At 38.3% G+C, this 144,179-nt stretch overlaps 1 protein-coding gene and 2 long non-coding RNA genes across 6 annotated transcripts; 2 read left to right on the forward strand and 1 right to left on the reverse strand.

The window, feature by feature from the left end:
* The first annotated feature begins 3,854 nt into the window (after positions 1–3,854).
* fgf13a (fibroblast growth factor 13a) lies at positions 3,855–95,765 on the forward strand. 4 transcript variants are annotated; one of them, XM_040015584.1, is made up of 7 exons: positions 3,862–4,486; positions 4,765–4,927; positions 47,252–47,419; positions 74,207–74,317; positions 79,257–79,360; positions 89,266–89,464; positions 94,135–95,765. In XM_040015584.1, exons 2-7 carry the CDS (start codon positions 4,879–4,881, stop codon positions 94,269–94,271), a joined length of 768 nt encoding a protein of 255 aa, XP_039871518.1. In that variant the 5' UTR covers positions 3,862–4,486; positions 4,765–4,878; the 3' UTR covers positions 94,272–95,765. The 4 variants fall into 4 exon arrangements, with proteins under 4 accessions (XP_039871521.1, XP_039871518.1, XP_039871522.1 ...); XM_040015587.1 differs by lacking the exon at positions 47,252–47,419 and having other exon boundaries at positions 3,855–4,486; XM_040015588.1 differs by lacking the exons at positions 3,862–4,486; positions 4,765–4,927; positions 47,252–47,419 and adding an exon at positions 68,186–69,418.
* On the forward strand, positions 11,102–27,249 carry LOC120723830. The gene is made up of 3 exons (XR_005693826.1): positions 11,102–11,112; positions 14,295–14,297; positions 27,138–27,249. It is a non-coding gene; the product is annotated as an uncharacterized LOC120723830 (long non-coding RNA).
* LOC120723831 lies at positions 15,586–31,515 on the reverse strand. Its single transcript, XR_005693827.1, has 3 exons — positions 31,502–31,515; positions 29,469–29,473; positions 15,586–15,742 (listed from the first exon to the last, which is right to left on the reverse strand). It is a non-coding gene; the product is annotated as an uncharacterized LOC120723831 (long non-coding RNA).
* Positions 95,766–144,179: the final 48,414 nt, after the last annotated feature.

Below are 144,179 nucleotides of genomic sequence, written 5' to 3' on the forward strand. Positions count from 1 at the left end.
TTACTGGCATAGGAAATCAAAGTAGTTGGTGTAAAAAAAAGACAAGCTTTTCACAAATCTGACAACGCAAATGTTGCATTCCACAAATATTGAAAGAAACCATCCAAAAGATGCCCACTCAAACAAAGACAGAACATGCAATCTCTTCACCAAATGCCATTGTGCTGCTTTGAATGATTTATCTTTCTCTGGAATACCGAGTCATCTTATCATCTTACATAACACTTATAGAAATAACAATTAACCACCTAATATCACAAGAGTAGCAACATACAATCCAGCCCACAGTAAGCCTTCCTCTGCTGAATAAGCTGCACTGGTATTCTATAGTATACTGTAATCCTGTAGGAAAAGATAATAAGGGTAGTGTATGTGTGTGTATGTTATTTGTATTTATCTTTAGGAATGATAATTGTTCTTAAAGTTGAGATAATTGTTCTTGTTTCACTTTAAAAGTAAATCTCATGCAAATTACCAACAAATTACTAAAACTGCCTGATGTTTACATGTGACAAATTAAAGAAAAAGGCTTTATAACTGACTGGAGAACCAGAGTGATTGCATATGCTTCTGCCCACTCCCTCCACGCTACAGCTAAGCAGTTAAAGTCCAATTATGCCCAGTGCCGAACATAAGAAAATGCTGAGCAGGCTGATTTGATTTGGATTTTACATTAGGATGGGAAGAGAAAAAGACCTAAGTGACCACAAAAGAGGTTTTGTTGTTGGAACATGGATAAATCAAGATCAAGTAGTTACCATTTTGATAAGAAGTCTGAAGTGACCGGCATTCTCATCTATTGGAGATGCTTCAGTAAACGGGGTGGAAAACTCATGTTTAAAGATGGTGATGCTTACGTATTAATCTGGCATTAAAAAAAAAAAAAGACAGAGACTGTATCAGCATAAAAATCTGTCAAAAATTAGATCGTAAAGTAAGGTTGCAAAGCTTCTCATTAGTAAGAAAGTACATTTAAGTGCTCAGTGATGCAAGAAAACAGACAAAGACCTGCAGGGATGTGTTCAGAATGTTCAGAATCACCATTTAGCATATTCTTGCTAGTATATATCTGATGTAAAGCAAGAGAACAGTACAGGCCTCAGTGCTGTTTCTGCATATGTACAATGAAGGGATCCATCTTATACTGTGGCGTAGAGGGGGTGGGGCTTCAGTTTGCTTTTGTTTACCTCCAGGTCAGTGATAATCAATACCAAGTTGTAATGTGTGATAACCTTTATCCCTTAATCAAACCTTTCTATTCATGTGTTGGAGCTCTCTAGGATCAGGATCAACCAATCAGGATTGAAATCCCTCTAATCAGGATGCTTTTTCATATATTGGTGCAAATTTACTACTTTAAAACTGTACTATTACTACTTTTGCATTCAAAGCTCTCAACACATCACCAGTGAATGAAATCAATCAGCTTACTGAGCGTGTCTGCATGAGTGTGGCACAGCATGAAATCTGAGGGGATTTTCTACCACAAATATTACAATCAGTGGGGGGAAAAAAGAAATTCAGGGTTATTCTGTAGAATGGGTGGATACAGCTTGGTACTCTATGACCTCTAACTGACGTCAGAGGTTATAGAGTGTGAGTCAGGAGTTTGTGTGCACCATATTGAACGGGGTCCCTGGCTTTGCTTTAAACAGATTGGAAATGGATGTATCACTACAGTGTGACGCCCTGCTGGAAAGGTCAAAAGGGGCCACAGGCCACGGACACAGCGGGAACACAAGCCACTGACATTTACCATCACTCTCTACACCCCACTCTAGTATCCAGGTGGGGAGTCAGTGTTCTACCTTATAATCATTCCTTTGTATCATTTTGAGTACTTGAGTATATATATACTCAAGTACTCAAGATGATACAAAGGAAAACAAACCAACATTCAGTTGCTTTTTTTCTGCATGTATGTGGAATTTAAAACATATGCACACCACACCACCTGAACACACCTTCCGGACCCTCGTTCGGTATAGTTTATATATAAATGAATGACTTGCGGTAGAGTAGATATTTTAAAGCAATCTTAATTAGCAGACTTTTCATGTACTGTAGCTCATCAAAGTACAGCCACATTCATCAGTGACTATGCTGTGAAAAACATTGTTTTTATGAAAAAAATCTACAAAAAAATCACTAAACTGAAGCTTTATAGTTAATCTGTCTATATTTTTTTCATAACTTCATAGCAAGGATTCTGTAGCCTCTATCACCACTGTCAATACAATCTAAAGATATAAAAATATAGGCATACATCTGTGTTTTATGCATCGAGGCCCCATCCTGTAATCCACAAGACTCAAAAGGATTCCCCTGGAAACCCACAGAGGTTCTGTGTCCAGGTGATAGGTGTTTTTGCAGCACTGGGGGAACCTACAAAATATGTTATGGCTGCTTGGTGCATATCATGTTTTAATAACCATCCTCTGTCTAAAAAAGTATTTAAAAGATTATGATTTAGCTTAACTGGGGTTCACTTTCTTTAAATCCTGTGTCAGAAATATAACTAAACTCAACTCAGTAGAGTGCAATTTAAAAAACAATGCAATGACTGGACTGTTTTAAGGGAAAGTCACTCACCGAGACAGGTCCCAGTGTGTCTCAAATGTCTCAGCAAGATCTGCGGATGTGAAGAAAGTTCGAAGTGGTTCCAGTTTCTTCTAAAAATATCAACCATATGGCGTGTAACCCTCAACCTATAGGGTCTTTTTCCCTTTGCTGCCACTGCATGCTACAGCTCTGCATGACCAGGGGTTGTGACATAGAGCCTGCTAAAAACTGGACATGGATTGAAAGACTTTTGAACAGAATCTAAAAAGTAGCACCCCTAATTAAAAAGATTATAGTGTCCTTAAAAATGGAAATCAATATGTTTTGCTGTTGATATGGCTCAGTTGAAACTGAACAGTTTAACGTGACTTCAAGTGAAGCTTTTAGGCTTCATCTTTACAGGTTTCACAAGGTAAGGACACTTATATAACATATTACTGCAGTAATATGTTGCAGTAATATTAATAAATGGCTTTATTCATTAGTCTGATAGTTTCTGAACACTTACAAAAAGATAATTATAGTTAACTCTTTATTGCATGCATTTTACAGTGAGTGCACTGAAATTGAGGTATTCCTCACTCCCACAATGGATTTGTCATGACCCACAGTGAATCACGTCACACTCAAACGAGTTACTCAGTATACTATTTGTTTATCTACATTGAAACTGTATTGCATGTTTTTTAAATGTGTAAACTTGCAAGCATTCCTCAAACAATTCATCTTTATTTATCTGAACCAATTACACCTGTAAAAATCTGTGCGGTATGGGGACAAAACGCATTTCAAAACAGTGGTGGGACTGCGACATTAGCTTCTCCGGTGTAAAAGACACCTATGTGATAAACTTCACCTTGTGATTATGTAACAGGAATGTGAGGTGGCATCTGGAAAAAAAAATGCTCATCTGGTGCCAGAAGGGGGAAAGGACTTAATGTGGTTGGCACTCTCAAAACACTGCTGTAGAACTGGATGTGTCCTTTCAAGGACCTGAAAAACTTTCAAGGACCTGAGAAGTGTTCATGAAACTAAAACAAACTGATACGTTCCACTATCCAGTCTTAACTAGGTGGGTTATGTTCTCAGTTAAGAGTCCGATCCATCGGAGCTTGTTTTACATAACACCATCGTATTAGTCATATGCAACAAATATCTTATTAACTAATGAGGTTATGTAAACTGTAAAATGATAAAGCTGCAGGTATGTAAGAAAGCATAACAAGAATTTACTGCGGTTTTTATTTTTATGTGTTATCCTCCAGCCACTTACTGACTTCCAAATGCATATTTAATCAAGTCAAAGGAAAGACCTCCGATTATATATTTAGAAAATGCGCATCTCGGATGTGAATGGGATAAAGCATAGCTCTGCAAAGGCAACTGAATGAGAGCAACAGCAAGATGGTGCGCGCCATGCAGCACAACCTCCTGCTTTAATTCTTCTCCGCATCGACATCACAGCTCACATGCTGACTGCATTCATGGATCGAGCAGCTCGTTTTCACCACAGCCGTCATACGCGGGTCAAAAAACAATTGTCCACTGTGTGAACGGGCGCTGTAACTGGTAGAGCGCTCTCACGTTGTGTATCCTGTTGATTCTATCTGCCGAGTGTTTAGAGGAGCAGAGCTCGACCGTGAAAGCCTCAGACAAGAAAACCTGGTCGCCAAAAGCCACACTGGATGGGATTACTCTCGGGGTTTGTTAGACACTACAGCTCAGTGTATTGTTCACTTGAATTTTTCTTGACTGAAGACCTGTGGGGAGCAAAAGTGCGCTCCATTTCGCAGCTTTTTGCTCGTCTCCCTTGTCACAATAGAGTAGGTCGTGATTTTTCGTATGCAACATAACGGGATTCATAGTGGGGACGTTTCCTTTCATCAATGTGCATTGATGTAGCAGAAAACGTGGAGGAGATAAGGTAGGTTAAAGCGCGGTCTTAAATCACTGGAAAGGCTATACGAAGATAGGCATGCGTATAGGCTGCTTCTTTGTGTTTATTGAAACTACATGAGGTCTTTGTCGTGTGGCGTGTGAGTGTGTCTATCAATAGTTGAATGTTTTCATTGATACCCAATTGAGAAACACCTTGCAGCACGAGTAGCTCCATTGTTACGTTCTTTGGCCCTGCTGTAACACCAAACGCAGCTGTTGTGTTATGAGAGAAAATGCAATTTTGATGAATATTTCTCTTTACAGAAGCCTTATCTCATCACTTGGAATCTCCGGTCAGGATTTCATTGAGGACTGTCAGCAATTAAGGGGATTTCGATTCTTATCTAATTCGGGAATTACACATCCAAACTGGGATCTATGAGCGGAAAAGTGGCGAAGCCTAAAGAAGACAAGGATGCTTCCAAGGGTAAGAGAAGAGCCTTGGCTTGCACAGCTTGCTTTATCCCCAAATCACAGGTTTAAACGCGACCATGCGCTCATTCATTCCCTGCATGGTGCTCAAATCACCCTTTGAGGTTTGACTGAAAACAATACCAACCACTGGATGGTTCACCATTCCCAGCACGATGCATGTGGATATTGCTCTTTGAGATATGCTATTGCAGGCCTATACGCTGCACGATGTGTTGAGTTTGAGATCACATGCGTTTCTTGCCTTGACTTGGTGATCGTCAGAAACGCAGATGATTTAGCAAAGGCAATATGTTACAGGGTGTGTGTTACAGGATGTTAATAAGCTAACCAGTATAACCAGTGTAGCGATGGTGGTGGCATCCTATTGTGTCACTGGCATCCTGTTGAAAGGTCTCTTTGTGTTTCTCGCTCGTACACTGAGCCGCACACTCTCGTCACATCTGCACTGCCACGACGCGCGGAGCCCTCTCGGTCTCGTAGCTCGAGTTTATGACCTGTGGCGTAACAAAGAGGCTCCGTATCCCTGAGAAAAAAGGAAGTAAACTGCCTTGGCATTGCCATGGAGACAGAATGGAGACAGGTTGCCAAAGAAACCTAGAGGGACTAATCGCAACCGTTCCGTCCTGATGTGCAGGACAGCTTACGCACCGTCACACACGTTACTGCGTCTTTGTCCTCGTGCTCAGTTTTCTATTAAAAGATCAAAAAAACCCACACACCAGAGAGGACAGGACTTTTCGCGTCAGTAAATATCTGGGCATTAAAATAAAATAACTTAAAAAATAACTCTCAATTGCAACCAGTAAAAACGGCTGTTTCCCAGGTTTAGTGACAGAATAAAATACCCAACACTCACACCGTGGCAGCGTGCCCATAACAGTCTTCCTGTTTACTTACAGTATAGAAATGCAATTGAATCTCCCTACTATCGTGTTCTGACTCCGCTTGAAGTGCTTACAACAAATCAATGAACTTATTGGCTTATTTTGGCAACACTGCTACCTGACTTTTGGTGTTACTATATGTGGTACAGATGCATCCTAATCAGGGTACTACAGAATATTACAGTTTTTATTAACATTTAATCTTTATTAATAGGCATTAATAAAGTATTACTGCCTAGTGAGCTATTGAGCATACCTCATCCAAAGCTGCTTTCCTGGATGAGGGCACAGAAGGAAAGATTTGGTGTCATGGTGCATTTGTTGTTAAACCACTCTACTTCTCAACCTCCGTGGTTAATTTGTTGATGCATTTAACAAAACATATAATGGAAAAATAGATATTCTGTTGATATTATATAACCTTTAGATCCATATTATGTCTAGTATGTCTATAGTATGTCTTTTTATAGTATAAGATGCTTGACAATTAACTTCTGCATCTAAAATAAAACACCAGTAAGGGAAGCTTATCAGTTTTTTTTGCTGAATGTGCAGTGAGTAAAACATGCTTTAATTGATTTCAAGATTAACCTCCACGGGAGCTTTTGTTCTTGTCTCCCACTGGAAATCAATGGCACGCTCTCTGGAAGCGCTATCGCCAAAACTATCAGATGACAGCAAAACATCTTCAACTTAACTATGAGTGTTCACTAAGGCTTGTCTCCTTTTATAAATTTACAGAAAAACACACAAATGTGGTGTAGCTGACGTGCTTTCATGTGAGAGGAAAAAAATAGAAGGGGCTCGGGGGAGGACAGTAGACTGTGAATTGCTGAGAGGGTCATTTGGTACCAGCTGCCCTCCATCAGAGACTTGAATTGCACAAGAGCCGAGAACCGCATGGGGAAAATCACCACCGACCCTGCCAATGTTGGCAACCACCTGTCCCACAAATTATTTCAGGGAAACAGTCCATTAAAGCCGGAACCACCTGCCATCTCCACAGCTCCTTTTTCCCCCTGCAAGCTGTTGGACTGCAGAAGCTTCTCACTGCCCTGCTTTTTTTGAACAGAGTGATACCCCCTTTTTTCTTAATTTGAAAAAAGAATCTCTCTTGCCAAGCTGCTTAAATTACCTATGATGGCATATTTTAATTTTATTTTAGTAGTATGTCTTTTGCAGTTGTAGTTTTCTGAATGCTTACATCTTTACAAAAACATTATTTGGTTAGAAAATTAAAAAAAAAAAAGAGGGGTCGAGCATGAGCGTCTCGTTTTTGCATCTACAGACAGATTTAAATCCTGAAAAGTACAAGTAATGTTCTCTGTGGGGGTCCTAGTAGTAGTCATACCACAAAGACATGCTATTCAAGCTGTCACTCGGTAAGAAAGTCACTTTTTGTTACAGGGTGTTTTCTTGGTGACTCAGTTTTGTGACAGGGCACTGTTTTCTCTCTCCGACTCCCTCAGGGATTTATTTTGTTAGCAAAGCATGTGAAAACAGAAAACAGGCATAGACTGAAAGAGAGAAACATGGCTCTGTGTAGAGTACCAGTATCAACACCAGTGAATCACGTTGTGTTAGTTTCCCCTTGTCCTTGTGAAGCTTAGTTGTGCGGACAAAGTGATGTGTCAAAGCATGACGTATACACTCGCTCGGCTTTATAACTTTCCAGGGCTTGAAGCCTCTCTCAGATAACTCTCGTGCATATGCATTAACTGTTGAGATGATTAACTCTCCATCGGTTATACAAACATTTGCACCGTATGTGTTTTACTTCATGGTCCAATTTAACGTACATTTCTCTGATTGCTTTTTATCATCATTTTGCTAATTTATCATTATAATCAGTTAAAGATTCTATATTTCTGAAAAAAACAACAACTTTGTGCTTCTGTTACTTTCCTCAGACTTGATCCTAGCGCAGTGCATTGATAAACCCCCTCTTTGGCTATGAGTGTCATCCAGTCGATTCATGTCTGCCTCAGACTGCAGGACAAAGTGCAGAAGAAGACATAAGTCTTGCATATTTGCAGGGAGATTAATTCAGCTCAGCGCCAGCCACAGAAATGAATCAATAGATATGCAGAGAACAGTTTGGAGCTGCTTCATTAATCACAGTGCAGGCAACTCTATCCTCCACAACACTGACACCTGCTCTGGTCTCATCAGCAAAACCAAATACTGTCTACAGTGTCATTAACTTCTTTTAATCTAATGAGGCTCTTCAAGAATCTCCTTTGAACAATATGTGGTGAAGGGAGGATCCACTACTTTAATCATTAAGACTCTATTAAATGCCTTCAGCACCCGTACTGTTGTGAACTCTCTCGGGATGTTTTAACAAAAATTAGACACAGCATGCAGTGACAGGATTGGCATTTGTGAGATCAACTTGTAGTTAATAGTTTGACATGCAGGGGTCCAACAAAAGTCACGCCAGGGTGAAAAATGACTCCAAACAAAGTTTCAACATTGTAAACTCACAGGATTTTCTCACATTTGTCTGGCTCAGATTCATAATATTTATTCAGCATACTGTATCAACACAAAATGAATCTTTTCCCCCAGTTTATGTCCTTTTTAGTGACTGTCCTACCAAAATTGTGAAGTTTAAATAGCTTAACATTCCCTTGATATTGAAGTGTTTGGATATTCTAATCTTGTCAGAGTATGTCAGGATCTCTTTTAGGAATGGTAACATGAATGAACAGATTATAGATTGTCTTTTCTTTTCTATGTCAATCCAAACAGGTTATGTTCTTTATTACACTACAAGTCTGTACCATACTCTGTCCCAACTTTGTCCCAACTTTGAAGTTAGTGACAAGATGTTAATGTGTGAAAGTGCGTGGTTCTGCACTGTCAGATGCTTTACTTGTACTGACGCAGATCCGGCTACACGACCTCAAGGAAACTGGCTCACCTCCTGAGCGGAGTCTAATGCCACTCAGATCTCCGAGCGGCATCAGTGATCTGCCACTTTCCATTGCTGAATTGTGTGCTGATCGGTGTTTGAGAATGTTGAAGGCCTGTCTCTTCAGTTCCTAAGCTTGGGTTTCTGACTCAGGGTCCCCTGTGACTGGTTTCTGGTGCGTGATTCATTAGAGTTCCTAGGATGTTTTTTTTTTCACATGAAAGGTGTGTTTTGGTTCAGCATGACAGCTGCATTGTTGGAAATGGTTATGTATTGATCATTTAGCAGTGAAATACATCTGAACGTACGTGTTTAGGATGAAGACATTTCAATCTTATTAATTTCTCAACTTTGAAATGGAAACTATGCTATGTTTTACGTCATTGCTGCCAGAAATGTTCTGCCCCTAAAATCTCTAAATGCTTCACTGCGGGTGCATTAGTCTGCCTGCTGCTGGTAATCCACAGAGCTGCGTGTCTTCTGAGGTGAGGCTTTTGTGAGAGGCTGGCCTCCCTCAGGAAACTAACCCGCAGGTTGTTTGTGTAAGCTGTGTAAGCTGACCTAGTACTAAATTTTAAAGTTAAGTGACCACTACCAGCCGTGTGAATAAACTCATGTGAATAAGCTCATGTAATAAGCTCACGGGGTTAGAAAATAGTACCTGAAATCGTTTTTTGTGCTTAAACGATGAGTGAAAAAAGGTCCCAAATGACAATTACGCTGCTTCCTGCTCTGCCTGGCTCTTCCTGTGAACCTCTTGCCATTTCAGAAAAGATCACATGAGTATTTTCAGACTGTAGAAGCATATGGCCGATAGAAAGGTTTTAAAGTGCCCCTATAGTTTATACTGCACTTTTCATTTTTCAACTAATCTTTGCAGTTTTATACTTTGAAATACCTGGTTGTTAATTTACACATGTCATTTGGCTTCCTCCATAAATATTGTGACTAAGAGGGGCTAAAGACATTAATCCTTATTACTTAAAAAAGGCCATGAATGCTCTTTGCTGAATATCACAGCTGTTTAGCAAGCATGCGATTATCTGTTAATCTAATCTCAAAAATAATGGGCCATGTTTTTTTTTTTTTTTAACAATGATAATAACATTTTTTGGAATATTATGTTCATTGTATTAACTTCCAATTCTTCCAATAAAAGTTACTCAACATGGTCTTGTAATTAACTTTATCCCCCCAAATTAGGATCAGGAGTAAGTATGTGTCCAGAGCTGAAAATTCTGACAGTTTGCTAACAACCAACTCATGTAAATATATGGGATGAAAAACAAGGCTCAGTATACAGTACATGGGGTGTGCATGAATTGGCACAAGAACTGGGATGAGTAAGAATTTGTATGAGGATCCGGGATCTAAAGGGTTCTTATGATGTTCAAGGTAGTTTTTATTCCAGTTATTAAGGTAGTGCCATTATACCAGCACAGTAGATGGAAATTAAATGGACTGCACAAAAAGAAGTTACTGACTTCCTTGTCACAGAACGCGAACAGATAAAATATCAAAATTAATGTTTTTTGCCATTTCCTATTTTTGACTTCTGCACAAAACGAGTGCGTTTTAACACAACAACAACATGTTCTTTTCCAAAGTCCTCTTCAGATCTGACTATGGCCTGCTAATGCTAACATGGTTCATGATAGTAATCTTATTGCTTCACTTGAATCATTTCATCAAAAATGATTGTGTGGACTAAAAGTCTGACAGTAGATTTGGGATTATTCACTACCTGTGGATTTTGGATTACTGCAGTTTAACTTTCAGAAATGCACTCCGTGCTACAGCAGTTAATCCCATCTAAAGATAATCCCCCATAATTGTGGTTGTGTGTGTCAAACTGGCTGATAACAAAATAAAAATCTCTCTCAGTAAGGAAAGAACAGAAATATTTCAGATTGGGATTGCTGTGTTTTGCTTACTTAAACAGTATGAGATAAACCACTTTTACGCAAGTGTGAGCTTCAGATTATTGGACCTACTTACACTTTCCTATAGCTGCTCATGTCAGTAAGCCAAGCTGAGGTTAGCCACCTTCATGTTAGCTCAGGGATTCAATGAGGGAAGAAGAACATTTTTCCCAGTGGTCTATTATCTGCTAAATTTAACAAAGATAAAATCAGCAGAAAATTGAATCATTTTCTGTTCTCCTTTCCGCTGCTGTTATAATGAAAGCATGTTTAAATGGCATTGCTTAGTTTCTTTTTTATGCTCATCATCTAGAGATGACAAATGGTAAACAGAACTATGTCCTCCTCATATAATACTGTTGCCAGGTGTGAGAAAATCCAGCTCTGATTGTTAATTGACTCAGCGCAGATCTAGTGCTGTTAGCCCGACTGAGATGAAGGAAAGCGTTCATCTGTTCAACTGAGCATGTGGCAGGAGTGACTCATTTGTGTGGACAGCCTTCACGCCACCTTGGGCTCACATACAGTTTGTGGACGGTATGCAACACGTGCAGTTCTGCAGAAGCTTTACCACAGATGTTCTTTCCAATTATCCCCAAACATATGGAACCAAGTGGATCTTTTATTGCTGAGCAATTTGTGCTTCTAAGTATAGACATTGTTAATTACATTAAGCACATTTTAGCAACATATTTTTAACTGTAAATACTGTACTTACTACAACAGACAATGAATGAGGAGCAATTGGATGTTTTGAGGGCAGAAAGAGGTCACAGAAGCAATTACAGCATCCCAAGGTTACCATAGAAGCCATGTGTCCTGTCATCCACGGAGCCTAGTGGGACGGGAACAGTGTCACATAAAGTTATTGTGAAATAAAAATTCAAAAGGGGACATTTTCAGCTCAGAGTGACAGCACTGAAGTGTTTCTGTTAATGCTTTAACATCATGTCACGTTCAAAGGTTTCATGACCTTGGTTTCTGTATTTGAAATGATGCTCAGGATTAACAGTTGCTCTGCACATTAACTAATTAAAGTTGATGATAATTATAAAGGGGATTAAGCCGAGGTAGGAAAGGGACAAGATAAGGATGAACCAGTGGTAATAAACAGGATCTACAGGCTGAGCAGGTCTGGGAAACAGCATCTAACTGGCCAGGAGTGCTTATGGTAAGGGCAAATGATTGCCTCAGGTTTGAACAGAATGCAGATTAGTGATTGACAGTCTCTTAATGCCGGACAAGGCTGTAGTCTCTGTAGAGTGAATTCAACCGGAAGACTCCAAAGCAGCAGACCACCATCTCCTCTGCAAAACGTGCAGAGAATAGTTAAAAGGATTACCAGCTTCTTGCTCTCCTCCAGTCCTGCAGCTGTTTCACACGCAAGTTACAGGCAGGGCCACACTTCAGCTTGCATCAGTGATCTACCTTAGCAGTTCACTGGATGTCTATGAGAAAAACATATCAGTGTTGGAAGCACAAGGGTAATACTTAACTGATCCAATATATTGTTAAATTGAGAAAGATAAAAGCATTTTTTTATGAAGTATGATCTAAAGTGTTCATGAGCTTATACAGTATTTTCTACTATAAGATAGCATCTGTTTTTAATGTGGTGCCATGTAAGGGCCCGAAGATCACAAGCGTTCAGTATTTGATTTTCTGCCTGATCCCTTGCGCACAGAGATTTCTCTGAAATCTTTAAATCATATTATGGCGCCTAGATGATGAAATTTCCAAATCCTTTGCAATTTCATTCTACAACAAGAATTATTTATTCATTTACACAGTTTCCTTAAGAATTTTTTTCTCAAAGAGTCAGACTTTGATGCTGAAAGCTTGTCCAAGCTTTTGGTATCCCTAACCCTACTTTATTAAAATATGTTTCTGGCATCTAATTCAATAGCAGCACATATTTTGTCTATTTTAAAAACTGGCTATAACATTAAAAGGATCATTTTTATTGGGCTGGAATAAAACCCTTTGAGCTTGGGTCATGACAGTGATGATATATGGCAGAGAAAGGAAGGATAATACATTCTTAGGAAACTATTCAACAGAAAGAACTTTCAAGAATTTAGAAATACAACATATTAAGCCTTGAAGACGTAAATGCCACAGCCACTGAAATATTGGTAATGTGCCTTTATGTGCATTTGGAGTAATATTTTAGTACTCACTGTGTGAAAAAGATGACACAAGTGTTAAATGCGAGTGGGCCTTCTGTTTCAAAGATGTGAGAAAGAATAAAGAAGAAAGACATTGTTAAGATGCCTGCTAAATATAGCAATGCTCCTTCACTGGTCCCTGAAGCCAATTTTACACAGTCTGGAGCAGTGAGCATCACGGCTGCGCCTGCCTCCTTTTCATCAGGGAGACATCATTTACATAATGAGACGCTGCCACGGCAACAAAGCCCCAATAAGCATGGAAGTCGTCAGTCATGGGTGGAGGATATCGAGGTGGCTTGCTTAGATGCACTGAACGCAGCGCTGCAAACGTGCATGCTGTGACCCAGACAAAGAAAAATGCATGCTGATACACAGCTCATTATAAAATGAAAAAGGGAAAGGCAACAGTAAATTAGTGCCCCCTATTGTTTTTTTTTTAATAAATTTGTAATTTGGATAACATTTTATTAGTGCTTCTAACAATTCAAAAGTATATGTAAGGTTTAGCTCCCGAGCTCTTCATAGATTATGTTGCCCAGGATTATATAGTGAAAACCAGTTAAAACTAGCACAACACTGACCAACCAGAGTGGTAGAATGCCCTCTCCGCATGAAATCATCATCACGCTAATAGCCCGATAAAATCATATAACATAAGAAGGAAAACTTTACAGTTTAATGGGCAACTTTTACTCTTAATTGTGAATCACAACATTTTTTCCAGTACTTACCAGAAAAACAGCCACAGCCAGAACATCTTCCGATAAACTGCCCTGAAGTTAGTCTGGCATTGACAGACAAATGCAAAATAGTTTTCATCTTCTCAGTTCAGTTGAAATCTTCTTCAGGGTTTATTAAAGGCATAGGCCGCATGTCCCTGGGATGTTACTGGACAGCTCAGCTACTAATCAGAAAAAGAACCAAAACAAAACAGAGATGATGTGAAATAGCTGAAAAGGGTGGATAGAAATTTGAAAGCAAGGGGAACGAGATCCATTCTGTAAGAGTAACATGAAGTCTCACTGGAAACACGAGGGCTAGTCTTAACACAAAGTCTTTTCCAGGCATTCCTGACACAAACCATAGCACTTTAAGTACTACCCTACCAGAAACTTTTGTACAAGCTGCGTTAGGATTGGATACTTGATAATGTGGAAACGGTTAAAACTGCTTGAAAGCAAACAGCGTGGTGCTACAGTTTCCCCACCGTTAACCTCATAGTCAATGGACATTTAGCCAGGCGGCAGTGTGATTCAGTTTCCTGCCTTAAAACTTTTTTCTTTGTTTTGCCAGATGTCATTAGAGATTCTCTGTACTGAATGATCACATCGTTTTCAATGTAATTAGAGGAGACAAGTCTCTGCCTACACTGCAGCACTGAGATAGAGAAAGACAAAAGAGATGGAGAGTTAAGAGAGAGAGACAGCGGGAGAGAGAGAGAGAGAGAGAGAGAGAGAGATGGCAGTCAGTGATCTAACAGTAATACATAACAGCAGAACTGGCCAGCATAAAGAAGATGAACAGTGCTGTAGGCGAGATGAAAAGGTTACGTGCAATAATGCCAAAATATTTCAGCTTTGCTTAAAGGTTACAGTGGAAAATTAGGACAAAGACAATGTTAAATTGCTTCAGTTCCTTTGGTTACTGGGGGACCTTGCGCAATATCTTATAGTAGCAATGTCACCTAAAATAAAGCTGATTCCAGTTTTATTTAATTTTATATTTCTAATCAGTAATAGATGTGTATAGTTTCAGAAGAGCCGATGAGAACACCAATGCGTCCTGCACAATGCTCTGCAGTTGTGTACCCACTCCTTTGTGTTCCTGACCTTTATGTCATGTGTTTGCTGTGCTGTGTAATCAAGTGGTCACTTGTTTCCCCTGGTCTTATAGAACAAAGACGTGACTCTCGCACCAACATTTAGAACATGTTTGACAGAGCAGGAAATAAACTGAAATCCCCAAACAGCAGAGTCAGAAATAGCTCTTGTTTTCACATGGTACAAGTGTGTATGTGTGTGTTAATGCTTTTTATGTCTGGTCTGCCAGAGTTATCTTAGGATTTTGCAGGGCTTTCTCTGTTTGGCTATACTCTGTAAATCAGAATTGACAGCATCTGGCGTCAGTTTATGATGTAGATTTAATGTGATTTTCTTTCATGTTTGTATTGCACTGTTAAAAAAAACATCCTAAAACAACGGTAATATTCCGGCAGCTGGGGCGCCAAAATACGACCGTGAAATAACAGAAAATAACTGTCCCATAAAAATACGGTTATTTCCAGTAATGAAAATACAATTAGTTGCGCTAATTTGACATGGGATCTCGCCTTTTTCAAGTGCCGCTAAACATTAAATCAGGAACATGTTAATGTAATTAAACAATGAAACCATCTATAAATAGGAAAAAAAAAAAAAACATCTTAAAAAAAACGGTAATATTCCGGCAGCTGGGGCGCCAAAAATACGACCGTAAAATAACAGAAAATAACTGTCCCATAAAAATACGGTTATTTTCAGTAATGAAAATAGAGTTTGTTGCGCTTAATTTGACATGGGATTCTGCCTTTTCCAAGTACTTTTAGACATTAAATTAGGAACATTTTTACGCGATCAAACAATGAAATTACCCATAAACAAGGTCACTGAATGTGGAAATATGAATCATAATACGTAAATGTACAGAAATATACAGTTAACAGTTGGTTTAAATAATAATTGATTGCATGCCCTGGGACAGACTGACAGAGGCGAGGCTGCCATATCGCACCATCGGACCCTTTGGCTATCACTAGTAGGCGGTAGGTGAAGAGTCTTGACCACGGACACAACGACGGAGAGTGTCCGAGCCGGGGCACGAACCGGCAATCTTCTGATCACAAGGTGAACTGCCAACTCTTGAGCCACGAACGGCCTAGCTAGCAGCGATAATAATACTTATGTGATGTAACACAAGCTTATAGGGATCATGTTATATACTTTTCCATAGAATTACATTTGAATTCAACAGTTCAATCTTTCAGATAACGGACAGATATTTGTGAGATCAGGATACATTTGTGAATGTATTTTAACAATCTAAATATGCATATGTACAGACAGATACATTTAATAATCATGACAATTATGTTGTATTACATTACAGTGATTTAACGTTAATTTACATTCAAAATGTGAAGTCAAAGTCTATTTAGGTAACTTTAATGATATTCTAGAAGAACAGAACATTACTGTAAAATGCAGTAAAATACCTGCATATTAGGGTTTTTTCCTACGGTCGCAGCCATACCCGCGACCTTGTTGTTAGTTCACATTCATTGGCCGATGCTTAGCGTCATGTTATTTATATTAATTGCAATTCCTACCTCTACATTTCTTTTTCAAAATATATAATTAGCACAGCGTGTCCGTGCAATGTTTTACATTGTAGCATGCAGAGAAACCTAAACAAAGAAGCTCACGGAGAGAGATTGAGCTTGTTATTTAACCCCAAGCTGGTAGGGGGAGCTCTTTAATAAAACACTTGTGGTGCTACCATATGCCTCAAGGTTCAACAACAGCACAACAGAAGTCACTCATGGTACAGCACTCTCTCTACAAAACAACAACTGTCAGTGACGCTGCACCACGGCGTAAACACAACATTCAAGATATCAGTTTAAAGTAACCATAAACAATAAAACAAGAACATCTAAACAGCAGCACATGTCCCAAGGCATGATGGGAGACATTTCTGGATGTATTTTTACGATCTAAATATGCATATGTACAACAAAATATATTTAACAAACAAGTAAATTGTGTTTTATTACATTTACAGTGATGTTATGTTATTTTACATTTGACGTGTCAGATCACAGTCTACTTATGTAAATGTAATGATATTCTAGAAAAACAGTACACATCTGTAAAATACACAGTAAAATCATTCGACATTACTATTTTTTGGAACAGTGTGTGATAGTATTCTGTGTATTGTACTATGCACATACAGATCAATATACAGCCTGGGTAGAAGACTGTTGGCTTTTCAGACACATTTGAGCAAGTAAACATTTAAAAAAAATTACCTGAAAATGTGACACAGAATCAATTAGAATTTCAATGAGAGAAAAAGCTGATGTTTTTCATGGAAAAGTAAGAGTAGTCTACATCATTCTTTATTCTATATTATTCAAATATAGAAATGTTAGTGTCACAGGATTCAGAGTAGGTGCTAATGATTAGGGAGACTTATTTAACTCCATGTCATCAAGTGTTTTTTGTGCTGTTAAAGTGTGTGATGTCATCTACCAAGACCTAAGCTGCTCCACGAGAACTTCAGGGAAAAAACTGGTTGTGGATGCTCGCGAGATTATTAGTGTTTCACACGACTGCCAACTTGTATAAATACAAGAACATACATTTTGATGAAAAAAGTCTGCCATAACTCAAAAATGGCATCTCATCTGTAGGCAGTTGTCACAACTGATGGTGTCAAATTGGATACATCTTTAATTGTAAAGAGGTTTTACAAACAGGAAAAATTATTTACAATAAGAATGTGCTCTGGACAGATGAATCAGTGACATAGTTGCTTTGAAATGGTAGTATTTGGAGTTGCTTTGCTGACTTGGCGACTGGGGAACATTATGTGATTTAACTGTGAATTTCACATCATATCAAAAAAGTGCTTAAACTGTAAGTATACCTTTGATCCTAAGCACCACTAGCAAATCCACCCAGGGATGGCTCAAGAAGAAGAAATGAAGAGTTATGGAATGGGTAGTCAAAGATCTGAATTCTGCTGAACTGTAGGATATTTGAAAGAGAGCAGCACATGCAAGCAAAAGCTCAAACATCTTAAACTGAACTGAAAACATTTTGGAAGGAAGAGTAGCAAACCTTTTCAAAAGGACCATTTCCTGGTGGATGAGGCTGAACTGGCTTCAAAAGCTGAGGATGTGCTTACTTTTTCTGAAGAGGAATTTTACATCTATTGATACTTTTGCTAAATAAATCTTTGCTTTGTTCACTATATGTGCATTTTAAAAGAAAACATTATCTTCCATCTATGTGTTACACAAAATTAGCTGACAAATAAGGTATAAAATAGGAGACTTTCACAGGTTCCAATTTTACAGATTTCTTTATACGTTGAAATCTAGATTTGGACAAAATAAAAAATTGGAAGAAATCCCCTTGAACTCTAATACTAATAATGATTAAAATGATCAATACTCAAATATCAGCTCTAGTGCTAGCATCGCTAAAAAAAAAGAGAAGACAAAAATGCATTCAGAGAGTTGGCATCTTACGAAAAAGTGAATTATGGTTTATTAGATAAATTGCATCAATATGATTGTATTTGGTCCCCCTTTACAAGCTGTCTTTCTGTAACTTGATGGACAGAGGCGTAATGAGAGAGTGGTGGTGTGGGGATTGGTGTGCGAAGAAAGAATAGGATAATCTCTCTTTGTATTTTTATTTTTTTTTAAATTATTTATTTATGTATTTATTTTTTCAGTTCTGTTATTGAAGTTTAAAATGAAATAAAAATTGCTGATGATAAAAAAAAATGCATTCAGAGGACATGAAAACATTCACATACTCTCTCACGGTTACTTTATTCGGCACAACTGTTCAACCATTTGTTAACACAAATATCTAATCTGCAAATCGCATGGCAGTAACTCTGAGCTTTTCCGGTAAAGACAACCTGCTGGAAAAAAAAAGCATCAGCATGGGAAATAAAGGTGATTTAAGTGACTTTAAATGACTTAATGGGCGTGGTTGTTGGTGCCAGATGAGCTACTCTGAGAATTTCAGAAACTGCTCATCTACTGGGAATTTTCCACACGAACATTTCTAAGGATTACAGAAGATGGTGCAAAAAAGACAAAAAATATCCAGTGACGGAAGTTCTCTAGGCAAAAATGGCTTGTTGATGACAGAGGAGAATGAACAGACTGCTTTAAGACTGTAGGAAGTCAACAGCAACTCAAATAACCATCTGTTACAACCAAGGTGTGCAGAAGAGCATCCCTTTTCGCGCACCATATTGAATCTGAATTAGTTCTGCCTTGTATCAGTGGGTTATGCTCACGGCGATGATAAAATGGTTTGGAGAATATTTTCTTGGTACACTTTGGATTCCTTATTACCAGTTTGAGCACTGTTTAAATTTGACAGCCTACCTGAGTATTGTTGCTGACCATGTCCGTCCCTTTATGACCACAGTGTAACAATTTCATGACATTAAAATCAGTGTACTCCAATGGCTCCCCACAGTTACAAAATCTCAATCCAGTGGTACACCTCTGGGATGTCATGGAATGGGAGATTTGCATCATGAGTGCACAGCAGACAGATTTAGAGCAAATGTGTCATGTTTTCATGTCAATATGGACAAAAATTTCTGAGGAATGTTTCCATCAGCACCTATGGATGAATCTGTGGATGAATCTATGCCACGAAAAATTAAGTCAGCGCTGAAAGCAAAATTGGTAAAACTTTTGAGGTCTACCGTGGATGGAAATATTGAGAAACAAGAACATTTGTAGATTCACACATGATCCTAGTTCCACAGGATTACATCATGCTACCAGTAAAAACAAACAAATCACTTAAAAAAAGTGATTTATACATTTCATTCTGTCTTTTGGTATCAAGTGCTGAGATGAGCCTTGTGAACGATATAAATAAATCTGATTGTCTCCCATGCTTCTGATTTGATGCATTGTGTATGTTGGTGTGTCTGTTCAGAGACTGTACTTGAACCCTGTGGGCTTATTTGGTAGGAGGAACAGAATGTGTTGTTAACACTGTGTGGAGGCAGTCCTCACACTTTCGCTAAAATCATCACACCCATTAAAAAAAGCACTTGCATGGCTTCTCAGCTGTGAGACACTAGAAAACCAAAAAATAATATAAAAGTAATATTTTTGTCTGTCAGGTCACTAAAAATGACTGCCATTATTATTGTTTCTTGCTTTTTTTAATCTTAAAAACAAAACAAAACAAAAACATAACTGTTGGCAGTTATTGTTGAATGAAATATAAGGACTTTCTGTTAATGAACATGTATGTTTTTTGTTACAGATGTACAGGGCTGTAATGCATTGACAAAGCAAATGTTTAATTATAGTAGCAACTGTAAAAATGGTTTTCAGCTGAATCTATTAACTCTTTTGTTCATTCATGGGTCTTACATTATGATTTTGTTCCCTCACAAATTGGGAAATGTTCAGGCATGATGCACACAACATGCTCTACAAATCCACAGTTTCTCTCTGATGAATATGTTATGTAATTTTACATAGTATAGACGTGTATAGGTTGTGCTTGTGTGAGTGGGTGGGTTGATTCTCAACAATTTATGCTTCAAAGCTCAGAGGCACAGATGGCTGCTCAGTTTTGTTGTTGAGTTGCTCTACCGGTTTCTTGTCTTTGGCTCTGGGTTGCCATCCTGTCTTGGCCTTGGCAAAACAATAGTACCCACCTACTCATACAATCCACATTTACACACGTGCATGCACGCACACGCATACACACACACAAACACAAGCACAAACACATACTTGGAAGTATCTGGTCTTTACCCTGCAGGCTAATCAAGCTGCCTACTCTGTAATAACCACCAACCCTGCTGCATCAAGTGACCTGACCCCTGCCAGAGTCCAATCCAACATGCTAATCGCTGTGACAGGCAACTTAGCTCAGCAGTTTTTTCATTAAATTTAATAGAACCATGTTGTTTTGCAGAGTTGTGTATACTGTACCCAAAATACACAGTAAGAGAAACTTAGCTTAAAAATCTCAATGACACAACTTACCTTCATAATCCAATAATGCAACTTTATCTCCTGAAATGATATGATTTTTTTCCACATATTTATTTATTTATTTGCTTATAAACTGTAATGTTTATAAAGACTTTTGAACCTTTATAATCTTTCTCTTGCCACTGAACTGCAATGTTGGAAGGGAGTCCCAGTCCCTTATTGAGTAATTAGCCATTACCTTAATAATAAAGCACAAATTACCCACAGATTGGTAGCACAAATTGAATAAAGGAAGCGGTGCAAATTTGCCCTGCCTAAACCTGGCCCTAGCGATCCACAGTTTATACCGAAGAGAGAGTTGAATGATGAAAAAAGTGGAATTTATCGTTGTGCAGTTGATGACTGCTGCTCCGGCACTTCTCATCCTGCTCTGAATAAGACTAAAAACCCTAGTGGGATGCGTATGTATTTGCATGTGTGAGCAGCTGTGTAGCAGTGCAGAAGTATTTTATTTAATCATCTCTCTATTTGCTCTTCTTTGTAGCACATTTTTAGACAGATAAAAAGCTGAGTGTGTACTGAAGGCAAAGCAAAATTCTTTCAATACACCTTACAGATGGAATGTGTGCACACAGAAATGCACACGCATGCTTATACTACACTGTAGCATGACGTGCAACATGAGACATGGTAGTATTATGCAGCGTAAACACAGTGCAGTGGATTAATTATCACATGGCTGGGGTACCTCTATTAAAATCCAATAGGCTGCTATTGTATTTAGCTTGCTGATAATGCTAATGCAATATGAAATGTTCTCCCAATGTAGAGTATGTTTTCTCATTTTCATGCTTCATACAATCTATGTATAGATTCAGTCTGTTCTGAAGTCCTTTTTTTCCTGCATTTCAGTTGTTCATTATTTATTAGCTCCAATTTCAACATGATCAGCTCAGTTTCTCTCGTGCTGGCAGAGCAGGGCAGATACACGAGCACACGAGCGTAATGCAGTGCAAAAAATGACGTAGACGACTACGTTGTAGACTTTACCGGGATTAAATTGAGGACCACAATTCTAACTTTAGTCTTGCACACTGAAGAAGATAAACGCCAAGTGTTCTTTGTGGAAAGGACTTTACATTTGCAGGCTTGTTCTGGCTTTTCCCAGACAGATGAGCTTCACATAACTGAAAACTTCTTAACAGTGAGTTCTTACATCACACACACTTGTTGACCACACATTCAGGAGAATACCAACAATACACTGAAAGCTCCACAAACACAGTAATTGTGGCCTCCCCTATAAATTGGGAATCAAAGCACAGTCATAATTACAGTGCTGTTTTTTCACCAGCTTTTCCAAACTATTTTGAGCTGAACTTATTAAAGCTGTGCCGCCACTAATTAAGTTGTTTGTCTTTGCAAAGCGATCTCTGCCTGCCCACTGCTTCTTACTAATAAGTAGTTGTGTCATGGCACCCTGTCTACTGATTGAAGAGGCACGGAAAACAGAAAGGTGGAAGAAAAATGACCCGACAATGGCAGACATTCATTAAAGCAGTGTATGTTTTTATAATTTTGTTCACACTTTGAACTTTGAATTTAATACACTGAATGTTGCTTTGTTTGCAGTTTTTCATAAAGGTGAAACTGCATCCTGCCAACTTACAAGTCTGCAGGGAGCTGTTAAGAACACTGATCATGGCCAGATACAATAAATTTTTGTCAGCTTTTGTTATAGTTTATTGGCCTGTGTGCACACCAAGTTTATTTCCTACAGATGGGGATGGTGAAAACTGAGGTTCCAGCTTTTATTTTGAAAGCTTAGAGATTGAACCCTTACTTCAGAGTATGTAAAAGCAAACCCTTGGAGGCAGAGGTTGTGTAAGCCAGTATAGAAATAATTACTTCACCATCTGCTGTATCTGAGCAATGTTGAGACTGTTGAGAGGTCTCATGTTCCTTCATGTCATCTAATACACAACTTGGAGCAAGACAAGTAATTTAAGCTTGGTTTGCAGACATTACAGAGAATACCGTGGGGCAGCGTGCATGTCAGACTCCATAATCATATGAGGAGATTCTGTCAATGCCTGTATGCATATTATATCAATGCATGTTGTGTAGTGTGAATATTTTAGCATCAATTAAGTGACAGTTTGTAAACATGCAAAATAATCTAGGCACAGCATCATTTCTCAGTTTCCCAGAAATGAAGCCAAGCAGCACAGGGTGAGAAACAGACTTTTTGAAATGAGTTCCAGTTTAAAAGCAGTAAATTATAAACGTAGTTATGAAGGAATGCAGAAGAAAACCAACATAAGGCACAAGATTAAATTATGTTTGCATGTGAGTAGCACCATATGGTGGTTTACCCTTTCTGTACAAGCTGCGTGACTGCTAATATAAGTATGCTCAAAGTTTGCATGCTAGAGGCCCATGTATGCGGTCTTGTGAGGTTACTTCGTGTGACTCTTCTAGCTGGAGGCTTTCTCGCTTTCTGTCTCTCCTACTTTGAAGCATGCCGTGGAGTAGGAAGCTGTCTGCACCAGCAGCAGTCTGATTGGTGATGAATGTCTGGACAGATAATCTGTGACTGATCTTGCCATCTATCTGCCCTCCAATTTAACCCTTTGCACCTAGGGAAATTAACAAGCATAAAAAACATTCATACCTACAGTATTCACAAACTGATCAGGATTAAACACATGTAAGACACACAGGTAAAATCAAGCCTTGAGTTTGAGTAGGGTTGACTGCCTCATTTACTTGTATTCTGATGATAGTCTTCAGAAGTGGACATGTCGCCAGTCTGCAGGGCTAACACATAGAGACGGACAACCATCTACACTCACACCTATAAGAAATGTAGGCTCCCTAACCTAGCCCCGTATATGTCTTTGGATTGTGGGAGAAAGCCAGAGAACCGCAAGAGAGTCGACACAGACACAGGGAAAACATCCAAACTGGCTTCAAATTTAGGACCTTATTTTTGTGAGCTGACAGTGTCAGCCACTGAACCATCATGCCACCCTAATACAGAGATAATTGTAAATAAAGGTCTGCATCTATTGTACAGTAATGCTGCAACTTAGAAATGGCGGTTACTTTCCAGAACTGAAATAAAAACTATTTAAAGAAAAAAAAAAACCCCAAACAAACAAAAAACACAGTAGATCTCATTTTAGCTAAGTAATATGGACCTTTAAAAACCCCCACTGTAAAACAAGTAGGTTTCAATAAATATTTAAAACTCTTAAGCCCAGTCTAAAATTAAAGTGATGCACTTGTAGACTGCTTTTGTCACATGTAGGTTTAAATCCTTTTGCCTGTCTCTTTCCCCTTCTATTCCTGCCACTCCAACTTACTCTGTTAACACTGAACTCTGTGTAACATACTGTTTAACTCCTCCTCTTCTTTCCTCAGCGACACTTACACTGCATGTCATTAAATTTTATGTCACTCTCCAGGCCAATGAGCTTGTAATATCCCGGGCCAGAAGTTTTATGGTGGTTTGTCTGTGCCGTTGGATGAGAGCTGGATGTTTGAGTGCAGGGTGAGCAATGATAGCTGAGAAGTCCTGAGCCAGGCACACAGGAATTATGTTTGCTGTTAAAATATCAGCTCTCTGACAGTTCATGGCCTGAACCCCGTTTACCTATTACCTCCCCTCTGTCTAGCCCATAGGATATCAAAAACAGTACTTATACAGATTTTACCCAAACGAGAGCAGTCGTGCTGTATAAGAGTCATTACATACAAATCACATAAAATTGCTTAAAGCTACAGGATTCTTGATTACATAGTAAAGACCTTATCAGCTAGGGTTCATCCAATAAGCAGTCTGCAATAAGCATCTAATAAGAGTTCTTCATTAATAATACAAAAATGTAAATTAATTGAAATCATTTATAGTAAATCCTGCACATCTTATGGAAAAAAGCTCCTAAATCATGGATAACTTAAGCTCTCGTTCATTGCTAATCTATGTCTGATATCTGTAACTCCTTTACAAACACAAATGCACACCTTACATCATACCACTTCTGCGTCACTTCAACCCCACCTGTCTTCAGTCTCTTCCATCCTAAACTTTACTTATTCTTATGTCTTGCATATTGCTTGGTCTTCCAACATGTTTCTCTGTGACATCATTCTTTATCACTTTTAACAGGACTTTTCTTCCTGTGTAACTGTTAAGATTTGAACGGTTTTTGGTTGAGAATGCAACACAGTGCCTGCTCACATACACTCAATGCTTGTGGAGCAACAGTAAGTGTAGCAACACAAGAGTGTAGATCCCAGGGTGCATTGGGAGTGCTTGAGGAAATGTAAGCAGCTTAAGCAGTCCATGATGTTGTCATCTCTTCTCAGCTGAGCTCCCAAAATAACAGGCCCTCTGGGTACAGACTGGCAGAGCTGAGCAGGGGACAGTCAACAGACAGACCCAGAACAACCCGGCCCAGATTACACCAGATCAGACCATCCCAGTTACTCAGGCCATTTAAGCTCACACTGGTCATTTTAACTTTACAAAGCAAAAGTTCTTCCAGAGGACTTTGCCTTTACGTTTTATGACAGTTATCACCCCCGCTACTCAGAAATTTGTACAGCTCAGCCCATTTCATAAAAGAGCTGAGTGCAGCAAGCAGTTTCCTGTGAAGCCCTTCATTTTGTTAAATCACTGGCTCACGTGTTAGCCAGTTAACTTTAATGAGTAGGCTTTTGGCCTGTGGCTTGTGTGACTGGTAAGGTAGTCATGGTGGCGATGACAGCTGAAGGGGGATGAACGTGCCGCTCTGTTTCTCACACGTGTATAAGGAAACACATACAAAAACACAAACTGAAACTCAAGTGTAAAGCAGCCCTGGACCATCAAAGCAGCACTACTATGTTTGACTGTTGGTATGATGCTCTCTTTTTTAAAATGCTGTATTAGCTTTACTCCAGATGTAATAGGATGTAAACCTTTCAAAAACTTCAATGTTTATTTTGTTGATCATCAATGGTCTTTACCTTGAAACTTTCCTGTGGATGCCATTTTTGTCTGTTTGTTATGTTGACTCATGAGCACGAAGCTTAATTGAAACACGTGAGGATTGCATTTCTTTAGATGTTGTGGGATCTTTGCGATCTCCCGGATGACTTGTCAGTGCTCTTGGAGAACATTTAGTAGGCTGGCCACTCCTGGGAAGGTTCACCACTGTTCCAAGTTTTATCCATTTGTGTAAAATAGCTCTCTTGATGGTTTGCTGTAGTCCCAAAGCTGTAGAAATAGATTTGTAACCCTTTCCTGACTGATAGATGTCACCGACTTTATTTCTCGTGGCATGATTTGTTGCTTTTTGAGAGCTTTCACTTTGTCATTCAGGTTCTATTTAAGCAATTTCTCGATGAGGTGATTATTGACTTAACAATGAGGGGCAGGGTCACACAGGGCCGGGTAGGTTTAGCCAGTTTTTTTTCCTCTTAATAAATGAAATCATAATTTAAAACCTGCACATTGTATTTACTTGGATTATCTGTGTCTAGTAATAAAATTTGTTTGAGTATGAAACATGTACATGTAACAAATATGCAAAAAAAAGTACAAAATTGGGAAGGGGGTAAATACTTTTTCCACAGCACAATATCTACAAGCCCTCATTAAGTTGCTAAGTGTGTCGGAGAAGGAAAATTCTACACTTCCACTGAGACAGCAGACAGAGAAGAGTGTTTAAGTCTTCTCACTGCCCCTCTTTCTCCCATCTAGGTCATAATATAGGCTATAGGCTCCTCTATGTGTTTTCTAAGTATGGTAACACAGCACGCTTGTCTGTAAATAGGTGATTGGCATCCACTGTCTCTGTGTCAAACACATGCAGTATATGCTGCAGTGTGTGTATTCTCATTCATACCAGTAAATACTATGGGACCAGTTTAAAAAAAAAAAATACTGTGAAACTGGGCTGCTCTGGACTGTATTCCCCCTGATCCTTTGGACACTTGGAGCTGTGTGTGTTCACTGTTTACAGTTGTTGCCAAAGACAGAGAAAATTAATATTTTATTTGCCCTAAAAGTTATATCTACAGTTACACTGGAATGCGTATAAAAATGTAAAGTTGCTTTTTACTACACTGTAAGAGCCAAATGTTCTATTCAAATAAAGTGTTTCCATTAATAATAATAAAATGATTATGGCTTTTAGGACCCCAGTTGGCACAGCAGTAAAACCTATTACTCACTCGTGTCCTGCAGAAGTTACACTTCTCGCAGAGAAGTTTAAGTTTGGCGAGGCATTTGCAATTATTAATGTCGCAGATCGTAATCCATTAAAGGATCTACAAATGTTTGACCACATGTGACACATATGCTGGTCTCAAAGTATGACATCATTGAGGTATTTCGAATTACTCATCAGTGACGGTGATTAAAATAAAGTCAGGTTTCAAACTGCAGTAATCAGCATTTTCCTAAATGTTTCTCTTAAAAGTCTAAGTGCAACAGTCCACAGTACGTTTTAGTTAAAGTATTATCAAGTTATTTTGCTGGGCCAAAAACACGAGTTATTTTAACCCTGGAGAACCCATGGGGTCAAATTTGACCCCATGGTTTCCCTAGTAAACCAATGGGGTCGGATCTGACCGCATGGGTTCTCCAGGGTTAAAACACTCACTGGTTGCTAAGCTGTCGTCATGCGTTTAACTTTGTGCCATGTTCACAGCTTTGCTCCTACAGCCTGTCATCACACCTGTTTATGGCGGAGGTCAGGGGGCAGGTCACTGAGTAGGCTGAAGGCAGGCCAAGAATGAAGAGAATGATTGTGGATGTGGTGCTGATTACTGCTAAAGTATTTGAAGTATTAGTATTTGTGGATGAGCTCTGAAGGTACCGACGTGTGACAGGTGGAGAGGTGCAGAAGTAGGGTTCTATAAATTTTCAAGAAGGTAGTCAGGTCATCGGGTTCACAGAGGCTGCTTATTCTATATTTCTTTCGTTTTTTTATTACCAACAATCATCTGCTTACGAAAAATGTAAGTATGCTCTTAAAATCTGAATCTACTGTTGGTATTTAAATTGAAAAGTAAGGTGACTATTGAACATTATTATACAATGATCACCTTCCAAATTATTGTATATGTACATAACCGTCAAACGTTTTTCCCATAAGAGCAATCTGTGTGTCTTTTTATAGTCCATATACATATTAGCCGGTTGTTGTGTCTTAAGCTGTAGTATGCGTATAGTCTGTGACTATACTACTCTGCATCTGTCGGCCTCTTTCAAATTAGATCGCCTCTACCCTGAAAGAGATCTTTCATCATTTCTTCCCTTTTATACACAATCCTCTGTGGCTGGTGAAAATCAAGCTAGCAGCAAGAAAGGTCACGGAAAAGCACTGCTGCTCACTTTAGTGATTGGAGTTCCTAACCATTATCACTCAACTTTGCTGCCAAATTTTACTGTGCTATATGCTACATGTCATACATGCATTTTTTTTTTACAGTTTAAAGACACAGCGACTGACAGTTCATACTAGATAGAATTAGAAGTAAAGTAAAAGCTGAGTGTGTGCAATGGCTACTTTACCCTAATAGCTTTTTGACATATCATGGTAATCAGAGTAACATGAAAAAGTTCAATTAAGGGAATTGTGCTGGAGCAAAGGTGCTTTATGTACTGAACCAGAGTCCCTCTGGGATTTATAGTGTCAAGCCATAATGCGAGTGTTTGTGGTTAGGTCACATGAAGGACAAAGGCATATCCAGTCTGCATTAGGGTTAGACCTGATAGACTGTGGGGAAAGCATCAGTTGTAAGTCTGTGAGAATGATGTGTACCGTTGTAAGCGCCTCAGTACTGATGCCAGTGGTAGCATGTTCATGTTTGCTGGATTAGGTCTGCTGCTCTGACATTAATCAGGGCTGTGACTTTATGTCAGAGCCCTTATCAACATCAGATAGGAAACAGCAGGATACAACAGTTTAAGGAAAACCTGTACTCAAAACAATCTGACGGATCCATGACTCCAGATTGCTGGCAGACAGCTATTGTATTTAAAAAGAGCACCTGGTCTTTTTACCCTTGTTTAAAAATCCTGTTGATAAGTTGTGGAATCAGAAAGCATCTAAAATGCTGTTCTGTTAGGGTCTAACTGTATGTAATGTGTCTAAAGGGATTTAAACTTATTTTCTGCAGCATTGCTGAAGTCTAAAGTTTCCAAATATCTTATGTATCATAATGAAAAAAAATAGTGATACTTTATAATACAACTAATGACTAAGGGTCCTCCTGTAATTAAACGCTATTATATTTATATTATATCACATTTTCCTGCAAATACTGAAAAACAGGTACACTATAACAATTGGGTAACACGCCAGGTTTACAATGCAGGAACTCCAGTAACACTTGAGGGAAGATGAACAACTTTAATAATTGACCAACGCGTTTCAGCCTGTGGCCTTCATCAAGGTCAACACGCCAGGTTTAGACAGGAAACAAAGAAATCATTAATAAGTAATTTTAGGTAGTTCATAACTTCCATTATTTTACAGGAAAAGAAACACAAATTATTATGTAAATAACTTTAAGAATTGCATGGAGAATTTTAGTTAGTGCGTAAGTAATTTTACATGTATAACTAGGGCATAACTTCATGTATTTTATAGGAAAGAAGAAAAAATACTTTATGATTATATTTAGGAAGTCCAAAACTCATTTAAAGTAGTGCCTAAATTCATGGTATTTTACAGGAAGTAATTTTAATTACTGTTTACTTTCTTGGTAATTTTGTGGAAAAACAAACAATATTTCCCTATGTCACACTGTGAGTGCACTGGGGTGTTTGGGGTGTGCGCCAGTAGCTTAACTTTAGCTCTATCATTATAATGTTACCTATACTATTATAAGGCCTGCAAATTTTGATAGTATTTATTTTTTTGTAAGTTGGTAAAGCAGAACATGAAGTCCCTACCATGAAGTGGGTAGGCACACTACATGTAGCTTTTAGGCAAATACAATTACATTCTAATGTAAATTAAAATACATTGAAATTTAATTAAATTACAGAGAAATTATGCTCTTAATTGTTGGCTGTATTATTAATATATAGAAGAAGTGCTCCACTGATCTTGCATTTTTGGTTAACTTGTTATCAGGAATACAGGCTGCATAAATATATAGGATTATGGTTGTCTTAGAGAGGCTTTGAAACACAGAGAAATGAACATAAGGCTGAAAATAGAACAATCATAATATTGTAGAGTATAAAATGTCATCAGATGTCTTCTTGTGTCCTAATAACAGCCTAAAACTTACAAATATTTAATTTACTATTGTACAAAAACAACACAAGTATACCCAATAACAAAAAAAACGTATAGCTCTATCACTGCAGCTATAGTAGAAATGCAGTATAAGCACATGTAGAGCCTCATTAAGTATATTTCAGATAAATTAGGTGTGACTGGCACTTTTTTCATTTTTTTACTCAAAGAATCAAAATCATTTCCTCAAAATACATAGTTTACATTATTTGGTTACTGCTTTGAAAACCATCCTTATTAGCAGTTACACAGCATAATAAAGAAAATCTAAACCATTTATTTCACAATACCTTTGTATGCTACCATGAAGACTGAGCTAGATGTCTTTAGAAAGACAGACACTGATAGCGCAGGAGCTGGAGCTGATAATGACTTTCAATGATCTGCGTAAATTGTCATGGATGCAGTCAAATTTTGGGTGTGATTCAAAACAAAATCTGTAGCTTTACTGATCACTGTGATAGTTTGCCGTGGTGCGTAATTTCAAATCCTGCACTCCTGATGCGTGTGAGTGTGTTTTTGATTTTAATATTATTATCAAGCACCGAGCATACTGGGTTTATTCTTAGTATCTCTTCATCTCAGCTGAATATGACATCTGGCCTGTAGCTGTGGCAATACAACTATAATAACATGAGGGAAGGGATGCTGCATCAAGAATCTTTCTCAGTGCCATTTTCATTGGTCTAGTGCAGTGGTGTGGCATTTGTTTCTAGTGTTTTACTTGGCTTTCTGTTAGGACTAAAGGGCAGCACTGTTAGTACAAACTGACCTATGAAACTGTCAAGAATGCTCATAATTGTCATCACATGACAATTATGATATATGATCAGTGGCATCATTTTAAAGAAAAATGCTTTTCTTTTTTTTTTTTTTAAATAGGAAAGCTGCACATCTGGGCAACATTTTAGGAATAGGTTTAATACAAATGACATTTAAATAATTAAAATATAAAAATACAGCATATTGTAACTAAAATAAGAAATGAAATCAAAGTATACCATCACTGCTGCAAACAGCCTCTGCTGTATAAATATGGCAATCGCACAATTATTATAACAGTATAGCTGATGTAGCTGACAAACATGCCTTGTACTTAAGTTCAGTGTACAAAAGTGAAGTTAACAGCACAGACAAGAACATATACACTTTGCTCTTGTGAACAGTGTCAGCAGCATTTGAATCATGGCACCATGGCATTAATTGTTGGATGAATCCCACTAACAAACTACCCAACTATAAAGTCACAAGAGCTATAATGGAGTAATTAGTGCCTAATTGATACAATAGTTCCTCATTAAACAAGTATCGACCATACTGTAGCCCATATCTCATGGGAAAAACTGCCTCATTTGATCGAACATTGCAAACATTTGCTTTGTTTCTATTCCAGCCGCTCTATGTCTTATCCACTGTGGATGTTGTCATAGCAATTATCTGCAATGCTGTAAGCAGGTTTACTGTTTTGTGGCCTTGGTGCCTGCTCATCAGTGCTGGCTGTTTAAATACACAAAAATCAAACAGCTGTGGCACCATTAATGAGGGAAGAACACAGTAATCTCTCTTTACAGGAGGAAGAGGATGCAGGCATGGGCCAGGTACTTTATTTTCAGCAATCCATTCAGGCAACAGGAATCTATCAGTGGGTGAATGTCTGAATGAAATGAATGAAAGCATATAAAAAATGAAGCTGGAGCATTTTGGTGAGGCTCACCAGTTATTCCTCAAACCCTGCAGTGTAGAATGTTCTGGAAAAGTGTGGCAGGCTAACCAGTGGTTTTCAGTTACAGAAGCACTTTAACATCATGGAGATGACCAACAACTGGTGCTTTCTTTCCCCTCCCTGGAGCTGACATTTCGTCTCACATGATATCACTAAATATTCTGGCAGCTTTTTGTGTTGTGTTAAAAATAGTTGCTGGATAACTGCTATGATGTAGTTTTATTTCATTCTGTCACACTGGAGAAAAGCTTATTTTGAGGCAGATCAGACTAAATCTAGTGTATTTGATTTTCTTGGGAGGTGTTGAGCTGAACCACATTTGTTAGAAACCAAATTGTCACATTTTAAATAGAGCAACAAAAAAAAAAGTTATTTGATTTTTGGGCTGAATTGATGTATTTTAGTAAGCGAGTGTTTTGAGAGTGTTTAGGTAGGCTACCTAGCCTAGGGCAAATGATGAGCAAGATTAAGACAGATGCCTCTCATTGTTCAAATATATAACAAGTTGGAGTGACTGTAAAAAATGTTTCTGTAAAATAAATAAATAAATAAGTATAAGAAGAACTGATCTGATTTGGCTTAAGCTATTTCTGTCTTCATTTCCAATCCCAGTAAACACTGTCAAACTGGCAAAACCCATGTTTTTTGTCTCTGTTTAAGTCTACACTATTCATACATACGTGTGAATGATGCTCACTATTAGTGCCTTAAAATTTAATAGTTACAAGAAATTGCAGTATGACATACAGACTGAAAAACAAAGGTATTTTCTGATGCTATGTTACTTGCCTGTTGTTTAATATGTCCGGATGCCAGTAATCCCTGGAGAAATGTTGTCAATAAATCTACCAGCACCCCAGATCGTCACCTGTTACTGTTTTAAGTGCTCGTAAATACCAGGAAGGGTGTAGATTTCCATTTACCACTTGTGCGTGTTGTTAGGTGTCAGCGTATGGTGAGTGTGGGTGGCTTGATAACACTGAGTAAAGCAGCTGTCTTAAGCATTTCCTGTGTAATTGTAATCCCTCTGATCAGGCTCTCTGTAAACACTAGATAGTAAACCTAGCCTGGAGCTTGACTCAGCATTGGACGCGCACATGTGCACAGTTTTTCCACTTATATTTACTACTACTGGCAGTACAACTACACCTGGACTTATAGTTGGCTACCTGCTGACACACATGTATCTTTTCTTTAAGATCAAAGGAGATGACACTTGATGAAAAAGTGTGGTCTTTTATAGTGGTCCTGTTTTTTAATGGTCACTATCTGCAGGACTTAACATGATAACCCCCTCATCCAGTTTGCACAGATGGTGCAATTTGCCATATTTGTTTATGACTGGATGCAATTCCTGTAAAACGCTCACTTGGGATCAAACTGCGAGAGTGGGAGAACTCTACTCCATGTATCACTTTTTTAAATCCTTCAAGTGCAGTGCCCACATAAGACGGATGGAATGAACCTTTTTTGCTGCACTGCTCTCGGATGACAGCTTTTATCATAGGTTGTGTCAGACGTTACTGCTAAAATACCCCCCCAATGCCCCTTTTACATCTACCACTCTCGCTCACTCTCTCTCTCACTTAATGTGTAGCACTGAAATGTTAGCTAAACTTGCTTTGCCTCTGTAAGGCATTCATAAAAGATACACAACTACATGTCTGGATGGCCCGAATGCATAATTTATGTCTTGGTGTGAAGCTAAATCCTACACTCATCCCTCTTTCTCCCCCTCTCTCTCCGCTGTACTCTTCAACTTTGTAATGGCTTCTGTGTAGTCATAAAATGCTGGTACTGTTGCGTCATCTGATGCCCATCCTATCCTTTCCAAACACGCACACAAAAACACACGCACAGACTCAGAATGTCAACCTGGTAAGAAGTCAGAACCAGAACTGCACTCAGCTGCAGCACTTTGTAGACATAGTTTATTTATCACACTGTCTTTCATTTCAAACATTTGCTTTCTTTTAAAGTTTTAGATTCAACCACCCTCCTTGTAACACAAGATATGCTGATAAATTAGAGAGACATTGCCACACCTGCTTGGAAACCCACCCAAAAAGTTCTCTCTATAGTTAAACTGGCAAAATATTTTTGAACCATAAATAATCAACTTTATTTAGCTTTATGCAAAACAAGGTTTTCAAGCTGTGACATAAAACTACAGTAACTTAATGCACCAGGTAGTCCGTTTCACGGAAACATCTTGGAAGTTGTCCTGGAAACTGTAAAAAGATAGGCACTTTAAAAAAATTCTTGGCGGGGGACTGTATGAAAAATATATTCAATATCAACTACCATATGATAACTTCAAATGATAAGATCAAAAAACATGAAGAGAGCACCACAGATAAAGAACGACTTGAATTTTGAGGGTCTTTGAAAGGCAGTTGCCAAACAAACACATAAAAAGCCCTAGCAGCCAATAGAAAGTCACTTTCAAAAAAATACTTAGATACTTTCCATCTGTGTACCAAGCCTTAGTACCCAGCATAAGATATCAGTAGATGTCAGTAAGAAATGGTGGCTAATAATTTTAGCTATTGTCGAGTCTCGATTATGTCTTGGAACTATATACACATCTTAGTATGATGTATGTGTTCTCTTGTAAAGTCCTACACCACAAGGATTTGGCATCCAAGTAAATATTAGACCCCTGTAGGTTCTTATTTAGCAACGATCTAACAATGGGTTAAAATGCCCTCCAATTAGCAGTGGCAGTTTTGCTTATATAGCACATTTTATTATCACACATAAACGTATTATGTGTAAAGCCCTAACTCTGACTTATCTGTGAAATGGGCTTTCGATAGTTCAAACAGAGGAATAGCAGGAATGTCCTCACTTTCCGTAACTGTCCTGGCTCATAAAGGTAAAACATGAATATAAAAATACACACACAAGCATAGTCTTCACATGCCCCTAGGCCCTTTGGGCAGATGGACTTCCCAGATACTCCCTCCCATGCAAACTGCGGTATGCAGGCTTGTTCAACGTACACAATCACATTTGAGTCAGTCAGCTGTGAGAAACACGAGAGCCAAGATGACCAGAGACAATGAGCTCACCATAAACAGCCGGAATGAAATTGTTGTCGGCGCTGTCGTGCTGTGACGTGGGTGTTACGTGCTACAGCTCCAGTTTGATTTCTTCAAAGTGACAGAGGCCTCAGAAGAGGTAGGTTTTTTTTCACTGTGCTGGCAGACCATCGTCAGAGCTTGTGTAGGATTTAGACAGGGAGACAAAGTGAGGCAGTCACCATTTCCCACTGACGTATTATGCTGGGGACTAAGACTTGGTATAAAACAGATGAAAAGAGGAAAAAAAAGGTGGATCTGTGTTTTACTTTAAACGGTTATTAAAGTGTCAAAACAACAGACAAAAATTCAAATAATTGTGATTTCACAAATGCAGACACTGTTATACAGGAGCAAAGCACCAGAAAAGAAACATTCTTTTTCTGTGTGAATATGGCATCTAGGGTGATGCTGAACATCATATGAACTATTTTGGCAATACTATGACTGATGACTGTTACCAACACCACTTTTAAATGTCCCCATGTGCCATTTTCTACTGGTTGAACATTTGAGAATGTAGCTGGGTGTGTTTGGGAGAGTGTGTTGAGCACATGATGGTTCAGCAGCTGTGATGTTGGCTTATGTAGTAGGAAAGGTTGAGGGTGTGTAACAGCTGCGAATGAACATGATTTGTCAATTGTCACATGACAAGAACTGGAATATGTAGTTCAATTCATATTCTAATAATACAATGAGAAATTAATGGATCTGCAAATACATAATCTAATTTCTAGGACAAACTTTCCAAAGTGGTACATTATATTCTCTACATTTACCTTTTACATTTACCATCTTGGTAAGCATAACTGTATCTATTACATATAGTCTTTATCTATTTTCTATATTACAATAAATTTTGAAAAAATTACCATCTTCATCAAAAAAAAAAAAAATATAGAAATTGGTTTTGCTGATCAGTGTTAGGGGTAAAACAATATCAAATATCTGAAAATTACTGACACTGAGTAAATACTAATGCAAAGCATACAAGCCAATAGAAGATTAAGTTTCCCTTATTTTAAGGACTCCTGTTACTCTTGCACCATACTGTTCTGGAATAACCTGATTTGTTCCAGTTCAGATCATCAGACAGTTGAGACAGAACTTTGTTTTGCCCTTTTTTTTGGCAGTCTACTGCTTTAGTTTTTTTCATAAAACATAACAAATATCTTTTTTTTTTAAATGAGTTAAAAAAAACTACCTCTGAACCTTCCAAAATACACCATGAGGAATCAGAGGCACCAAAAATCAATCACATATATTTCATGATTCAGATTTTGGGATTAGCTGTTCCTAAATCTCTTCTCTCTGAATGTCTGGATTTTGGATCCTTTATGTAATCCTGCATCAAGGGCAAGCAAGCTGGGACTCTTGGGTCAATTTAGAATTTGACAGTATGTTAATTACATGTTAATATAGCAGAAAGGGTTAGCTATATTACCTGATATTGTCCTAAAAGAAGCTATTAACTGATCCCCGGGCTTTTAAAAAAATTAATTTGGTAGAAGTTGTCCCGCTTCACATGTTCTCCAAATTTTACCCAGTTTTATTTATCCTTCATATTCATATCTACAGCATGTTTACTTAAAAAACTATCGTGAACAGAGATGGGCAGTAACGCGTTACAAGTAACCCGTTACTGTAATCTGATTACTTTTTTCAAGTAACGAGTAAAGTAAGGGATTACTATTGCAAAAACGGTAATTAGATTACCGTTACTTTCCCGTAGGAATGCTGCGTTACTGCGTTACTAAAACCGTGATTTTTTGCGAGAATGTCTCACGACAGTGACGTAAGCGAGTGCGCCGTTAGTGACAACAGCTGTGTGCAGATCAACAATGGATCATATATCGATTGTGGGAGAGAGTATGAGCGTGCAGCGTTTAAAGCGTGGAAGTACTGACCTTACTTTGAGTTTGATTCCATAAAAAGTGACAAAAACATTAGTGTCCGTTGTGCGTGGGAAGAAAACTTCTTTTTAGAGCGAAAAAAAACCCTAAACTTCCAAGCAAGCACCGAGTAGCTACGACGTAATGGGAAACTCACAGAGAAACTGGCGGATTCTTCAACTGACCGCGGCACACCTGCACCAGGGTAAACCTCCGCCTACCTCAGTCCTGCTTTACAGGTGAAAATAGAGCAACAGGACCGCTGAGTCTTTGACTTTATTTATTTTCTGCTGTGTTTTACTTGCATCTATTTGAAAGAGTGAGTGTAAACACAAAAAAAAATATTTTATTTTATGTGCTGGAATGTGTAGAAAATAGGTTTAAATGTCAAACTAATTTATTCAAGTCAGAGAATGTTGCATATAATTAAATGTTTGCTTGATGCATAAAGTTAAACGATTAAAACTGATAAAACAAGTTTAAAAAAGAGACTTTTCCATTTGATTACATTTTGTATGATGGATTATGTAGAAAAAGTAGAATTGGGCTGAAAGATCTATCGCTTTATCACCTATTCAGGTTGTAAATCGTGTTTTTTAAAAGTAACTAAGTAACTAAGTAATTAATTACTTTTGAAAATAAGTAATCAGTAAAGTAATGGGATTACTTTTTTGGGGAAGTAATCAGTAATTAGTTACTGATTACTTTTTTCAAGTAACTTGACCAACACTGATCGTGAATATATAATTAAAGCTCCTACAAGGAATAATACCAGATGTGGCTTTAAAAACCATGGATTGCAGTATAAATCTCCAGGTCTCACCAGAGGCTCGTAACTTTTTATTTGAATTTCATTTCCTCATAAACTCCCCCTCAATACCCACACATTATTAACACACACTGCAGGACTTTTATAGAGCATATTAATCAAAGAAGACATATGGAACAGTGTTTACTGCAGCTCTTAACAACACAGTCACAACACAATGAGGTTAACAAAAACACATTTTCTGTAATTTTTTTGTAATGTTCACTCTTGCAGAGTGAACAACACTTGGCTGGAAACCCCCCCCCCAACAAAAACCAAACAAAAAACCCTGTAAAACAAGTGTGTTTCACTACTCTTTGAACATTTAATTCTGCAGTGTCTGAGGTGTTTGTTAATTAAAGTGTTTGGTTGCCACAGCTGTGATAATTTAACAGTACTTTATTTTTAAATTAATAAACACAAATTAAAATATTTATCTAAGTTTGTTGAGTTTTTTATTGTTATAGTTTATTGTTAATATTTACATAGTTTTAGTCTTTAAAAAATATAGGTCCTATAAAGCATTCAGTGACTTCTTTCTCTTCCAAATCTCTGCAAAGCGATATGGAGAGAGGCATTTTTCTTGACCACTTCAACTTTAAATCTAACATTTCTCATTTCCATCCCTGGAGCTGTTATTTTTTAAAAATACTGATCTGTCATAAAAGACTTGAAGACTCTTCAGCATGTTTGCTGCAGAAATTCAGTAAATAGACTCACACTAATAAGGTCACCCTGATTTTCTCTTCTCCACCTCGTACTCTTGTTCTTTAAAACTGTGCAAATGGCTTTACTCCTCCACTTTCCTTCTCCGCCCCCTCTCCCTCTGCTACCTTTCCTCCTCTAACAACAGTGAAGGCTGTAAATGTGCATTAATAAACTAAAGTACGATAGGTTTTGATGCCCATCTGGGATCTGATCTGGTTGGCAGAAGGCACAGGAAGATGCTGCCCTCCATATTTGCTCTGCCAGAGACTGTGTTCTTGGCGGAAAGGCTTGGATCAAGGACTATTTCAGTGCAGTAATTAATAAAGAGTCTTGTCACAACCTGTGAAGGCTTAGTGGTGATATGATTATATGGTACTCACATCCAGTTACACAACTTCTCAAATTTTTACTTTGAATTTAGTGATATAGTGTTTGAACCGCTCAGTACTTTGTCTACTTTGCTCTTTACCTCTATGTAGTTTGAGGTAGAGTTTACTTAACACTGACCCAAGACCCGATGACCTCATACTAACTTGTAGTAATGTGTAATATAGAATGTGAGCTTGCCATTTGCACTTAGTCAACCATGAACTCGGACATTAGTTAGTGCAGTTAGTTATTGGATGACTGCTGCCACTGCTACCTAGAAGGCAGGTGCACTGCATGCCATTATATAATACTATTGGACAACAAGAAATGACAAATTTAGTGGGTTTAAATAATTGATTATGTCAAATACTGATGCTAGTTTACAGCTTTTGAATGTTTTAATTATTGTTTTCTCGTCAGATTAAACTGACTGACTACAGGAGATCTATAACTACTATGCTCCAGACAATGATACTTGGCTTCATGGGCCAACAGCATGGATTCGCTCTTTCTCTTACACTCAGCTGCAGGTCTCACACTGAGATTACCTCCTTCTATCCAACTCACTAGATAACAGTGCTCTGTTGCCAGCAAGCGATTTCTCCTTTTTTTGTATTGAGCATCTAAGGCCACAAATACCACTGGACCTCTCAAGGACACATTTATGGCTTTTGCAAAGTGTTTTACATGCTACTTATTTTTCTCTCCCTTTGCTCTCTGTGCACCACATGGTGTGCTTTTGAAGAGCAATTGCCCACTTTAATTAAGTGCATCGATCCATTAACACGAGTGGCATCTTTCTGTTCACCCATTCATAGCTATATCACATGTTTTTTCATCAAAAAGCAACAAATGCTCCGCTTGGAGCCAAGAGCAGTCAAACAGCTGCTACAGACTTCTGCAGTGCTTTAATGAACTTGCCATGTCATTTGAAAGCAGCAACTGTTTGAATTTCTTTTTTAGGCTAAGGAGTAATTTTATTATATCACATTCTGAACTGGTTAATAAAACAAAAAGGCTGCAATCGGCCACTTCCAGAAAATTAATCAATTACAAGCTTCACATGCAGCTTGATGTCATCAAAAATGTAACCAAAACATTTATTTTTTTATTTTTTAAAATCTTGCAACAAGATTGACTGTCTGTTCTTCCAGAATTGATTATGAAGATTTTATGTATTTTATGTTTTAATATCCACTCTTACCATGTCAATGCCTGGTTAATTTCTTCAAATCCAAGGGCTTTTGGAGGAGATAGTTGACACTGTGCTAATCGTCTTATGCTTAAAAGACAGATGTTTCCTATTAAAATCCCCATGGGAAGATGACTGCACATCGAAGTATATGCTTTTAAACACCGGCAAGCCATATAGTGTGATGGACAAGCTACATGTTCTTTCGATCAGTGTAACGTTATTCGTAATGTTCTACAGCGAGCGTGGGGTTGATGTGAAAAGAAAGTATAAATCGTATGTTACTTTGAAGTGGATTTGACATGAGATATATCATAAGCTACTTGGAGTCACTTACCTCTCAGGCTTTGTTGATCCTATTACCCTTGAACCACCTCCCACAATGTTTCAGTCAACCCGCAGTCAAAGGCCTATTAATCAGCAGGCAGTAGTATAGACTTTATGATCCAGTTTGCTCTCGTCAGCTGTTAATTGCGGTGAAATGGATCTTTAACATTAATCTCTCTCAGCATGAGTGCGTGTTTGAACCCAGAAATATTTGAATGCATGACGGGGAGGGAGATGAAACATTTTACATGTTCATCTGTGCGTCTATAAATGCTTGTGTGCATACATAGTAGCACATTAGAGCAAAAGGTGAGAAAAAAAGTGTCAAAAAAGGTGAAATTACATGTAAAAAATTACTCTCAGGGCATGTTTTATAGTAAGGTTAAGAATAACCAAGCACTTAGGTTTACAATGATCTTTCTAGACTTCTCATAAATATCCATTATTTTTTTCTTTGACAAAAACTTTGTCAACCCCTGCTAGTTATTCTTATTCTTCCTTATTCACTTGCGTAGTAGGTAGTATTATGGTAGGTGCAATACTGCACTGTTTGAGTGCCAGCGGGATAACTATTGGTGCTATTGGTTATGGTGCTATTATGTATATTATACTGTCTATCATTACATATACCAATATTTACATTTTTAAATATAAATGATAGCTTTTATACTTCTTATTATTAAGGGATCCCTACATTGGAAGTCTGTTATACTGAACCCTATTATTTTCAATGTCACGCTGTTCAGAAATACACCTTTATTTCACCAATTTGCAAGCAGAAAATCCTATGAGAACTTCTGATAGCGCTCTAGCACAGTAATTCCTACAGTAACTTGCTAAGACACCTCAACAGGGGTCACAAATTATGTTCTAAGACCACTGATGCAATTTTAGAAGAAGAGAAACACGTGTTCTGCATGTTACTACAGCAGTTTTAAAAAGGCTTTTCTTTTTAGTAACCTATTAAAGCCACCAAAAGTAACTCCATCGATTGGGCTCATACTAGAAGAGTTGGTCAGAAGCTTCTACTCATTGTCCTCCTTTGGCCATACCTTTTTCTCCTCATGGCAACGTCTTAAATTCCTTGTTCTTTTGCGCCTTAGTTCAGTGGACCAAGACTTCCTGTTTTTTCCACATTGTTTTGAAGCTTATTGTTTGAGAAAAGACACAATATTTCAACACCTACTCATTTCTAGATGAATAAATAGGACACGATGTCTGCCGCCCCTTTGAGGCAGACTCATAGCTTCTATACATGGTAGATATTGGTGTAAATGGATTGCTTTTGCTGGGGGAGCATGACTGGAGCTATGGCCATATCATGTTGCATTTGAGTAATTGCTCTGTGGTCCTTTACAAGTTGTGCTTTATTTCTACTAATGGAATTGGATTCTGACATAAGTTTTAATATACTATAATACTACTGGAGCATGACAAATTATCTGAAAACATACACAATATTTTACATTTCTCCATACGCTAAAGCCACAATTTAAAAGTTTAATTCATCTATAAAATATAACAGCTATTAGACATAATGAAGGCTAAGCAATGCAGAAACCTTGGTTAGGGTTTATTATAGATATAGAAAGATAAAACAAAATAAAGCTGCTAGTGTTTTTCTGGCTGGTTCAGATTCATAGTAATTAGAAAGGTTATCTATTAGATGAGCTTATGGTATTTAAGACTACCACTCCATAAAGTTGCTGGTTATGTAAAAAAAAAAAAAAAAAGAAGCAAAAGAAAAAGAGACAAAGAAAAAGTGAGTGTGACAGTTCAGAGGCATGATAGAGCAGGAATAAAAATGCAAGCTCATTCTGCGTTTCAAAGAAAACCTCCAGTTCAACTCGACTTACTTTCTCTGCTGCCTGCAAGGTGACTTACAACCAAAATAAAACTATTCTTTCTTGAGATTGAGCCACGCTGAACCAAAAGCATCCCAGAAGACAATGTGCTAGATTCTGCTTCTTGTAAAACTACATTGAGGCCAGGCTATTTTTGAAGCACAAACCTCAGGCTACAGACCCGTTTTCTGTGCTTAATTTTGATTCTAATTTAGTGAGTATGCTATTTGTCAAGCACGTGATGCATGTGCGTCGCCTTCGTGATGGATACAAGCCATGACTTGAGTAACTGGTGCAAATTACCAGTGCACCTATGGAAGTCAAAGCCATTTCTCTAGATCTGACACTACATCAGTTGGTTGTCCTTGGACCTCATTTGAACATGGCAGATGGAAGTTTGAGCATGTGAACAATAATACCTGTTCATATTAAGCCTGCTCCTTTGTCCCACAGTAACATAGATAAACCCAAATATGAAAATGAGCACAACATTGTTATTGTGCCTTACTTACTTTATTCTACATACTATAAATACGCAGCACATCTACTGTACTGTTGCACACATGACCTAATGGTAGGGGGTGTTAAATAGATGTTCAACTAACCAAAGCAAGATATATCCTGCACTGCCCTGCACTTTATTTGTAAGTATTTCTCCTTACTGTTAGATTTATTCCTGTCAGAGGGGCAGGAATATCTATTGCAGTTTGCTGAAGGTCCAGTGCGGCAGCACTGGTGTCTATAGATCACGGACTATCACGAACCTGGCTGACATTTCACTCTGTCTGTGAGTGGCTGTCCTGATGGAGAGTGAGGTACCAAGCCTCGCTGTATCATCCATCATGCTTCCTTCATTCCCAAATATGCGTTCTTCATCAAGGCCGGGGAGAGGATGAAAGCTGTAAAACATAGTGCCTACCCCCTCCTTTGCAGTCGTCCTCTTAGCCCCATCGTCACTCTTTTTTATTACCTCTAATGAGCCAACAGTTAGCTGGCTCATTAATAATTGCTGGCTGTAATTAGACATTTGTTGTAGTTCTCAAGAGTCTTTTCTCCCTGTCTTTTACACCCGTTCCCATTTTCTACATCAGCAGTGACCTCAGAAAGGTATATTTAGTAAAAATGATATAAAGGATTAAATATGTAGTAAGTGGTTTACAGCTTAACTCTATCGAGCTTTGGAATAATTATAATAATGGCGAAAGAGTCTATGTTTAGTTTTCTTGTGAAGAATACAAAGCAAACATGGGACAGGGAGGACATCAGTTGTTTTAATAGGGTAGTTTAGATTTTGTACATTACTATGTGCAGTTTGAAGGAATTAGGCATTACCTTACCTTAGCTGAATGACAATTGATCAAATGCTGGACTCTTTGTCTCAGGAATAAAGTATGGGGTTAAATTCCAGTAATCAAACTTCAGCATTTGGATGCGGAAGTTAATTGAGCCCTTATGCAGCTGTACTAAACAAAAACAATAGTACAAAAACAACATATAAAATGCTAAAACTGGGAAAATTTATGTGTATGCGCACTTTGAATTTGATGTGGGAAACAAGTTTTTAAAAAGATGAGATGGGGTAAAAAAAAAAAACTGTTGTCACCACTTTCCCCTTAATTAAACTGGCATGTTACTATGACTGAACACATTTGATACTCCGACGGAGTTTCTGTGGCCTCAGTATTGAACTGCTAACTCTGAAATGTATACAGTATACTTACAGAGGGAATTTTCTCTGTCATTACGATTTGAATTCAGTTTGAATCAATACACTCTTTGGATTCCCCCATCAGCTGACACAGAGGTCACCCAGCTGACTGAATTACGGCGAATAGCTATTGATAATAAACGGGTAACCTGGACCACCCTCTCCACCACTTTGCTGAACAGTCAGTGGAACACTTTGTGTTACATCCACTCTTCTGCCAAAGGAAGAGAAACAGAAAAACTTTCCTTCCAATAATATCCAAAGTTTTTATAGAACATATAGCTTATAAGATTTCTTAGTATAAACTGCAAAGAAGCTGAAGATTTTGCATCTACAACCCATAGTATAATTAAAGATTCAAACAGTCTGGTACACAAGGGACACATTCAAAACCCATGACTAATCTCTGGGCCCTCTGGCGGTATTGCATTAACAACAAATGCAATTCTATATTTGAAATCACTTCTTAGGTATACTTGGAAGAATTCAAATTCAAATTCAAATTCAAATTCAAATTCAAGAATCACACCGAACACAGTTTATTGCTGCATCCACAAATGAAAACTGACCCGTGGTTCAAAAATGAAAAAGAAGAAGAAGAAGAAGAAGAAGAAATTGTTTGAGTAAATTTGTGTAAAGAAAAGAGGGACCATCTGGTTTATTATCAGCATGAATTACAAGCCATGATTTGTTATGGTGATATTAACTCATACGGCATGGTTAGGTTCTACATGTGTGAAAATACTGTTAGTGCCGAATAATCTATACTGATTGTAAAATATCATATTTAAACATATGTTTCAATGAAGAGTTGCTTCTATAGTGAAAGTGTCTGTGTGCTAAACTGTCAAAGATTAAATGTTTAGCACATTTTTAAAAGGAAACAATAAGAATTGCCACCTTCAAAATTAAGAGCTGGAACATTATTATCTTGTAACATGATTTAAGAAAACATATTAAGACTTTAAACATACAGAAAACTGCTAAAAGATGGAGCGAATATTTGAATATTCTCTTGACTGACTCCTTTCTGGCATTGTTTTGTCTTGCTATTTGAATCAGTCTGAGCTACTTATTTATATGAAAAGTTATATATAAATATATTTTTTGCTGAGTTGAACTACTGGAGAAAGGTTATCTGAGAGCATCAAAGAGGAGCAAACATGCCGCTGAGTTGTGCAGAACACAATTTATGTGATAACTGATTGTTCCAGGTGTGGAAAATTGAATATATGCTCTGCGTATCTATCTATTAAATATGTGAGGAGACACATACTGTGCCAAGCAAGGGACGTTCTGTACTAACTTTAGAGTTTATGGTCATTTTTTAGGACTCTGGTCTTGCTAAAAGGTCGTTTATTTAGTCTAATAAGCTGGCTTTTTCCACTGTGATTGGAGTCTTGGTGTAACTATTATCAAGTCATAATTCCTCTGTTACAATTATATATATATATATATATATATATATATATATATATATATATATGTATCATTTTAATAATAACAATTATAATTATTAACATTAACAACAACAATCTTAATCATAGTCATAATGTTGCCTAAGTTGGATTTTTGAACTATAATCACACACTTATTGCCATTTGCTGATAGACATATTGCTCCTATACAGAGTCCACTGTTTCCATTAAACCCCACCATAATCAACAGTTCAGAAAAGTCAAACAATTTATGAGTACATTAATAACAATACAGCACTCTGAAAACATTTCAGTGACTAAAAGTGAAGATGCTTTAGGACATTTAAAAAAAAAATCTAGCTTATATTTAACTTTTCTTTTCCAAGTGACTTCAAACAAAGTATAAAAATATGATTTAAAAGAATGAGTGAGTGAGAATAAACTCAAATTAATATTTTATGGACCCACCCATGATCTTTAAAGTAGTAAAGTCCATGTACACCTGCATAGTTTTTACTTGGAAGGTTGGTTGTTCTTCAGCATCATAAAGAACTTGCAACAGCTTTCTTTGGCTGTAAGGGCATTGGGTGCCTCGTGTTGATTCTTGTAACCACAGACGTCTATGACGTTCAGGGCTCTGACTCCTTTTCCTTTTTTAGTCTAGCTATATGTTTGGGATTGTTGATTTGTTGCTGGTGTGCAGCACATAGACTAGATGAAGAACATTTCATCTCTACAACACAGTGTTCAGTAACTTATAGGTCATCTTGAAGACTAGTTGAAAACATTAAGTAAGGCCATGTGCTGCTTATATACTTTTTCATGCTGTTTGTTTTTTAATCTTAGAGTTTGGAAGTCATAGTGGATTGCACACTGCTCTGTCAGGATTTCCTCCACATGGTTACAACATATCAAGGTCAATAAATGACAGGTATAATATTAAACAGTCAAAACAAGAGTACAAGATGTTTTTTCAAGATGTGTGTGTGTGTGTGTGAGGTGTGTATGTACCTTGACATACTAGGTGTTAAAGTACAGTGCATCCACATCAATGTGTGCTGAGGGTCTGTGTACGTGTTTGTGCATCTGAGTTTGTATTTATCAATTCATGGATTAGCCCTCTGGATGAGGCTGACTGAAGTTTACATGCAATACAAAAAGATTTAATATCAGATCATCAGTTGAATGTGAGGGAAAATGAGTCACGAGTTATATGTAAAACCTTGGAATTATTCATAATGTCACTTTTCTGCAAATGGAAGATAATTATGTTGGTCACACATGTCATAGATGAACAGGGTATTACTCATATTTGTGGTTCAGTGAAGGCAGATGATTAATGGCCTTCTCTTTTGTCATTTTCCTTTAATAATAAGTGTGTCAGAGAGAGGCATGACACTGAAATCCATTAGGATAAAAAGATACAATTTATTTGGACTGGTTTGCTTGTAGCTAATCCATCAACAGAGAGAAAATAGGTCAATGATTAAAGCCCATGCATTGTGCCTGAAAGAGGACGGATGCATTAGGCCCAGTCCAGACCGAATCAGAAACACAAGGATCTTCACAAGACCCCAGAAATCCTATAGAGACGTGCAGAGTCAAGTTATAAAAACTCTCCTTAATGTCACTTGTCCCAAGCATGATTTCATGAAAGCAAATGTGGCCACCCAGTGTGATCTGGGGGGTTGTGCATGGCCTTGCATTTGCTTGCCTACTCAGAATAAATGGGGTGGATATGTTGTCAGAAAGGGGCCTTAAGATTCTGGGATGCTTGCTTCATATATACTGTAGCAGACTGCACGTTTGCCTGCTTTGGCTTGCCCACAACTTAATATTATTCTCCCAACCCCACAATCACCTCATTTAAGTGCTGGTCCAGTGCCTGCTAAAAACCTGCCATAACACTGAGTTTGAACATTGAACTGTTCTTGGTCCCCTTATCTTTTCTTTGTGTTATTTTAACACTTTTCCTTTTCAGAGACTAAGGATATATATAACACAACCCCCACTGTTGTTTATTTGTCTGTCTGTTATTTGAGTTATTTTTGTGATCTTAGTGTTCTTTATCTGAGCCTGTCTATTTCTTTCTTATTCTCTTTTATCCTCCTGTACTCTCTCTCCCTGCTCTGCCTGTCAGTATGCATTTTAGTACTGTTATTTAATGCTGTTGCTGTTGCTAATGCCTTTTTATTTGCTTGTGTTTTTGCTGTTGTTGTTGTTTTCTTTTGTTTTCATGTGGTTTCTAACCCCAGTTCATTCTGTTATGGCACACCGCAGTCCAGGATGACGCTGCCCCAGGTACCCAGGAGTACATTATGTTACGGCAGGATTCCATCCACTCTGCGGATATAAGGAGTAAAGGGTCCCCCTTTCGTGCTAAGTGTCACGAAATCTTCTGCTGCCCACTGAAGCAAGTCGTCCACAAAGAGAACGCAGAACCCGAAGGTTTGTTTGCACCCCTCCTTGTTTTGATTTGCTGATGCTCCTCGCTTCCTTCGGCCACTCTCATCTCACCCCCTCTTCATATTCTGTCCCTCCAAACGAAGTTTTTTTCAGAATTTCTGTTCCATTTTTAGAGAGCATCTGGTGCGCTTCTGCATGTGTGTGTTTGTGCACGAAGGCGTGCGTGCAAGTGTGCGTGTTGGGCATATTAGACGACCCAGTGCTGAGGGGATATTCGCTAGCAGAGAACTTGTAGGACGGCGTCTCTCCCTGGGCCTCGTCCAGTTTAGTGCGTGTTTGTGTGAGCGTATGTGTGTCTGCCTGCATACCCGTTATGTTGGACTGAGGAGCATAGCATCTGTAGCTCCTGTCCACCCCTCCCTACCCCAAACCATTAACTCGGTCATTGCCACCCTGAGGCGCATGCACAGACCAAAACAAAGTGCAAAAAGAAAAGGGGTTATAGATGGAGGCAGCTGCTGCCCTAATGAGTTCAATGACTAGGCGATTTCAGTATGTGCTTCCACTTAAACTGGCCCAATAAAGCAAAACAAAACAACACAAGGCTGTGAAGATTATGTTTCATATCCATGACTAAAGAGTGATCTACTCATCCACAGACTGTCAAGTCAGCAAACCCCTCCTCCCTCTCCTTCCTTCCCGTGTTTCCTATGCTTCTGCCTGTGGTTCAGTGGTCTTGGTTTTTGCAGCCTACCATTGCTTCCTTCCTTCTCTCCCTGCCTAACATTATTTTGTTTTACATGTCCTCCATGTTTCATTTTCCTGCTTCAATACTTGCTGTATGCAGCTATGGGGAGAAAATATACCTGCATATAGTACAAGTACGCAGAATTTGTTAAGAGAAGTCCATGTATAAGAAAAATAAAAAACTAAATAAAAACTTTCTGCTCCTAGCATGTCACTGCACCTTGCTCTGTCTGGCATTCAGGTTCTTTGGCTACCTCATTTATCATTCAACCTTCTGTATGGTATTACGATTGTAGAAATTGCTTTCCTTTACAGACATCGTGATTGGTAAGAGATGAACTCTCTCACACATGTTGTCTACAGTGTGCTGGTCTATATTCTGCTGTATTTAAATGTCATGTTTGGCACAGAGTTTCTGGACCTGTCATATTAGTTGACCTGTTGATAACGTTCTCTTTACTCCACTGAAGGACTTGCACACACGTTCTTATCCTTGTGAGGAAAGAAAGTGAGGGTGAGAGAGATAAAGTAGTGGTATACTAACAGAGGTCTGGCTGGAGAATTACAGATGTATTATTCAGTTTGTCTGCAGCTCCAGTTGGACGTGACTGAATTTACAAAGGAAGGAGGGGAGACTACAGCTCTTACGTAAGCTGTTCATGAGGATGTCATTTATGCTGATGCATGATGTGAATGGAAACTGTGTTATTAAACTGATCTATGGAACAGGCTGTGTAGACAGATACACAGATTATAAAGAATATGTAATTGTCTCCTGAAAATCTTTGCAAAAGCACAAACTCCCACATTAGGAAAGAAAACAAAAATGTTTTATATTTTTTGGTAGAATGGCAACAAATTAGCTTTTACATTCGTTGAAAAGACGGCATTTAATGTAAGTTTATGCGTTCTGAGAAATCTGGGCAAGAAAGTCAGTCCCGTCACACTGTTACCATGGCAACAGCATTTCAACTGCTTTGTGTTGCTTATTAATGATTTTCATGGACTCTAGCTTCTAGAATACTTAGCTCTGTGTCTAACAGACTTTGTAAGTCACAGTGGACTGCAGCCCAGGCTGTTGCAGTTTGTTACATTTTTCCCTCTATGGTTAAACTACATCAGTGACAGTAAATAAAAACTATCACAATAAGTAGGAAAAACAAGACTTCTTTTGTGCCAGCAGGAGTAGATTGTTGAACTGTGGACAGTGACACTTGCTTTGAAGAAGTATGAACAGCAAGATCCATTAATTACCTAGGCTTTAAGAAAGTCAATCCAATTCCTCTGACGCATATCCCAGAACTACACTGAAGTGGCTGAAGTGGGACCAGTATATCTGCTTTACATGTCCAGAGACATGCGTGACATTCTCAGGCCTGTGTGTGTCGCCTGCTGTCAAAGAGTTTGTTCTCTGTATTATCCAAACTCTCCTTGACTCAGTCTGTGTAACCATCTTTTTCTCTTTATACTCAAATCATTGTTTTCTGCTTCTGTTTTTCTCTTTAGCTCTGTTCTGTGTCTCCACAGTAGAAAAAAAAGATGGTGCCTGAGGAGCAGATCTGTGTAAATATCCATCCATAATTCAAAGTACTGCAAGACTTTGTCTTTATAGTTTGAGGCTATATGATATATACACAGACAGACAACTTTCTAAGGCAATCTGGGAAGTAAAGTGCTTAAATCATATATATAGTATTTGCGTGTGACATACTTAATAAGCCGTAGAAGTATTTCCAGCTGAATTATGCTTTCCTGTCCATTTCAGACACAAGATGTTCTTTCACATTGGCTGACTTTAAATTGCAGGAGTTTTAAAATGCTAACTGACGTAGAAATGTGACTGTGTTGCAGAAAGAAATGTCACATGCTGTCACTTTTGAGATACCCATTTCACAAACTTGTCTTATCATATGTATCCCTGTCTCTTGTTCTCTTTTTCTGTCTCTCACACACATAGACATTTTAGGTGTCACACACATTCGCATTCAAATGCACATGAGGAACTTGAATAAGTTATGGTATAGATGAATAATGTTTTTAAATTGTGGCTATTGGGAGAGTCCTTCTAAATCAATTTTTAGACGAAGTGATGAGGGAAAATATACACAGTCCTTGTTCTCTCAAAAAGCTTAGTCATTGTCAACTTATAGACTTATACCTATACACAACTTTTAGCCAAAGAATTACGTAAGAAAACCTAATTTTTCTAGGATTTTCTCTTTGTGTTTGTGCAAATTGTTTCTTTTTTAATTATAATGGGCACAGAGTCACCCAAAAAGAACCTTACACAGAAAGCAAGGCTGCCACTGGTGCCATTCTGTAAAAGCTGTAGCCATGCTGGATACAAAGAGTAACTGCCTGTTTGTAGTCGCAGATTTCCATCCCGTTAGGCCTTTTATTTTCATTCTTTTCACAACAGCTTGATATCTTGAACCAATCACAGCTGTCGCTGAACTTGTAATGCTGACACATTGGGGACCAGGACCTGTGCAACATTTATGCTACTACCTAATGTGTTTCTACTGTACTGACAAATATTTAATCTGCTGCCAAGGAAATGAAAACAGAAATGCCAGAGGAGTAAGTAGTAGCACCATTTATTTCCCACTTATGCATGATGGTGAATCACCACAAAGTTGCAATTACATTTCAGGGGGTTACTTTTGCTGCTGATAATAGCACAGTCTGTTGGGGGATCCCACTGCGGCCTGCACATTACTGCAATATCAACGAGACCAAACATGTAACCATTAGATGCACTCATTCCACAGTAGCAGCTTGTCTAATTTTCTCTCTGTCCTTTGCAGTCTGTCTTTTCGCATAAAGGCAATAATTCCAAGTTGATGCATAAATAGACTATGCATGAATAAATCATGTGTATGATAATGCGATTTGGTACCTGGAGAGCGCAGGGTAGCAGAAAAGCGTCAGTGTCATATCAGCACTACATGCTCTTCTGCATTTACCTAACCTCTCTGATCATATGTAAGAGGAGAAATTTGTATTTTGAATTTTATGAAAGTCCTACTGTGTGCTTTTAGTCTTATGTTTCTCTTATGTGCTTTTAGCCTTATCCAGATGTAAGTACAACTGCTATACAAACTTCAATTTTTCAGTCATTTTGATCAGACAATAAAAAGAGTGCAAATTAAAGCCACTCAAGAGTTGTTATGCAGAGGCCTCCTACTGGTAGGACATGCCTGAAACGCATTTAGTAAGATGCTCCAATCACCTTAATTTGCTCGTTTTGATGTGGAGGAGCAGTGGCCCTACTCTAAACCTCACCCGAATGACCAAGCTCCTTGCCCTCTCTGTAATGGGCCCAAATAGGGTCTGCTTGTGTCATGAACTAAATATGACATAATCACAGCCCCGTCATAAATTATAATGGTATCGAGGGTACACCAGAGTTGTTACAGTTTTCTCCTAAATGATAGGCAATAAAACCAAACCTCTACATCAGCAGTGGTATACCAATAAAAGACGTGAAACGAAGGAAACGAACACATCATGAACACATCTCCTCTTCATCTTATCTTTTCTACTTGCAGTAGGATTTCCCTCTGTATAATCTGAACATTTATGAGATTCTGCATTGACATTATTAGAATTTTATTTTTAAAAACTTACATGATTGTGGTCACCAAGCTAGCTGTGTCATGTGTACAACGTTACAAAAATCGAGAAGTTCATGACCAGCCGAAATGACGCCTAAGCAGAGCTTGCACCAGCATATGTGATGTTACTTTTGGCATATGCCACCATAACGGTGGGTATAATGGGCCCGCAGTCAAGCCACCCACTTCATGCCTTGTGTTGCATCCAAACAGTGATATCATCACAGTTGTGTACCAGAGGGATTAATAATGTTTCTCTGATTCTGATTCAGAATGATAGGTATTGCCACTTACAGAGGTGGCAAAAGTACAGACTTTCTTTTCTTAACTACAAGTACAGATATTATTGTTAAAATATACTCCAGTAATAGAGGAAACTTCTTTACTCAAGTTAAAGTAAAAAAGTACCAGCTCTGAAATGTACTCAAAGTAAGAAAGAAAAAAGTAGCCCCTACTAACCGTTTTTGAACCTTGTGCTATATCCATCCATCCATCTTCTTCCACTTAACCGAGGCTGGGTCGCGGGGGCAGCAGCCTAAGCATAGAAGCCCAGACCTCCCTCTCCCCAGCCACCTCCTCCAGCTTATCCGGGGGAACACCAAGGCGTTCCCAGGCCAGCCGAGAGATATAATCTCTCCAGCGTGTCCTGGGTCTGCCCCGGGGCCTCCTCCCGGTGGGACATGCCCCAAACACCTCGCCCAGGAGGCATCCTTGTCAAATGCCCGAACCACCTCAGCTGGCTCCTTTCGATGCGGAGGAGCAGCTCTACTCCGAGCCCCTCCTGGATGGCCGAACTTCTCACCCTATCTCTAAGGGAGAGGCCAGCCACCCTTCGGAGGAAACTCATTTCCGCCGCTTGTATCCGCGATCTCGTTCTTTCGGTCACTACCCACAGCTCGTGGCCATAGGTGAGGGTAGGGACGTAGATCGACCTGTAAATTGAGAGCTTCGCTTTTACACCCAGCTCCCTCTTCACCACGACGGACCGGTGCAGCGTCCGCATCACTGCGGATCACACTTCAGCATCACCTAAATATTATAATTAAACTTTCTAGTAAGAGAAAATTTGTGCCTTAGAATAAATTTCTACTTTTTCCAGGACAAATGCAATTACCTTTCTCTTTGCAATTATCTGATGAATATTTCTCACTTTGTAAGTCTGATAAAACTTTTGTTCTACGTGGATAAAATAGTTACATTCGTCTTTCTATGAGTCCAGAGAGGTGTCATTGGGGTTTCAACCACATATGCTGGTATAGATTGACTAGTAAATTAACAGCCTGTGTTTCACACTCAGCTCTATCTTCACCACAGCAGACTGGTACAGTGACGCCACACCAATCTACATGCGACCCTCAAACATGAACAAGACCCAGAGATACTTAAATTCCACCATTTGGGGCAGGAACTCACTCCTAACCCATAGCTGGTGCTCCACACTTTTTTTTGGGCTGAGAACCATGGCCTTAGACTTAAATCTTACAGACATACAAACCTAGAAATAAAATGGTCACATTTTATATTTTATGTTTTTACTCTCCAAATGGGTTTCAAAGTCATATACGTAAAAATAGTACGTATGTTCATGGAAATGTTTCTCTGATTTTGGCAGAAATATTAATGTAGCATTAATTTCTGGCACCTTTGAAGCTTAAGCTGAAAGCATAAACAATCAGCAGGAGCGGGAGTTCATTGCAACATTAACAAGAAATTACTCAGGAGACCAATGCAGAAAAGTCAAGTTGCCAGGCTTATTACATTCCATCATTGTCTATTTAATTAACATTTCTCTCTCCCCTGCACGCCTCAGTTTCTCCCCTCATGGCAATATCCACACAGAGTGAAATAAGACAGCAAATAACCGGGGCCATTCTGTTTAGAGATACAGTAAATTGCTTTGACATGAGTGGGTATACAGTTCAGTACACAGTTTAAATATACATCATGTCATACAGTTAATCAAAATTTGTGCTGTGCATGCAACGGGAGGAGATGCATGCATGCATACACATTATGTGCAGCATTTCAGCAAAGCTGCTCCCTGTTGATTGCAGAGAATTCCAACAGAGACTAGAAGAAAAAGTGGATAAGAGCAACATACTTTTGTGAGAAAAGGCTTTATTTTAGTCAATATATGATTTTTTTTTTCATATTGTTTAAATTAAAGCGAGGTTTGGCAAATAAAAGATGCTAAATCGTAATTAATTGACAAATACTAGTTGTTTATTTCATGCAGTCCAAGGACAGCAGAGACGGTCTGTTTTAATTTCTCACGTCTGTTTATTGCCCGGCACACATTAGTCGGTCTAATGAAGTCAGTAGTTCCCATCACTGCCTGACTTCTTCACCCAGCTTGACACTAATATCCCAGCTTATGTCATTAATGGACTTTGTTTTATTCACTAAAGTTCATGTTTGACTACAATCTGAGTCTAAACCACACACTAGAGGAGTCACGTTAAAGTAACTGTGACACAAGCAGTGTGTACATCTTTCTCAGAGTAAACAAGCATTAAGCTATTTAATGGGGGCAATGAGGCACGCTGCTGAGTCAGCACCACATTAATGAGAAGCGAGCAAATTGGCTTCTGACAGCTGCCAGGATGGAGATTACAGATATACACAAATTAGTGTCACTTATTGGAGAGAAGGAGAAGATGTTCAGTGGATGTAATATATTAACAGTTCAAAAACATTCTGTTTTTAAGTAGTATAACAGGCTGCTTCTGTGATGCTGTTGTGACCTTATCTACAACTACAACTGAAAAACTGTGCCTCTATACGACACAAGTTCATTCTCTTCCTTCTTGTATTGGTAAACATTGCACTTTATACAGATCATCGTTTCTTCAGTTTACAGTGCCTTGCTATGCTAATAATATATATTTAAAAACTGGCAGTTGGTGATTTGTGAATTAAAAAATAAGTTGCTCTTGCCAAAACAAACAGTGCAGGGGTCGATTTTCTTAATGCGCCTTAAATTGTTTTCCTTTTCCTTTTCCTTTTTTGTTTTTTTTTTTGTTTTTAGATAATTATGAGAAAATAAGCTATAACAGTTTGAGAGCCTTGCATCTTTGAAAGCGTTGTTGTTATTGATAGCAGCTGAGACTAAATTTAAATCCCACATTGGAATCTGAAGCAAAATACTCAAATGGACAATACATATATTCTAAATGGAGCCTGGATGGAAATCGTGTTTTTTTTTGTTCTTTTTTTTTGCTTTTATTTTACAATTTTTCTGCCACTACATAATAACCTCAAACAATACCAGTCAAAATCAATACACTGCACACTATACTGTATTTGGTCCTCTGCCAGCACTGCAGCATGGCACTGCTAGTTATTCAACAGCTTGTTCCCCTTGCCAAGTCATAGCACAGGCATTCACTGGTAGAGACTGCCCAACCGTCCTTATTGTGTCCATTTTTTCTTTGTGTTTACTCTTAGAGCTAAAACAAAAGTTAAATTACCCGTATCCTCCTAGATGTGAGACAAAAAACAAAAAATTAGTGTTTAAACCTTCTCCTTTTACCTACAGTTGTAGCTTTTTTCTTTTTTCTTTTTGCACCCACAGTAACAAGTTCAATCATTTTCTGTGGTGTTATTTAGCCCTCATTGACTCTGGCTTCAGCAAGTTTTTCTACATTCTATTATTGGTATGTAGAAATTATATACAGTAAATTATAAACGTTAGCTGTAGTTTTATATATAGTTAGTTACTGTTGTAACTGCAAAACAAAAACAAATTACACTCATAACATGAGTACATTAGTACTACAATCGCAACTTAAATCACATCTGCACCATGATCGCTTGAGAGGGATAAGGAGAGAAAGCGGATGTGTTGAGGGTGACCCCATGCTGTGGGATGTCATTATTTTCTTGGTAATAGAGCATATCCCCATGCCATCACGGGAAAGAATGCCAGGCTGCAGTATTCATGTGACAGTAACATGCATTAACCTGCCTCCAGATTTAATTGCTCATTAACTGAATGTGCCAGATTGTCCAGATTGTTCCAACCCCTTTTAACCTTTGATTTCAAGTGTCTGATAACCAAATGTGCTTTTTTTAAGCACGTTATTTAATATTATGTTTATATGCTTAAAAATATGCATATAAACATATATGTTTTAAAGGTCTATTATTAGACAGGTTTTACTGCTGAGTTCAGACACTCAGCTGAATACTGAATAATAACTAAATAAACTGAGGTTGGATGCTTTTTCTTTCTGAAGGATCTGATCGGTATTTACAAAGTGAAATCATTTTAAAATATATTTATCAGAAATCATCGGTTGTGGCAAACTGATGACTGTCAAAAAAAGTGTGATTACCATTAAAGACACTAAAAGCTCCTAAGACCTTCTGATCTAATCTAATCTGCAGAAGCACTACACTACAAGTGCTGAAACATTGCAACAGCTGAGACTGAAAGAACAATAGACAAGTAGAGACGGTGTGAGGGTCATCTTGGGAGCTGGCGGGGTTATGTAAAACCCTTGAGTGTTTACTCTCAGGGGTACCAAGTAATGTGCCAGCTTGCCATCCAAGGCTAATATTGGGTAAGATTCATACAGACACCCAATTGTTCCCATCATGTCGCCTGCCATCCCCCTAAGATGACTTGGCAATTCCGTTGAGGCAGACAAAACCAGATTAAGGACTAGAAAAGTTTTGCTGTCCTTCACATACAGAGGGTGTACTATGTGTAGTGATATTGCCAAATGTTGCAGAAAAGTTGGTGCTGTAAGCTGACGTTTAAGAACATTTAATCAAAAGGGATTATAGGGAACTGAGACTTGAGCATTTAATGCAACCCCCATTTCACAATTTCTTTTGTTGTATTTTGGGGTGCTGCACAAATCTGAGACAGGTTGTTTGTTTACCTCCTTTTCAGTGGAGTTTATGTCTGGAAAGTGTTTAGAGCATTCCACAGTTGACATTTTAATTCCAAGTCAGCACAGTGTAGATATGACTATCTCCTCCAGAGTTTTGAGGAACCAGCTATAGTTTAAAAAAAAAAGGCTTAAATTGTCAAATCATCGATTTAATCATGACACTGCATCAAACTGGGTGTTCACATTGGTATCCTAGACTTGTAGATATCTATAGATTTAGTGGTTGCATGCTACTTCAGGTTTAAGATGTTCAGTGCTTCTTAATTATGTGGTGTGTCTTTATAAAATAAACTCAAAAATGTAGGTAACTTGAAGGCCTTGCTATACAAACCAGTAGCCTTCAACATGTTTCAGCAGAGTGTAGTGCTCCTATGTCATTCAAGCTTGTCACGCCCCCCATTGCTCCTACATACAAGCACATAACCTCTGTCAGGTATCTTACATCAGTATGCTGTGAGGTCATTATTGAAGCCTGAAATCTAATTTTCCAGTAGGCATGTAAGTCACCAAGAGGGACAGGTCAGTGCACTGGACTGAATAAACAGCAGCACAGAGATGTTGAATCTCTTTGGATGTGCTTAACCTCAGCTGTCAAATGCTGATCAAATAATGCAGGATTCAGATGTGCATGCAAATACATATGTGCAGACATCAAAGACAGACTGGTCAACCAAGCTTTGTCTTGCTGAGGCAACCCAGTGCAGACTTCTGCCATATCCCCCCCAAAGCCTTCTCCGAGCCTTAGTGCATACTGCTGTTGCTTCATTGACCCGCCAGCTGCATTTTGCCTTACCTCCCCCCGCTCCCAGAACCACATACAGCACAGCATCTGCCTCCCAGGATTTCTACAATTGTTTTGCAAGCTGTGTTGCACACAAGTTGAGCCCTCCCATCCAGCATCTACAGTACAAACAGTACCAGTTTTTAGAATTACAAAAAAGGAAAAAAAGGAAATGTTAAAACTTAGTACCGTTTTACCTTCCATTATTCAACTAGAATCCATCCACTTTTGTTTACTATTTGCAGAGGGCTTAGTCATTCATCGTATGTGAATGAGGTTAATAAAGATTCAGTGCTCCTCCACTAATAATAGCTTACATTACTTTTTGTTAATGCAGGAAGTGGGACATGACCTCACCACTCTCTCACCGCCTGTTTTTTCTGTATCTGAACAGCAGTAGCAAAAGCTGTAACTGTTTGCATTAACGCAGGTTGGTAGTACATTGATAAATATCCAATCGGCTAGTTTTTTTGTGTACAAGTGGGCACTGTTTGCAGCCAAATCAACTGAGAGGCACCGCTCGTGTATTGTAATAACATGAGTGCTTCTTCGGTGTATGATGAATAGTAGGTATGATGAGTGTACGCTTTGCTTGTCCCTATTGATGTGTGTGAGTAGGATGTCACAGGCCACAGAATGATGTAATGGGTAGCAATCACATAGACAGTGAGGCAGTCCATCAGCAGCACTGAACATCACACATAAACCATCACCACATCAGGCCAGTCCAACAAAACATCCCTTCCCTAATCTTGTGCTACGACTGCCAAAGCGTTGGTTAATATGTTATAATCTCCTGATGTTATCTCCTCAGTTGCAAACACACACATTGACCCAGGATGATGGTGCATGTCGCAGGTCATGCTAAGATTCTCCAGTGGCCTTTTCCCCATGGTCTGTGCTGCAAATATGATTCAGCAGTACTAAGAGACTTCTTATTAATATAAGAGCATGTTGAGTGAAGTCAGGCCAGCATGTCATTGCTACCAAAGCAGCTGATTCTTGACTATCAAATGTCAGTGTCTCAGCGAGTTTTACCTACAGTTATGCAACATACGCATAGTGGTGCAGGGAAATAGTCTAATTTATAGTTCTTAGAAAACAATACCTTGGGAAAAATTGTGAACAGCTAATTATTAGTGTAGCTTTAGCACACATAAGTTTGTCCTTTATTATTTAACACATTTTTTCTGATTCTTTAGAACAATTCACACTTAAAAAAACATGCTATCACCCTTAAATCTGCTTTATTTTGACACTTTTGTTCAGGTTTAAAGGTTGCTAAAAACTCCTTACTTGACCACTCAGCATGTAATGTAAAAAATCTTGTCTGAAGACTTTGGTATGATTCTCCAAATCTAATTCTGTTCTTTGATATATGCCTGCTTCAGACCACAGAGCGCCACTGCTGCTTTAGTGTTTTGTTTTGTTCCATCTTTTCTGTGTAGGGTTCCTCCCACCAGTATATGTCAAACACTAGCCCACTGCCATTCATTTTCATTATGCTTACATTGATTTTTCTATGTGCTAACTTCACTAACAGGAATGGGGGTATGGAACTGAAAGCCGAGAGACTCTGTGTTGGATAGGGAACATGACCTATTTACCCACCCACTTCCATCAGTTGACTCATGTCCCCTGTCATGTCATTTTCAGCTTAGTCAATCTGTTCCTTCTAACGCTTTTAAGTAAACTGAAAAAATCCATCCTAATCTGACACCGTGCAATCACACTGGCATGTTCACATACATTCGGATCTTTTGCAAACACTATCCTAATTTTAATAATAATTGGGATGCCATATACAGTACAACCACTCATCACTTACTGTATGCACGACAAGAGCCATTCTTTTGATCTTTCCTGTCTATGAACCTTAATGAGGCTTCATGACACGCCACTGCACCGCAGCTTCCCCCCAGGGAAATGAAAAACCAAGACCTTTCATGAGGACATGTATCAGGTGCATTAGAAACCCAGAGTGCGTGGCCAGACTAAATTGAGCTTCATATTGTTCACATCCAGTTCGCTGCACTGCACATTTGACCTCATTGCATAATGTTCAGTTATTCTTGATGCCAGTTAGTGGGGTTTTCTAAGGACAGAGACCTGATTAATGCTAAAAAATCTCCTTGCAGGCAAATTGACAGATAGTGAAATAAAAGAGTTCCTTAATAACTTCTGGAAAAAAAGTGCAAAGAAGGTGGGAGTGTACATTGAAAATGGTATACACAGAGCTGTGAAGGAAGCAAAAGAAAAGAGGGACGTATAAACACAAAACACAGTTACAAAATAAAACTCAAACTTATAAAAACACAGACAAGTTGCCACAAAATGACAAAGATACAGACAATTATCAGTGTTCTTCCTTATTAAAAAACACAAGACAAGAAAACATTTTTATCTCAAGTAAGAGTTAATCTTTTAATTTACAAATCGTGACACGATATTAAGTGTAAGTGTAGTTTTAACTTAATCAATAGAAATGTTTTTGCTTTCATCATCTGTTTTTAGACAGAGCCCATCCTTCAAGAAAATAAATGTGTCTAAAGTTAGCAACTCTTAAAAGAAGGAAGCATGACCTTGAGCTCTGCCAGACGCTGAGCTTTTCTTTGTGTCTCCATCAGTAAGCAGACAGTTTAAGCCAGCCGGTGTCTGAGATGATGCTTTTAATCATACTCCATACTCATCCTTGATGTGTCGTACTGGAGAAAAAACTATGTAGGACAACATCACTTCACTTACAGTATTCTGGGACTAAGACTGCTCCTACTTGATGGGGTATAATTAGCATGAAGCTTTTTATACAAACTTTCAGAAACTCTGCAACATACATCCTCGAGTTCTCTATATCCTCTTTCAGACACGCGCTACTCTCTATTGATCGGCTAAAAAACGTCTTGGTTGGTTTCATATCTCAATGAGCACCATGGTCACTGTTCCATAGAAATAGCAGTTAATGATATATTTATGTTCATCCAACATGTAGTATGAAAGCTGTAAATCTCATGCTCTATAAGTCACTTTATGTAATGTGCAATTTTGCTTATTTGGGAAATATCATGTATGTACAGTACGGTGGCTTACCCATCACTTTAGAAGACGAGTGAAGCCACTAATATTGCATATCCCATGTTTGATACCAGATGTCCCTCTTCACTTTGACAGGAGCCCATTTTCAGGGTACTGAAGGGGAGATTAGCTGAAAGGAAATCAAAGTGTTTTAGTCATTTAATTTCTTTCCATCTTCTCGTAGCTGTCTCACCATGATGGATATTGCCCAAGGGCTTCGACTGACTTATCTAGCTATGATTCACCCATGTGACTGTTCAACCATCCGTTTTGGCAAGGGAGCATCTCCTGCACTTGATTCCCTCCTCCAGCTAACTCCTGTTGTGATGCTGGCAAGGACAGATGCTGGAGTTTGTTCTGATAACAGGCATTTAGAGACTCCTATTAGTTTTGGCCAGCTAGAAGTATATTCAAGTTGATGCACATCTAAATCATGGTGTATAATCTTTTCTTCCTAGTACCCTGCCTTAAATGGCCAACTGAAAAGCAATGTGGAGTTAAGTATTAATGAAAGAAAAAAAAAGACTTAAAAATAATATATGGTATTTTATATTAATCTAAGCCTGTGATTTGCTATGAACTTGGTCCTCCACATTCCTCTGGAGCTAAACTTTATTTCATATAACCTGACCTGAGTGCAGTTTATTAAATGATTATTGTATTATAGCTTTATTTTTGTAAGAACAGTTTCTGCAGTTTTAACATTCACAGTCACATTGCTCAGGACTCCGTACACAGCAATCTGTCACTGAAGCTTTTAAGAACCTCTCCTTTGCCTCCGGCAGAGTTAGTTATGATTCAGCCATAATTCACGTGGGACCTGAAAACTGCAGGGTCATGCAATGCATGACTCATCTACATACACTGCACAAATATGTGCCAGCGTAAAACATAGATGCCACATTTCAATTTACATTTTTCATACATCCTACTTTTCTGCAAACCTGCTTAGAGCACCTTGAGGGTCAAATAAGGCATGCCAGAGCTGGTTAATGAGTTTTTTTATTGGCATGATTGAACTCTAAGGTCTTCAGGGTCTGTGACTTGGAGATTTTTTAGCAAATCATCAGCAATCATCCTCATCTTTGAAGTCTGAAAAGAAGTAAGGGTAAGAGGACAAGAAAACTGGTAGTCTCTTTAGCTAATCGTTTCATATTTACATATGTGCTGAAATAATGAGGGAACGTTTGCCCCATTAGTCATCCAGAGCAGGATGCTGCTATTTCTTACACCATGACAGAGATTTTGCCACATCATTACAGCCTAGGAATCTTTACACACATATTGTACCAGAGGTGGGACCAAGTCATTGTTTTGCAAGTCTCAAGTAAGTCTCAAGTCTTTATCCTCAAGTCTCAAGTCAAGTCTCAAGTAATGTCAGGCAAGTCAGAGTCGAGTCTCAAGTCACTGGTGTAAAAGTCCGAGTCAAGTCACAAGTCTGAAATTTTGAATTTCAAGTCCTTTCGAGTCTTTAAAAAAAAAACGAAAAAAAGCATGTTGCAGTTATATGCTAAATGTAAATATTAGACCATGTAATTTTTAAATCTGTGTTTTTCTCAACACATGACAAAATAGTGAACTTAGAAAATATACACAAATTGTGAAATTGCACCTCTTTAGAATGCAGCTCAATTAAACTTAGCTCCAAGAATAATTTTCACCGACAGTTCTGAGATAAGCTGCATGTTATTCTTGGATGCGGTTGTAGGACCGGCTTTAAAATCGCATGACAAAAATATCATACACATTTTAAAAAAAAACTGTATCACCAACGTAGCCTGGACAACATTTGCTAGTTAGATGAAGTCAGCTATCTCATCGTAGCATATTTATATGCATATTTATAATTATACGGTTCTTGTGAGTGCATACACTCGTGAAGTTTAGTAACTTCCGGTCACTGCCCAGGTACAGTTTACCGACGGATGGGTGCAGGACCTTGAAATGCACCGTGTAGAACGAAAGACCATCGTACGTATCATAAGTTTACCAGTCTCACAAATCGTCGTCATAAATACACATTCGTTAACCGTTTATTAATAGGACCTTTGAGCTCAACGATAATTAATTAGTAGTGGAAATAATTTCTGGTTCGCATCACAGAAATGTAGAAGTGACAATAATATTGTATGCTGTAATCGCACTGGGCAATTAGTGATACAAAACAACTGTTTTACCCTGTGAATAAAAGTATATGTTTTTGTCAATGTACCATAATAACAGAAGCGAAACACAATATTGTGTCAGGACAATTCACTATTTATGCACAATAAACAAAGGAGCGACAATTTCTGTTCAGCGCCAGACTTGCTTGTAACCTATATCACCAATTATGTTAAGAAAAATGACGTATTAACTATAACAGCAGACTGACCTTTGTGTAAATGCTTGGAGCAGACTAACCTGTGAGCTGGAGTGTTCTGGGACGTTATATTTGGTCTTTGAATGGCTGCAATCCAGGCCACCCGTCGCCTCTTTGTTACTTCGGAAACATGGCTCGAACAATTTCTCTTCAACGACGTAATCCGATAACAACCGATCTCTTTACCCGTCGGCTTCCTGTGGCTGTCATGCGACCGGCTATTGCAGTTAATAATACAACAGCTTCTTGCCATTTTTGTGTTTCTTTTTATCGCTGTATAACTGATTTCAATTGAAAGCCTGCGTGCGATAGTACCTCTTGCCACGAGTTCCCAGAATCCTTTGCGGTTCTACCCGTGAATGACGTCACATTTTCAATCTCTATATAATATGCATGTTAAATTTTATATTTGGGGTACAATATCAAGTCTTTTCAAGTAAACCGGTTCAAGTCCAATTCAAGTCTCAGGTCATTGGTGTAAAAGTCCAAGTCAAGTCACAAGGCTTAGAACATTTTTTCAAGTCAAGTCTAAAGTCATAAAATTAATGACTCGAGTCTGACTCGAGTCCAAGTCATGTGACTCGAGTCACACACACGTTCAGACTGGAACAGAGGCATGTGCTCACATTTTGAGGCACAATAGGAGCAAAGGTCAGAGAACATGAAAGCCCAGAGTATGCTCCCAGCGAAAGCTGTCACTTGTTAATTTGTCTAAATGTAAATTAACAAGTGACAGCTACAGTCAGAGATGTTTAAACAGATCCAACAGTGTATTCTTTGTATTATTTTGTGTTTTTTCTTTTGTGAAGTACATCAAACATCTGTAAAGGACATGTTATGTCTAAACAAACATATATTTGAATGAAAGGCTGTAATTGACTCTAAACATAGAATATTTCTTCTCTACAAATCAGACAACTAAATGAGTTAAACACTAACACTTAAAAAGCAGAAAGATGGCCTAATCTCTGTGCTGTACCATCACAATGGCAGCATTTGTTATATTCAATAGTTAATATAATTTAAATACTTAATTAAATAACAACACAAATATCAATGTCATATTATTTGAAAATCACAATTACAATCTTTGTCTAATTTTATTCCTCACGTTTAGCTGCAAATTTTCAGAATGCAAATAAACATCTAAATGATGGCAATTACCCAGGAGTGAATCTCCACATCTATCTGTATTGCTATCAAACAAACAGGCACAAAGTGTCTGGCAGAGTGCTCAGGTCCTATGTCTCACTGCCATATTTAGCTTCCATTGATATACGAATTAGAATTATTTTCCTGTCACTTGGGTACAAAAAAGCTTAGTAGTCATCTGTGTGAGAGGAAATATGGCAGCGCTAATCAGCAGATAAAGACTTTGAAGATGGTTGTTGTACAAAAGGGGAGAGGTTAGCTGACAAATGCCAGGCATTCCGTCTGTTCCTAATTAGCTTTAGCATTTAAAAGAGAGGTGGAGATGGAACTGGTGATTTAATGAGAAGCAGACTTGGAAAAAGCTCAGAGATGATCTTCTTAATGCCTTTTAGATGTTTAAAAATATATATTTTATCGTATTTTCACTCCAACTAAAAACAAACATACCTTGTCAATTAATGTAAATTACTTAAAGACAGCGAAAAAGGCGCTTGGGTCTATAAATATTTGGACTACGACACCATTTTAATAATTCTAACTGAGGTGCAAACTTTTTCAAATTGCATCAGCTGTTTAGGCATTACAGCCACTGTGGAAATGTTTTAGCATATAAGCTTGTGAAAAAATAGATATTGGTTCCCATGGTGGGGCTCTAGACATGATCCTGAATCATCCACGGGAAGAAATAATAGATTGTCCTCTAGTTTCAGTCTACCGACTCCTTGGTTTCATACAGTGAGCACAGCCCTCTGGTTCAGAAAGAGTTGGAGAGATCACGCGATTATTGCTATGGGTCTGCCAGTCACCCATGACTGACTTGTAGAACCATGCTCTACTGAAACACTGAGTGAATGATAGTTTTCTGTAAAACCCAACCCCCATTCTCTCTCTCACTGTCTCTCTTTCACACACAGGCACACACACACACACACACACACACCCTATTACGTATGTGCGGTCTCCATGGCAATGCGTGGTATCACTATGGCACTGGTGGCCTAGCATGCTGCAAGCTGCTGTTGGAGTGGAGTGACTGTTACCCACACGCACGCAAAGAGCAGAAAGCCAGGAGAATGTTGCCAAAGAGCTAAATGATTAGAGCAGCAACCCTCTGAGCTTATGAGACTGTTCCTGTCTCCCTTATAATGTTTCACTTAATCCCCTCGCGCTATACAAAAAGGTTAAATATCCTCTTATTGCCATTTGAAATGGTGCGTGAAGATAACAATTTACTTTGACATTAAATATCTTGATACAGTCAGTAGCACATCGTACCATGCAACTTTGCCCACTATTAAACACCACTGGCAAGGTTAACCGCTGTAGTTTTTTCAGTGTTTGCCCTTGGAGGCCAATTTTCTTTCACAATTTGAAAAAATGATTAAGAGCTAGGTGTTATCATGACAGCCTTGGGTTATTAAAAAGATGAGATAGCTTTAATTGTTGGGTGATATTTAATAATATAAAGGTTAACACAGCACTCAACCTTGGGAATACACACGCTATCTTCTAGTTTTCCTCTGATGTTTAACCCTTTTTTGCCAGAGATGATGGAGCACTAGGGTGACCCTTTGGGTTTCTTTTGTGGTTGCTGGACAGTTAGATATATACACAGGACAAACATTCTTTCCCCCCCAAGTCCTGGCTTTTAAACATCTTTTATAGTTTAAATGTGTCTGCATTATAAGTAAAGATAATCTAGATATTAATGTAAACATTTACGTATATTACAGAAAATTAAAGGAAATGGGGAAAAAGTATGCTGTATGTTTTCTGTTCTAAGATTCTGGTGCAGGCAGACTACCCTATAGACTTTGCATTACTACAGTTGTGACAGATACTATCAAAGTTGTATGTTTTTAGCTATTTTAAGCTATTTTCTCAGTCTTCCTTTGTGTATGAATGCATGTGTGTGGGCAAAGCAGAGGCAAGGTGCCCCAGGGAGGTTACAGTAGACTGGCATTCTGGGGCACTACAATAATTAATGTACCCAGGGCATACTGCTACACAAGCATCCAAACACACACACAGACAGACAGCTTCTGTGTTTGTGTGTGCCCTTGTGTTTTACTGACTTATCTTATTTACTGTGTCTATAGGTGTTGTTTACAGAGGTCACTCTGTTTCTTTCTGTTGTTGAGAAAGGAACAGATTTTGTATTATTTGGACAAAAGCCAGAGATTGCTGTGTTATCGCCAATCTGTTGATTTTATGACAGCATAATTCATGAGAGCAAGACTTCAAATGAGCACAGTACAGCTATATTGCACTTTTGTCCTACAAAAAAAATATTTATATATATATATATACAAAGACAAAAGTGGAGTAGAGGTATGTTTTATTCTGAAACATCTTCTCAAACAAAAATGATGGATTCAAGATTTAAAGAAGCATTATAAAATATAACTTTATTTTATTGTTAGCATTGTTTATTGTGCCACTGCACATCCCCACACCCAATCCCACCTTTCCTTCATAGAAGGGCTGCTACAAAGATAAACACTACAGCAAGAGGGACCTTCTTTGTATCTCGTGTGCTTGTACACAGCAGCTCGACTCTCATCACCTCACTCTGTCTTGCTAACTGTCAGTGATAAATCCAGTCATCTCCAGATTTGCAACACTGTTTGCTTGAGTGATGGTCTGGCTTTATCAATAGTAGGACAACTGATGCAAAACGTGAGATTATTGGTGAAAGCTGCTGTTCTGTGTTTACCCATGGGCAGAATTAGAGGCTTTGGATAGTACCAGATGTGGGTAATGTATGCTGCATTGTATAAATAAGATTGGACAGAGTTTTGATATTCCCCTTTCCCACTGTGATTGAGTTGTTTTTATGGCACGTACAATACTGTGCATATTAATATTCAGCAAATCTCCTAAACATACAGTATATTGTAACGTTTCACTTATAAACTACTCCTATTTAACTTGCAAGAGTCACAGACCATGCCAAGTCCGATCAGCTTAACTAGTTGCTTCATTATTTAGTTAGTCCTTTGTCGCGTACAGTATTACAAAGTAAAGTAAGTAAAGTAAAGATAAAAATCCCAAAATGCTTCTTGACAACCACAGCATAGCTACAGTATGTTAATACACATGTTCAACATAAAATATTTCTTGTCTGTATCTGTAATTCTGTTGTTTAAAAAGCTTAGCCTTTCAAGTGAGGAGGAAGGAAATGAAAGGAAATATGAAAAGTATGCAGAATTGATTACAACAGCCAATATTTGGTTTTGCATTGCGATATTAATCACAGTGAAAATGTCCCCTACAGCTAGCATACATTATGGTGCAAACTGCTATACAGATAATGACCCTCTAAAGGATATTTATTACTGATATAATATGTTAATATTATAATTATATTTTGTTAGCAGTCCTATACTGTTAGAACATGCGAGGTTAAAGGTTAGTTTTGTTTCTAGACCATTATATTGAGCTATCTATGAAGCACATTGAAGATGGTGAATGGAAAAATTAAATACTTTCAACTCTCACCCCATTTGAGCCCCTCTCTTGCAAATCAGTATATTGTAACTGAGTGCGAACAATTTACAGTTATCTATCAAAGCAATCAAAGTGATTACCTAATATGTATTGTGCAAGTTTTCCTTCTTTTTCTCAAACAATTCTCAATCAATCGGACGTGGACACAGGGTTGTGGGTTTACAGTGGTTTTTGGGACTAGGACACATCAGATTCTTTGGGCTCTCTAGGTTGCAAGGTGGTGCCCCTGTGAATCCATCTTGTTCAGAAATGTCCAGACTAAGTTGGGATCTGGGGGGTTTGGAGGCTGGATCAATTCCTCAAGTCGCTTCAGAGCTATTTTTGTAGTGTGATGGCACATTTTCCAGTTGGGAGAGGCTGCTCCTGTCTGGGAGTGCTTTTATCATGGTGGGTGTGCTTAGTGTGCACGAATGTTCTAGTGGGTGGTACGTGTCAAACTCACTAATATCCATGTGAATTATGGTATCCAAGCTTTTCTAGCAGACCACTGTAATGTAACACGGTTATAATTGTTTCACTCCACCTCCCAGTAAATATATATTTTCTGATTCAGGGCCCACAAAACCCCTGAAATCTATTTATATATGAATTTCATTAGGGAAGACTTACTATGATTTTTTTTTCATTTATTTGCACTCTTGACCTTGATGATTTGTTTGTTTCGCCATGTTGGTGTTAGGTATTTCATTTAACTAAATAATCTGTAGTAGCTAAAGGTGTAATCTTACAATATTCCATATTGTTTGTAACAACAACAGTACAAGTCAGTTGTAGTGTGTTGATTTTAAATGTAACTATACCTTAAGGAGAAAAAGGAGACAATTACTGGCCCTTTAGTAATAATAGTTATTTTATTAAAATATGGGGGCATGTCTGGTATAATAGTATAGACATACTCCATCTTATTACATTGTGGATTTAAGTTTAGATTAGAGCTTAAGTGTTTCTCTATTACTGTATACTAAATTTAAAATCACTTACAAAGACAAATGTAGGTGTTTCCCTTTAGGGTGCATTGATTGCCCCATAGCCTGGCCACTTGCTCCATCTAGTGTTAAGAAAGCGCACATGGTCAGTCAGGGTACACTGCCCTCATCACTCAGGTTGTAGTTCTCGTCACTCTGCTCTCGGTTTTAGGCCCGTCCGCGATCAAGTCCCTTTTCACTGTATTTTGCTGTACTTTGACTCAAATTAAATGGTATAATTAAACCAATAGAGCATGCTTCGTGGTTTGCACTGAGAGAAATGTATACTGCAATAATGAATAACAATCCCATCTTATATTTGGTCAGCCTCAGTGTTACTGGGCATTTTGAGAAAGGAACAGTTTCAAGGAACTGAGTGCAAATAGGGACAAAATACACTTTGTCTAATGTGTACTGTTGTCTCTGCTGAATGCTTATCGATATTTTTCCGTCGAAAGTAGACAGGCCTGTATAACAGGTTTAGTCAATGCATTATCGGATCATTTTACACATTTCTTTGTAATATGAGAACAGTCTGCACTGCCCCAAGAAGGAAGTACAAGCTTCGACTGCGTTTTTTTGTTCATTTGTCTTCAATCTGCTCCCCGCTCGTCCGACTTCCCCTCCGAGCGGAGCAATACATTGAACGTTTTTGGCGCACAAAAAAGACCTCTAAATTAATCTTTAATGAGCTTTTTAGAAGTCATAATGGCCTGTCGCTAATGTCCTATAACGATCTTCCTGTTGGTGGCCACGCCTCGATGCTTTCTCTTTCACTACGCCTCTGACAGTTGTCTGACAATGGTTTGAACTTTGCTGAATATATCGTCTACTCGCCTTCACTTCACCGCCCAAGGACTGCAAGTATCCAAGTCACTGCTTTGGCTACGCCGTTGAGAAAATATGACTTTTCCCTTGAGAAAATCAGTTTCAGGTAGGCTGTTTATTTTGTTTTAGAATTTATGCTGCTTTGAAAAAAGGAAAAGAAAAAGCAATTATCTTTAATTATTGGGACTAAACTCGTATTTATTTCTCTCTTTTTTTTGTAAAAGTGTTTCTAGTAAAGTCGGTTATTGTGTTTTGTCGTCTGGTCCATTTGGTCCATTTATTTGTATCCTACTGCATTTAAGTTGCTGTCCATGGTGCTGAAGTGGAGATCGCTCCAAAAACAACAACAACACACACATAAAAAGGTCTGGGGATCTCATCTTCGCTTATGTGCTTCACTGATTTTATCTTGTTTGAACAAACTTTTTTCAAATGTGGTATTTTTAAGCGAGTTATTTTCAGAATTATGAAAAAAAAAAGGGGTTATACTCTGTCGAGCTTAATTCTAAATGCCTTTCAGTTGATTTTATTGCACTTCTACTTCCCCAGATTTTACACTTAGTTATGCGCAAACTCATATTTATTCAACGCTAGTTATAAACTTGACGTGTGTTACTGGTCTCATTTATAAAGCAGTGGATATAAATAAAATATTAATTACTTAAAAAAAATATTTTCTTGAGAACTCTAGATGGCAGCATTGGTTAGTCTGTTAAATATTCTCAGTAAAGCAACGGACGCTGTAAGTCAGGCTTGAAAACAACAAAACCGTGGCAAGTTGTTTTCAGCTTTAGATTCCAGACTACGGTTTTTTTTTCTGACACTACGTTTGACACTAAGTTTCGATTTTCATAAAGTCAATTCATAATTCACCTGTAGCTCCTGTAACATTAAGAAATGAAAATTTCACCACGATGTTGGTGGAAAGGGTTTTAGATTGGGGTGATTTCAATTTGTTCAATTTGATGTTTAGTGTTAAGTGAGGATTTATGACATTTTAAGGATACATGCTGAAGGTTAATCTACTGTCATTTTGTTGGTTGGGTCTTAATACATTATTTTCATTTTACATTAACTGAACAGTTGACGGTTTTATTCTTTACAGTCATCTGCACCTTTAGGTGGGCATTGGAAATAACAAATATTTAATAATACTACAACTTTAAATGTTTAAAATGCATATAATTCAAGTAGTATGTGGCTGGGAGTTCGTTCTCACCTCAGTTTAAAATACGGGATTTATTTTTCACATGCTGTTTTCTCATATTTCCACAGGGGAAAATGAGTTATATTGGTAGTTTTTGAGTAACTTTCTGTTCACTTCTGTCAAGTGAAACCAGAAAGGTCTCTAATATGCTCTCTCTCTCTTCATCTACTCGTTCTCTCTCTCTCTCTCGCTCTCTTTCGCTTTCTCCCTGGACTTTCCGCCTCCACACGTCTACGTACCTTTCTCCTAATATGAATTATCACTACTTTAAGTCAAACGTGTGTGAGTGTGCACACTGACTTGGTTTGTATCTCACCAGTTAGACTCCCCGTCCTCTCCCTCCTCCCCACTGCTCATTCTCTTGGTTGTAGGTGGGATGCTCTCGGTAGATCAGCTGAGTTTGTGGTTGAGCCGGTCTCGGATACTGACCCAGAATGAGGGAGCTCCTGCTGTTACCTTGTCTTGCTTCGATTCAACAAAAGAGAGAAAAACAATGGGATCTCTGTTGTTATTCGTTTACATCATCTGCGATGTCGTTTAAAAAAGCGGTCTGAATCCTTTTTCCTTTCCTTGTTTTTCTCGTTGTTGTTTTTTCTTAACAGTAGCAGCTACAGCAAGAGATTAGGGAAATCAGATAACGAGCACTGCACACTCCCCAGGCGTCTGCAAACAGGTGTTTCCATTCTATGACTCCGCAGCGAGCTTCATTCACGACTACCATGTGTGCGACCATGTAGTTTAGCGGAAAACTGCCCACCAAACTGTATTTATGCGTATTTGTTGTGATACCGAGAAAATGATACATTCGGAAGAAGATGCAATGTGCTGTGACCAAAGTCTTTGTACAGCTTCGGATGGAACGTTTGTTTTTTATCCTTTTCGTTACGTTTCACTTTTTTCTCGAGGCTACAACGGACAGTTTCTGAAAAGCGACTAAATTAATGATCAAAATGATCCATGTGGACATCATCTAGCCATCTTCGCTGCACCCCTGGGACTATTCCATTTTCACTAGAGTGCACTTTGAAAGCTCTATAGTAGCCCATATTTAACACATCGTTGTTGTTGCATCGGATTCTGGACATTTCCCCTCAATCTCTTGGATTCAAAGGGGGTGATATCTTCCCCGTTTCTCAGGAAGTTTTTCCCCCAGAGAGCTGCCAAACTGGCTATGGCGGCAGCGATTGCCAGCTCCCTCATAAGGCAGAAAAGGCAGGCGAGGGAGCGAGAGAAGTCTAATGCCTGCCGCTGCGTTAGCAGCCCCAGTAAAACCAAAGGAAGCTGTGAAAAACCAAGTCGACTGAACGTTTTTTCACGAGTCAAACTCTTTGGTTCCAAGAAAAGGCGAAGGAGACGACCAGGTCTGTTGTTCCAATTTCATCAGGCTCTCACATTTTTGATCACTCTGATCATCACCTTTCTTATTACGAGTGCCATTTTTTGCAGTTAAAAAAGATATTTACTATGTAACGCTCACTTTCTCGGAAAAGATGGATGAAAAAGTTGGTGCAAGATTGAAAGGGATGCTTATCAAGTGTATCAACACAGAAGTCGCCTTGCATCTCAAATAATAGTGAGGGATAAATCAAATCAATCGCTCGTTGCCTATCTACTGAACTAGATGTAAAAAAGGCTTAGGTGATTAATCACATAAGACTTCACTGTCACAAATTAATAAGATTTACTGTTCCAATTAATCTGGATAATCACTCCATCAAAAGTAATATAAATTTCACTCTTTTTAGTTTCCAAAATGGATATAATATTTGGTTTCCAGGATGGCAGAACTTAAAAACAGATTAATATTAAACTTCAGATGCACACATTTAAATAAGCAGGTCCCAACTTTCATTTAGAAATTTAAGCAAACCTCACAATTAGCTCCAAATAATATTTCCTGCATGCTGTTGCCAAATGCTTTGTTGTTGAAACTTATCCAGCAGGAATAAAAGCATTGGCAGATACAGTATTTTTAAGAATTTCCTGTATTTTAGGTATGTAGTTCTACTGTGAGATGTAAATCCAAGTCCAAAGTGGCTGCAATTTCTTGCATTATTGCAGTGGCATCACATCTTGCTATAGTGTCAGTCTCCTTATGTTTGTGGGTATGACCCTATAGCCTTACAACGTTCATCTCTGTATTTTCTTCCCACTTTATTCTATCCAATTCACTCATTTTCAAGTTGTTGTTGTTTTAATTCTGTGTATAATTCACCTGAAAGTTAAGACATGCGGTTATATAACACTTTGACTATCCTGCAGTTTTTGCATCTTTCTAACATCCAATTTCCAGTTATCCTGTAGGGAAAGCAATGGGTGTTGTCTTTTTGGCGGGTGTATGGTGCCTCATCTTTAAGGAAATACATTATATGTACATGTGGCTGTAGAGCTAATGCATTTAGGCTCCTTTATGTCTTTGTGCAAAGTTTTATACCACAATTATTACGCTATCCCCGCTTTATAGACTGAATAAACCCTGGCGCAGCGAAAGCAACCTTAGTAAGGCTGGTGATCACAGCACTGAAAGATGGATGAGATGATAGGACAGCTGAATGGTGTGGTTAACAACAGTAAAGGACACTCCACTTGGGACAGTAACCAAAGACTGAAGAGCACTTAGCACTTATCAGACACTAATGTAACTCAGACAGGCAAAACAGATTTAATATTTAAAACTATCATCTTTTTAAGACCTTTCTTTTGATGAACACGGTAAAACTATCTTGATTCCATGTCATCTTTTTTTCTAAGGCTTTCAACAGATATTTCAGAACTCTAACTCTTTCCTTACCATGCAAAATTAGACAGAAATATTATGCACTGTAATTTGCGGTGCTATTTGTCCCTTAAAGTGTGCCTCAAACATTTTGAGAGCATTTAATATACCATTTTTCATTGAAGTTTAGATTTTTATTAGCATTCCTTTTTACTTTTGTAGCTGTCCATCTGTTGGGCAGGTCTGATGGAGTAGAGACTGACAAGAAACATGGATTGAGAAAGAGGGGTTACTTGCATAATTTCAGCCATTTTAAATCACTTCATGGCCTCAGAACCAATTTCTTATTTGGATACTCTTGTCCATCTTTGATCTCATCTCTGTTGTCAAGCTACTGGCCCTTAGATTTTGCAGACGAAAGACAGAAACCATGTTGACACAACACAATTTGATATAACTGTAGCTCTTAATAGTTTGCCATTTAAATACTTTTTTAAATAGTTTACCATTTAAATGGTCAGTTGAACGTGTCTGACTGCAGCTTCTCTAACTGAGGCCAGAATCTGTCTCTAATGCTGTCTAGAAAGACATAATTACAGTAGTCTCTAATTCCTTTTCACGAGAAGGTGAGAGCAAAGTAACTTAATATACTCCTTCCAGCATGTTTTTGCTCATTTTGGTTGCATTTGTTTGACTGACAGGTGTCTCACAACATCACATTCATTTGTGACTATTTCTCCTTTTTTTAAATCTCCCATCACGTGTGCCACTCAGCCTCATTAATTACCTGTCGACTCAAATGATTTATTTTGTTTTCTTTTATTTGTGGTTTTAATAGCTGAAAAGCTGTTGGAAAGAGTACAATGCAAGCGGCAGTATGTCCCATTACAAACCTACGAACGACTTTATCTTCCACCTTGTACTCTGTGGTTTCATCCTTGTGTCCTCCTCTCTGCTCTCTTCTTCCACAGAGCCCCAGCTGAAGGGGATTGTGACGAAACTCTACAGTCGACAAGGTTTCCACCTGCAGTTGCAGGCAGATGGAACCATTGATGGAACAAAGGAGGAGGACAATGGTTACAGTAAGTTTCACTCCATTGCACTGGTGTATGGATTCCACTTATTTTTCAATCATGCACCCACTTTACCTTTTATCAGCACTGTGCTATACTATGTACTATAATTGAGGTTACACCACTTATATTCATCTTGCAGTGTGTCAAGACTGTTTCAGGTTTGTCATAAAGCCCATGTTCCTTAAACTGCTATAGGAGAGCTGATATATATATTTTTTTCTCCTTATTTGTGGGTTTCTTAGGCTTGACTTTAAATGCTGAATTTCTTTTAACTCTAATAGAGAGCGGCATTTTAAACTGTTCAAAATGGATCTTGATTTTTTTTTGCCATTAAATATTTCTTATTACATAGAAAATATTAAGTTTGTATACATGTTTTCAAGTATACAAACTAAGCGGTGAAGTAGTGACCCTGTTTAATTTGATCTAATCAAAATCATCCTTTTCCAAACTGAACACAGGTCATAACTGGCTTTTCACACCTACACACTGCCTCTGTCATGAGATCTAGTTTTGCCTTACACTATGTGTGGATGCATTCCTTTCGTTGCCACACACCCACTAGCTCTTTGTTTTCCAATTGATTAAAGAGATCAATGGAAGTGGAATAGCACAGGCACTTGTCTCGTAACAATACAACAGACACTGACCAACTTTTAATTAGATGGTGCAATGAGCACTACTACATATCCCTGAAAGATTAAAATTATAAAATAGCTGCTGAGTGAAAATAATATCTAACAACGTGGGAAAAGTGTGCACAGTATTCTGTGAAACAGGATTTGTTCAGTGCTGTGTAATCTCACCATTAAGTGGATGTAAACACTACTGAGGCCTTTGAATTAGTATTCATTGAGTCCCTTGGTGTCTCCTACATATAAATAGCAACTCTGTGGATGTAGGATGTTTTCTAAGCAGAACAATACCTTATAATGTCCTGTGAAGTTTGTTTCTTAAATATAAGAATATCAAGTTCCATAATACACAGAGCACACCGTACAGTAGTATAAGCAAAGCTTATGAAACGTTTTAAACAAACATGCACCCACAAAATGTTGCACTTCACTTCTTACACAGACCACCCCACCCATAATATCTGGATGGTCTCATTTTTATTAACTTATGCAACAACTGACCTGCATTATGGGACTAAAATAGTTTTGAGGAAAAAAAAATAAAGATTGCTGCTGAATAGGAAAAGGAAAAAGAGTGAAGCTCTTTGCACTGCTCCAAAAATAGCGTTGTTAGGCGCTGGGTGCGCTTGTCTCCATGGTGACGGAGAGCACAGTCCTCTTGGAGCTACTGGTGTCTTGTGATGGTGGGAGAGGACCTTCTTAAATGTGTACACACACACACAGATACGCAGAAAAAACAAAACAATACAAAACAAAAATCAAACCAAAAAAACAAACAAAGATTTGATGTTTGCTACTTCCACTTGTTTAGAAGACCAAGTGTGGCTGTTAAACCAGTGGCACAAATAAGACATACACGTCTCACAGAATAATATGGATTTTTCCTCCAATATTATACAGTATCAGATATTTTCTTGTGTTGTATCACAACTAAGAAAACCTAGTAGGAAAATCAAGCACTACAATGAGACAACTCATTTTTGGGGAGGAAAGGAGGAGGGCATTTTACGGTTCAGCATACACACTATTGGCAATCTTGAGGCATTCATACCTCATTTTTGTAAATAGATTTAGATGTTTGAATCCATAATTTTAGATACTCTAAATCCCAAAGGGCAAACTAATTGGCAACACATCAGTTATGTCGTACACAGTCAAATCACATCACAAGAATCTTATTTATTATTTATCTAATTCAGTCTTTTGTTTTTTTTTTAAGTAACCCACTTTCCTCAACCAACGAGTCACTAGTTCAACACTAATCTCACCACAGAAGTGCCTTACACTGTTGTCACCACAGCTTCCTTTTAAGCTTCAATACTTTGTCATATTGTCATATTCAGGCTACTCTAATTGCTGTCATGTTGCTCCCAGAATGAGTAAAAGAAAGTATTTAAAATTTGACTGTTCTGTGACTTCATGGCTGTTAGTACGTGGAACTTAGACAGCTTGCAAGCAATTGTGAAAACTATCCCTCAGGCCTCCTCGCCCTTCTTACTCCATATTCCTCTGTGCAGCAGGAAAGGTCTGTGAGTGGGTGGTAGACCTATCATCCTCTCCAGTGTGCTCAGGTGTTTCTAGGATCCAAGAAGTAATTGAGTTTCACCTCTCGAAAATCCCCATCAGTAAACCAGCTGGTAATCCTTCTGAAATGAAGTAGAGTGCAGATGTGTACGTGCGCATCTTGGTGGGAGTATCGTGGCAGAAAACTCAGTGGAATGATGCAGTGAGAAGGGTGCAATTACAAAGACAAGAACAGCAAGAGGTTTTAGAGAAAAGGAGCCATCAAATCAGGTCAAAATTACAGACAAGGAATAGTCGATGCAAAATTGAATTACACAGGTCCAAATACAATTACAGAGGTCCAAAATCACTAAATCACTAAATATATATTTGGCAATCATATTTATCAGCTTAAATGCATAAGTTAGAGTACACCTAAAAATACTGCAGAAACTCTGTGGTAGGCCCTACGTTTGAGCTGTATAAAACATCAACATGCACCAGACTGTAATTTTTACGTCTTCAATATAGAGCGTTATGATTTTTAGTGCCATCTTTTTGAAAGCTGCATTAATGGTGATGGTCTTCATTTCTGTTTGAGAGGGGATGCATCTTTAGCCAGACAAGTTAATTAACAATTTGACTTAAATATACTACAAATCTCACTGAGAATTGCATGAAAGAAAATCTACCATACAAATGCAGCATTCAGCAGCAGTGAGCAAGAGTTAGAGCTGTTAGGAGAAATAAACAGAAGGTCTGATTATATAATGAATAGAGCAGAGAAAAAGTATGATAACTGTTGTATAATATGGACATTATAAACTAGACTTTACCAAAGTACTTTAAGAATATAAGCAGCTCTCATATATTACTTGTGATTAGCCAAGTCACCATCTAATTCATGTGTCATTTTAAATGGCTGGAAAATACACTCATGGGATGGATTATTTGAAACATGTCATAATAGATATTATAATACACAAGTATGTGAGCAGGTCCAAGAGTGAACGAGTCATGCATAATTCAGCTGTTTGCCTAACAATGGCCCTGCTAGTGTTTTTCTTTCCAAATGTCACCATTGCAGTGCTTCTCAGTGGCAGGCGTCACTAAGAAGACTGACAGGATGGTTGGATGTGCACCCAAATGTCTTGCATGTACACAATCATTGTTGACGGAATGTCTTCATAATCAAATTACTGAAGATTATGGTAAATGTCTCCTGATTAATGGCTCCAAGCTCAGAAACAACAAGCCTAATGGGCTTGTGACTTTTTACTCTGCAGCTGACTCAACTACACAAGCACCTAAGAATGTCTCTGAAAATTGTGGATGCATGGAAGAGCATCCACCATGCATAAACAAAATGCATTAGCATTAAGCAGGAGGATAGCTGGGATAGATGATTTGAAACATGTCAATAAGGATATTAGAACAGACAAGAGTGTATTTTTTCGGAAGAATACTTCATGTGGTGACTGAAGATGGAAACAAAAATATGGATTAAAAGAAGAGAAGGAGTAGAGAGATAAGAAAGAGACAGAACTAGAGAGTGACTGGTTCTGGGGCTTTTCACAGGACCAGAAATGACCTGAAAATGCAGTACAAAGTAAATATATCACACATGCCTTTGAGCATTGTATATAATAAAAAACCCAGAGAGAAGGGAGTCAGTAGAGTTTTTTTTTTTATTAAGAGCAAAAGAAATAGCCTATCATAAAACCCCTATAGCGTGCTTTGCTCTAAGGACTTTACAGATCTACTAAGTGGCTGACAAGAGGATCTATAGTAAGGAAGCACACTGACTCACAGCTCAACTGACAGAAGTTTACTTTGTCTTCTCGTGTGTCTAAATCGAAAAGTTCTTATAATGTGATAACATAAACGCTTGACACTCAAAAGGGGAAATTTAAGAGAAATATTATTTTTCTATGGACTTTACTTGCTTTATTTAGTACCATCAAATGTTACAACAACAACCCACAGCAGTGGCAGTGGAATTTGGGAGTGTGTCCAACAATAGTCAGTACAATAGGCGAGAAGTTTCCTTTTTTGGGAACAGAAGCAAGCATGGAGACTCTCAGGTGGACATTCATGTGCTTTCCTCTAGTCAGCCTGCGGTGTTCAGTGCCAGCAACTTATGAAATCTACACGTGTGCGCACACACACACACACACACACACACACACACACACACACACACACACACACACACACACACACACACACACACACACACACACACACTATACAGGCTAACACTAATTAGGTAGAGATATACTACACAGCAGCCGGGCTGCCGCTGGCTCTGTCAACCTCACAATTTGCTTTCAGCCCTCCGGTCATAGACAGGTTTTTGTATATGTGTGTGTGTGTGCGTGTGTGTTTGTATGTGGTCTATGCATGCAAAGTTATGCAAGGTTTTCTTTTTCTTTCTTAGATGTGAATGCAGAATTAGCAACACAAGAGCTAAAACAATAAACATATGGTTGCTTTCTTTGTTACCGTTACCAGTGGATTCTTCAATGATTCTCAATGATTGCATTTTGCTGTACTGACTGTGCTTTGACTACAGTTACTAAAAACAGCATGACATGTCCTCCTGCACTTGTGGCCATAGTAACCCCATTTACTGTTAGATGACATTGCTGCTGTAATATCAGTGAAACAATAAAATCATAAAACAATATTGTAATTGGTTTACATTGACATTTTTTGTTGTTTACCATATATATTGTTTAACATAAGTGCACTGTTTGCAGAATAAATTTGTTATCATTTGTTTCTCTTGTCCAATCTCTTTCTAGCCATGTTCAACCTTATTCCAGTGGGGCTACGAGTTGTGGCCATCCAGGGGGTGCAGACCAAACTCTATCTGGCTATGAACAGTGAGGGCTTCCTGTACACATCGGTAAGACACATCATACTAAGCCTGACTAAAAAGAAAAACACAACAAAACAAAACAAAAAATGATCTAATTTAACATGAATAAGGAGTTCAAGGAGTGTGTAAGCAGGTTCAGCAGTGAAAAAGTGCATCATTCAGTTGTTTGCCTACCCCTGTTAGTGGTTTTTTTTTTTGTTTTTTTTTTGCAAATGCCACCACCGTACTACCTCTCAGTGGCAGGTGTCACTAAGAAGACTGACAGGCTGGTTAGATGTGCACCCAGAGGGCTTCCATGTACACATTCCTTGTAGACAGAATGTCTTCATAATCAAGTTACTAAGAATTGTTCTTTATGGTAAAAGGTCTCCTAAATAATTAATGGCATCAAGCTTGGAAACAACAAACCTAATGATCTTGTGACTTTTTACTCTGCAGTTGCTGCTGACAAATTATCTGTTACACGTTTTGAAAATAATGAGATGAACAAAGAAGACGATCAAACCTCCTGGCCACTCTGTCTCTGGCCTGAATGTACTCTTTCACACACACAAGCACCACTTAATAAATAGGTTTATGTGGAGCTGACACCATTACTTTAAATTTGAAATTGGCAATAGAGCTAAAACCTTAAATGTGAAAAGAAAATATTGAAAAGTACTGAGCAGCATAAAATATGTAGCCACAGTCACTCGCTGGTTTTGTACTTCACACACACTATCGTGATTAATATTTTGGCCACTGTTGATTTTTTGGAGCCACAAGTGAACTTGGACGGATGAAAAGTGGAATGCAAATTTATCATTTATTGTTTGCTATCTTGGTTAGCAAGTTGCAATCATTACTGTATGGCTACAATGCATAGTCAGACATATCAGCTAATTGTTGCCAAGTAACAAACTAAAGTAACAAAATACTGAAATTTCACTCACCAAAACTAAGACACAAACTTTTTAGTTGACTGTACCAAAACAAAAGCCATGACATAAGTCACATAATCCATTAAAATGATCCTAAAGGCACTAACAGCACACAGATTAAGTCCACTTTAATGATCATCCCATGAAAAAGGAAACTATCCACAGAGCCAAAAATGTCTTCTGTACCTGACGTAAATATAATTCTTCAGCGCTGCTAAGCTGGACATTTCAACATGAAAGTCTGTGGAGTCTGATTACCATTCGGAGAAACTAAACTCCCGGTTTTTCCACTTTTGTGTTGGCTTTATTTTGCAGCTCTGGAAGTTTCTTTTCGGTACTGAACAAAGATTTGCTGGTGCTTTGGTGTGAAGGTTAAGTGGTGGTGGGAGGGACTGAAGAAAGTTTGGCAATCCAGGGATAGTTTGCATGCTGTTTACGACATACTGGGACATTCTTCTTAAGCCGATATCAGCCTTAAGCCTTTGGCTCCCTGACAAAGCAATTGCTGCTATGAATTCATGTGGAACTTCCAAGCTGCAAGTGTGTCTGTTTGTCTTTGCAGTTTTTCCCCCTAAAATAAAATGGATCAGGCTTAAAGTTTGCTTGACTAATAAACATATGCACATTTTACAGAGATCCACTTGAGCATTAACTAACATTAACTCAATTGTGTTTGCTAATTAACCCATAGTAAAAGGCAGATAAGCCTTTGATATCCCCCTTAGAGGCCAGTATTACTGCTGCTATACAATGTCTTACAAACATGTAAAATATCTGGCAGGTTCAACATCCAGTAAGGCAGAATTTAGTATGTGTACATACAGTAAATAAACTGGTTCTTATATAGTGCTTTGCTATTCTACTTGAGCACTTAAGGTACTTTATAATACATGTTTCATTCAACAGTTCAGTCATTTGTTTCTATGCCTAAGTGCTTTCTATGTAACATTCACACACATTCATGCTTTGACGAATCAAGGTTCAGTATGTTTCCCAGGAATACTTTGGCATACAGACTGGAGCAGCCATGGATTAAAGCACCAACTTTATAATTAGTAAATGACCTGCTCTACTGCCTGAGCCACGGCCAAGCAAGCAATAATGCTAGCTGGCAAATTAAAAGTAAACTATAACCCAGTCAATTTATATGTATTAAAACAAAATGATTGGCCTGTTGCAGAGGTGGCATTGCAAAAAAAAACAGTTAGATTCAAACCAGCAGCTCTAGCAAAGACTCATTTGAGATGATATGAATATGACCTTTTAAAAAAATCTACAGTCAAGTGAGAAAGTTTCAACAGCCTTCAGTCTTTACTGAAAGTCTCTGAGATACTCACTTTATCTATTAAAATATTTTCTTACCATTCCATCAGTTTGTAGGCTTGAATATATCCGTGCTTTAGGTAGACGTCAGACAGGAAGAGTGACAATCACTCTGATTTATGCAAATTTTATGCAGATTATATGGAAATTGTGCTCTGGCTATCCCCTTCTATAAACACCTTTCCTACATGCCAAAACATTAACAGAAGTTGAAGGAAAAAAAACATCACTGAGGAGAAACTGTCTGCATTAAAAAATAATGTTAGCATAAAAATAATGACCTCAAAAAACAGACTGAAAATCAAAAACATAACAATAGTTGTTATATGAAAATGAACCCTCTGGGGTCGATGGACGCGCCGGCGTGTCAAAATCACATGACTGATTTAAGATGACACAGCAACAAGATGCAGCGACCCAGAATCTCCATTTCAACTTTTTCTGAACAAAACAGTGGTGTTTACAGCGGCAAGAAACGGTAAAAACGACGTTTTCTAAGGACAGCGCTAGCAAACACTCTCAATCTATTGCCTTAGATTGGCATAGTATGCATTTTTTTTACGTTTCAGTCTTGGTTACATGTGTTGTATTTGATTGCAACAACTCTGTTGTGAATTTGAAATAACATTTTAAAACACGTTTACAAAATAGACTATTTGACGGTGGTACTTCTGGTTCTGTCACTTCTATGCAGATGATATTCATTTATTCCAAACTTTCTGACCAGGTTTCCTGAAATGTTTGACTGATGCCTTCTTGTTGAACTCAAAATCCAATTCAAAGTCTATATAATCACACTAAGAACTTTCCACTGGTAAGACATCTGCATAGATAATGAGTCATTACAACACTAGATGGTGTGTAATGTAATTTTACCCCATTTGTTTCTCATCCTGGTGAGATTCTGGCTGAGTCTGGCGGCATGATCAGTGTTATAAGTGAAAAAGGTGTTGTGGGATGATGTGAGTTATATATATTTACATCTTTTAGGGAAACAAGTATCCAGATCACCATATTGAAAGCTCAGTTTCTATCCAATGAGGGAATCCCAGGGCAAAATGCTAAAACAGTATTTTACATATGCTGTTTTATATGTAATAGATATAAAGAGATATAAAAGAGCTCAGATCAAATAGAGTAGTTTTTTGTTTTGTTTTTTGTTCTTTTTTAAATTGTATGAATGCAGCTAAGTATTGGGTTGTTGAGTTTTCTATTTCAGCTAAATTAGAAATGAAACTGAAGTGAATGGAAAGCCAACAATTAGTATTTGTGTTGTTGGGATAGCTGCTCTGGTAAAGTGTTGGCTTCTAGCCACACATTAAGCCAGGAGTCAGTTATTGTAGGGAGAATCCTAATCAACAGTGGAACAGCAGATAATGTGCTCTGGGTTGGGAATTGAGTGGTGCTGCTATATTATAGATATAGTTATATAGTTATTCTGCATTCATTGGTTTGTGCATAAATAAGTGTGGAAATACGTTTGTAATAAAACAAAGGGGATTCCCGAAATTCATATATAGGCAGATTACAGATTACATTTTAGACACTAATATTATTTTGTCATTTATTATAAATGTATATGCATTTTTAGATTCAACCAGTGCTCTGCATTTCCTTTGATCCCAATAAGTGAATACCTTTTTGAGCATAGACTGCTTTGCCTCCCTGTGTATTTGATCATACATTACGACGTGTTCCGTACATTTAGGAGCAGGAGACATACACCAAGAAAAAGGTAGTGTGAGAGAAATGAAAAGTGAGAAAAAAAGAATGCACATGTGTGGGTGAGACAGAATGCACCAGTGAAAATATATTCATCTATCAGTGTTAACGTGTGGGAGAGGAAGATCCAATTAATATGTAGTTTACTTTACTATCCTCTATTTTTCTGTTTGCTTCTCTCCTTTGTCAGAATTAATGAAGCATGTTTTGCATTAGAATTCGACTAATATTATTAACAAGGAATAACTGTTGTTGGTATAATCTAAAAGAATCAACAAAAACATGCAGTTACCAACTCACTGCTTTTTAATATGGATAAAACAATGCTTGCTGATATAGTTTCAGATCTGCAAGCATGTTTTTAGATGCTGAGCTAAGGTGTGTGCACATATCTCACGAGGTGCCTTAGAAGTGGTGTTATTAATTTCCTGGTGGGTCAAATTTGAATTAGTGTGAGTCACTATGGCTCCAGTTGAGTCTCGTCTAGACTGCTGTGTGTGAGCATACGTGTAAAATGGAGAGTTCAGGGCTCTTGGGGTGAAGATATTTATCAGGCAGCTACTGAAGTTTATAGGCTAAAATACCTGACATTTAAATCTATACAGTGGTCATACATTCTGTGAAGTCCTGCATGCTCATTTAAAAAGTGCCAAAAAAATGTAAAAGTTAAAGGACAGATCATCAGAGGAGTGGGTTGGAAAAGAAAAAGGTTCTTTTTGAAGTCTCACTTACTATTTTAGTTTATGTTTAGAAATGCATTTTGACTCAGAATATTTTTTTCAGAGGCCATTAAAGGGCATGTTTTATTCTTTAAAATGTAACCAAAACATGTGTTTGTAGTAAAAAAAAATCTTTTCTCACTTTTCATGACAATCTACTGCCTGTGAGGTTTGTGTCAGCAGTCACAAATACAAGCTGTCAGCATGTGAGGCATTCAAGAGTCATCTGTAAATTGTAATTACAGAAAATATCCCATGAACGCTCTTCAGAACTAGCACTGCACAGCAAATAAAATTACAGATAGAAGGGTATCAAAGAAGTGTATTATGTCCTTGTACATTATGTATTTGTGTTTTAGTGCACTCCTGTTTGATATGTGGTTGGCGCTCGCCTTTTCAGCTATTTAGCAAGCACAATACCTTTGGTAAATAGCCACTGCTGTATGGTTTCACTCCATTGAGCTGTGTCATTAACTACTTTGTGCTGTGTGTATGTGCTTGTGCTTGTAAATTAAATGTGTACCCTGTGTGGGTGTGCCTGTTTGTGTTTGGTATTTGCAAGGGTCTTTTCCACTAGATTAAAAATCTCAATTTATCCCCAAACAACTGAACACCACTGGCAGTATGTTCTTTTTCTTTAGCTAAAGTTAAAAAAAAAAAAACCCAGAAAAAACCCTTTTAGTCCAGTTTCACTGGCAGTGAAAAAACAGTTTTAGTAAGATTTGCCTCCACTGCCCAGTCAGTCACTGTGAATTAATGTGTCTGCAAAGAACAACACTCAGTTCTGAATGCACTGGTATAATTGGTGTCATTTTTGTTTTGATATGGCAGCTGAATACGCACATAGCATTGATTTGGCTTGTCTTGTCTCGTCGAAATCCAGCCAGTATATTTACAGAGGAGATCAGTTCCATTATGCTAGTATTTCTCCTCCAGCTGATTGGATCAGAAAAACATTACTGGGCTGCAATTGCTCCCCTGAAGCAAACAATTTAAGAGTGCATCGTAACTGACAGTGTTTCTTGACATGATTGCTTTGCTAATGGAATATTCATTTAACGGTTACCCATACCACTTTTGATTTGTTTAATTGTGTGTGTGTGTGTGTGTGTGTGTGTGTGTGTGCAGGTTCCCCAGATGGAGATTGTGGGTCTTTCCATGCATGTCAATGTATTTTTTAAAATGACAAGGAAACATCCTTTAGCACAGTATGTTTAACACTTCATCAGCTTTTAAATGTCTCCCTCCTACAGGCAGTTATTAGACCGTGCTCAGGCAATACTACCATGCCTTCAGCTGTTGTAAAACAGCAGACGGTTCTCTGTATATAAATGGAATAAGACATTTCTATGCAATATTATTTAACAATAAAAGCCTTTTGTTTATAAGACTACATTTGGATAAGCTTATGACTGCTGAAATGAGAGCTGCACTTTCTTTTGATGCAACTCATTTGTCGTTTTCAAAATGCAAAATTTAATAAACCTAAGTATGAACGCTGTGAAGTTTTAATAATGATAAAAAAAACTACACAAAAAAATTCAATTACTAACTAAGAATTACTGGAATGACATCTTTTTAATAACATAGAATATACGGGTAGCCAACCTGTGAACCACAAATCATACAATTCAATGTGTAATTAATGAACAGGGAAATATTTTTTAAAAATGTGTGAATAAAAAGGGACTCTTTTCATGATAATAAATCGTGAAAAGATAACCTTTAATTCTCCATCTCTATTCTGCCTACCAGGCAAGTCAAAGAGCATGCTAATACAAAGAGGGTCTATAAAGTTAAATAAAAGCATCCTTTACAAAGCTTCTTTAGAAGGAATATATGAATAGACAAGGACAGATTTTTTTTTCCATTTGTATTAAATGTAAAAAATTTATTAACAGTTCCAGGCTTCATTAGGAACAAGGTAATGTACTAGCACAGCAGGGGTAATTGTCCAGGTTATATCAAACACACGGGAGACTTACTTCATCTGATTTACTTCAGCCATTTCTGGCATCTGTGAAACAGCTTTTCTGAACTTTTTCCAAGTAAGGTTGCCAGCTGTGAAGCATTAGGAAAATGACTTTTCATAGCTGCACATTGAAAAGGCCATGCAGCGCTATGGAATCATTAAAGGTCTGTTTAGCCAATCCACCACAGAGAAATGCTTTGAGAGAGATGACAAGGCTGCTTTCTATTTTTAAAGTGATTTCCCCCTGCTTCGTCTAGCAGTCGAGTCATGATTAAAGTGATGCAAGATTTTCTTATTTTTTTCACTGGGAGATTGGTTTTAGTGAACAATCAGCATGCTATTGACTGAAGAAAATGCTACTGGAGCAAACTCCAAAGAGTCTGAATGTTTCTGTCTATCACAGTCCTGTTAGAATAGAAATGGGGATCCCCTGCCATTTTGGCCCCTCTTTGCGTCAGTTTGAGCGAGGCTTCTGTCCAGAGATCGGTTCAGATACAGTTGTAATGGCCAATAGCCTCTCCTCCATCCTGGCTCTAACTGTGCGTGTGTCTGTATCTGTCTGTTTATCAATAGACTCGGACTTATTCTTCTCCAGGAGGAGAGTAATGAGCCAAACCCACATGGGCTCGTTATTAAAGGTAGAACAGAACTCTTGGCTTCAGAGTAGCTTATTGTTCTGGTTCCAATTGCTGCTCGTGCATAACTGAGATGGCTGCTGCTTAGTCTTTCTACACTGGTCAGCCACAACATTAAAACCACCAGCATATTATGTATGTTGCCCCTTGTGCCCCTGCTAGTGGATTGCCAGCTCAGGCTTGTTCTACTTCAACCCATGGATCATTGGGCTCTGTGTTCAAAGTAGTTTTTGTAGTTCATTGAGTGACTGTCCTGCTGAAGGAGGCTGCTGCAATTGAGATATGCTGTTTTTTTTCTCCTCCTTGAGGCCTTAAATGCTGATTTGTCAAAACTTCTGGTATCTCAAAATTATGCAGAGGGTGATATTTTCATCTGTGTCCTGACACACTGGTCTTAAGTAGTGAGAGAGAGGTTTCCAACCTAAAAGATGCATGGAAAAGGACCCTTGGCATCACAAGGGAGCATATTTTAACTTAAAAACAAGCAAACATATTTTCTTATAGTAGGTTCCAATGCAATGCTAAGAAGGAATAATTATAACAAGTGGTAAAAAAAAAACAAATTGGAAAGAAAAAAATGGATAAACTGCAAAAATCAGGAAGCAATCTCCAGTCTTTAGACTGAAAAACCTGTGACTTGCTCTGTAACCACCCCTCAAACCTCAAACCTCCTGATGTGGAGTTTCTAGCTCTTTTAAAAATAAAGCATGATCTTTGGGTATCCAGTAAGAACACACTGAAGCCACTTACATAACTGCTTAAACTTATAGGCCCGCCTACAGCTGCACGGACATGACTGAAGATCTTACATTCTAATTTTTATTTTTGAAAGCTAGATGATTGTGATAATATACAAAGCAAAAAAAAAAGCCTTTAATATGTTTTCACACATTTGAATACAAGATTATTAGTAACTCTGGTAATTTGGTAGCTCGACCCATGGTAGAAAGACACACACATAGACACAAAGTCGGAAAAGCCCAGAATGGAGGCAAGGAGAGAGACTAGTGTGACCGTAAATTACATAAGATATGCAGAAAAGAGTCTGTCTCTTATTGCAATGGTAGTGGAAACATTGATCTATCAGTAGAATTTTGGTACTCATGATGCTGAAGCAAAACTGAGAACTAGGTCTGAGCTTACTGGATACATCTTATTAAGGTGATGTGTCATCATCTTTCTTTCACTTTCACTCTGCTTCTTTTAGAGATTTTTGATGCATGGTCTGTGAAGGCTAAATCAGTGAGAGGGAGTGATAAATGAGCTTGGTTCTCAGTTACTGTAGCTAGGTGTAGATTTTATGTCTTGAGTAACTTCTGAGGCTTTGTGTGACAAAAGGCTCAGTGTGATGTGGTAGAGCTGTTTTAACAAGTTCAACAAATTCCAGTCTTTTGTGTGCTTTAACTGTCTTGTATACACGCTTCAAACCAAACCATCACACATGACGTTCCGCCTTTTGAAGTCCTGTTACTGCTCACAAAAGTGACACTGTTGAACTGTTAAAAAAAAAAAAAGATACGCTGTTGCAGATGACTGTGTCTGGTAGTGACATGTTGTTTGTCATGCTCTCACACTGGGTTGCTGGCCTTGGAGACACGTCATCACTTTCACCTGTCATGTTTTTTTTTTTTTTTTAACTTGGATTTAGACTGAGTCTAACTCTTATCTGTGAGAGGCATCCTTATTTTTTACTGGTTATTCTACATATGACTAACTGTGCACATGCTGGTGTTTGCATGTACTTTATGTACTTCCATTTTCAAAGTGTCCAAAGAAGAAAACTCTAAAGCAGGAACAATCACCAGTGACTTGCCCTACTTGCCTTATGCACAGTCTTACGCACTGTCCCCTGATCTCTCTCAAGGGAAATTGTCTCCTAACAGATTAGACACTGTTTTCTGTGCTTACCATCCAAGCAGCTCCACAAACACTGCAAACATTCAGCTAAGCACATACCCCCACCACCACCACCAACACACACACACATACACACACACACATACACACACATGCACGCACACATAGGCACTTGTCTCAGGGGAAATAAGCCTCAGTGATGCTGTTGTAGCAATAATGAGAAAAAACAATACAAGTGCTAGATACTAAACCTAACTCAAAGGGCATATGAACTCCTGCACAGTATGGAGTCCAGAAGATGAACTTCAAAATTGCCACACCCAGTAGATCAGTGACAGAGAAAAGAAGTATTCAAAAAACCTTAAAAGATGCATGTGCAACTTCAAGTACACATAAAGTTCCCTAACTCAGAAAGATAATGATCTTCTCATACATATTTAACAGCTAGGACCAAATAAGAATATAGTATTCAATCTGCCTGTATGTTTTATTAATACTCTTCTATATCTGTCATATCACTGTTATCTATGCTACATCCTTCACTACAGTAAATGGAACGGATAGATTTTAGAAGATTATCATGGCACATTAAAGCAGACGCTTGAAACTTAAGATACAGTTCTTGTCGAACGTGCAGCACATGTAGCATTATTAGGTTTCACTATCGAGTAATTAACTATTTATTTCATCTGCTTCCATTTATAGATATAGTTTAAATTAACGTTAGAGCTCGTAAACTACTCTCCAACTACCTGTATATCTGATTGTCTTCATCCCCCGACAGGAACACTTTACACCGGAGTGCAAATTCAAGGAGTCAGTGTTCGAGAACTATTATGTGACATACTCCTCCATGATATACCGGCAGCAGCAGTCGGGCAGGGGCTGGTACCTCGGTCTGAACAAGGAAGGAGAAATCATGAAGGGGAATCATGTCAAGAAGAACAAGCCAGCAGCCCACTTTCTTCCCAAACCTCTAAAAGGTAGGCCTTTCCAGAGCTTTTACTTTTTACTAAGGTTCAGAATATATCTGTTATATGATAGGAACTAGTTTGTGGAATGTATTATCCATACCTGGTTGCATTAATGTTCTAATTGCTTATATTCAAAAGTGTAAGAGGTAACAGTAGCTATTATTACTGTAGTCTTCCCTGAAAATGAAAAATACTGACAAGTAACAGAAATAATAGAGAGAGAATACTGGCATATAATCAAGTATGTACACAACACTACTTTGCAAAATGGTTGCTTTTCACAAAGGTATCAGTTTTCCCATTCAATTAGCCCATTTTTATTTTATTTATATTTTAGACCTTTTTGTAGATATTATTGGCTAAAAACTAAGTGCATTGTTTTCTATATGGCTCCTTTACACTAAGTATTTTCTTCAGAGAATTTTACATTAGCCTATTCAATAGCTTCCTCAAGCTGGTCACACTCCATTGCAGGCACAATGCGGAGCGAGGCTGACACTTTTCACTAGCAGTCCCCATGCAGGACTGTAAATTCACTGAGAACCCCACCCATAAAGAATATGTATGTGGTAATGTGGCCGTGAGCAACAGAGGAAACATGCCACAGTCCTTTCATCTTTGACAAGACACAGATTTACCTTTCAGAAAGAAGAGAGAGGGATAGACAAAGAGAGAGAGACTGTTTTCTTTTTAGTGAGACAAAAGAAAAACACCCTGGTCTTCATTTTTTGTCTCAGTAAGAAATCAAAGGCTTGCAGTGCAAAATACTCAAAACAATGCAGAGGGCAGTTTCTTTATATTGTTGACTGTTAAGTGCAGTTTAGATCCTGTCATCTGGTTCTGTATTTTTGAGCTTTAAAATAATGATCTGAATTTAGATAATCAAGTTTAAATATAAAAATTTACTTTTAAGGATGTGCCAAAACTATGACACGAGTCTTGAGTATGAGGGAGTCTCGCTGAATGTTTACAGCTCTTGTTATTAAGTGTCACTGATGCAGTTGTGAATTTTTAAAACAAAATTGCAGTCATTTGAGAAATTGCTGTGACAGCTTAACATCAATTTTACCAACATAACTCATAAAAATGTCATAAACATGGCAGCATGTCAAACTTACGTTAATACGTTTGCATTATATTGCATTAAATGCGGTACGTGGTTGGTTTTACACTGGCTGTTTTGGAAAAAAATGATGTTGTGACACATATTTCTTTTTCCTGTACAGTTGAAGAACTTAGATTGAATATTAAATCAATGGTAGTCTTTTTTCCTATTAAGAGGCATTTAAATTTTTGTAACATTCTTCAAAAGCCATATATTCCCCACATATTTTATTTCACACTAGTCTCTGAAATGCAGTGGCTGGACCAACCTTTTTTTGGGTGGGTGTCTGAAGTGTGATGGTAGTACTGATGATGATAATTGCAGCTTGAACTTGGTTCAGATTGGTTCAGAACCACCTCCTCAAAATGGGGAAATTGTTCATATTCATACATAGTTTGTAGAACTGGAGAAGAGATAGATTGTTGTGCTTAGTCTTGAACCCATCTTTGCTTTGCAGCTCAAATTTCACGTTTGAGATTGTGGCACATCAGATGGTTGCACATGAAACACAGTTATTGGCATATTCTGATGTAATAGCAGGTCTTTGTTCCTGTAAAGTAGAAATTTTCACAGTTCAGTTTATTTTCACTTCAGCTGAGTACACAGTTGAAAGCAAACGACCAAGAAGCTGGTTGGAATGTTGAAGCTTGACTTTGACTGAAAATTTCATTTTTCTGTGTTTTCAGCCAAATTGGGATTCTGCTTTGACATTTTTCATTTTTCATTTTTATTTTTGTAGACAACCTGACACTTTACAAAAATGTTTTTGTCCAGTAATAATAGCTAGCAACAGCAACAAGACAAAATGTTTCAAATTGTCCTTTTTCGCCTGCTGAACATTGTCTCTGTCAGAATACAGTCGTGTGAAAGTTTGTTTGGCTCTTAAACTCTGCTTAATTATCCAAGTGCATGTCCTTGGAACGCACTTTCGCTGGCCGTATTCTTCACTTCGAACAATTCGATTGTCACACAATGTAAACTTTGCAAATAACTGACAAAAGTGACTGAATGAGGAAGATTTTTTATAAGGACTCAGCTGTTATGCACACCTCTTAAAGTCGAAGATATTGGCAATATAAGTGTGCATTTGCTTGCTTTGAGGAAGTTATTATTGTTATTATGCAATCATAGACACCATCAAGTTGGCCATCGCTCGGGTGCTGGTGTACCTTACTGGGTTAAGCAGGTGACCTATAAGCTCTAGGGCTATAGCAGATGCCTGGGGTCAAATCTGCCACTCACCCACGTTAAATCCCCCCCTAAAATATTACGTTTTTAATGGCAATAAAGAACCAAATCATAAAACATCCCATATTCCTGGCCACATCCCTCATCTTAACACAAAAGAATACCTTAGTAGTATATGAGGAATCTTGTTCAGTATTTCAGCTGCGGTAGACTGCTTTATATTCCAGTTTAGAGTTAATTTTTTCATTTCTTCTATTTGCTGAATCGATGGTCCCCCTTCTTGTGTCTTTAGGGAAGCTTCCCCAGCCAGCATCTTATTAAGAACCCATATTTGCCCTCTGAGATCACGATAATAGCTTTTCACCTTCATTTAACAGGCCATCCAGAGGGTCTCAAACACACTGAAGAGAAACAGCTGGTGAATGACTGGCTTGCTTTATGCTGACAGACAAATACAGAGAAAGAGAAGAATTGAATAACGAGGATAGATCGAGGCTATGTGACACGGTAATTGTAACTGATACCGAAAACTATCGACTGTGGCTGCATTTTAACTTGGAGAGGAAATATAGTTTTTTTTTTCTTTTTTTCAATAGCAAATATAATATGAGACACTATTGTAATACTCCTTCTTGTGTACAAACTTTAAAGTATCCTGTAGTGCACAATATTTATTAAATCTTCATTTGAATTTCAGATGTAGCGAGTTGATTGGAAATAACTTTGCACTGGAGAATCATTCCCTCTGAAATCATTCAGAGGGAGAAGTGTTACAGGGCACCAATTAAGAATCTGTCTCAACACTGGCGATGACATCTCTTTCAGACATTACTCACTGCTCTTCTGGTTGCACTCTGTGAGCCTCAGCCTACAGCCTCTCATACTGTGTTCCTCTGGATGTAGCGAGTTTAGCTCGTGTCATTTCAAGTCCAAGTGGAAAAGCCTCTTAAAACTCTCCCAAAAACTCCTGATACATGAAGCAAACACCTGCTTTTATGTGGAGTAGCATCTACTAGGTGATTTGTTTGGAGAAATGTGAAAAATGACAATATGGTTAGTTCTGGGTTTAAATACATAAAATAGCAGAGGTGTTGAGGATAGCAATGATCTAGTACCGTAATGTTGAGGTCAGTCACTTATCACTGTAATAACAGAATAGCCTGCTGTTACAAACAAGACTGGAACCAATCAGCAGTTTCCCAACCGAATCCTCCCAATGATTTATGTTTTTATACAAGGATGGGCACTGGATTGCTGCTGACACAAAAAATGCTGGACTAAGTAAAGTGTCTGAAGGACTGGGTTTGCTGTTTCAGCCACAAACTCCCTGAGGAATGAACATCAAATAGCATGCTAGGCAGAAGGATGTTGACAACATCCTGAAACCAAAGACTATGAACCTCAGATTACTGATATTTCTCCTGATAAAGGTGCTGTTAAATGCAGACTGGACCAGTGCTGCACACACAGCAAAGCTGAAGCACTAGCAACTCTTGAATTTATAATGTCATGCTGTGAATATAAGATTTTTCTTTTTACTTCAGCACCAAGAGGGTCTACTTGATTCAGCAGTTTGGAGGGAACTATAACGTGGTGCCAAAAAGTACTTGGACAGATAAGCTGAGAGCAATCTTCCATAACGTCACAAAATATTAGATGAACAGGTTTTTAATGCATAGAAAAGACTAAGACAAATATATACATTATTTTGTCATTTAAACAATAATATAGCAGGTAGTTTTATGTGTGTGCAGAAGGATGGTCTCTTAGCGATACTTGAGCTAATTTTGAACCATTAATCAACTGACACAGGTTTTTAAAATGTAAATCTCTTTATTTATCAAATTTTAATGTTTATGTGCTAAAATAGTGCAAAAACAATTGTCAAGCATGGCAAGAACAACTGCGGTGAGATCGCAGAAAACAAACAGCACAGCAACAATAACATGTTATACATAGATATTATCTGTTTTCTCCTGCGTACATGATGATATTTATGTTTGAAAGTAATGAAAAAAGACAAGTTTTGTATTTCTGGTGATAGGAGTAATTATAGCTTATGATCTGATTAATAAGCTGACTAAACAATTAAACTTTGCTATCCTCCCTAGCTGCCACCTATTACCGCCTGAGACAGTAATTCAGCTGTGGTAGCTCTCCTTTTTTAGGCTAATTGCCGTAATGGATGATGTAATCCAGCATGGTGACAAGTGAGACAGATAACATCTCATGAAATTAGTATGTTCTGCAGTATTTTGATCTGGAAATATAATGGTTACAACTGGTTAAACAGACATTTAACCAGTGGACAAAACACTGCCTCTTTCACTAATATTGTTAAAACATGTCAGTTTGCCTGATTTGCATTTTTCTTGTGTTTTCACAGTTGCAATGTACAGAGAGCCATCTCTCCACGACTTGACAGAGTTCTCCCGCTCTGGCAGTGGCACACCCACCAAGAGTCGGAGTGCCTCAGCAGTCCTCAATGGAGGGAAAGCTGTGAGCCAGAACGAATCAACGTAGCCTGGTAGCCCAACCCAGGCCTGGGGCCGAACCGTGAAACCTTACCTCTAGCAGAGCATGAATCCAAGCAGACTTGTTTCTCCGATCAGCGGTTCAGGACTAGCTAGGACAACAAATCACACATAAACAACCAGACACCGTCAATCAAAAGCACCTATCATCCTGGTCGGTCATCATCAAAACAGTATCAACAGTAAGAAACTTAACAGCACATAGATCATTTTGGAATTAAGGAACTGATTAAAACGTTATTTTTGGGCTTGAGGTTTATTGACGACCTTAGACACTCTATTTTTGTGATGATTGCATACCAGTTAGCTCATTTTTATCTTATTTTGGTAATTACTTTACTGTGCACAGTAAGTTTTCTTCATGCAGACACCAAGCCCGCGTGCATCTGTTAGACAGGGACGGGAAGTTAGACATGCAGGTGTTCAGGGCAGTCAGTAATGGTGCTGGTCTACAAGGTTGCAGTGGTACCGTACAAGCCCTGATCTCTGTCTCATCCATGCTTCTGTGAATACAAAGCCTATAAACTCCCTGGTATGGTACAGCCTAGTGCTACTGAGACTGTGGCCAGCCAGATGGTAGCTCTCCTGCGTCCTAGTGCACACGCTCAGAGACTGAGCTCTCTAGCATGGGAAAATGAAGCCTATGTACAACTGACCTGAGATATAAGGGGCAGTGTGGCTCTCTTGCAGTTTTACCTTTTCCTTTATTTTATTTTTTTAAAATTTGGAGATGCCACAGCTGCACCTTAGTTTTTGCTAATTTTCTGAATTAGCTGTGAGATTTTGTTTAATAACTGATTATGTTCCTTCTTGTTCTCTTCCCTTGCCATCGTTAAGCATTTGCATCTTTGTTCATTAATGAAAAATGGTTCCAGCAAACCAAAGACAGAAAAAGAGTGTCCCTTTAAGCCGCTGAAAGCCAAGTCAGTATAAAAGCAAAGCTGGATCTTTTTGTTTTTTTATTGTACATTTTTGATGGGAGAAAGCAAAGGTTTGTGAAAAAAGAAAAAAGAAAGGCAAAGGAAGTGATTTTAACCACTTTGGAGTTGGCAGCGTGCTTGACGTGCTTTTTGATGATACACTCGATGACTGAGGTATGAAACGACTATCCTGTGTCCCCATTCCCTTCTGTTACCACAGTGTCACAATGTCTCTAGCTCTTGTCCTCGTAATCGGTTCCTCCCTTTGTGCTTGTGTCATACTTCGAAACCCCAACCATCCTTTTTTGTCGACTTCTATTGACTGATACATTTCACCATAGGATGGTGAATGACCCTTCCCAGGATGCTTGTTATGTGTTTGAGTAACTTATTGTGGTGACAATATTTTCTATATTTAAAAAACATACTGTGGACTTTTAGGTGGCTTAACATTTTATAGGACACGTCATATTTGTAAAAGTGAAGAAAAAAAAAAAAGATAAAGTCATACAAAAATGAACATCTTCCCTTTCTTGCACTGGGCATGTACAAACACATATGTACAAAAAGGACCCTTTTGTGGGCTATGTACGCTTCCCTTCAGCTACATAACTTCCTTCTGGTACATGCTTCTGGGAGACTTTCTTTTCTTGGTTTCCTCTGGAGGTGGTCTTTATTAGGTGAACCTATCTGTTGCATGGGAGAAGGCAGGGAAATTCTGGTCTAGAGCTGCATGATGTAGGCTATGTGTATTAACCCATGTTGGATCATGTGTTCCAAACTACCAGACAGATACTCTGATGAAACAACATATACAGGCAGACATTGTGGCTGTCTGATAACTTCCAGTTGTTTATTATTTGTTGTATACACAAAAATGCACTGAATAAAATATTTATATTAAGATATACTTTTAAAATGTGTCAGTCCTCTTCTTTGTTCAGTCGTTTACTTCATTTATTACACCCATTAGCTATTGCAGCCATACAGAACACTAGATTGTTACAATTAAACAATAAATCTGTGTTTTATTGTACCCAGAAATACATTCACCCTTGAGAAACTCTTGAACATAAACTAATTCCTGGCATCTTTCTTGTCTGTGAACATCAATGTGTCATACCTAGGTGGAAAAAGCCTTTAATTGCCTCTGAGTGTTACACAGGCCTAAAGGGCTTATTCTATCAAAAAAAAATCAATATCTTTTCAACGTGGTAGAAGACTGGGTATTTGGAAATCGCTTCACAGCTGTAACCTTTCCTGTTGCCTGAATAAGTGCTGGTTTAGCTGAGTAAAATTATTAGGTAAGCAATACTGCGTTTGCCTTTTTCCAAGGAGCTAAATATGAGTTGGTCATAGTAAAAATGATTCAAAAAGTCTTTACTTAATATTAATAACAATAAAATATCCATCTATCCATTCTCTTCCACTTATCCTTAACAGGGTCGCAGGGTTGCTGGGATAATCACCTAAGGCAGTTAAGAAAACTAAGTTAGGGAAGAATACTCCAAATGACGGCATTACGGTGTGTTAACCTACCAAGTTTATTTGTAATATGATAAAACCTCTCAATATGAGAAATGGCATCTTGCTTAACATGGGGTCACATTCCTCTGATTGCAATGTCGCATGTCAAGATTTTAAAAATGAACTTAAAGAAATTCATGCTCTGGGATAAAGTTTAAGTTCTGTAATTATACAACACTCCAGGAGCAAACAAGAATTTTTCTGGTTATCACAGCCCATTGTTCATCTTCAGAATAAGCTCTCTGCTCATCCTTGGAGTGTGAGTGTTAAAAACAGGCATCAATCTGGTCTTTGGAGACTACCTCATTACGCCCATTGCCATCAGAGACAGGAGGACTAATAGGCTTCTGTAATATGGGCCCTGATATGAGCGACTTCATCGTTCATGTAGTTTGACATCCCCCTACTCCCTTCATTTCCTTTGCCCATCTCTAGACTCCATTCATTAGTATGGGACAGTCCAATTCATTAACGGAGGCTTCCGGCTTTGTTCAGAGATGTTGATCTGAAAAGAAGCCACTTTCTCTCTTTCTCTCCTTCACAGACCAGTTACTCTTATTTTCACTTGGATAGACTGATAAGTCTGCATGGAGCCCCCCCCCAAAACAGAGTGTCTAATTCAAACACAGCCACACACATATAGACTTCAAGCAAAGCCATTGCCACTTCAGTGTATAATCATTTGAGATTGTGAGTGAGATCAGGCAGAAATATTCTGTCACGAATCAGCCAGAGCTGACGGAGCTGTGATATATGTGATCACCATGTACCTGTGAATGCTATAACTCATTACCCTTTATCACTTCCACCGCAGGCTGACTGGCTTCCTTTTTCTCACCCAGTCTCTCGTTTCTGTTGGTCTTTGTCATTTCCATCACTATTGTGCTGTCGCTCAGTTTTAATTCTCAGGCAAACATTAGTTACCCAAACAGAAATTAAATGAATGTCACTATAATGTGCTTCATAAAAACCTAATGGCGGGGCCACACTTGTTTTTTTAATGCTATTTGTTACTGGTTACTACTCATTAGTACTTCAAAATAGCCATGAAAACCCTACAAAACATATAGAAGATATGCATCGATCTTTAGATTTACCAGTTTTATCCATTGCAATTAGACTTTCCTTTGTAACCAAGGTTACTAAAGAATACGTGTGTGGCGGCTCGTTTATTGGGTGGGGGGAAAAAAATTCTACCCAGTCAGGAAGCCAACACATGAAATTACTCGTATTATCAAAGTTCTTTTTTTTCTCCTTACATTCTGCACACGGTGTTACTTACAGCAAAATGAGTTAAGTGCAGCACAGACAACTGAATTTAATTGACTCGCTGGTGGAGAAACCTCCCACGAGGGACAGCTGCAGCTCCTCGTTCTCTGTTTGTCATTTTGCTGTGGACAATTTACGAATCGTTTACTCAGTACAATTATTTGCAGATGAAATGGGTAAATGGAAGTTGTCCTTTGTTACGAAGTGGTCTATTTTCACGCTAACCTTTATTTATTTATTTATTTTTTAACAAGTTGAAATTCCTGAGAGCAGACTAAACCAAAACAAATTAAGAAGCAAACTGCAGATAACACACTTGAATAATGCTAAGCTATTTAGCTCCAAACCCTGGCGATATTAAGGACGAAAGAGGCTGGAGTGTGGGAAAAAAAAGTAACAGATAAAAAAATACATCTGCTAGCATGAAGAAAGAAAGTTGTGCATAAGACCTTCTGAGGAAAAACAGCAGAAATGATTGACACTTGGGTTTAGTCATTGTAAAAACACTGTATAGTCCTGGCATGTATATGCCTGAGCTTTCACATGAAAAGCAAAACAAAACCCAAAAAGTGTTTATCAGGTGGCAACAGTTAGAAACACAAGCTGACTAACATTCTGCAGGCCTTCAGCTCATACAAGGAAAAAGCGTCAGGTCGAGGAATTAAATCGAATGGAACGCATTGCTGCTAACCCTCAATGTGCCAAACCTGCCAGGCCCTCAGCACCTCAGTGCCCTTTGAGAGCAGAGAATCCAAATAGAGTTAGCTGCTATTTTGTCCCTCTAAAAACCTCTCTTCCATCATCCTCCCCATGTGCCCTGGTAGGCGCAGGAAAAGCAACAACTTCATTCTCAACATTTTACCCTCAGCAGAAAGTGTCTCACACCTCGGCTTATCAGTGCTACCACCGTATCAGAGCACCAGGGATAGAAAAGACAAAAAAGACACACTGCCCACAGAATGTACGCTGATAACACCCACTACAAATAGCACCAGACATCACCATTAAAGGTACAGTGTTGGTATTGTGCAGCGTCTTCTTCTTAATTTTATTTAATATGGATTGTTTATGGAGATAGGAGCTGGAAAATGGTAAAAGTAAGTTGGTTGGATGAATGCACCACCTCCAGTCAGTGGTAGCAGATTCAGTCAGCGTTTCTTCCTGTAAAAGGGGAGTTTTTCCTTCCCACCATCACCAAGTGGTTGTACATAGAGGATCATCTGATTTGTTTCTTCTTTTCTGGTTTAATATTATGGGTCATAGTTCCTACAGAGTGCTGACGATTTACAGTAGTTATGCTGAATGCCAAATTAGATAGAAAACACAACTCCTTAAAAGTAATATTCCCCAGTTTTGGTGTCTAGTACACTGACATCAGCAGACAGCTGTAACGCCTTGGTGGGGCTTTCTCTTTTCCCGTCACACTTCTTAAATATGTTGAACCATTTTTTTGGGTTTTAATAAAGTCAATAAATCCACATCATGGTCATTGTTCAATTAAATCAAATGCAGAGATCAAGTGCAAAAGAAAGAAAGAAAGAAAGAAAGATAAGAAAAAAGATATTACTTTCATACTTTTAGTTTAGACACTTTTTTTTTTTCAGGCAGCTCTTTCGATTTGTATTCAAACCCTTAATATCTTACAGTAGGTAACTGACCTGAGTTAATCTGGAATTACATGAACAGAAAGCTAATAGGATGATTTTAGTTACCAGAGCAATTCTGGCAAGTTCTTAAATAACCTTGGAAACAACCACACCTACCGAATATTACCGAAAATTGCGTCATCATCTAAGCTTTTAGTTACAGCATAATGCATTTTTTCAGAATTAGATAACAGAATTAGACCACACAGTATGACAAATTACACAAAAGCTGATGGAAAATCCATTTTTTAAAACCCTTTGTCCCATCTAAGCAATGTTTGTAAAATCCAGTAATGGTGTATTAATTTGCACATCTGTCTGCTGTACATCATGACCTTCTGGATGTTTTACCTGGCATCATTTGCACTGCGTTTATGTTTTGCACGCAGTCCACCTGTATGTCAAAGACTGCATAATACATTATGAGCAATTAGACTAAAGAGAGAAAAAAAGATGGTCAATGTAGCATCAGAAAAGCTCCAAAGCGATTTAACCCACCAACAAGAGTCACATATTTCAGTCTCAGTCAGGAAAGTCAGATTAACATAACCATAATCCAGACAAAGAGAACAATCCATTATTTCATGAATAATCTCCAGTTAGTAACACTGAGCAGCTTTGGATGTGAATTAGGGACAATGTAAGGAGAAACAATGTTGCCTGCACACAGTCACACCATATTATATGTGCATACATGTGTGGGTGTGAATGTTTGTTCCAAGAGGTAAATGCACCAGCTAGCAAAATACCTGATTAGTTCTATAATAGGAAGAAAACTGGAGGCACCAATGTTTGCCAAACTCCCATGTACTGCTGGGGTTATGTCCTTGTTTTGGTCATGCCAGCTGGTCACAAAATGTAAGTATTTGTGTTTTTAAAGTGTTTATCGCAGCATGGGAATTTCAATTTCAATTTGAAAATGTGTAATAGCGTAGTTTTATTTTAATTATAGTCAGCATTAACATAATTTTTGTCTTTTTTTTAATGCTGGCCAGGTTAGTTTCACAGCAGTATTGGACCGTCACCTCACAGTGATATACTCCATGGATCCTTCCCTGTGCTTGCATGGGCTCTCTCTGGGTACTTCAGCTTCCTCCTCCAGTCCAAAGACATGCATGTTAAATTCACTGATGATTCTCAATTGTCCATTGAGTTGAAGTAGATGAAGGCTTAAAGCATATAGAATAAAACACCACATGGAAAGTGCTTTGAGTCATCAGTAAAATGTGAAATGCTTATATAAATGGGAGTTGATACCGTTACTTCTATAGCTTATTTAAAACTGGCAGTGAATGGCATTTTGGAACATTTGAAACACGGAAATTTGAATTTAGTTTAAAGCGTGCTCTACATGCAGCTGCAGCAACAGAGTACAGGTTTCTGGCATACCTATTCTCAAGGCACAAGGAAAACTGGATTAAGTCTGAAGGGGATAAAAATACAGCAACACATGCACAAAAGATAACTTTATATAAGCTGTAGATAAAGGTGGTACATTTCACTTCTTAAGGTTTGACAAAGTCCTCATTAATATGATTTTATATTCTCAGCTTTAAGATATTATAAGAGCGCTCTTTGAAGTGATTTGAGAATTAGTTAAAGTTAAGTTAAAGTAAAAAAAAAAAGTGGAAATGGAACAAATAAAAAAGGGACAGGAAACCCACATAAGGTCAATACACATAAGGAAACACTAGTTTAGCAATTAATCCACATGATCTTCTTGTTGTTGCATGTGATTAGGATGTGATCACTAAATGCCTGGTGTCATTTTTGCACAAAACCAGCAAAGATTAAAATAAATTACAGTATTTCCTTGTGGCTGTTTTGTCTCTTCGTCTATTAAGGTTAAAGTCTAGAGACAGCTTCTATCTCCAGCTCATTAAAAATGCATTTCTCCCTGAAGGATAATTAAATGTCAGTGGAAAATGTTATCTGGCATGAAGCTCTTCCTCTTTAAACTGAGGAACTGACACCAAAGCCTGATGTTTCTTGTCAAAGATGTTAGATCATCTTTTTGTGCAGCTAATTAACATAAAATGTATAATACCATCTTTTGAAGGTCTGATTTTATATACATTAGACAGTCTTTAGAAGGCCTATTTTTATGTACATTAGACAAAATGATTCTCAAAAGGTGTGATAATATACATCTTTTAAATTGTGCACAGTATTAAACAATTAAAAAAGATGGATGCTGGATGTAACATGTTACAAAGCAACACATTATTGTCATCACATTACACATTACGCTTCATATTTTTTACTTTTGTTTCACGTTTCTAAAGTAGAAACACTGCGCTGATCACTTTAAAGTCTCGTTGGGCTGGCTTTCAACTTTGCTTTGTGTTGTCGGCTTTGTGTTCCTAAATAAACACTAAAAGAAAGATTGTATGCATGTCCTTATCCAGATAGGGATTTGTGTCTGTGTGCAACAGTAGCCTAAGGTTTTCATTGTTAACTAGTAATTCTGTAACAATGCATTTGAGATGATTTTACGGAGGAACGAGAAAGTAATGAGTAATGTAACAAATTACTTTCTTCAACAAGTAACATAAATAAGTAATGCACTGCATCACTTTTAAGAAATGTAACAAGTGACATGTGATACAGTATCTTTTTGAATAAGAAACCCAGCATCGACTATATCACAACAGGGGACGTAATGGATAAAAGACCAGCTATATTTTTATTCCTGCTTTTCTTTTATTGTCTGATTGTTGTGAGAGTTTACCGTTACATGGGGAAAACAACACATGTTAGTTGTTTGAGAACTTATGTATGAGAAGTGGATCAGAAACATTTCATCCACTTTGATATTGCAGGTTCAAATAGCAACCACTATCCGAGGTCATGTCCTCACTGTCTTTTGTCTTTTCAGGCACTCTCCTCCACACCATGCCAAAGAAAAAAGATGTTACATCATTTTCTTAAAAAAAAAAAATGTGTGAACATTTCATGAATATGGGACATGCTGAAACATTTTTGTGAGGTCCATGTGAACATAGTATGCAATTAAAACTCTTCTTGTGTTATATCCAACAGATATTGCTGTCTTCGGGGCTCTGTGTAAGTCTCTGGAACACTTTGCAACCAGATTGCTATATAAATAAATTTTATCCATTCTTACATCATCAATTATTTTTCTGTCTTAAAGTCAATTTTGTTTGTTTGTTGTTTTGTTTAATTGGATTCATTCAATAGCTGTCCAAATAACTGGCATGAGGTGTTATGCAACTGTGGTACATTTGAAAAACAAAAACAATCTTCCAATTTTTTCTGTCACTACTTCTTTACCTGTTCCAGCTGGAGTTGCTTCAGTACAATGAAACACACATCAATCAAACCAGTCATAGAAAGCCAAGCTGAGCCCTCAGGACCATAGGAAACACTTGGCTCACTATTCCCATGGTTAACTACTCACTTTGTCATCTACATCACTGTGAATCACCCCTTCTTATTATTGAATTTCCACGGTCAGTTACTCATACTGAACAAAGTATATTAAAGATGTCCATTAGAGTCAAGAATCAACTATTACTCATTTCTTGGTGTTGTTTTAGTTAACAGAATCCATTTAGGATGATGACATTTAATCTGCATTTTGAAGGGATGTGAGTAAACCTTTCTTTTACATTCTCCTTGCATCAGTGACCACCCTTATTTTCTTTATGCAACATGGTTTTCCCCCTTCCTCCTCTCTGTCTCACTCCTTTCTCCCCACTGCTTATTTCCACGTGCAGGAGGGAATCCCAGCTCTTGCCTCACTGCAGTGGATGAGGTCAGGTGTTATGTAACTAGGAGTGAGCGAGTCAGGCAAGCAGCACTCACCTCTTTTATAATGCAGCCCAGCAATAATAAGAGACTAAGAATTGGCATGCAGGGAGCAGCTGCATCCAATATGCATTAAACCTGCAGCATAAATGTATTCTTCCTCTATTCTGCTACTTAATAGCACAGCATTTGGTAAACAGCTGTGCGAGGATGTTTTTGTTGGTCCTCCATTACTTCTATTACCATGGAACACATTTATCAAATGATATATGAGACATAAGGAATAATAAATTAAAAAAAGCAAAAAGTAATGACAACTAATCCAATCTAACTGTAAGATGCCTGATCAGACAGATGTGAGTGGATATTTTCAGAATATCTGAGAAAAATCACAGAGTGAGGACACATTAAATGTGTCATAATGTTTTGATATCACACTGAACATTTATCAGTGGTAAACAACAAGACTAAAACAGAAGATGCTGAAGATGCTGAAGATGCCATCTATGATGCGTGTCCTAGTCAAAAATAAAAGTGCAGCTTTAATATCCTGCAGGACTGACATGCACAAGACGAGGTCAGGGATTTAATCAATACTGCTGCCCTTATCATGTTGGTGGAATAGGCTAAGAAAAAAAAAAGACAGTTTGTGAAATCTATTTCTTCTTCTGCATATTATATCCTTGCAAATACGTGGTTTTGACATCAAATATATGGCAGGAGAATGGTGTGAGGATTTAAAGACATGAAAGCTGAGGGGGAACATAAAAGAGTGAAAGGAAGTTTACAGTGAAAAACGGGCAAATATAAAGCTACATCCAAGGTTATCCTCTTTTTTTAATCACAGGCTGGCCATAAGAATCAAAACAATTCTGTAAAGGCAGCAAGGATGTTGCTGGTTTCCCAACTCAGAAATAAATCTGCTGTATCTGTACCATCTTAATCCCTGTACTGGTATTAGATGTGTCCACCAAAAAGATTAAGAACATTAAGAAAGGAAAACAAACACATCTATAGATATGAAAGAGAATACTAACTCAGTATGACTCTCATTACAGCTATGACCTTTCAAGAAAGAAAAAGTAGTTCTCAGTTTTCAAGTAGTGCCTTCTTACTGCTGATGATTTTCATCAACAGATTTTTCCACTGAATTCTCTTTCCCTTCTTACATTGGCAATACTTACTTGATTTTGGATATCCCTGATGTTTTTAATATTTTGGTTAAAGTTATCACATCAAAACCCAAACTTAAAGGTAAACTGCTCACTTTAATGATGGGAAATTACTAAAACAGGATGTAACAGTTACACTTTTTAGTAACTGTGAGTAATAGCTAGCCCATACTTAAGCTTGGTCCAGTCATGATGCCTGGATTATTAGTACTGTTGATCCAAAAAATTACAATGAGAGTCTTTCCAACCCATTTATTTTGAGCTCTTTCATCCCTCAATATTCTACACTGTTTCCCTCCCCCCTTTTCACATAGTCACAATGCCTTCTCAGTTTCTCTCATGGCTCTCTTCTCTGCTATCACCTGCTCTTATCTCTTATGCACGATCACTTTCTCTCTCCCTCCAATTGCAGCTTTGTTGTGCTTTCTGTGTCATATTATTCTTTTCTCGCTGAGTGACTGTCTCTGTTTATACAAGTGGTGTACTACTGTGGAAATAGCTTTCACACTATCACTCTGACTGATTATTTTATTTTGATTTGTCTTGTCAACAGTGTGACTTATTATAAATGACGAACTTAGATAGTGAATAGTTATGCACATACTCAGACCTCTTCTTCTTTTAGCTGCTCCCTTTGGTCACCACAGTAGGACATCTGCCTCCCTTTCACCCTATCTCTATCATTCTCTTCTGTCACGTGAACCCTCTGCATATCCTACTTCACTACATCCATGAACCTTCTACGTAGTCTTCCCCATTTCCTCCCGCCTTGCTGCTATCCTTCTGTCACACGTCATCCCTGGCACTAATCTCTATAGTTCTCCATCAACACTCTCAAAGGAAACATCACATCTGTGGTGGTCATTCTCAACATGAAGCCATAATTTTGCTCTCTTTTTGCTCTCTCTTCTTAGCCTAGCTACTGTGATAGCCCATGTTCTTTAACTACGTTACATGATATAAACTCTTTCCCAGCTTGTTCTACTATATAACTGGTCCATCGGATATGCACATTGTCCTGTATTTCATTCAATAGCATGTTTGCAATTTATCAAATCTTTTGAGTGTAAGTTTTCAGCATTCTGCTGGAAGGAACAATCCCCATGAGTGCATACCACTCCTACAAACAATGAAGACTCATGAGGGGATTTAACTACTGAAGCATACTAAGGCTGGATTTGTTACATCAGGCAATACTTTCATCACTGCTTGGCCAGGAAAAGAATTACCTGTGATTCTGTGGCTACATTGTAATGAGATGATGTAGATGGAGTTTTTATAAATTTCACTCACCGCTATATAAATGATGTTTTACATAACCAACTTCTTTGCTGACATTTCTGGAATAAATAATATGTTCTATCATTTAAATATGAAACAAGTTTACCACAGGCTACAGCAAGATATTAAAGGCCTGCTGATAAGGTTATCAGTCTTGTTTTTTTGCTCATCATAGTATTTTCTATTAACAACACTGGTGTTCTTAGACATGTCTACTCGTATGTGTTTTCTTCTTGAAAGAGATAACATTGTTTTGAATGCAGTGTTTGTTTTTGCAAGTGATTTGTAAAGTACTGAGTTTTGTGCATGAGTCACTTTTGTTCCTTGTAACAGTATTATAATAAAGTGGATGTATTTGTTCGCAGAATGAATTAAGACACACACAGCTTTGCCAAAACGCATAACCAAACTTCAGCGCTATCAAACATTGGGCTATAAATGGCCTGTTCCTCAACACTAAAAAATACAAATAATGTAATAAATTTGTAAAGTTTCCATATGGTATTCTAGCTATAACTGAGAGGGAAAAAATCAATTTAATTGTAAAATATAAATAGAGATATTTACTGTTTGCCTATAGAAGTTTTGGCTTTAGGGTTAGGGTTACATCAGGGAATTAAGGGTTGGGTTAGATTTTTAAGGGTTGTAGGTTTAGGGTTAGCATCTTATATCTGACAACTGATCCTGCAATGCAAACACAGTAACTTGGTCTTGCAAAATTGCTCACATGAAATAAACTACTAGTCTTTTCCCTTTCATTAGTGTTTTACTGTATTTATTTATTTAAATATAAATACTTTGGTACCTGTTGAGGTGTTGCCACTTGAGGCCTCTTTCTACTAGTACCTGTTTGGCTCAGCTTGACCACGCTCAGTTTTTATGGTTTTAAATTAGGCGGTAGTACCTGGTACCAGGTACTTTTTAGTATCTACTTGGCTGGTGTTCCAAGTGACCTGAGTTGAGCCGAGAATGTGACATCTACAGCCTGCATGCCACTGATTGGCCGGGGAGCGATGTTACTGAATAAGTCATGAGAGCAACACCTTTGCAAGAATCAAACACGCCAGTTTTGAAACCTGGCAAATGGTCAGGTAAATGGCTACACACACTAACACCATGGTATAATGATGAGTTCCATCAGTTTAGTAGCATGTATACCATCACGTTGTTGTGGTGTGTTTGTATCACATACAAATGAGATCACAGGACTTACAACAAAAAACATACATTTGAATTTCACTGTGAAACAGACTGAATAGGTCATTGACCACATTTTAAAACTTACATTATAGTTTGCAACAAAAAAATAAGGGACACATTTTTAAAAATTATTATAAAATTAGAAGAGCGAAGGTTTTTCCCACTGTACATCAGTGCCTCACCATCACCAGACTGATGGCCTCTGTCATCCCTCATCCACTCTGCTCCATCCCAGTCTTCAGCCATTCACCTTCTTAGCTCTGCTTCTGAGGCCTGATTCAGTCGGTCTGCTCTGGATTTCACCCTTTACTTGCTTTCGATTAGTTTCCCACAGTCTGTACTGTGCTTGGTTGAACTAAGGTTCCCCACTGCTTTGTACAGACAGCAACCTGTCCGCTTTCCGATTTTCCATTCTGCTCGACTTTTCCCCGACCATCCCAGACCCATTCAGCCCTGTAATAATTTTTTGTCCATTATCTAACTCTAGCCCTTTATATATTTATCTATCAATGACATCAAGCTAGCTATGGGTCATGATATAGTGGCCTTCATTTCTAAATTTGTTTAAACTATACGTGTTGCTCAGCAACCAGGCTTGCTGTGACGGCTGAGCAGAGCTTTTTACATCAATTTCTATGAAGGTCAAAACGACTGTCATCAAATCGTTGTCATTTTTTCTTTGTAACCCACACAGACCAAAAATTCACCAGATGACGAATAAACCCATTTAGGAAAAGTCACAAAATACATGATAGCGTTTTTTTCTAACAGAATTACATAATTTTAAAATGCCAAAAGAATCAAAATGACCATCTTAATGATTCTGGTGTTTTTCCATTTTACCAGATGTCACTGAAAAGCAAAGCCAAACATGATTGATGGAAACAGATGGAAATTAGCCCTTGGCTATAATCTGGTATGTTTACATTCATGTAATTTTTTTTTACATTTATGTTCATTAACATGCACTGTCCTAAATAAATAAATAAATAAATAAATAAATAAATAAATAAATTGATAAAGCTGGTGCATGAGGTTGATATATCTTAACACACAAAAAGGGGGTTTAGAGTTTGGTCAGTACCTACAAAAAGTGGTTAAATACGGACAGCGGAAGGGTCATGGGCTCATTAATGCATATGGGGAGCAAATGGCGGTATAAGCATATCTATGAAGCAACAGTCTAGCCAGAGTACTCAGGCTGACCCCTGTCTTGCTCTGAAAATGCTTTTAAATGGTACACAAACGTCATCACTAGACTACGGACCATGGCTGTATCACATTTTCTTTGACATCATCCTGACAGCCATGTGCATTTATCTGTGGAAGAGATGCAGCAAAATGCACTATGGGAAGGAAACAAGTGACCCAAGGCAGCATGACTGTGGATGATGTTCTGCTAGAAAAGTCAGTTTTCTGCTTTCATGGAAATGTTAGTGTGACATATTCATAGAAAACTGCAGATCCCATACAAATCCCTTGAGTTTCACTGGCGTTCCCCAAAGGCAGGAGCCTCTTTAAACCCCATAATGCTCATTGCTGCATGGCAAAAATGATTCAGGATTGGCTTGAGAACTTGTTTTGATATCACAAGGGGGAACTACAGAATTTTAGGCACAAGGTTTAAATGCTACTCCTAAATGGTGTATCTGAGGCCATACACTGTTTGCTAACGTGTGCGTGGACGATGGTAATCAAGTAAAATGACTGTTTCATCAACTTTCATCAAGTGAGAGGGAAAATCTTTCCAAATATACAAAATGCAGAAAGTAGTCGCTTCAAATGGCAGGTGTGGCCAATTCGTTCCTTTGACGTCAAGCATTCCTTTGCCTTTTCAGTTATTTATCATGTCTCTATTATTGATGTGAGGGTTAAAATGTCTCACATGTGCCAAAATGTTAAAATAAGTAAATGTGTAGTTTTAAACATTGCTTGAAATCAAAGTTTGTAGTAACATAGCAGTAATCAAGCTGTTTAGGCTTATGATTTTTAGGTAGCTCAACCTTTACAAATAACACACAAAAAATGCCTAACAATCAGTATAAACAGCTCACATAAAATTGTTATGGTCAGTATTTAAAAAACAAAAAAAGTGAATACTTTGTTTCAAAATGACACCTATTACTGAGAACTTGTAAAAATGTAAACCATGTTGAAGGAATGTAATAATTAATTAAATAATTAATTAATTGTCTAAATTGCTTAATTAAGATAAACCAAGCTGATTTAAGTACATGATATCCCACTAAAAATGTCAGTTAGTCTAATATTTTAATATTAATTTACATGGACATCACACTCTTATTGTTTAAGTTGGCCCTTTGAAAATCCTAAACATCAATGACCTCAGTACTACGATGGCAGCTTAATCCCGCTGAACCATTTTTTTCTTCTTTTTTTACACAGGATATGTACATAGAATATGTTTTTAGTGAAATATCTGATCTTGTATTTGCATAATGCCATTCAGTGTTTACGCTGGGAAGCAGAGAGTTTAGCTTGTTTCACCAAGAGGCAGTTCTGTCTGCCAGTATCACTGGGTGAGCTGGCAAGAAGAAGGCATCTCTGTCGCCCGCTGTTAATCAGCATCACATATGTATGTTTGTGCACAAAGATTTGCAAATACAGGCCCACACAAAAACACAAGACTTTCCAACATTGCCATTTAGTAAAACCCTTTCGTAATATGAGTCTACAGAATAAATACAGAAAAGCACAAATACACACACACAAAGTTACAGAGCATATACTGTAGAGATACATAATGTTTAAAGTAAGAACTAAATAAATAAATAGCAGAGCCTACTTATTTTTGAGTGAAAACTTTTGTCGCCATGGATTTAGAACCTGTTCTCTGCTGTTAATGTTTCTTTTGTTCTCTTGGTGTTTTAAAGAAAGCAATTAAACACTACATGGCACATATGGCAGAAAAGCAAGAGTGTGCGCTACGGTGTTAAAAATGAGGCATGCTTCAAGTATACTTACATCCTAATCAGTGAAATAACAGCAGATGTTTAAGCAGTGACAGCTGTTCATTTGTTCAAGTGTGATGAAATGATTCTGCCCTCTTTTTGGTAGTTTTTTTAGTGACATGTGTCACTATAGCTGTACAACATCCATGGTGCACTTTCTGAATTTTTCGTTATTTGTCAGAAACAACCTATACCTGTGCACCTATACATGGCAAGCATAAACACATCAACCAGATGGATGATGACTTGGAAAATAGACACCCCTGTCTCCTCCAATCAAAGCAAGATAGGTTTAGTGAGCATTAGTCATTATTGATTTCGTCTTTTTGTGGTTAAGTAACAAAATGAAAATGTGGAAAATTTGCATGTTTAAAAATAGGATTCATGGCTGGAAATTGTATTTGTACATATTTATATTATCCAAATAATATATATGTAACTTCTGTTAACAAGGCACTGCATTAACTTAAAATCATTAATGATTAGCTTGTCAAAAGGCCTGCAAGGATACCTTTATGCTCCTTATGTCAACAAATGTACTTTAACCTCCTAGGACCTGCCGTCCACATACGTGGACATCACATTTTGGGTTATTTAGACCAAAATACTCAATTCTGCTCTACAATGGTCTGATATCCACTTACGAGGACATTATACTGCTACTGTTCTATCAACATTTATAACAAATATCCTCATATGTGGCTCTTATTTTTCTTAAAAACAAAAATAAGGTAAAAAAAAAAAAAATCTGGTAATTCTTTGTTTTTATATTCATCGGGCCCCAATATGACCAAATATGAAAGAGATATTAAAAATGCATGCCGTGGAAGAGTTCGGGTCTTAGGAGGTTAATCATGTTCATTTCAAAAAAATGCATGCTGTTTTTATGATTAAGAGAATTTCTGCATTCCCCTGTTCAAAATTTAATTTGTTACGAGATCAGCACATCAGTAACTGCAGCTTAAGCAAACAACTGTCTTAATCAGTATTAAGATATTGCTGCTGAACTATTGCTAAGCAATACATTGTGTATCAATATAAACAAATGATAACCAAATTCTTTGGATATTTTTATTATTTTGATGTAAACATCTGAATTATCAACAGTTATGATGTGTAAAATGTAATATTTAAGACTCTTTCCATTTTAGCAAAACCCAAAGCCAAGCACTTTATACCAGTAGTTCACCATGAATGAGAGGAAAAAACATAGCTGATGAATTATTTTTGGTAAATGGAAGCTGAGACGTAACATCAGGCATTCTTGGCATCGGAACTTCATGCTCATGGAAAATACTCATCCAAATCTTCCTGGAGTAACAGGGAGTTATCAAGTAAGGTTGGGAACCACAACGTAGTTAATAATTTTTTTTTATTATTATAATTTTTTTAGCCTTTAATGCATCATCATGTATAAAAATAGGGATAACTCTTCTACTCACTGATTATGAATTATTCTGAATTTTATCCATATAGTTGTGTGTATTTTCCTGTTCTTTGCTTTCTTTTCTTTTCATGACTATTAAGCACAATAGGTAATGTAAAATGTCTGATGATGATGGTAAGAACAGAGATGGTGAGCATGGGAGGTGCCTGAAACTGTGAGCGCTGATAATCAGTCTCTCAACAGGAGATTGAGAAAGGCCCCTAGTAATTGGAAGAAATCTTTTATTTTGTTGTGTCTCCTCCAGGCCAAGGGAAAGAGAACGATAGCTTGTTTCAAAGTTAATGTGCCTGTGTGTATGTGGGTGTGTCAAGTGGGTGCACTTGGTTGCACTAGGTTATGTTCAGTCCCAGTGCCACTGTATATAAACAGCACATGGATTTTATTGGACTACAGTGCAACACATGTAACAACATTGCTTTGCATTTCTCAACATCTGAAGAGCACATTTTAAACAAGAGGAGCAGGAAGAGTTCACAAATCATTTTAGAAATTAAAGACCCTTGACATTATTTGCAAAAAGAGGATGAGAAGAGGGGGAAAGAGGAGAAGGGTCATCCTGGGCAGCACACAGACGAGAGTTGGTTGCCATGGTTTCAGAGTAGCTGTGCTTGGTGCTGCTGGACCGATGGGAGGCAGGCAGCTGGTTGCCTAACAGCAGCAGATGGAGCAAAGCACGTTTTCAGGAACACACAGGCGCTGTCCTTCGCCTACATGTGTCATATCATCCCCGTCATCATTATCCTATTCGCACAGACACACAGACTCACATGCACACATTTACACATATCACACTACTCCATGGGGAGTTGTGACTGATTTTAGCAGACTCTTAGCCTTTTATGTGACAGCATCTTCGTCACCAAAGCATAATGACGTCAACTACATACAAGTAGAGATTTTGATTAGTAGACTTAGAACCTTTGCGAGAAATACAGAGCAAAAAGTACTTTTTTTGCGAGGAAGCAAATGCACCTTCGAAATGCATTTTGGTTTTAGATACCAATGGCCATCTGCATTACTTCTTTTGGATGTTGATGATATAATTCTATCTTATTTGATCATTTTAGGATCATAAATGTTTTGCATCAGTTTACATTGCTAAATTCATAATTTAGCAAACACATGAACTGAATGCACATTATTGGAAGATGCTTCCATTGTGCTTTAAAACTCCATATGTGTGCATCATGTTATTTTAGTTGAGAAAGTTTAGAAAGGCAGATAAGCAGAGGTGGAAGCTGAAAACAATAACCAGAGGATCACTGAGCCCACGACTCTGAACTTTAATAACTTCGCAGTCCTGTGCTATCTTCCTTCGTAAGACATGTCTAAACATAGTGAGACAGCATGCAGTATGAAATGCAGAAAAGAACTTACCATCTCCTTACTATGGGGCATTAATTCTTTGTAACCACACAAAATATGACAGTATGTGAGCAAGAGAACCACAGATGATAGCATACCATATTGTGCAGCCTTTATTTTTTTCTTCACCTCTACTGTAGAAATCCTTTTTTCTGCAGTTTCTATGGAAACCATAATTAGAGTCCAGCATGGCGACACTGTTTCCAATTAGAATATGGCTCTCTACCAAACTAAGCAATGCCAACTGGTTGCTGGGTTTTTAATATATCTCACGGACAGCACATTCGTCAAAGTTGGGTGTAGAAGAGCTGAATTATTCTAAACCAAAACACTGGCAGGAAAACGAGCGGAGAGAAAGACAGACACAGACAGCTATACAGAGAAAGAGATGGACAGCGCACAGATTGGCTTGGAGAGGGTGATAGTGGAAATGGAGCAGTCATCACAATAAACAAACAGCATTCTTCATATTTGGGCGGTACTGGCTTGACTGACCTCCCACAAATGAATGAACAGCCAAAAGATTTTGTGGAGAGAGGTGAGTTTGTATACACAGTCTCTACTTTATACATATATAAATTTATTAATTAAAGTGGACCTATGTATCTCCTTTTTTACTTTTTTTTTCCTCTCTCAGATGCTCTGTTAAAATGAATTCTCAGTTTAACACAGCCATAGTTTCCAGTAATGATGTAGGCCAATACACAGAACGATGTACCAATCATCAAAAAAGTTTCCCATCCCAGTACAATATAGATACCAGGTCTTTGGCTATCTTCTGATTTTAACTACCAGTGCATTGGAGAGTTCCAAGGCGAAACCCACTTTGGACCAAAAAGAACACAAAGGCTTGTCTTACCATTGTCGGAAAACATAACTGAAATTATTCTGTGGACGAATGAGATAAAAGTTGAACTACTTGGAATGGTTAGCATCCTGTAACATCTGGCATAAATCTAACACAGCATTTCATAAAAAGAACATTATAGTGACATTCAAGTATGCTGGCGGTAGTGTGATGGTCTGGGACTGCTTTGCCACTTCAGGATCCGGACAAATTGCGTAATTGGTGGAAACAAGAATTCTGCTCTCTATACCATAAAATCCTGAAATGAGAATATCTGATTTCAGGATTTTATGGTAGAGAGCAGAAAATCCTGAAAAATCCTTAAATAAACCCTGAAGCTCAAGCACACTTGGAATATGCAGCAGGGCAATGATCTGAAACACACCAGCAACTCCAACTCTGAATGGCTGGAAAAAAGACGGTTCTGGAGTGGCCATATTAAGATCTGGTGGGCCTCTCGTTGCGAATATATCTTACACTCACATCAATTATAATAATAATAAAGTTGATGTTACTATAAGAGCAATTAAGCTTCACAACCATCGTTAAACTGAACATATGACTGACAGAGTGAGTGAGTGAGAGAGAAACAAGTGATAGAGTCCTATAAATACACATATAGAGCTACACATGAGAAAAGGTCTGCTTTAAATGATTCCCTACACTGAACATTGCATGTCTTACAATGCTTGCTTAAATAAAACCCTGATAAAATACATGCTTCTGAGAAAGTGTTTTCTTACAGACCCCACACAGACAGTTGAGTCTTGTTCACTCAGCTTAAGAACATTTAATAGCTGTATCAAAGTCACTGTTCCACTCAATCACACATCTCATCTATCTTGCCCACATGCAAAGCAGGGGGAACTGAAGTGACAGTGGAATTACACCCATTAGAATAATTCATTTCCCATGGCGGGCCAAATGAGAATGTATCAGCTTTATTAATAATGTGCTAGCCAGGTCCAAAAACAGCCCTCTGATGACAGAGATGGAGAAGGCCAGTGAAATTAAGCTAAGAAACTCACCGCAGGCGTAAGGCTGCTGCTAGGCTAAGCTGAACTGCACTTTACCAGAGAGCAAGAATGAGAGCATATGGAGAAGAGTTGGTAAATGCAAAACTACTACACACTACAACACCAGTCCATGAACTCAATGTATTGATCCACTCCGAAGGATGCAGCAGGTAATTCATCATTTCTGGAGAATGCTAGCATTTCCCAAACGGCTATAAATCATGGTCTCTAATGGTCAATGGCAGGACTTTTTGCGTCACCTAGAATACCAGCTGACAGATTATGTTTGTACATATTGATTCATGTTCTCCCTGCATGATAAAGCTGAAACTCCCATGAATTTCTGTCCACGGGTTTAATTACTGCTCCTCCTTCTGAAAGCTCTGTTTTCTTTACACATTTATTTTTAAAAAAAATGATTATGAGTTTTTTGTTCAATTTTTCAACTTAATAAATGGTCACGCTTCAAGTGATCTGTAAAGATTCCCATATATCCAAAATCTGTGTCACAAGATAACTCACAATGGTTGAGCAAATAGTACTGTGGATTTCTGAAAATACCAAAATAACCTCAGAGGCCAGAATGGGAGCGGCTAAACACGTCACATATCTGAATTAAATAATAATGATTTAATGGACAATAGTGATGATACACACAAGGCTGGCAAATATATGATGCCACTGTTCTTAACATCTGATGCATTATTTCATACAGAAGAAATTCTATTTGTTCTCTTGTCATTTCTGATGATACTTTAGCACTTTTTTTTTTTTTTTTGCTTTGAGTGCTCCAGTATTTACAACTCTACTGTTTTAAGTGTTATTCAAAGAGCCAAATTAAAACATTGAATGTCTGTGGTATCGATGTAATAAACTCTCGTATAAATGTATATGGTATACATGTAATAGATACACCAGTCTATGGACACGCATGCACAAATTGCATTACCAGCAGAGGGAGATGATATGTTTAAAGCCACAAAGTTGGTAGTGAACAAAAAATGTATTAAATACATTCCAACGTCCTTAATTGTCAGAATCAATTAAGCTCGGCAACTGTGTAAATGTAAATGTGTTAATAATGTCTGTTTAAATGCTCTCCCCTTGATTATTTTCATGCTGGCTTGAAAAAAAATCTCCTTCTGCTGTTACTGCAACTTCTGCATGCGTGTACATTTCACGTTTTGGAGTGTCTACGTTCACACTGCAGGTCTTAATGCTCAATTCTGATTTTTTGATCAAATCCGATTTTTTTGTCTGCTTGTTCACACTACAAATAAAATGCGACAGCAAACATGCTCTAGTGCAACGGTCCCCAACCCCCGGGCCTCGGACCGGTACCGGTCCGTGAATCGTTCGGTACCGGGTCGCGAGAGTTGAGGCTCAGGTGTGAAATGTGTGGTTTTCAGGGTTTTTATCGGTTTTCAGCGGTTTTTTTGTTATGGTTTTTATCGTTAACTCGGTTTTCCTGGGTCTTTTCCCGTGTGTTATGAATAAATCTTCTTTTTTCGGTACCGGTACTAGTTTTATTTTGTTGTATTTATCCGCGACACCTTAAAGGCCGGTCCGTGAAAATATTGTCGGGCATAAACCGGTCCGTGGCGCAAAAAAGGTTGGGGACCACTGCCCTAGTGTGAACGCTCAAAGCGGCCCGCATGCACAAAAGAAGACGTCACACACAGCGCGCTCTGGTTAGACCCAGAGCAAACAGTATTGTTTGACTGATGGCCCTTAATATAAAGACTTCGGACTTTACGTTTCCCAATTTTTGCTTTAAGTTATTTTGTTATTTACATAATAATGTAAATAACCTAATAATGATCCTTATTGCTGTTTTAGGGGAGCGGTGCTTCAAAGGATAGTTGCAGATTTCTGTCAGAATCTGCAGATTATACAGTACAAATAAAATGTTCACGTTTCTCCAATGTTGTCTTCCCAACAGTTTCACTGACATCTACACTGGATGGCCAGGAAGTGTTCGCGATGTCTTCTCGGGCGCTTCTCCGGCACTGATAATTGCCGTCTGTCTTCAAACGGACATGGACTGGTGCATCTATTACATGGTTTGTTCTGATATCAGGTTGATTGACTTGTGTATGGAGACACTTTGTGAGAGCTCGTTACCTAGCACAGTTCCAAGTGCCAGGACGCTAAGAGGGCATATGTAGGTATAGTGTTGTTAAAACTGTTAAATCATTAATTAACTGTGATTAACCACATTCTTTTGGAAATCTGAGTTTAATTTAACTAGCCACACTTGGTCTGATTACTGCTATACTTGTCAAATCAAGAAATTGCACAAAGATAAGAAGTTCTAAAATCTAAAAAAGCAACACATTATGAAAAACTCAAAAGAAACAACAGGAAAACAAAGTCAGTGAGATCCATCAGTCTGGAAAGGGGAACAAAGTCAAAAAATGTCTTGATGATCCCCAAGACTTTTGGGAAAATATTCTGTGGCCTGATGAGACAAAATCTCAACTTTATGAAGTTTTGTGTCATATTACATCTGGCATAAAACTAACACAGCATTTCATAAAAAGAGTGTAACAACAATCAAACATGGTGGCGGTACCGTGACGACCTGCGGCTGCTTTGCTGCTTCAGGTCTTTGAACACTCATATAAATTTTACCCTCTAGCAGAAAATCCTGGAGGATGTCATGGCTGGAATGGCCGATGTGTCTGAGGAACAGACCCAAAAGCAGATACAGGAGGGACAGGACTAAAGTTTAACAAAGAGCGAGGCATTTATTTTGGCTGATAACTACCACAAAAACAAAAGCACAGGCGAACAAAGGTGAAAAACTAAACGATAACCTAAACTGGGAAAAAACTAAGACGGGACATGGAAAAGCTCTAACAATAACCGTAAACCTAAACATGAACATGGCAAGAACACGAGAATACAGAGACTAGAGAAACATGACATCCATGGAACATGAGGTGAGAATAACAGACAACCCAACGCTAAACAAAGTGAGACAGGACTTAAATACACAGAAGGGTAATGAGGGAAGTGGAAATTCATGGGGAACACAGCTGACCCAAATGAACATGACGCCACAGGGGAAGCAAAACTAAACACACTGAACATGGAAACACAAGACTTTTAAAATGAAACAGGAAACAAGGGGAGACGTAACCTGGGACACGCAAGCTTGACACGAGATAGCTAGAGAGCGAGGGAGAACCAGAGGGAGAAAACAGGAGAGAAAGAGGGAGATTTAAACACAGGGGATGCGGGAAGAGGGGACGAGACATGACGGGATGAAGAAACATACACGGACAAACATAACAAACAGGGGAGACATGAAACAGAGCACAAGGAGGAGGCATGTAAACAGGAAGGGGACATGAGACACCTTGGTCAGACAACATGGAAAAACATATAACTAAACATACAGCCAAAGCAAAGAACTGTTAAGGTTCAATGCGGGGGACTCAAATGCAGGACTCCTGAATCAGCTGAACACAAAGATTTATTCACAGAGTTCACCAGGTGTATATACAGGAAGTGCAGGGCAGTGCTATATACAATAATGTAAGGGACGGGGAATCACTTGCTCTCCAACTTTCCACATACTCGACCGCGGTTCCTTTCCTCACACTTGACACACAGATTCACACAGGGGAGGTAATCCAGGAGGTCTGTAGACAAGGAAACAAGAATGAGCAACAATATTCACAAATAGACGCTTGACTTAGCTCGAGCTGTAGCTTGACTCTCACTGACGCGTGGTAGACAACGATCCAGCAGTATTGGGGTTTTTATATTCAAAATCAGGGTTATAATTTCTGTTTTATTGTGTATTTATATGTGTATTTTTATGAAGTGCACTGTGTGGTTGTTCAGTATATGCATCCTTTAAGGCACTGCACTTAAAATATCCAAACCCATTTTTATTAGCTTTCAAACCCATTTCATTATTTTAGATATCTGCAGTCAAGCCAATACTAAAATACCTCATTTCACCATTACACATATAACCTGAAATTTTAAAAATTAGGGCAGATGAACAGCCATTGTTACCAGGCAACTATAAAAGATATATCTTGGCCCCAATGAGACCATTAACTCTTGCAGCACCGGGTGTTCGTAATTTTGGTTCAAGTGAATTGCTAAACAAGCTCAAAGCTTGTTTATGGCTAATTCAGCAGAAATATATTTCAGATTTAGGAGGTGCTTCATTACATAAATTCAAAGTTGATACATTGCCAACAAAATACTGGAGTGTGAGCTGCAGCATCAGAACCACTATAAACTTTGTATCCATAGGCAAAATTTGTCAGAGGTTTGCCGAGACAAGGAGCAATTTTTACTACCAGTTACATTATGCTGAGGTGAAAAAATTGTCATATTTGATTACTGTAGTGATATTATTTTATTACCTATTAAAATAAAAAAAATAAATAAAAAACTAATGAAAATTGCAAAACTATTAAAAACCCTGGTGTACAAGCACATTCACTGATCCATCTGCCTGTTAATGATTTCAGGAGTGAGTATCACTAAAGAAAAATAGGAATGGATACATCAGGGAGTAATAGAGACTGAAGTATGAGTTTTGTCACGGTTCTGGGTCATTTTGACCCAGCTTTTTCAATTTCTTATATTTTGGTATGTTTCTATATTCCATCCATCCATCTTCATCCGCTTTATCTGAGGCCGGGTCGCGGGGGCAGCAGCCTAAGCAAAGGTAGCGATTCTCCTCCTTGAATTGCTACCTTATCGTGGTGGAGGGGTTTGTGTGTCCCAGGGATCCCAGGGGCTATGTTGTCTGGGGGCTTTTGCCCCCTGGTAGGGTCTCCCATGGCAAATTGGTCCTGGGTGAGGGACCAGACAAAGAGCGATTCAGAAGACCCTTATGAAAAGAATATCGAGGGATCCCTGCCCGGGATAGGGTTACCGGGGCCCCGCCCTGGAGCCAGGCCCGGGGAGGGTGCCCGAGGGCGAGCATCTGGTGGCCGGGCCTTAGTCCATGGGACATGGGCCCATCCTCCTGCAGGCCCACCACCCGCAGGAGGCGCCATAGGGGTCGGGTGCATTGTGTGTGTGTGTGTGTGTGTGTTTCTTTTTTTATTGATTATTATTCTAGGTTAAGTTCAGTGTCTGTCTGCGTCCTTGTAAATTGTTTCTTGCTGTGTCTCCCTCATGTTTTCCATTCCCTGATTACTCCCCTGTGTATATAAGCCTTGTGTTTTCTTTGTTCCTTGTCGCGTCGTTAATGTCTAATCACCTTCAGTTTACGCTGTGTGTTCTGCTATCTGTTTTGCTTGTTTGTTAGTTTGTATTTTCCAGTTTAGTTAGTCTTCTGTTCTATCAGCAGCCTGCAATAAAGCAGTTTATTCCGAGTTCATTTTTGCCTCCGTGAGTCCTGCATTTTGGGTCCTTCCTCTCTGCCTGCCTGCACACAGCCATGACAAGTTTATTTGAAAGTGTCTTTCTGTGGTCTTTAAAAACTAATAGAATGCTAATGTAAGCAATCCACTGTACCGCATCATTTGAATAGCTGTAGCTTTTAATCATTCATGAATTTGCCAGCTGTTTTTTTTTTTTTTTTTTTTTTGCTTTTCTTAGTAAAAAAACAGAGTACATGAGTTGTGTTCAAAGCAATCAAAGCCTGGAGAGACCCAAACTAAAGAACTATCTGAAAACACAATACCAGGAAACTACAGGCACATTCAAAGGTTTTGTGTCCACAAAAAAGGTTACACCTGTTAAATTTTAACTGTATAATAATCCTGAGCATGCGAGGCATCCCACTTCTTTGCTCAGCAGATTCAAGGAAACAGGAGAAACACAATGAGATATGCATTTACCAGCTGCCGCTAAAATATATGGACTATTCTACACAGTGACTGCAGTAAAGGCTACCGCATTGCATGTATGCATGTGTAAAATAACATTGCGGTCCACCTGCCAACACTCACCTTAAACACCGAGGAACCCTTATGTCAGGTACAGCTATTTTTAGTTCAAACAGGAAGAAATAAATGTTATGTGTTGAAAAAGAGCATTAAATAGATGAGATGTGTTCTATGAAAGTTTAATATTATATATTGAATATAATATAGTTTGTGTTCTATTTATGCTGAACTTGGTATGTTGTACCATGTGATGCTGAAAAATGCAGTGAAAGGTTTTTTAAAACTTAAAGTCATGAAATTTTAATTAGAAACAGAGCCTTTCCCTTTGTTCTCATGATTTGTGCACTGTAAGTCTTGATGGACCTCAAAAACATAACTGAAGAGAATATTTTACTTTCGTCCTGTATAGAATATTTACCACATATATTTTTCATATACATATACAATATTAAATCCTTTTAGCTGACAATCTAGATGCTGGGAGACAAATCTGCCACCACAAGCAAGTAACTTGGACAGTTTAAAACATGTGGAGAAGTTGCATTAACATTACCGTGAGGCGTATTTGTGAAAGCGATTCTGACTGTCACGATCCTGTTTTCTTTTTTTTTTTTCTTCCTTCACGTACAAACACCAACACCATATGGACATGTCGCCTCATGTCACATCATAAAACTTGACAGACAGACACGAGCAGGTGCTAAATAAATCTGCAGTAACACCAGAATATAATTCTAGCAAAAACCTCCCCACTATAAAGATTCACTGGATTTTTCATAAACAAGTCCTGAGTTCTAACAACATTCAGGAGTGTGACAGAAGCCATGACCAATAATAGCTGCTCGCCTATAGGCTACTTCTTCTGGCAACAGTTTCAAGCATTGGTGCCACTTTTATAGATCATTCTGATGACAACATGACTCAAATGATAGTCATCAGTCCAATATGCTATTCCTTTTGTGTTTAAAAATATCTTACCGGTCCTTCCCAACTATCTCTGAGATATGTGCTGGTAGTCCTCTTTCTCCACTGAGTTCTCAGTGAAATATTTTTGACAGTTTGAAAAATTTCAAAGTTCAAAATGTTCAGAATGCAAAGACTCTAAATAAATAAATAAAGAAGCATAGTGAAGTTTCTACAAACATTTCAATCCCACCACTACACAACGCTTATGTTCATTTCCGGGTTTTGTCTTTTATGGTCAAAAAGAAAAGCTATCATTGTTCTCTAGAAACACTCATTAATTACAGATAATTTGGAACTGAAAAATAATTTAAGTTCCAACTGCTCAGTTAATTAGATAGCGTATAATGAATTGTTTCTAATAATATCACAGCTATTTTACTCTAATAGACACCCTCAGCAGTTTGACACTGTCTAGAATATGTCATCGCATCTTGGAAGCTGTCTTCTTTTCCTGTACCTACCCATTATTTTGACATGATGTCAACAACGTAATAGACAGGGGGAAGTATATAAAGTGAATCTAACTTGAATGAATATGATGTTGCTGATACACGTTATTTTGTAGACTTGAGATCCTTTTGTTACTGTTAATGATAGATTAAAAAAAAATGTGGGTTGTGTGTTAAAATTAGTAAGCAAGTGATCTCTGTGGCAAGTGTTGAGGAATAGAAACACTGGCTTCAGCCTTCAGCATGCCAGGTGTCATGGGCAGTTTTTTTTCCTTCTTAGACTGAGTGAGAGGACATTATTGTAAACAATGACACTGTCATAACTACCTTAATGGTCATGGCTGAGAGACAGCAGTGTAGAACAGCATTAGTTTTTAGTGGTAATGTCTGAACTATAAATTTCAAAAGACTGCAAAAACTGAAACTTTCTGCAACAATTAAGCTCCGTAGAAAGATATGACAGGTATGAAAGCTTTCAGACATTACTGTACTCTACCAAGCCCAGGCTGGAATGCAATGCTTGACAGTTTGAATGTATTTAAATCAACCCCACTTCCATCACATCTTCTTAATGGCCACAAAGTTTTACTATGTCAGAAGTTGAAGACAGAATTCTGCTCTGTCAAATATATACCATGACTACATAGCTGGTCTAAGAAGACAATATGCTGACGAACTTTGATGGCATATACCTCTTAAGGTTTGTCTCTTAACCCTCAAAATGTTCTCTTTCCTCTTGGTATGGCCTCTTAATTAAAAACCTGAGGAAACTATTATAATTTGGACAACAAGCCTGTAGATGAGATATTCAGTTCTGAATCTGAATCTCCAGATTTAATGAACCACCCATCCCCTTAAACCAGTCTTAACAATCAGTGATATCATTAACATTCTATGGTTTGTTTTTATCACTGTTGCCATTATTATAGAGATGATTATTGTGCTGCTTTGAACTTTTCTCTCTTTTTCCTGTAATTTATTCTGATGTATGCTTGTATAAATTTCAGTTAACATGTGGAGCATGGCAGTTAACAACTGAACTTGAATGGTACATTCAATAAGCAAGTCTCCCAGTAAATGAAAAAGTCAATGAGCTATTATGCTGACAAATGAGAGAGGGAACAAATAAAAATTAAAGATTATTCTGCAATTAAGGCTCTTAACAGCTGACAGTGATGTTAAATAAACAATACTTTGGCTTTGCCAGCTTGGGACATTTGCATACTTGCAGTACATGTGTACATCTTGAATGCTTGTGTATTTGTGAGTGTGTGCGTATTTGTATATCAGGCTGTCAGGGCTGTCCTCCACTACTAATGGTTTAATGGGCACCCTGTGGTGCCTCTCAAGCCCCCTGGAGTGGGACACACTCAGGGAGAAGGGGAGCACAAAAGCACAGCCATGTTTCTGTAGAGGAGTGCCTTTGTGGCGAGGGGCTACTGCTGTGCTGACTGTTGCTGGCCTCATGGTGATTACCCTTCCCAGGGGGTCTGCATTGTGGACTATGAGACCGAGTACTCCACCTTTACACATTCACCCGCTGCGCCTCAACAGGGGGCTGAAATGTACCCCTGTCGATCATACAACTTCGACAGAATAGCTTGTTTGGCTAGCAATCTTTCCTGAATTTTACAGTTAGAGTCATTTTATTACAGTGTTTCACAACCATCGTTGTCCCTGGAGTTTTTGTTAGATTATTTAAGTGCACAAATATTTTTTAAGTGTGTTAATATATATGTACAATTAGATCCATATTTACATCAATTTTGTCCTGGCAAGCTTTGACGTCAGTCTCTGAACAGGGAAAAGTTATATTCCTGCATACATTCATGCACACACCCACATAGTACATGCATGCAGCAAATGCATCTGCAAGCCCATCAAATCTTCCTCATTTCATGACCTACTTATGACAAATACATGTTTTATATGTTAAGCGTCTTTAACCACATCATGCTCATACACAGAAAGCCAAATACAGTATGCAGATCCAGTCCCACACATTCTTCCTACTGGCAGTCCACACCAAACACTATGCAAGTTGCTATAATTGTGTATCGACTGTGTTCCTTAATAAAGCATCTTAAGACTTAATATGCCTTTAAGAATGCTATAGCCAAGAGCAGAAGTGCGTACCTCCGACAGCCTGGTGTCAGGTCAGGACAACAAAGGCGAGTAGCTCCGTTCCTTAAATGTCTGTGATCAGGGTCACACTGCGGGGGCCAGTCCCTGGAGAACAGTTTGCCGCCCACCTTTGGATTTTGCTGTCATGGAGACTGCAGTTGACTCCTCAGATTTTTTTCAGTCTTGATATGTAGTATCTTGAGCATGTTGTTGATGTTTTATATGTTAAAGTTACATGGATGATGTAATTTGCACAGTGTGCCCAGCATGTTGGCCTGATAGATTGAACTTTATTTAAAGTAGCTCATTGTAATAAATAGACTTACACTCAGGTTATACAAAATACAGGGTCAGCTAACTCTTTCTTCATAAGTACATATTTTAATGTAAACATGGCCAACTCTGAACCCAATTCTGTGGTCCTAAATGGAGAAAAGTCAAGGTAATTCACAAAGGCTGATAGATATTGTTTGAATAGTGATGAATATGGTTGATCATATTTAATCAGTGTCTAGAGGGTCTGGGGGAGAATAACCAGGTTCTTGGTTGACACATTTTTGGATTAAAAAGAAAAACAAGCCTCATGAAGCGGGTGCAGTCATATGTGGCATGTAGCTTGGAATTTAGAAAGCAGCCCTCAAAGTTGTTCTGCACTGTAGTTGTCATACCACAGAGATAAATGAGAATGTTCTCATTATCAAAAATCACAGAAGAGCAGCACTGCAAGGAGAACAGACGAAGTAAATAATAATAAAAAAATGTCTCATGAAGAAAATGTCAGCATGATGAGATTAATTGCAAAATATTACATGGACAGATCGATATAACAGGACAGCGTTCTGGTTGTGGGGATTTTTCAGACTATTGTGAGTTCGGACAGGCCATGCTTATTCAGTATCTTCCAGCCTGACATAAGCAGTGAATCTGTGATATTTTTCAGTGGCCTTTCTTTCATGCTGAAATACTGCAGTCCACTTTCCACAGGCAAGAACAATTCACCATAAGTAGCACTGTAAGGGTGAAGGCCAAACTCTTATCTTATTTTCTCTCATTTTTCTCTACAAAAAATTGTTTATCCCTCTTCAAACTTGTACCAGATACCCAGGTCTTGTAAGGACATGTTTAATTCTTCTATTTGTGAGTGAGGATGCATTTGTGGTGTCTGGCTGTCCACCACAATCAATAAGCTCTCTGAGCAATGTCTGGGAGCAATGTTAGTGTAAAGGTCTACTTAATATGGATCAGCCAATGACTGGACTATTTAAAGGAAAATGTTCACAAATTGTATTTTTAACCTCTTGCTCATCATTTTGCAGCTGCACATGTGATATATCTTATTTGTGTTTTGTAGTGGGTTATTACAATATCTTTTTTCTGTATTCATGGAGGATTCCATGAAGTTTGTAGGCCAAATGGAACTTAAATTCCCTCCAATATGTTTTGGATTTGGGCTTCTCCCACTTAAGAATACTTCCACAATGTATCTTCCAAAGGGCACCCTAATCAAGATCTAGGCTTCTGATCTTTAGGGGTTTGCCAGCTACCTGAAAATTATACTTAATTTTGTAAATTGCATTCTCTGGGTAATAACTTGCAGTCAAAAAAAGAGCTAGCTAGCTAGATTAGTTGGTAAATAGAGCACCTCACACTTAGCTAGATTTTCATCACAACAGTAACGTACAACACGTCCCAGAGGTTTAAAGGCCTTTCCTCATCAGTCTAGTCTTGTGACACATTGGATACAATCTGCAGTGCATCATTGTATTGATTTAAAGTTCCTGACTCTAATTACAGCCACTCCACGTAGGCACTAAAGGTCACAGTTTGGTTAAGGCTCCAGATGTACATCTTGATGATTAGTCACTTTAAATCACATTTTCTTGCCTTGTACGGGTTTCATATTACTCCGCTCCTTTCCTGAGCAGTCTCATTAGCTGTTTATGGTCATTCAGTGGTGGCAGCAATAATAAAAGACAAAAGCAGTGAGACATGACGGAGGCAATGTTTCACTGCAACCCTCTTCTTCCCAAAAGCCCTCCTCTTTTCAAACTCAGCTTTGATTCAATTCTACAATAAGCATTGAGCCAAACGCTGAAAGGCACCTCCCTAATGATGTCTAAATAAAGGCTTGTTTAATGGAAATATTTAGACAGGGGATTTAGGGTTACATGCTCAGTAGCTGTGTTCCTGCTAAGCCTCCATTTTATGTCCCTGCTTCATTCAAGGTTTGTTCTCCTTTACAATATAGGGTCTCTGTCTTCTGCTAATCAGCTTAGATTCCATGATGTCTTTCCAGCAGGCACAGAGATGAAATGTATTCTAAAGTGAGCATTTAAGCTGTGATCATATGCAAATATCGTTTTCACAAATCAGGATTATTGGTTAGATAAATCAATTCAATCGACTTTCACAAACATGCACAAATGGCCACGTGTTTTTGTGCTTTAAACAGCAAGAGGCAAGTAAGTAATTACTCTCAGATGTGAAATTAAAGGAAAGGAAAGTCTAGTTTATACAGTAATGTATGTATATGTAAATGGCCTGCATTTGTATAGCGCTTTTCTAGTCCCTAAGGACCCCAAAGCGCTTCACACTACATTCAGTCATTCACACATTCACACACTGGCGATGGCAAGCTACATTGTAGCCACAGGTGCCCTGGGGTGCGCTGACAGAGGCGAGGCTGCCGGACACTGGCGCCACCGGGCCCTCTGACCACCACCAGTAGGCAAACGTGGGGTTAGTATCTTGCCCAAGGATATTTGGTATGCAGCCAGGAGGCAGCCTGGGATCAAACCACCGACCTTCTGATTAGTGGTTGACCTGCTCTGCCACCTGAGCTACAGCCACCCCATATGCAGATGTAGGCATAAGCAAACAGTATCTATTGTGTATGTGGTGAAAGTGTTTGTGTGTTCAACACTGAAAGAATCCCAATTTAATCTAATGTGAGCACCATCATGTTCCAGCATATTGGCAAACAAAGTGCACTACTGCTGCATTATGTAATTTTGGAGGAGTTCCCACTGTAAAGCTAAGCAGTAATTCAGAGGCCTCAAGGTATGCTGCTGCTGCCTACAGGAAAACTGCTATGAACTATTCATGGCACTTCCATTACAGCAACTGTGTTTGTTCTTGCTTCTCACTACTTTTTAACAGCTGTGCAAACTTGCCATCATTGCAGAGGTCAGAGGGGATTAGAATTACTTTTTGCCACTACGTTAAGGCTGGAGCTTCTGGAGATATTTCACCCTGGCCACAAAGCATAACTGCACAAAAAGGAGAGGCAGAAAAGAGTAGCATCAACACCATTTGCAGTACAATTGTAACATTTAACCCATGTTGGATATCGTAATTACTACACAGAATATATCAACCAAAGAAACTGGCACAATTGTAATTTGTGTAATTCTGTAAAATAGTAGAATTGTGTAAATTAAATTCAGTTCATTCAGTGCAGCACAATGTATCAATACAATGACAGAAACAGCCTATTTTTAGAACTTTATGCCATCTGATTGGGCGATAACTGCATCAGGAGAGAGAGGAAACGTAACCATTACAGCTAAACCATTGCTAATTGGTTCCCGACAGTTTAAATGGCAAACTTTAATAGTGGAGGTTTGACAGGCATGAGGACAAGTAAAAGGGGCACAGAGAAGACACACACGTGAAAGATTTTAAGAGGGGACTCAGTAAGAAGAAACTGGGATTTTTGCAGACAAATAAACAAAGAAACAACGACAACAAAAAAGAGTGTAAACTATAGCAAGTGCAACTGTCGTTTTTATGTAAATGACTCAGTACTGTGGTATTCATGTCAGGTAGGTTGTTTATTTGTGAAATTCATGACATTCTGTTCTGCAAAACCTGAGATTGCTGTGTTTGATGCCTGCTTTAATTGTAGAAACCATACTGTGACCTGAAAAGTTTAAATGTCAAACATGAGTTTTAAAGAATAAATGGTTTCTTTGTTTTTCTATAGGGAAACAACAGTTTTTTTATCTGTTATATTATTGGGGGACTACCAGTAGTGCAAAGAATAACAGCTCATTTCTTTAACATATATGATATGTGGTTACATTATACATTAACATGACTGCATCAATTTATTTTATTTTTTAATATAATAAATTGATAATCCCATCTTGGAACAGTAATTTTGTTTACTTATTGTGCTTACCTTACGTAACTGTTAGGTAATTCACTGGGATACCATCACTTTGTAAAGAGTAATAGCCATCTTTGCGCCTGTGATTACAATGTGAAAAGTTGAAGGGACAATTTTTAGATTGATGGTAGCACAGTTCTGAAGGTTCTGCACCCATTTTATGTTGAAACCTCTACTGTTGAATACCTCTGCGAATAGATTTGAGGGTGTGTTATCATGACTCACCTGCTCTTTGAAAGGGCTTTCTAACAAAAGCCTAATAGAGGAGAGTGTCTAGTTACAATCTTCTGTGTAGCTTTGCAGAAAATGCATAATGAGATCGTGATGTAGAGGATATTCATGCTATTCGGGCATTCTGGCGATGTTGAGGCAGGTCATTTTCAATTTGAGGTCATATACAACAGCCTCCTGATAACACTTAAGATTTCTGCCCTGAAATTATTCATTAAAAGGTGCCTACCTCTGTGAAAGCACATTAATACATCATTTGACTTGATTTTAGTTTAAAAAAAAACTGTAAAAAACTAAAAAGAATTTCAACAACAATGAAATCAGACTATGCCTTTTTATGTTGCCTCAATAGATAGATTATATGCTTGCATACCTGCTGCAACAGTTGTTGTATGGAGTGATAAAGGCACTGGCAATGGGAAAAGAAGGTGAAAAGGGTCATTCGTAGAAGGTACTCTGGATTAAATGGAAAAAAAACTGGATTTGCTGCAGAATTGCCTGGTTTATGTAATCGAAGAGCCTTTTCTGTGAAGCTGCTGCTGTTATTATTAATTCATGTCACCCAGGACAGCGTACACAGCAGCTGAGGAGCCACACTGGGAGACACTGAGAAAAAGACTGATCCTGTGGGTAGATCAGGAGGTACAGGGGGAATGGAAAGTTGGAAAAATTGACCGGGAGATCGAGGCCTTGAGGCAATAGGAAAGAAAAGTGCGCCAATGGTCAAATAGTCAGATGGACACAAAAAATATTTGTAAGGAACTAAGGAAGAAAGTGTCATGCTGAAAGTTATAATAGTTAAATATGACTGTGACATTTCAGTTGATTAGTGTTCTTGCAAATATTAAACTGAGAGTCTACCCTTTCTGGATTAGTCACACTGTTAAAGCCAGCCCATCTGACAGAATAATATGACATCATGTGGATGAGCTGAAACCTTTTGTTCTTTTCTACTGCAGGGTGCTAAATCTCAAACAACACGTCTAATGTTCTATGACAAACTGTAGAAGTACTCTGCTTTTTGCTCCAGAGTTAATCAGTTATGCTACAAGGGGAGATGTTTTAGACTTCATTGCAGTTGTTTGTGTTGTTAATAGAGACTTGATAAAAGCTAGAAATTGGTGCTTTTTCAGGGGACATTTTCTACAAAACATTTTACTGTCTGCAGCAAAAACAACATTATGAACTAGATATAAACATACTACATCAAAACATACATAAATAATAACTATATACATACATACATACATACATACATATATGTATATATATATATTTATATATAAACATCATTATACATACATATACACTACATCATACTCATACATACATAGTATATATATATATGTGTATTATGTTTATTTATGGGCAAACAAATACAGTGGTAGCAACTGCCTTGCCTTCCACGCTTGTCAAATGTATGAATTTTCATTTACTCCCCTGAAGTGGGTTGCAATCAGCCATTTTAGTGTAGAATAAAGTACATAAACATTATATTTGACAGTTTTTGAAGGTTCTCAGTCATCCGGGGTGGCTGTAGCTCAGGTGGCAGAGCAGGTCAGCCACTAATCAGAAGGTCGGTGGTTTGATCCCAGGCTGCCTCCTGGCTGCATGCCAAATATCCTTGGGCAAGATACTAACCCCGTGTTTGCCTACTGGTGGTGGTCAGAGGGCCCGGTGGCGCCAGTGTCCGGCAGCCTCGCCTCTGTCAGCGCGCCCCAGGGCACCTGTGGCTACAATGTAGCTTGCCATCGCCAGTGTGTGAATGTGTGTGTGAATGACTGAATGTAGTGTGAAGTGCTTTGGGGTCCTTAGGGACTAGAAAAGTGCTATACAAATGCAGGCCATTTACCATCCAGATCATTGTAGTCTAAGGCGCTTGGAAAGAAAAGCGTCTGGATTTATTTAAGTCTCTTTGAAGACGTTTCACCTCTCATCTGAGAAGTGAGCGAGGAATGCTCAGACCTCTACACTGAAGAGACCAAACAGCCACTTCATAAAGGCATGGCACAACATAGAAGAACCACCTCCATGGGACAAGACTCAGCTCTCCATCTGAATCTAAAGGACAAAGGTCACTCTTTTGAGGATGCCAATGTTAACATTTTGGACAGAGAAGACAGATGGTTTGAAAGAGGAGTGAAAAAAAGCCATCTATGTCCACTGTGAGCGACCATCTTTGAACAGAGGCGGTGGTTTACGACAACAACCGCCTGTCATCTATAATCCAGTTTTGAGATCCCTTCCCTGACACCTTGATGCCCACTCACATCCTGGGCCTTTTAACCTCAGGATGTGAGTGGGCATCCTGAGGTGGATGCCCACTCACACCCTGATAGGGTGGGGCTAGGTTTCACAATGGGTTTACCTGAAACCTTGGCTGATTATGACCCACACCCGTTTTCACACCTTGGCTTGTGTGATTAAGTAGAGGACCAATAAGGGGTCCATGACCCTCTTGGGAAACTCCCATAGGGCTTAAAATCTGGGACTCTCCACCAGATGCTCTTAGAACTGAAGAAGCTTCTCAGATGAGAGGTGAAACGTCTTCAACTCCAGATGCTTTTTCTTTCCAAGCTCCTTAGACTATTATATTCGACTGCTTCTGCAAACACAAACATGTAACATACACATTTTGTATATACTTGTGCAACCAAAGGTGCATTTATAGTCATGAACACAATGTATTACCTATTATTACAACATTTTTACAAACATGCACACTGTATGTGCAAATTACTACTTTGCAATATTTATATTTTCATGAATGATGAAAAAGGTAACTAATTTGTTAACTTTAATTAGATAGCAATCTCTAACTTCAGAACCCTTCTATTAAAATTTTAATTCAAGTCAATTAATTTTATTTATATAGCGCCAGTTCACAACAAAAGTCACCTCAATGTGCTTTTTATCATAAGTTAAATTAAAGACACTACAATAAAGAAACCAAGAATCACATGGTATTCATATGAACAGTGGGAAAGAAAAACTTTTAACGGAAAGAAAGATCCAACCGACTAGGCTCGGGGTAAGCTGCATGGGAGAAAAAATCCAGAGTTAATAATTACTGAGGAACATACAGGGAATAAAAATAATTAAATGAAGAAGAAGTGCTCAGTGCAATAACAGTAAGCAGCCTAAGGCTATTGCAGCATAACTAAGGGAGGGTTCAGGGTCACCTGATCCAACCCTAACTTTAAGCTTTATCAAAAGGAAGGTTTTAATTCTTATGTTAAAAATAAAAAGAGTGTCTGTCTCCCAAATCCAAACTGGGAGCTGGTTCCATAATGGAGGGTCTAAAGGCTCTGGCTCCAATTGTACTTTCAAAGGAACCACAAGAAAGCATGCAGTGTGAGAGTAAAGTGCTCTGTGAGGATAATAAAGGCTCTATGTGGTCTTTATTGGTGTGCATTTATGTTGTTGTATTGTAGAGACATAGGGGAAGCACTCTGTGTCTGCGGTTGTCTTGTCCACTCTTTGTTGACACATGGGAGGGCAACGCCTCTTTTCTAGGCTTCCATCAGGCCCACTGAGCTGTTTCAGTACCAAGAAGCCTTTGGTCACAAAGTTTTAGATGTATCACAGGGAAAATAAAATGCTGAACTTCCTTCCAAACAGACGGACATTCACTTTCTCTCTGCCTCATTTCCTCCTTCATTTGATTTACAAGTCCAATCATGCCATTCATGCCCTTAACCCTAACCTAACCCCTGACCCCTGACAGCACTTAACCCTAACTTCACTGCTCCCAGAAGGACGCAACATCATAATCAGACACAGTAAGACCCCAAAATACAAACCGTGATGGAGCAAATGTCTCATAAATTCTATGTAAACGTTAGGAGACAGGAAGATTATCCTTTTTCTGCTAAATAATAGAGATAACGTAAAGGGTTGTATTCACATTTGTTCACACTGTATAAACACTTGGCATTTCCACAAATAACAAAGAGAAATTCTCTCCCACAACAACGTCACAAACTCATTTTTACTTCAGCCAGATGGCAGGTGGCTAAGCTAGATGGGAAAGCTATTGTCATCAATCAATAGAGAGTAAACAAAAATGCACCATTGTACCTCAAAGAAATGAGAAAACTCAGGCCAGAAAATCAATAGAGCACATCCATCTTTTTTTTATTTTTTTTAAGTCCACATAGCTGAGTTTGATACGATATCTTCATCAAGATAGTTATTCCTCTTTGATGTCTAGGTCACATCTCAACTTAGTCTTTGCTTTATTAAACTGCAGCTGTGTCAATTTTAATTGACACAGAAATGAAGACTGTCCTTATCTTTGTAATGTAATTTAAATTATCTGCCCACTGTTTTATTAAGGACATATCACTTATTAACTGATGTGCAGTCAGATTACAGGATAATCAACATTTAATTAGCCATTATTTGAAAAGATATTAAATACTACAGAAATTCTTCTCTGCAGTGACGGAGACTATTTTAGTATAAATGCCATCCACAAATGAGATAACATCTAGTCACTTTTCAAAGCATCTAGAGAAATCTGAATTTGAAGTTTGTGTCTTTGATCTACTGTACATTCAGTATTATCAGGATGTTACAGCACTGGGATGGAGTGCTAGATAATTATCATCAGTACAGTATGTCTGTTTCTTCCTGTCTTCTCTCCCATATTCAGATTGTGGTTATGTAATAGCAGCATGCCTGGTCTGTGGAGGCTGACAGCGTTGGATGTCAGGCTGCAGATAGAGATCTTTTTTATAAACCTTAAAGCCTGAGCTATCGAGAGCGGTTTACATCTTATAAACAAGGTTGGTCATTCAGATAAATTTAGACTCTTTCGGAGGTTGCAGGTGTGAAGAGGGTAGGGTATATGCCATGTCTTGATCAAAGGCAGCTCAATAAGAAAACGCTAATTTTAGCTGAAGACCCTGGATGCCTAATAGACGTGAAAGAAACAGAACTGGGTCAAGGCAAGACCTCTGTGTCAAGAAAAGTTTGAGCAGGAGAGAAAAAGTATGCCTTTCCTTAATTTAACAGTGTGAAAAATTGTGAAAGAGAAGAAAGAAGATCAGAGTCGTGTAAAGATTTTGTGGAAAAATGCATTTTTAAACACAGTGTCATACAAATGTCTGCCTGTGGTGGGTAGCTGTGTTACAAGGCTGCAGCAGCTACTTTTCATCTTCTTCAAGGGTAAAATGAATACTGGCATATACAAAATGAAAATGACAAATGTTTTTCTCTGTTTGCAGTTGATTGTTAATATGACTATTCTTATAGCCAGCAACAAACAATGTTGAACTTAAAATCCTCCTTCCTCACACACATACAAACTCACATGAAAATGTTTTTTCATCATTATTATTATTTTTTGGCTACAAAAGGCTTATTCTACTACTGCCATTTGTTTTGGGGAGAAAGTCCTCAGAGACAGTAACAGTGTTTTTGTTTTGTTTTGTTTTTTTCTTGAGAGTAATTTTAGCCATGCTATAGGCTTCCAAAAGATTTCGTTGGATTTCTGCAAAACAGAAATGGATTGGCAGGTTGCGGATTATTGTTTTACACTTTAAGAAGAAAGACCATATGAACAAGTATACTATTTTTCTCAATGCCCAGTTAGTCTAGAGAATACTGCCAGCTACAGTGCGCGTGGTAAAGTACCACACACCTTATCTTGTCTAGGGATGTTTTCGAGACTCTGATAAACGAGCTATTTGCGCTAGAGACTCCAGTGTTAATGCCCCCTGCAGTCCAGCTAATCTCACTTTACACAGTTCTTTGCAATGGGGAAAATGCCCCGGGGTCAAGTTTCTCTTAGCAGCTTCACATCTCCTCAGTGCACCAGCCATCCTCCTCTCCTTCCTCCTCAGTCATATCACATCATCTCATTTTTGCACCAACGTCCTGATTTCACTCAGCCTCTATTTCCTTTTTGGTGCATTACGGGTCCACAGCCAGCCAGCCACAAACTGTATTAGTGCTTACACAAAGTGGCTCTAGAGGTTAGCACTCATAAGTGGAAATGTTCCCAATAGAGCCACGGCCTGTCAGGCTGATCCATTTTACTCTGCATAGTCATTAACCAGCCCCGTGATAAGATACGGGAGCAAGTAAAGGCTCTTTACGACTAAGTGGGCTTAGGGCTCCATGTGGAAGATACAAGCTTCGAGTAAGTTTGCTTCAAGTGGAAATATGATAAGGGACAGAACAGCTTACTTACATGCACTACAAACTATTTGCTGTGCTCTTTGCAGGAAGGAATCTGAAACATATCTGTACTTCTTTTGGGGGGGGAAAGACAGCAGAAAGCTTTTTTAAATAATATTTTTTATTATGGGACTCAACTTGTCCATTCATTTTCACTGATCAAACAGATAGTATTGCAGAGAAATCATAAGAGTGACCTAGGTGCACATCATAACAGCCCCAGGAGACTCTTGTCAAAACATGCTCTTGTGCATTCTGTCATTGTTATGCCAGTAAAAACAAATGTGGCAGCAAGAAAAGCAACTGTTCCCAATAAGAGCAAAGATTCAGTAGATATAAATACATCAAGGAAAGAGATGGAATTAATTAAGGCCCCTGTGACATTTTTCTGAATTCTGGGCTACATTTTCTGTGCAATGCTGCCATCTGCTGACAAACGAACAAATTGGTTCAAACAAAACAAAGGGAATGTTTGTGAATCAAAAAAAAATGCAGACTTGCTTATTTTTACTCTTAAATTACAGACCTTTATTTTTATTTGTATTATTTTTTTATGTTTAAGATGATATATAACAGATCACACCAATTAACCAAAGCATTAAAACCACTGATGAGTTAAATGAACATTGCTACAATGAAATCTGTTGCATGGAAACACCAGGCCCTGTCATTGACATACACTACATACATAGGACAAAGCTACATCCCAACGCCAGCCACCTTCTTCCTCCAAGCCAGAAAAACTGTTTAGGAATGGCTTTGATGAGCATGACCAAATCCAGTCTCCAAACTCCCAAGATTATATTCCCATCAGGCATTCATGGGACACACTGGAACAAGCTTAATCCATGAAGGCCCCACCCTGCAATTCGTTCGGGGTTCGGGGGGTTAATATTATGTATATTTGCATATTAAGACATGAGATCAGCACAGTATTAACACCTGAGAGGCACGTTCCTTGCTCATGCCACCCGACTGTCATATCTCGCTTGGATCAAAGGAGATAGGGAGACAGGTTTGTCCTTCCGCTCTTCCACTTACGTTGGGTAAAAGCTTTCACAGTGCAGTAAAGTTTCTATTTGAGGAATGTTATGTTCCAAGTGAAGTTTGAAATGTTTAATTACAGCACCTCACAGGCTGACTTTGAAAATTCTAAGCTAAAAATATAATGAGTAAATACGGTGTCACCTCATCGCACCTCATGTCTTCTTCTCTCCTCTGCTCTCGCCTCCGCCTCTCTACTCTATTTTACTCTATTCTACTCTACCTTCTAACCTACTCTAACCATAAGTGAGCTGCACCAACAATATTTTCCCAAGCTTCCCAGTGAGAACTAATCTCCAAACCAGATAGCTTTGCTCTGGTGTAAGCACTGAGAATGCAAGGTTCTTTGATGTAGCAAATGCAATCCAGCAAAGGGCAGTAAGAGACACCCCACAGGCCGCACTGATGTCCATGCTATTTTCTTGCATCACTCAGACCTTAAGGCTCCTCAAACCCATAAACAGGTAGTCTAATCCACCAGCTCCCAAATGACAGTATTTTAGGGCAAACAGACAGAAAGGTCAATGGATTCACAGATGATGTTGTTTTCAGACACTGAACAGACAAGGATTTTTTTCTGCCAAGATTAGTCATGTCTTAGACGGCATCCTCTTTTCTGGCTGGGCTGGGTTTTCAATAAGATACCAAGCAAGGGGGCAGCAAGAAAGATCAGCTTAACTGTCCGGCCTCTTATCTTTTCTTCCTAACCTACATTAAATTAAATGAGCACAGGGACTGTTCTTAATATGTGTGGAGACCCTGGGAGATTACACAGTGGCAATTAATAGGAGTAGGTGATCTTACAAAATGGTTGTATCTGTGTGTGTGTGTGCTTGTGTGTATGTGTGTTTCACCCCCAAGTGCACAGGAGGTCTCCAGCCGGACATACCCCCCAATGAGCATGCCTCCCACTGGGAAATGCCTTTCCGAAGTCCCTATTTGAGAGGTTTTCTGCTATTATCTTTGCCCTTTCAGCCAAATTAACACAATGTCACTTTTGTAAGATACCCTAATATAAATGGTGGAATTAAATACCATCCAACGACAAGTGTTTAGCTTTCAGAACAGTTTGTTCTGATTGGAATGAACTGAGTGGCTTAAAGCTCAAGTAGATAATCTGTTATGCTCTTCATGAAGTGTTGTACTCTTTCATCTTGCATTTCGGTACACATGTTGTAAGGGAGCTTTCAACATAATAGAAGTGAGGTTTATAATTGAAACATGAGGTAACTGGTGGCAGCCTAAGTCTAGATGTATTGATCCTGACAGGAAATGCTTTGCATCATTCATTGACTTTTTTCAGCCCCGATACTCATGCATTCTCACCACATGAGCAATTAGAGGATTTATTATACAATAAAGCAAATTTAAATATGCAAGCAGACTTGCAGATGGTTGGAAAAAGCTATTGCAGTAACGCAGGAAGCCACATAATGAAGACTACTTAATTCTGTCTGAATCCAGATGTAATGGATGTGCTCACGGATCTTAGGGGAGGAAGGCAGGGAGTGAACAGTAAGATGTCAACACTTTCATGTCATCCCTTTCTCACTGTGATTCAACATTTCATCAGCTGTGCCCTCAAAACAGTGTTTTCACCTCAGATCCCCTCTCAGCAAGTCAGTGTGTGCAGGGGAGCAGATCAGAGTTAAATGGGAGTTGCTACTTTTACACTAGATCTCCCTCTAGTGGACACAAACGGGTTACTGCAAAGAGGTGTCATGACAACAGATTTACTATGTTATAGATACAGTATTTACTGTATGGGACATGAAGTTATTGTTTGAATGCAGTTGAATTTTTTCAGTTTTAAAATGTTCATTATTAAAACAATAAAAATGAGACCTTTGCATCAACATCTATAGACATGTTGCCATTTTTGAGGGTGTGCCATAGCAAAAAGAAAAAAAAATCAAGATCAAAGATTCGGAGTAGGTAGCAGTCCTAAATGTAGGATGAAATTACACTTATTAAGTGATTTTCGTTATGATTTTTGAACACATTTTTGGCACATGATTATATCTGGCTAGCTGTGAGATACAGGGAATGCAGCAAAATATAAATGTTGGATTTCCTAGTTTGCTTTGTTGTTTTTGCTTTGTTTAGTTTTTTCAGGACTTAAAGCAGATAAACAGATACCTCTGAGGAAGCTAAGGCTGACCCTCTCTGTTCATTTTACCCCAGCCTTAATTACATAATGGGATGAATTAATTGACTCCATTAATCCAGGTGACCATCTGTTGGCCAGTCTCAGTCCAGACAGTGTCCTATGATAGTGTAAGCCAGTGCTCACCCACCTTTCATTCCAAGCATCATGGACAGTCTATTACAGTGTAGTACTGTTGTGTCAGAAAGTCCTTTAAATCACACAGTGAGCCATTTGACATGCTTTAATTTCTCTCTCTTGGATGATTTGAAGGAAACGGAATGGGTAAAAATATGTTTTCCAAGGGCTTATTTTGACACAGATGTCAGAAAGAGAGTGGCTGAGTGTACATACGTACTCCCCCAACTGAAATTCTTATTTCAGCTCAGCTGTCACACCGTAAAAAGCGAGAAACAAAGCAGAAACTTTGTGTCATGTCATTACTGAATAGAAGAAAGTAGTGATTTTCTTTGAGAAAAAGTCTTTATTTCTCTGCCTTTCTTTCACCCCGTTCCCTCTCTTCTCCCCCTCTTACTCCAGGCACCTCAATCTGCTGTAACCTTTAATACATAGTGTTCAGCGTGCAGCTTAGAGCTCTGCACACACACTCATCAAGCCGGGAACAAAGACCTACCTCCACCCTCTCTCCAGTCTTTCAACTTGAAATCAGCCACCTTATCACTTACCAACAAAGGCACGCTGGATTTTAATGAAGTGACATTTCTTTTTTTCTCAGTGTATCAGTCCAAAGAACAGCAATAGTCAATATATTTCTAATAAATAAAAGTTAAATGTCCATGTCTGTTAAAGAAATGCATGTCCCAAGAATCCTTTCTTGCTAGTCTCTAATGACACCAGTCCACACATAAAGGATTACTGAGGTCTTGGTGTAAATATAACACACGTCCTGTTTGCTCTGAGCACAAGATACTTGAACCTGTCTCAGGTTTTGTAATGTCTTAAGATAGATGCACAACATCTGACAGAAAGGTAATTATCTGTGTATTTGAAATTGACTTTCTAAAACATTTACAACCAGACCAAATTCTTTGGAAATACTGTAGAGGTTTCTGGCACAAGTTCACCTGCTTCCAAGTCTCAAGATGTTGAAGCTGCAGCAACATTTGTAGTATGAAAAACAACTTTATTGCTTGACTGATGTGTTTTGGCCTGTAGCCTTCTTCAGGTTCAAGCAGCAGTTGTTTTTCATACTACAAATGTTGCTGCAGCTTCAACCTCTTCAACCAGGCCGATGTGCCATTGACCACTTTAATTATACACCAATAGATCAATAGACCAACAGAATAAAGAATAAAAAACAGTGATGTCTACATCAGAATCTGATGAATAACGAAAATTGTTTCACTGTGAAGTGAAACGTCTCAGCAAGCTGTTTTATATCTTGTCCAGCAGAGGGCAACACACCGCCTTTTTGACTGTCCTTGTGAGAAAAGTGGCCTAAGCTGGCAGACTCTTTTCAGTTTAAGATAGAGGTAAAATATTATTAATTATAATATCAAGCCATTTACCTAAGATTTGAAAAAATTGTGTGGACTGTTTTCATCTCAAGACCACATGGAATTCTCTTTTCCTTCTGAAATGACCTTCTCCTTCTTAATGCTCCTTCCAGGAATAATAAGGAAAAGGTTACAGAAGCCAGTTCAGAAAACTGGTGATTTTGTGGTTTTTACTGTCACTTTTGCAGCAGTTAAGTTATTGCACTATACTCGAACTATATGCATGCCAATACTGTGTTCAGCTTCCCCGCACCTCCGCCCACTAAATAAATCCCTTTCTTTAAAAGAAAAGGACCATAATGAGCAGGAGGCATATAAAAACTCGAAAGAGGAAAGAGAAAAGAGACGCAATGAGATGAGATGGGAAAAGCAAAGGGAGAAAAGAGAGACTTCATGGTTTGTGCCAGATCTGTGGTACAGGCAGAGGGAAAGAGGGAATGAGAGCTCCTCTAGTCTTAGCCCCATTTGAAACAGATGCTGTTTATAACCCAAAACCTTAATGGGGAGCTCTCTGGTCTGGTGCTGGCCTATGATCACGTTCCAGCCTAGCTCCAGTGCCCATCTTTTTTTCTTATATGGGGGAAAAATGCCACAGGAAAAAAAAATATATCTACTCTCCGCCTCCTGTACCAGGGGCAGCTCTTCTGTGAAGCCCTAGATTTCTCCAATCAAACCAAGCTCTCTGTGTACACTTCAAATAGCCACCCCCCTGAATTTAGCCCAGCACTAAAAGGAGCCCTCATCTTTCCTCTGACCACACAGCAATATCACCAAAGACATGCTTATTATTTTATAGACTGTGATCTCTGGGCACATGTTAAAGCATAATCTAAAAGTGTAGATTTTCAGGTTGCATGTGATCCCTTAATGCATCTGCAGCATGCTGGCTGGCAGTGCATTTCAAATGAGGACATTAGAAATATACCAGGTTATATGAGCTTGAGACAGATGTTGGTGTTGCCACCACATGTACACCGTTTTGCATGAAGCTTTTTCACATTTTTATTTTATTTTAGCACTTTTCTAAAAAAACAATCCAAGATTTATTTTGATTTCATTTCATGAACCTTTTAATCTGCCTCTTCCTAGTGAGTGCACAAGATCAAAGGGAGAGCCGACCACATCTCATCATGCAAGAAATGGCATAATATCTATTCCATTACAGAAAGAAACATTGCTAAGATTATGACAGATGATTACTCATCTATATGCTATCTCAAGCAGAGAATAAACTGGTATTTAGATTTCGCCCACTGGTCTCAGTGACAAAGTGGAATTTCAATTTTGAAATGCACATGCGAAGGGTACCCAGATCAATGAAAATGTGCACACATTATCGTTTGTCTTAGCATGGGGTGCATGGCGTGTATTTATAAGATCCAAATTTTTCAATTGCATTCAGTATTAATTTGCAAAACAATTAATATTTTCCTCCATGTAATATGAGATACTTTTGAAAAATAGCGTGAAAAATTTGGTTTATGCCTCACAATATAGTGGTGAATTGTTTGTTTTTAGAGGGTCACACCATGCCGGTCAGAAGTGTGTAAAGGTCAGCAGACTGTTTTAAGGTTATTATTTGTGACCTGCAGAATGGGGTTGGAGACATAGACTGAGCAGGTTGACGCACAAATGCACTCCTCACAACTCAAATGCACATGCGTCCCGAGTTGTAGCTAAAAATGGCAAAAAATGGAACACAGATATATTCCTTGGCTTGAAGATGAAGCCATTTCCCATTCAAATAAAGAGTAAACTTTAATACTAGTGTTCGTTTGCAGGCAAGAAAGTCTTTGTTGAGAGTTTTGCAGAATCTTGAATTCTTGTGGGGCTCTGTTGAAAAAGGGGGAGTGTATACTATTGTGCATTTACTCGACTGGAATTGGGAAATAAAAGGACTAAGCAACATCCAACTGTTTAGCTTTTTTTTTTTTTTAGAGAGCAAGAAAAAGAGTCACAGACGTAGAAACAGATTGAAGAGACACTGATGTAAACTTTGTTCTTTATAGTTTCCGAAAAACTTCTTGTGTCCCCGTCGTGTGGTGTGTGGGTTTAAAAGGTACTTTAACTTGATGATATTTTGTGTGTTTGTCTTCTTGAACAGTGCTGCATTACTGCACAAATTGTTCATTACCTGGCTGCGATTAAACGTCGTTGTTGATAAATCTCATTCTCCAAATGCTCACTGGTCCAACCTGTTTATTTCCACGATTCTTTGCAATCCAGAGATTTTATAGCCTATAAAAAAGAAATTAAAAAAAACTTTGTCGTTCAAACGTTTTGATGTCCCTCTCCCCGTAATTTACAATATAATTGACTGTTTTTGCCCATGCATTAGCCTGGGATCACAAGCCCTGGAGGTTCAGACATCTCTTTTCTCAGCACAGATCAAATGGAGCCAACTAACCAACACATTGAATTCCCTCACAAGGAAAATTGGGCTGCATAAATATGGATTTTAATGACTGCCCAGTATTTATCTTTCTTCTCCACTCATCTTTTGATGTTGCCATATTTTCAGGCTAAAATATGAGTAACATCTTAATCAGGCTATGACAGGAAAATCACTGTATTTCTAGTATTTCCTTTAATTGTTGTTTTGCTGGAATAGAGATCCACATCTTTAATTAGTTATGTAAACATTGAGTATCTTGGCTTAGGCTTAATACTGAGGAACTAACTGCCAGAAGGAAAGGAAAAGCAAGAATCTTCACCCAAGTGTCTGTGATTGACTTTTCTCATGGACTCAGAGCATAGACAAAGACTCAAAAGGGGGTCCAAGTGGGAAAGGACTAAAAAATGTGCCCAGCAAGCTCCTTCAGTATTTTCCAGCCGTCTTTTGTAGCCACTGCCACATTTCTTGAATTGTCAGTGACTCTCCGGCACCATCTATACACATCAGTAACAGGGGCTGTCTTATTTATTTTATCTGTTGCCCCCCCCCTCTTTCTCTTTGTTTTTGTTTCTTTTCTTACTGTCAGGTATTTAAGCAGCTTGCCAGTTTTATAGTGCCTGCTGAATGGTCTTGATGGACCGGAGACTCAATGGACAGCATGTGACCCATCTGACCAAAGCTCCTTTATGTACCGCCTCTCTTTGTTGTTTTGTTTTTGTTTGTCTGTGAGAAAAGAGAGAAACGACCTCTTCATTGGGAAGGAGGTTACCAACTTGTTTTATTAAGGCACTAGGGATTTCATTAGCCGCAGTCAAACAAAGCAATAAATAATAACTTGTGACCTTTGAAGTATACAGACTGAGAAGTGGGAAGAATGAGCTTCATTCTGGCAAGTCTAAATAAAATCTGACATAGATGCTCCTCCAGCCTGTTGAAACAGTTTGCTGGGCAAAGGGCAAATCTGTTACTCTTATTGTTTTATCATATTGTCCCTCTGTCCATTTTTGTTTTTCTTCTAGTGACTACAGACGATCACAGAAATACCATCTCTGATTTGGCCGTGCTGGTCAGTGTGGTGAAGAATAGCAGCGGAGTAAAACAAGATTCATTATGAAGTGTGCAAGAAATGGGGCCTTCACGCTTCAGTACACATGTTTGCCCAGGGGTGATTAACTGCTCCCCAGAAGAGGATATGCTGTATTGCTTTAGCTACTGTGTTTCTAGAAATAGGAGGGTTATGCTGACTAGGGTTATCAAATAAGGGTCACCCTAAGTCTGGTGAATTTTATTCGAAACCCTGGAAACTGCAGTTTTGTGCAGCTTATAAAAGTACTGACCATTCCAAGAAGAGCACAGGCTCCTTTTTTGTTTGTTTGTTAGCTTTTGCTTGAATTCTGCTGAGACAAAGCACGGCTGTTGTTTAATTAAAGAATAAAGAAAGCACAACCCCCATCAGACCTGCAATTTATTGGTTCCTAAATTTGCGTGACCTGGCCAAGATGAGGCTTTTGCTGAGTTGCTCCATACAATGGCCTCTGGGAATTCACTGCCTCTGTGCCCCAACTGAGTTCCCCCGCTCCCACCCTCAAAGTCCTGAGGTCCCCTGGAACTCTGAACCACTTCCTGTAATCATCCCCACATGTGGCGGTGGCATTTAGCCTCTCCTACCATGGCACACGTCATTAGGACTAGCTTTAAGCAGATCTACCTAGCTCCAGGCCAAAGGGGAAACTTTCTTTATGCAGGTGGGGGGCAGATGGGGTGGTCGGAGGTGGGGGTTAATGAACCACTGACTGAATCATACCACCTAGAGAGGTTTTGACATGCTGAGGTAGCAGTGGCAGCCTACACGTCAGCCAGCAGTAGCTCTTGTCCAGCTTCGAGGCTGAATTCATGTGAAGGGAGTGTCTGTAGGAGTGTTGAGTGGCAAAGGTCAAGCCAGTGAAAGCTGTAAATCCCAGAAGGGGACCGGCCTAAAGGTCAGTCAGTCATGGCGATTAGAGGAGCCATCTACGAGATGCGAGAGAATCGGGGGTGGCACAAAAAAAATCCCCCATAGACTCCATGCATTCAAGGACAGACACTATTGTTTTCCAAAACGCCTCTTTGACAACACGTGTGTTTTATATTTCACTATAATAGAGAGAACTTCCTCAAAAGACAAAGGAGCACTTAAGTAAACACATGAATAAAGGCAACAGTGTCTGTGCTGCTACCTAAAGGTGTGAGGCCTTGTTTATAAAATGGACTCATGATTGATTTTGATCCTAATTTAAGCAGCAACTGACATATAAGTTAGTAATTATTTACAATACCTTATGCGACATAGAAGTGGTCTTACCTCTCAACAATGGCTGGGCCCAAC

The sequence above is a fragment of the Simochromis diagramma genome, unplaced genomic scaffold, assembly GCF_900408965.1.
Source record: "Simochromis diagramma unplaced genomic scaffold, fSimDia1.1 OVJJ01000685.1, whole genome shotgun sequence".
NCBI lineage: Eukaryota > Metazoa > Chordata > Actinopteri > Cichliformes > Cichlidae > Simochromis > Simochromis diagramma.

Excerpts from the sequence above, each read along its gene's own strand:
- fgf13a (XM_040015584.1), top strand. The coding sequence starts at position 4,879 with ATGAGCGGAAAAGTGGCGAAGCCTAAAGAAGACAAGGATGCTTCCAAG. Across the intron at positions 47,420-74,206 it reads AGAGAACGCAGAACCCGAAG|AGCCCCAGCTGAAGGGGATT; the intron begins GTTTGTTTGCAC and ends CTTCTTCCACAG. Across the intron at positions 74,318-79,256 it reads GGAGGAGGACAATGGTTACA|CCATGTTCAACCTTATTCCA; the intron begins GTAAGTTTCACT and ends ATCTCTTTCTAG.